The sequence below is a fragment of the Agelaius tricolor genome, unplaced genomic scaffold (assembly GCF_023055355.1).
Source record: "Agelaius tricolor isolate 1412-34295 unplaced genomic scaffold, bAgeTri1.0.p SCAF_13, whole genome shotgun sequence".
Taxonomy (NCBI): Eukaryota; Metazoa; Chordata; class Aves; order Passeriformes; family Icteridae; genus Agelaius; species Agelaius tricolor.
Genome location: NW_027269273.1, coordinates 8,930,895 through 9,075,073, shown reverse-complemented (window position 1 = coordinate 9,075,073; position 144,179 = coordinate 8,930,895). Strand labels below are relative to the sequence as shown.

The following is a 144,179-nucleotide window of genomic DNA, read 5'->3' as shown; positions in this document are numbered from 1 at the left end:
ACAGGCAGCAGGGACAGGCAGCAGGGACAGGCAGCAGGGACAGGCAGCAGGGACAGGCAGCAGGGACAGGCAGCAGGGACATCACAGCACTGAGGAGGAGAGCAGGCAGAAATTGGAGAAGCAGGAAGAGATCATGGGAAGGTCTCTGAACATTCCTTCCCATTTTATGTTGCCAGCCAGCAGACACATGCTTCCCATCATCCAGCTCCAGTTCCAGCTTCCATCCTAACACCTCTTTCACACCCTCTCACTTTCTGATACAAAATCCTTAAAGGTTGTGGCTTTCCACGGTTTTTTTTTGTTTTTGTTTGTTTTTTTTTTTTTTTTGCAGCTTAGGGGGTGAAAGGTGCAGAGTGCTAAGACTGAGCCAAGGGCTGTGGCTGTTCCACCCCCTGTGCTCCATTTCTGAGGGTGCCTCCACACAGCCATGGCTTGCCATGCTCCCTGTGCTGCTGGCAGTGTTTGTTTGACAATTAACATCCAATAGGGAGCTGGTGTCACAAGTCAGGGGAGAAGTGGGATTTGAACCTCACCTGGGATTTTTTTAAACCTCAGTTGTCCATTTCACTCCCATTTGATTAAAACCTTAAATTGCATTTCCTGATAAACACTTGGTTGTCACTTTTACTATTCATATTATTATACATACAAAACAGGAAGACAAAAGGATAAACACATTTATATATGAAATATACCTAAAAAATACTGTTCTAATGCTAGATGAAAGAATTTCCCAGATGCAATTTAAACTTGTATTAGAATTCAAGAGGAAAAATGTCACCATTATTTCTTTCTAGTCTGTTTTTCTAACAAAGTATCCTGAAAGCCCTACCTTTTCCTGGCAAATGTTATATTTCATTCCTCCACATGTAGTTACTCCCAGATGGGAATACAAGGTTAGACTGGAGAAAGTAACAAAATGGCAATAGCACATTAAAAAAAAAATAATGCAGGTCACAACTTTGCAGTGAAATATTACAGCATTAACCTTTGTTTGGCAGAGGTGGCAGGGCAGGGGGAACTCAAACCCATGGAGATGCCACAGAATGAGCTAAAGCAGGGACACTTGTCTGCATCCCTGTGTCACCATGCTCCAGATGCCACCCAGGCTGCATCAGGTGTGGGGACACAGGGGGGACACAGAGCATCCTCCCAGGAGCTCCATTCTGCATTCCCTCCAGCCAGGAGGAAGCTGCATGCTGAACAGGGACTGACACAGTGCCTGGGGCTCCCAGAAATGGGCAGCAATGGGCAGGGAAAGGCAGAGCCTGATCCTGCTCCAAGCTTGTGCACAAAGCCTGGCTGGAAAGAGGCAGATAGGGGGGGTCTAATGCCCCTCCCAGTGCAGGACAGGCAACATCTGGCAATGAGAGATGGATTACACCAGCTCTGACCTAAGAGGAAGTGAAGTGGCAAGAGGATAAAAATATCAAGTGAAAATTCCATGTTAATCTTACAGGATAAACACTTCAGATTGATGCTTTCAAGCACTAGTTTGAAATATGCATTCTTTAAAGTAAATTCTTTTTTTCTTTCCCCCTAATGAAATCACTTAATGACTGCTTTTAAAGCTTCATTTTTACAAAAAGTCTTCTTATTATCATTTATTAATTTCTACAAAAGATGTCATCAAGGACATGAAACAACATGCACTGGTAATGGAGTACTGAATAAAACCAGCATTTACATGACTAGAAATTTTTAAATTCAAATGCTTTAATCATAAACCAAAGCAAATTTGCATAGAAAGCCAATTTGAGGATATCAGCATTTCTAATTGGGTTTTGTCTGTTAGAAGCCTCTCCATTATCAGAAGCACAGCCTTTATTCTAAACTTTGAGCCCAGCCTGACAGCACGAGAAAACTTTTTCCTGTATTAACCTTTCATTTAGTACCCTCTGCTGGCCAAAACAAGCACAGACAGGGAAGCCAAAACCCCAACCTCCAGCCAGGAGAAAGATGCTGGAAAGCCATCGGTGACCTTGAGCAGGGATGACCTCATCTGTCACGGGGGAGAAAGCTCCCAGGCACACTGATCCCGAAGGAGAAAAATCAATACAGCGCAGTGCAATGCATCTCCCCCAGCCTAGGCGGATCCTCACTGTGCAGGAAGTGACACAGGAGCTCTCAGATGCACCATCAGCTCTGTTCACTTGCCTAGCATTAGCTTTTGTTAAAAATAAAATTGCTGCTTAGTCACCTGGAAAGAATGGTGAGAGCCTGAGGCGTTTGCTCCTTCCTCCTCCCTCCCAAGGAGAAACCTTTGTGAATCACATCACAACCTCCTCTTCCCTTCTTCCCCCTCCACAGCAAAACCTCTTAAGTGAGAAAATGCTCTGCAGCTCTTGTTTATGAAGATTTCTTGCCATGAGCTGCACTCCTAGAGCAGAAGATGAGTGAGCAGGCAGGAAGCACCTCCCACCCTGCAGGGTTTGGAGGGACAGAGGGACAGGCACCTCTGTCCACACTGACTGAGCAGACCCAAGGGCTGGCTCTAATTAAATGTACCACAAACATATGATCAAGGTGAAGTCCAAACTGTTGCCCTCTGTCCTAGACTTCACCTGTCCCTTCAAACTGCCAGGACAGCTGGCTTGACTCATGAGAGAGTCACAGCCAAGCAGAGCAAAACATTCACCAGGCTCAGCTCCTGATCCAGGGCTCCAGGGCAGCCTCCCTGCTGGCTCTGGCAGCTGATGATGCACAAGTGTCTGCCTGCCCTTGAAATACCCATCCCTGGCACAAGTGGGTGAAGGTAAAAGCAGGACCCTTCCCCTGGCATTCTCTCTCCCATTTCAGGAGAAGCTCTGCAGGCTCACAGAAAGCAGCCAAGCTGTTGGACAGTCATGTCAAATACAGACAAGCACAGGTCTGAAGTGAATCTGTGCATTCCCAAGCTTGTCCCAGGCCAGGGGTGTGACACACAATCCAAACACTCTGAGGACACTGTGCAATGATCCCAAAAAGCTCTGTCTGCTCTATGATATGATATGCAAGCTATTTTCATTTTCTAATGCACCTCCCAGGTTGCTGAGGACCAAATGTGGCATCAGAGCTCTCCCATGCTATGGCACATATCCAGCCCCCTTTTCTGTCCTGCATGTGTTAGCTACCTGTCTTTTGAGCATAGCAACATTCAAGCCTTTTCCTAAGCCCTTCATTAATCAGTTAACAACTCTTCAGTGCTCATGTTTTAAATTAATTAATTCTTTCCTTTGGCATTAACAGCATTTATTGATTCTGTGTTTAATTTCCCATTGGAAAGCACTGAGATCTGAAATCCCCTTGGAGTTCCTTTCACGTCCATCTCCCTTAACCTCAAAAAAAAACAAACCAGTTCCTTGCATACTGTGCAATTTAACAGGGGTCTTAAGATCTTGAGCTATGTCATAGTTAATGCAGCTTTGTGATGAAATTTAACTAAAAAGCTTTTCATCATTTATCTTTTAACCTGCAGGTAAACCAGGACATTGCTTTGATCCATAACAGCTTAGTACTTTGATAAGCTCTTAGAAGTGGTTTTGGCAACAGAGTTTTTTTGAGACCACAAGCAAAACATGCCTTTGTCCACTGTTTCAATGGTGTACTTGAAGTTCAGCAAATTAGAGGATCATAATTTCCTTTGAAGTAGCCATTATTCAGCCAAGGTTGTAGAATCACTGAATAATCTGAGCTGGAAAGGACCTTCAAGGATCACCAAGTCCAGCTCCTGGCCCTGCACAGGACAATGCCAATGGTCACACCACATGTCTGAGAGCATTTTCCAAACACTTCTGGAGCTCTGTTGGCCTTGGGGCTGTGACCACTGCCCTGGGGAGCCTGTTACAGTGCCCAGCCACCCTCGGGGAAGAACCTTTTCCTGATATTCAACCCAAACCTGCCCTGGCACAACTCCAGGCCACTCCCTTGGCTCCTGTCAGTGTCACACAGAGCAGAGATCAGTGCCTGCCCCTCCTCTGCCCCTCAGGAGGAAGCTGTGACTGCAGTGAGGTCTCCCCTCAGCCTCCTCCTCTCCAGGCTGAACTGACCAAGGAACCTCAGCCTTTCCTCACACAGCTTCCCCTCAAGGCCCTTCCTCATCCTCATGGCCTCCCTTGGACACTCTCTAACAGCTTTACATCCTTCTTATGTTGTTCTGCCCAAAACTGTGCCCAGCTTCTTGAGGTGAGACCACCCCAGTGCAGAGCAGAGCAGGACAATCCCTTCCTTGGACCAGCTGGTGCTGCTGTGCCTGATGCGCCCCAGGATATGGTTAAAAAATATTCAACGACTCCTTCAGGCAAAACAAAAGGTGGTCAAAGTCAGACTTACAGCTCTGAACCTTTACATCACTCTTGCTTTGTTGCATTCTTAAAAATACCCAGAGTATATCTGAACTGCCACTGTTACTGCTTTGATTGCCTAAGTTTGTTCTTTTCCTCACTTCTGGAAATATTAGAGTGGAGAGTCCACACCTCACAGCAGAAGAGAAGCCACACATGTAGCCAACAAGAGCTTAAAAAGCTTGATAATTGACACCTTGCCCTGGCATAGCATGCTGAAATACTTTTTCACTAAATCTTCCAGTGAAGATCCCCTCCTATTAAATAACAAACACATCATTTGGATAAATTGTACTGGCAGAAAGTTCTGTTTCCTTTTCCAGATGTGCTTCTCTGCTCCTCAGTGCAATGCCTTTCATTTCCAGGTGTGTTACCTGAGGCCCAGGGATGGGAAGTCACCTCCTGCAGGTGAACTCTCTGGAGATCTCCCCCCATGCTTCTCCCAGAGGATCTCAAGTCTGACACAAAGAGCTGCTGTGCTGAGTGCTCAGCAGGCAGCAGCACCTCCTGGAGCTCCAGGTTTGGCAAAGCACAGCAGCAGGGACCTTTCAGCAACACATTTACTCCCTAAAGGCTCCTACAAAGCCACCCAGGGAGGTGCTGGGGACTGGATTCTGGTTACAGCTATTCCAATTAAAAAAAAAAATGTCCAAAGTCTCATGTTTAGCACCAATGACCTCCCATTTGGCGCAGTCAAGTCAAATTCATGAACTCTAAGGCCAACTATTCTCTAGCAGCAGAAGAGCCAATATATCCTTGGCCAAATTTCCATGCTGTTAATCTATTCTAGTTACACAAATTCCAACCTGGACCAGGGGTGCCTTAAAATTGAAACTCTTCTATGCATTTCTGCAGATAAAAAGTAGGAACAAATGTTTTCTATCAAATATTTCAACCTAAGCAGGTGAGGAGAAGAAGAAAAGGAGAGCAGAGGAAGGAGTGGAAAAAGAATCAAGGAAACACATGAAAAAAAAATACCAATTGAAACATATGAATGACATAGGAATAAGGTGATTTTCCCCCCTCCCATCTGTTTCTCCTCTGTCACTCACTTCCCTTCCAAACACCATTTCTGTTACTTTCTCCTTCATTCCTGGCACTGGCAACCCTAAGGACTCCTCAACTGAAAGCCAGGACCTCAGAATAGCTGGAGTGACTTACAGACCATAGAGATCTGGAAACCAGCCCCACTGCCTCGTGCCTGCAGAGTTCAACCCTCCACACACAGCATGGGCCCACCAAGAGATCAGAGTAACAGCTGAGACAGTTAAATCTCATTTATCTAATGATAAATAATACCGATATAAATAATGATAGGGAGGAGAGAGAGCTCCTTGTTACCCTCACAGCTCCTGAAAGACCACACCAAGGCTTCAGTGTTCTAGAGACTTTTGCATTTTAGCTCAGATCTTAAAAGACAGGCCTGCTTACCTATACTAAACCCTTTACTCTGCTTTCTGACTTTGCAGTTATTAGGATTTGCTCAGATCATGTTTCTCTGCAACCATATGGAATTCTCTCTCTCTTTTTTTTTTTTTTTATAAACACAGAAGCTGTAAATAAAAATCATGAGAATTCCAAAGGAAGCCAGAGTTAGCAATCCTCTGGCCTTTTTTCAAAAGTAAGCTTACTTTAATTGACATTTAGCTCAGAGGCATGTTGCAAACACTCAGGGCATTGCAGTGTTCCCACAATTCTTCAAAGAGAGCAAGTCTGTTATTTTCCTGTTACTTTCCACCCTCTGAGTCCTGTGACACAGATGGAAACAAGAAGGCTAGCCAGGATGAGTGGATCAGCTGTTTGGTAGATGGCTCAGAACCCTGGTACCAGGATTTCCCATCAGCAGCAAATCCCCAAAACCTTCTGTTATCAGGGGAATTGAATAAATAACCCTTGTGGGACCCCTGGGTCAACCAAGCACATGCTTGGAGTTGCACTCTACAGGGTAGATTTGTTGTACATACATTTAATTATCTCACAGCCAGGAGGCAACAAAACCTGGTTGATGAGCTATTTAAACACCTAGCAGTTCATGGCTCCCAGAAACCAGCCTTGCTCACTGCCAGCAGCACAAAGACAAACCACAGGGAACAAAAGAGTTATTGAGTAGCCACAAAACAAAATGGTCATTAAACATGTGAAGGAGACCTCTAATTACTTGTAGCAGTTGTGGGAAACTTTACCAGTTGCATCACTACCACAGATTTGAATTCACAAGTCATCACTGGAAGGCTCAAGTCAATCTTGCATTTGTTTTGCAAGCCAGTTCAAAGAAAAGTTGAAATATGGACACAAATACTGTGTGTCTTTTCTATGGGAAGAAGAGAATATTTATTTCTAGCAGTTTCACGCTTCCACCAGATTATCTTTAAAAAACAAAGCTTTTAAAATGCAGCTGCAATCATCAGGCTTGAGAGGTATTACAGAACACAGGACCACGCACAGGGATTAACTCCTAATATCATCCAGCTGAACAGCAGCAGCTCATCTGGGCTTAACCTGCTGAATCCATTCCATTTGTAGGACCCAAGCAAAACCAACAAATCACAGCTAACAAGCAGGCAGATTTTGTTTTAAACATTGAGAAGATTGCAGGACTTCCCTTGCATCTCCATTAAGGAACCCAATATTTACTGGAGAGGGGACATTTATTCATTCATGGCTGCTGTGCTCCCATCAGTGCCAAGCAAGGGATTCATGAGGGATCTTCTGGTGCAGCACATGCCTTGGAGCTCCCAGATTGGCCATGAACACACCACATTGCTCTGCAGCTCATCTGTGAGCACAGGGCTGGCAGGTGACAGGCATGGCATCAGCACATGGATCTGGGGACACAGGCCCCTGCCTGGCCCCAGTGGCACACAGCTTCAGCAAATTCCTTACAGCATTTTGGGACAATGAGCCTCATCTCTCACTTGGACTTTGGCTTTTTTTATTAATAAATATACTGCTGGAGCTAAAGCCCCCATGGAGACCTGCTCATAGCAGAGAGATGGGGACAGCTGTGAACCCCAAAGAGGGAGGAAGAGAACCCCACAGGAATTCATCTGTGTGGATGAGCTGCCAGGGAGTGGAGAGTGGAATACAGGAGGTAACAGGCAATGCCAATGGCTCAGGTATGAGCTTCCTCTGACTAGAAAATCTGAGGTATTCAAAAAAACCCAAACTGTTCTCTACTCTGTCTGCAACCAAGCTGATACAGTGAATTAAGCATCAAATTAGGACAGCAGGGCTTAGGAGAGCTTTGTGTTTGGTAGAAAAACAGGATGATACCATTGGCACATCTAAAAAAGCTCTTTTCTATTCTCCTGTGACTGCTGCCCTGCCCAGTGCCTGTGCCTGCAATGTCTCCATGTCCAGCTGGGGTTAAGTGAAAGCCTCACAGAAGTGAGACCCAGGGTTCCAGTGGAGCTGGACCTGCCAATATTCATTTCTGTGCATTTGGGGCAGCCTTTGGCTATCCCACCCCCTGAAGGGGCTGCAGTGCCACCCCACAGGGAGGGCACAGGGGAAGACACTTCAAAATGCCTTGCTGTCCATCCATCCTACAGGAAGGGCCAACACAGGACTGACAGAGAAAAAGGGATATCTCCCTGCCCTTCCCCAAATCCCCCATCTCCACATCTGGGAGCAGCCTTCCCACCCCCCAGTGCCCTCCAGCTCTCCCTGCCCATCCCAGCTCAGCAGCAAAGGCAAGCCCAGCCCCTGGCTCCCTGTGCTGCTGCTCAAACCCCTGGCACCAGCCCTGGCTGCCCAAGTGCCCGTGCAAGAGCTGGGAGGACTGGGAGAGAGCAGAGCCTGAGCTCCCTGGCACCTCCTGGCCCTAAGAAGCTTTTAGGAAATGGGCACAATGCTGTCAGTGGGGAAAGGGAATTAGTGCTCAAGGCTTGGGGCAGAGCTAGTGCACCATTTCATGGCTCTCAGGAGTGCAGGGCCAGCTGGCTGCCAGACTCTGAAAGAACTCCAGGGCTTTCCTTTTAATCCCCTTTGCCCTTTCAGCAGGCTGGGTGTAGAAGAAGTGGCCATGCAGTGGGACACTGGGTGGAGGGAAGGCTGTCAGGGTGCACCAGAGGCAGCAAAGCAGACACTGAACTGAGTGTGGGATGGGACTGTACAGTCTGACTGCCCTGGCAGCTTCCTGCTCACCTTCAGCTGAGAGTGGGGCTCAGTGCTTTAAAAAAAGGCAGAGAGACTCTCAACTCCAGTTTCTAAGCTCTGCCAGCACGTTCCTCTCTTGCACACAGGGGAAGGACCAGGCAGGGCAGGCTCACTCCACACCCTCCCTCAGGCCTATCTGTGGGAAGGCTGCTTTTTGGCATAAATACCTCACCTCCCTTGATTATTTTTCTTGGCCCATCCTGAATTATACTTTCTGCATCCTGCCTGAACTTTGTTTGGAAATCAAGGCTCCCTGAGGAGGCACTATGACACAGCTGCAAGCACAGACCCAGCCTGGGCCATCCAGGACAAACCCAGGCCAAGTGATATCACTTGAAGCTAATTAATCATTTACATCACATCTGACTTGCTGCAGAAGGCAATTGAAAGGAAGCAAAATGCTCAGCATGGCACAGTAAATAAAACATTCCCTGTTTTAGCAGCCTGCTCCCACCTCCATACAGGGGCTCAGGGAGTCCAGGCTCTCCACCCAGCACACTCATCCTCTCCTACCCTTCCCTCTGCAGCCTTCCTCACCACAGGCTTCACAGGAGCCTTTTTCAAGCATGTACCCTTAATTACAAACTGGATAATTATGCAATTTTTTACTGATTAAACCAATTTGGTTGTTTGGGATGATTCAAACAGACCACATGACATTAGATCTCATGAGGGATAAATGCACAAAGACTTTTAACATGAATGCATCCATCCCTGTGGCGTTTGAACTGCAGATATTCAAGTGTGACTGATATTTTTTAGTTTAAAACATTTTTTTAGAAAGAACAACAACAAGCTTATAGAAGAAATCCTGGACCTGTCTGAACAAACCTAAAAAGGAGGAGAAATTCAAATCTGGTCCCTGTTTAGAGGTGTTATTACATTCACAGCTGATACGGGGCAGTATTTTCCTCCCTTCCAAACAGTATTATTAGCTCCATGGAGGAACACTATCCCACTTGGAGAAAATTTCAATGGCAGCAACCAAAATCTGTCTCCAGTTAAGAGCCAGGACTCTGGCCCTTCACTCCCAATTACTAAGTATATACCCAAAATAAGAAGCATACAGAGTAAGGCAATTTAGGAATAAGATTCCCTAAACATAAAAGGCAGACAGAGACTTGCTGAGCACTTATCAAGTAATTCAAACTCACCTCCAGGACCACTGCCTGCTGAGTTTGTGCACAGTTGCTGCAAAATTACTTTCAGCTGAGCTAATTTGGCAAGTTGGATATCAAATTTAACTGCTGCTATGCTCTGACCATAGCAGTGCATCTGCTCGTGGAAGCTCTGCTCACTGCTGGTTTTCCCAGTCAATCCCACTGGAAATGGTGAGTGTCTAAGAGCAGGGGCTGGCCCCAGGCCTTTTGGGAAAACAGCCTGCCAAGGTCAGTGGCCCTGTCTGCTCCCTTCTGCCTGTTATTTGTGTGCTGTGGCAGCCTGACAGGGACACTGACACGCCAAGGGCGAGCAGCAGGCTCCAGAGCAGCTCTCCCTGCCCTCTCCGTCTGTGTGTGTGCCAAGTTTTGGTGACAGGCAGGAAAACAAGCAGCATTCACACACCTGCTGGGCTGGCTCACAAGGCACATGCAGGGATGCTGATGGACAGAGAGACTTTCAGGAATTAGCTCTAAAGACAGATGCACAATAGGTGTCTCAGCTACTTCCAGACACTCACATGTGGACACATTTTCCACATCTGAGCTGAAAGGGAGCCCTGCACAGTTGTAGTTGTGAGGGTTTATATAAAATTTGATTTTTTTTGTTTTCTTGCTTCATTTAAAGAATGGTTGAATTCTTCTTTTTCCTCAGCTGTCAAACTGGGACCCAGCAGTCTGCCAGATAACATGCAGCCAGCAATAAGAAGTTGTGAATCCACAGAAGCACAATCCAATTCCTCTTCACCTTTAAGGAGTCAGACCAAACTGAACTTCACCTGCTAAGATGTGGGTACAATGAGTACATTACAGAGCCCCATCTTTCCAGGCTCCATGTCAATAGCTCTCCCAAGTGGCATGGAGCACTCCTGGATAGTGCCTGGCTGACTACAAACACAAAGGATGCTGCTTTTGCAAACCTGATTCTGCTCCACAAGCATTCCTGGCAGCACTGAGACAAAGCAGAACAAAATTCACCTTGTGGAGTGCAGAAACCCAAACATCCAGGCACAAGCACAGCTGAGCCAGAGACCAGCATTCCTGCACCAGGGCTCTGGCCACAAGTGCCAACCCCAGTCTGAGCCTAAACAGAGCACCTGGGCATGGCAGGGGCTGTGGGTGAGCTCATCACTCTGAGGTTCATCAGGGCCATTAGTGGGACTGGCAAGGACTAGTCTCCCTACAAAGCTTAGTTAGGTATCCACCAGAAAGACAAGTGAACTCTCCAGAGACTTTGTGTGTGAGTCTCAGAACAGCATGGATAGAGAAACAACAGCAAAACACACCAAGCTAACTCCCTGACCTTATCTCCTGGTGCACTGAGATTGTTCTCTAGCCTAAAACTTTAGTGAATATCACTGAAAGTTATTGATTGGCAGCTCTGCAGATAGACATCCTCTACCCACCCCCAGAGCAGACACTGCACAGAAAGACATGACAACTACAATGGCACCAGATGCAGCAGGAATGTGCCCATCCTTCCCCTGGGCTGCCAGGACAAACTGCTCTGGAGGGTGGCCTCACCTCCACACAGAGTGCAAGCAGTGTGCTTGCTTAGCTTTTACTCAAGGCAATGAGACTGCATAGCCTCACTGTCTAAAATCTCCTTTCAAAACTACTTAAACTGTTTATACAAGGTGATCCTTTCAGAGTCCTCAGGGTACTTCCATCCAGTTTGCAATAACCTCCTTGTGCCCTTCTCCTACATGGCAGCAGGTTCTGCACAGCCTCTGACTGTGCTGATGGGCATTTGTTGCTATCCTTATCAAAAACACCTGACTGGAGTGAGAGGTGTATTGGGAGGAGAACAGAAATACAGAGATCTCTCACCCAGAGAAGTGAAGAAGAAAGTGAATGAGAGGGAAGAATGAAGTATTGGGAACCCAAGGCCTGAATTGAAGGCTTGCAGTGCAATGTGCACTCAGGCATGTCCAAAATAGAGATTGGATTTGTGACCAAGGCGCTTACCTGATGTCAGAAAAAAAGATCAAAGAGGTGAGGACCTGAAACACAGCACAGAAATTTAGGACTTCAGTGGAGGTCAGGAAATTGAGGAACTATTTTTTTTAGGGCACTACCTGACTTCTGAGAAGCAGCAGTGTAGTGTAACAGTGAATCAATAAAGAGAATAAATGATGAAAATCTAATGGACTCTCAACATCAAGCTGTGCTGTACAAACCTGCCCACCAGTCCTTCTCAGATAACACTGATAAATGCCCTGAGACAGGCCACAGGCAGCAGCAGATTAAGTGATTATCATTCATTTCACAATGGGTCCAAAGGAAAGCCTTAAGGAAGCACTCTTGCCTCCTACTTGATCTTCCCTCTCCTGAAGAGCAGATCAGTGGCTCAGCTTTTCCCAGCTGTGCCTCCCCACAGAAGAGCTCAGCTCAGTGTCTGGATCCCCATCCTGCTCCCATCCAGGAGAGGAAGCACAAGAGGGCCATGTTCTGCAAGCAGACCTGACTGCAGTGTAGCAGGAGCTCAGTCACACAGGCCAAGTCTCCAGACCAAGTGATGAGGGACACAGGCAGCCTGAGCTCTCACTCATGTCCACTCTGTGACACAAGTGGAGTCACTAACTGTGCAAGTTCTCATCCCTGTCTACAGAGTGGCATTTTTCCCCCTCACTGTAGTAAAGAGAATGCTTCCCAAAGGCTCTGTGGTTGGACACACAAGTGTGAGGAATTCCCCCCCAAACTCCTTAGTACAGAATTAGGTGTTACATGCTCTGCATTTTCTTAGGGCTGGCTGGAGGGGGCTGAGATCCCTGATGAAACTGGAAGCACCATTATTCCATTATACTCAATTCTTGTATCACCATCCCTAGCACAGCTCCTTTACAGCATTACAAATAATCCTGTTCATCAGTCTGCAAAATCACATATGACAAATGAAATTTTCATTAACAAAAGGTTCCCTCTTTCCTCATACCTGTGACAGAGGAGACAAGAGTCCTGCTGGCTGCTGTTTTGTCCTTTGGATAGCAGCAATTCTGCAAAGAGGGAATCTCTTCATTCTAGAATACAGAGACACAGCAGGTGAGGCAAGAATGCAGGCTAAAATCTTTTGAATGACAGGCTAGCAGGGAAAGTACCAAATTTGTCACCAAGTAGTACTGCCAGTGTTCAAAGAGCCTAAGTGCTCTTCTATTTTAGCTTAAAAAGCTGCTTTAATTCACAGAGTTGGCAAAGATTTGCCACACAGCAAGAGTCACAGGGACTTCTCATGAGGAGTATCCCCATGCCTGGGGCACCTCTGAGGTAAGTCCCCACCACCTGTACTCACATCAACACACTGCATGTCCCATGCTCACACAAAGGAGGAGCTTGAAAAGCTGTGCTGGGAGCTGGGGGAATGATCCTGCTGCAAATAACCCTGCTGGAAGTGTTCACACTGGGAATGGCTCTGTCCCTGGAAGAGGGGAAAGGGTTGTGCATGCACATGCATGGCACTGACTAAAAAAAAGGCATTCAAGGTGACCTAGTGAACAGGTCTGATCAGTCTTTATTTGATGCTGCAGTTCTCTAAGTGCATGTTAAATATAAAGGCAGGCTCCACAGAAAATATTGAGGGTCCCCTTTTGTGGGCTCACCAAGTCACCAAAGTTTGGGCCTTGTCCCAAAACCCCTTGAGCTGCTTCAGGCCAGTGCCACAGCCAGGGTTTGTCTGTCTGTCAGTCAGTCACAGCCTCACTGCCTGTGTGCTTTCAAACCCCACTGGTGCACAGTGTTAGAGCCAGGGCTCACTGTGCCACCTCCTGCTCCCAAGGTCAGAGGCACAGACCCAATCCAGGCTGAGGAAACTAGATACACCACAGTGCAATTGAGAAGTTGAGTTACCACCTCACATGCTGCCCATTACTGACAGACAGAAATAGAGGTATTGTCACCACACAGGACATCATCAATTGGTTTTTTAAAATATGCTGGAGGGCAGAAATTTCAAGGGCAAGACAAACTGACAAACTGCAGTCTAAGCTCTCTACATATGGTTCAGAAATTGGTATTTTAGTATATAAGCAGCTCCAGCCATACTATGATTATTATAAGTTAACTGTGAAACTATTGTTATTATTTCCAGATGGTTATTCAGTTGTTTTAATTTTTGGCACCTAGAACAGTTTGTGGTTTTGCCAGGGTTTGTAAACATTTCTTACATCTTCCTGACACAATGTTTAGTAAGGAGGTAAAAGTATCGTATTTCTCACTGAACACAAAGGGCAGACCAAAGACAAACACCAGCCCAGAGTTATAAATTGCCTGAACAGGGGAGACAAAATTAGGAATAGAAGGAAAATAAAATGAGATTAATAGAGGGGGGAATATGTAGAGAAAATGGGAAAGGAAAAGTAAGAGTCAGGTCTCAAAGGAAATGCAGCCAAAGTACTTGTCCTCCTCTGTTTTGGCCAGCTAATACCATGCCATCACACTTTGCATACCCTGTTGCCCATGGAAGGAGAAGCCCAAGAAAGGCATCTAGGAGAAAGCAGGCTTTCTATCAAATAAATTAGGATCAGCAAAAGAGGCCAAAGCAGATTTTAATTAGACAGAGGACCTCTGTGACAAGACTTTAAAGTCACGCACAACTTGAAGCCTTTGCACCTGTATATTTAAATACTGGTGTGCACTGATGCTTGGGCAATAAAATGAGTGCACATCCCTCACAAGAGCCTGGAGTAGAGCAGCTGAAAGATCCTGACACAAACTGAGCTCTGCACCCACAGCAGCTTGGCAGGAGCTGATGACTTGACAAAGCACCTCCAGGAGGAAGGAGAGCTTTATCCTCTACTTTCAACGAGGGCTCTCATGCCTTGCAAGCCACATTTGACATGCAGCTTCTCCTACAAGCAAAGAGCAGCTTCCAGCCTTTTTCCTGGCTGTTAAGCTGGAAGGGACATGGACATGGCAGTGGAGTGCAGGCTGCTGGCTAGCAGGAACAGTCAGGGAGAGAAGTCACAACTACTGAGCCACTCCTTATCCCCAAAAAGGGCAGTCTTACAGCTGGGGAGCTGAGAGGGAGCAGGTTTTTCACTGAGGTATCAAAGCAATCTCTCTCTCTGAGCATTAATATAATCTGCACCTGTGCTCTCCCCGCATAGCAGTAGTGACTTACCTCCCCCTCAGGCTTTCCAAATAATGAAAGGAGCTGCAGCCTCAGATCCTCCTGTGGGAGCTGCCAACGTGGGAAAGGGTTTTCAGAGAAGTGGAAAATCTCAGGGAAATCTCTTATGTGCAAAGTTAATAGGTAGGATACTCTCAAGGCAGCTGGGAGAAATGGTCACACACGTTTCATTTTCAGAAGTGGAAAATATGTGGTCAGACTGCCAGATTTCTCAGCCCCTCTTGTGAGGAAAGCAGCTACATAGAGATGATGAAAATGTGTGTATTGAGGGGTTCTGTCTCACAGGTGAGGGGCCCACCTCTGGTCAGGCTGTGCTGTTTGTGGCACTAATCATTTTTTAATTGGCTTTTTAAAATGTGCAATTACCAGCACATTCTGAGCACCTTTCCAAGGCAGAATGGGCTTCCTGGGCCAAGAGCTCAGCTCCATAACTACTCACCCTGTGCATAACTTCCCTGGCAGGAGAAGCCTTGTTAATAATTCATGAGCAGCACTTGCAGATTGAGGCCCTCCAGCACTTTTTACTGTTGTTGGGAAGAAAGGAAAATGGGGTCACTCTGTAAAGGTGTGACATTTATATTAAAAAAAAAACCCAACAGCACTTTGAAAATACCTTGTTGAATTGGTTCATAAGAGCACAGTGGAGATAACCTGATCATCTGCTCCCAGGCTGAGAGAGCTCATGTGTGGGCTCCTGAAAGGCAGGAGCAAAGCCAGCTTGGCCCAAATAACAGCTCATTTGTCTCCACCACTTAGACTGCTGCCTTTCCTCAGCTCCTCTTGGTGTTCATGTCTTCACATGGCTGCAGCAAGCATTCCCTGGCTTTGCTTCCATCCATGGCTGGATCAGGGTGGCATGCTGGAGTGTGAAGATGAACTTCATTTCCTTGTGGTCTTGAACTTGAAATATGATGGCAGAGAGACATTATCCCTTGAATGCATTTCACTGACACTTACTTTGTATTTCCAAGCAGATCCTTGAGAAAATCCACTTTTATTTCCCCACCTTTCTCCTCCAACTTTCTTTTTTGCATTTTTCTCTGAGCCAAGATGCATTGTCAGATTTTCTTCTCCTCCATGAGATAAGTCAGGTGCATAAAGAAGTGAAAAAAACATTTTTCATCTGTTAGCAGAAGTTCCCTGCTGGAGGCAGTGCAATCCCTCAGCTAGCAGGATAAAGATGCTCACTAAAGATAATTATGAAGAAATTAATTCCTCTAGGAACTGGCTGTGGCTTCCCTGACAATACTGCTGGGAGCAGTTTTGGTCAGCAATGTTTCCTCCCAGAGTGGACATTGATCACTCTTTTCCCAGCAGTTGCTAATTCTACTCCTCTGACTCTTCCTCTCTTCCCCTGGGAAAAGGGGATTTATTACCATAAATCCAATCTATAAATCTGGGATGCCATGTGCTCAACAAGCTCACCCCAGAAGCCAGGTGAGAGGGGACACCACATTTTTATTCTCTGGCCTTTGTAATGCCAGGCTGTGGGAACAACAGAACAGATCACACAGCTGTGCACGTTGTTCCAGCCAAGAGAGTCTGGCTGTCAAAATTCCCCCCCAGCCTTTGGAGGCAGTGACCTGGAGCTAAAATGGTGTGGCTGCTCCCACTCCCTCCTCTGCCTGACCTCCTGGCTCCCTATTCACCCCCTCATCCCTTGGCCCTCCGAGAGCAGCCCCTCTCCACATCACAGGGAGTGCTACCCCTGCCATCTGGAGCAGCATTTTTGTTCCAAACCTAAATGAATTGGAAGAGAAGCAGGGAGCTGCTCCTGAGGAGAGACATGTCCTGAGCCTGCCTTATGACCCTGACTCCTCCTAGTGCAATGTCTGCCTGAAGAATTAAACACCTCCTGAAGCTCTGTTCCTTTTCCCCCTCCACAAGCTCAGGGATTGCCTGCTGTTTACCCTGTGGACCAGCACATCTTGGAATGATGGCGGCTAACATGGAAGTCACCTGGAAGAACAGGAGCCCCTTCTGTGGCAGGAACATCCCACCATCAGCCTGGTCCCAGTCCTTTCAGAGCTATGAAATCTGCTTTTTCCCCATGTGGAAGGGCAGCTCCCCTCTCACTCCAAGTTGCAACATAAAAATAAAATCCCAAAAGCCTGAAGGAAAAGCAGCTAAGCACCAACAGCCCTCCACATGAAAGATGCAGAGAATGTCAAAAAATGGGTTTGCTTCCTATAGCACAGGGTGAACCATGCTTATGGATAAGCTGTTCTATAGCTGGTGAAATCCAGCAACAAGAAATCTCTCATCATTGCTCAAAGAAAATACAAGTGAGTGTCAACTGACACGTATTCCAGATGTGCTTACAGATGCCAACACTCTGGCAATGTCACAATGTTAGGTACCTTATTCTTAGTATCCATCCTAATGTTAGACAGACAAATTAGAATCAAGTCTGGCCCAAGCCAAGAACAGTTCCATGTAGGGAAGGACAAGGCACTAAATTAAATTCACAGATAGAGGAGGAAAGCTCAAGGATTTCTGATGATCACTCCTCTTAGACAAACTCCTCTTCAAACCTTTGAGGAAACTTCTTCCTGAAATGGTTTGGCACTACATTTCCTGAACCCCAAGAGGAAACTGGACATGGGAAGAAGAAGCCAATGGCTGCCAGTGCAAGACACCAATTTTGGGACAGGCTTCTCACAGCACCCTGTGCTGAGGCAGCCTCAGAACACCAGGATATCCTGAATTGGAAGGGACCCACAAGGATCACCAAATCCAACTCCTGAGTCCTACTCCAAGCAGCTCCCAGGGAAGCTGTACACTCATAGGGAGCACTAACAAGGTGGTAAAAATTTAATTTCACTCTGAAAGCTGAAGAAGAGTCTCAGCAAGAACAGCCACTGGCCAAGTGGTAAGATAAATGAGGTCACAGTTAGGAACAAACCTGAACACCACCAGAGCTAACCCAATGTCAGGGACAGTATTTTAACACAGGCCCAGTGTGACACATGAGTATCTGTGTCAGCAAAGGGAGAGCACTGAGTGAGTCCCCCCTGAGCTGGTGGCTGCACCTTCTCTGCACACAGAGCTCTGCTTCAGGGCAAACCCAGCCCCAGGGAGCATCATGTGAAATGTCATCATCTGGGGCTCCCCACATCCTCCGTGGTCCTGCCTTTGCAGTGCCACCACCTCCTGTCAGGGGACCTTGGCCATGGGGACAGGGGGTCACTTGAATACAGCAGGGGCACAGGAAAGACAATCTCTCCTACCCCTGCCCTGGACAGCTCAGAATGTGCCACTGGACCCGTCCTCATTTTCCCTTTGAGCTGCAGAGGCCTCGTGGGGTGATTTAGTGGGGTCTATTCATGGGGGTGGAGATGGAGCCACAGGGTTCTGGAGTCAGACAGAGTCACCTTTGCTATCCAGGCTGTGCTGGGACTCTGATAGATAACCTGCAATCTGCACAATGTGTGGGTCAAACACCTGCCACAGGGAAGAGGGAGCACCAGGAAAATGCCAAGGGAATCCCTCTTCCACCAAAGGGCTGAGCTGTGCTCAGTCACTGCTACTAGGAGCTGCCTACAAGCATAAATGTCCATGTTATGCCAGATCCAGCACAGGCAGAGAGATTCATTCCATTTCATTATGAAATGACACAAGCACCATAAAGTGTCAGCTTTCAAGTTCATAATTTATAAATAAAGTGTAAATAGCATATTCTGACCTCCTCCCCAGCCACTCATTTATCCTTCCCCCATGAAAAATTAATGAGTCTATAAAGTAGCTTGTAAATTTAAAGCAGTAATTTTTTAATTTTTTTTTTTTTAATCAACAGTGTGATTTTCACAGAGGCCCTGAAGCATTAGCTGGCTGCAGCCACTGCTGTTAATCACTGGTCTAGGTGTGCCACCATGCCATAGGAAAACCTCCTGCTAAGATTTCTGACACAGGCCAGTGTCAGGGGCCAGATAAAGCTCCCTGAGGTTTTTAGGCTGTCCTAAGAGAGCATTCCCCACTTTCCACAGCCTGGCAGGCTGCTGCCTTCAGGGGGTGCTTGAGGACTTAACATCTTATCCAAGACATCAGAATAAGAATTAGCAAGACAATTCTTAAAATAAAACTTTCTAAGTAGAAAACTCACCCCAGGCAAAACTTTTGGTCTATGGGAAGGGAAGGAAGCAGAACCAGACCAGCTAGCTCCCTTTTTCCACTATGAGGATTCTTCTGCTATTTAATGACCTTTTAAGCTTCCCTTTGCACAAAAAGCTGCATTGGTCCTTTTGCAAGGCCCTTCACAAGTTTGAGAGGACCTGTATTCCTGCCCCTTGGAGTGGGCATTTACCAACCCCATGCAAAGCTCAGAAAGGAGCCGGTGACAGCCAGGGAGGAAAAGGAGGCAGGAGCAGCTGGGGCAAGCACAGCATTCCCAGGAGCTGGAGTCATGGAGGACCACAAGGAATGAGTGCAAAGAACAGGAAACAGACTGGCCTGGAGGGTCCCACATGGGTGTTAAGGTGCTTCCCATGCAGCTGAGGACATGGCTAAATACAAAATTGTTTCACAGAAATTAACTCTTATTGGTAAGGCCTGCCATGAACTATCCATCTCTTTTTAATTGAACAGAAAAAAAAAAACACACACTGGAGTAAACAAGGCAGAAAAAAAGCGCTGAGATTACATTTCCCCTCCAATAGACCCAAGTATGATCATGTTCAGTGTTCCTTCTCTGCAGTCTGATTATCAAGAACAGAATGATGATTTATGACAAAAGTGGCAGATTTTATTCATCAAATTCCTCCAATCAAACATTAAAATCAATACTATTCCCCTGGGACAAGATGGAGAGACAAACCTAATGACTTTATCTATGCTGCATGTAAAATATTTGTAATTGAGCAAAAAGCCTGATCCCAAATGCTTAAAAGTATACAGCTAGGGCAGCAAATGTGATTGGATTCCTTATAATCTAATCATTTTCATCCATATGTGGCCCCCAATCTGTTTAGGATTGTTAAAATGCCTGGATATTGTCGTGCCTTCCCCAGAGGACGCTGGGAAGAGCTGGGGACAGCCCGGACCAGATGGGATGGCAGTGACTCCAGCCAGCACAGCAGAAAGGAGGACAGTGCTTAACTCCTCCCCTGCCAGCCACCAGAGAGGAGGTCAGCACAGGGAGATCCCTGCAGGCTGCTCTCCCATGCTGAAAAAGGCAGGTTCTGCTTTAAAGCTCCCAGGAGCAAACTGGTGTAGCCCATGGGGACAAACAAAGCAAGGACCAATAATCACATCCTCCTGAAAAACTGCTCAGTGCTGTAGGGGGAAAGTGGAGCTGTTTGCAAACTGCCCTGGCTATGCAGTGGAGGGAGGGCTCCCAGCAGCCCAAGAGGAAAGTGAAATGCTGTAAATGAAACCAGCACCTTGGAGATGAAAGGCCTCTTGGTCAGACTGAAGGTGTTTCTAAAAATCTTATGGAGTTGCCCAGGATCAGAGAGCACTGAAAGATGCATCAGAGTCAGCAGGGCCCTGCTTGTTTTGAGAACAACGGTCTGGCTGCTCAGCATTCCCTGTCCCTCTCTCACCTGACACTGCAAGGAGTGACCCAACACTTCAGAACCTCCACCACAGGGAACACTTGGATGCTCCTTGTCTACCAGGCTGGATTAGTTCTGTTCATACAAATTTAATCCTATGTCATACAAAGCAAACAACACTGCAGCTCAAAACAGAGCACAGGATTACTCTATTAGAACAGTGCACTGATGACAGACAGCACTCCATTCTGCCTGGGACTTTCTTAGCTGAGATAACCAGCAGTTTTCAGCTAAGCTGCAAACTTCACCTTATTTTTCCATACCTGCCCAAACTGTTATGCTGCTTGATGACTTCTAGGGAATTCTGTAGGTGTTTTCTAAGGAATTATTTAACAGGACTTAACCTAAAATTCTGGAAGCCTAGGGGCTATGGTAAAAGGAAAAGGAAATGAAAGTAGCAGCTCAGGACTTTCAATATGTTTTCCTTTTTAAATCATAGAGAAGCTGTAAGTGTAATACTGACTCCTAGGTGAGTACTTGAAGTTCTTTCTATTGCACTGAATTTACACTTGTCTAACAAGTATACCCTAAAAATAAGGAATTTTCCCATAAAATATACTGACCTCAGAAGCAATCTCTCACATCCTGCAAAATCAGATTTGCACAGGATATATCCCCTACATAACTATCATTTCTTGACAGACTCATCTGAGCAATTACAACACTTCTTGAAAACACAGAATATGAGAACAGTGAGGAGCAACCAGGTGTCTGTAATATTTATTTTGCTAGTCACTAAAAGACCCTTCAAGACCCTTTTTAGTTTCCACAGCAACAAAAAAGATAATTTTCAAGTGCCAGCAACTTATCCTGGAGAGAGACTGTTGAGGAAAAACTCAGGTAATGTTAGTAGATAACAATTATCACTGTACTGTTCCCTGGAGAACTTTTCAACACAGACATGCCATAATAGGAGCTACAGGTCCACAGTGTAGATCACTGTCCTTTTATCCTACAAACCCACTATGAACTGCCAGGAGAAGCCACCCTAAACAGCCTATTCCTATATTCTCACCTGAGTACAGGCTGCAGGAAAAGTTCAAGTCTGCTTTTTACTTACCAGTTCCCTGTCCCTCCTGCTTATTAATGCCTCTGAATAGGAACAGACTTGAGCTTCTCATTTGACAGTCCTTTGCATTGCCAGGATTTGACAAAACCTGGAAAAAATAAAAGCAGCTGCCCCAGTAAAATATCCTCAATAGGTTTCAAGTGCCAGACTTTTGCTTTGGATTGACTTTCACAGCTCAAAGTGTGATTCTTTCTGGAGCCCAGCTGTCTGTCTAGAATGATATTTTTTGAGCAATAATATTAACCAGAAGTACATGAACTCATCAAGGACATACTGGCCCCAGTAACTACTGAGCAATGCTTTGGACAACCTTTCCACTTGGGAGGGGATTTTTACAGAAATTTGCATCCCCCAAACCATAGCCATCAGGGCAGGTCAGATTCTTTTGCTGAGGGGAATAGATTGCAACTTGAAGCTGTTGAAAAGGCAGAACATGTTTGGATGCTATAATTCCCCCCATCAGACATCCATAGCTACTTCTGCTCAGGGCTATGAAGGTAGTTTATACAGGAAGATTAGTTCAAAAGGCATTTTGCAGGCAGACAGGTAGCTGGGAGCCAAAGACTAACAATTCTGCCTCAGTTGATGATAGAATACATATGTGCATGTGGAAAAGACAGAAAGGGAGAATACTGCTCATCTCATAACTGACAGATTAGATTTCTCTTTCCCCATCCATTTTTAATTTGCTTACAGAGTTTCATGAAACAGAGCTCCCTCGGCTGGGCTGGGGGCACAGGGAAGCTGTCTGTGCTTGGGAGCTGCCAGAATGAGCAGCCAGGGCTGATGCAGCTGGGTGATGGATGGAAGACAGGGCAGCCCTGCTCCCACTCCCTCCTGTAGCACAGGGAGGACTGCAGCTCTCCTTGCCCTTCCCACAGACAGGTCCCTGATGGAGGTGACCAAACCAGCTCAAAGAAGCCTTGCCAGGCAGGGAAATTCTTCATCAAAAAAACCCAAAATCCAATTTTTGCACCTCCTTGCCAAGTACAGCAGTGTGACACAATCCTCAGAGCTGTGCTCTGTGGGGTGAGCCAGGGTGAGCTTCTGAGCATCCCCGTGCAAGGCATGCCATGAAACGGCAACCAAATGCTGCAGGCAAGGCCTGCTGAGGGACAGGGCTGCCAAAACTGCAGAACCCCTCTCCTGAATACACAACTTTGGACTGCAGGTCCAGGAAGTGAACACCTGAAGTGTCTTTGAGAGCTTCAAGCTAAACCCCAGAGTCTGGCTTTTTGCTCCCACTTGAAAGCAGCTCCTTTGTTTCAGCACCACTGATTTTTTAGCAGAGCCACTACATAACTGAGTATAAATCAAGTCTCTGGTGTCAAAGGTGCTCCATCTCTCACATTTGTGAAAGGTGTGGATGGGCAGCAGGGTTGGAACAGGAGTAGGATCTCTGAAGAGTCCTCCTGAAGTCACCAGCTCAGCCCTGAGGGGAGCACAGCCTGCTCATTACAGACTTTTTCTACTGAAAAGGCCATTGTAGCAATTTTTTGCCAAATCAAGGACTGATTTATCCCTGTTGTAACTTCACTGAGTTCAGTCAAGCTATACAAGTCATGAATTTAGCTCATGAATTTAACTTTCTCCATAGAGAATACTTTTTTCCCCTTTGATAGTGCTTCAGTGAACCTCTCAGAAAATTTATGAGCACAGATTCTGCTCCAGCAAAGCATGTAAGCAGACACACATGGGAAGAACGTGAGAAATTGTCCAGAGAGGAGCTGGATTATTTCCATACTTACACCATCACCAGCCTTTTTCACCTGACATCCTTGCTCATGTTTTATTCAGTGGGACACAGAGGGCTCCTTCAAGCATTTGGCTTCCAACTCTGAAATGATGGCCAAAGGAAATACTCCCAATTGCCTTCCCCGGATGCTCAATTTTGCAGAAGCTAATGGTTTGTTTTGGTGGCAGTGGGGAGGTTTGGAGAGGACAAGACAGAGTCCATCTTTTTACAACAAACACATCCACTCTGTCCAGATTTAGGGATTTTACCAGACAAGTGGCATCATCTTCTGAGATTTGCCCAGAGATGTCCCTGCTTAGCACTGGTTGCTGGCCCACAATTCTCCCTGCTGGCTTCCACCCATGAGTCCCTCCAGACTCCCACCACAAAACCAGACTATAGACCCTGCACTAACATTGTGACCAATGTTTTTTCTGTGAAAATGAATATCATGTCCTGTTTTCAGGGCACGTTTTTGATGCACTTCATCTGACCTACATTTCCCTCTTCCAGGCCGGCCGTGGGACCTTACTGGACTTGGCACCAACACCTTTCTCTCCTGTTTCTCCTCCTTTAAGGAAACACTTTGGCTCTGGCTAGGTGCTTACATTTCCATTAGCTCCCAGATCTGTTACACAGACTTGACCTGGGCTGGATTTCACACCAGAATGATGGTTTGTCTGACAGACCCTGTTCACCATTTACCCTGCTTGTGCCAGTTCTTAGCATACATCCAGCAGTGTCCCCTCATAGCTCCAGGGTGCCACTATCCTGATCATACAGGGCCTAGATCATACTAATACCCTGATCATCCAGGGCCTGGATCATATCAATACCCTGATCATCCAGGGCCTGGATCATATCAATACCCTGATCATCCAGTGCTCAAACCAATACCCTGATCATCCAATGCCTGGATCAAGGCTCCCACATGCTGTCCCTTTTTAAAATCTCAGTTGCTCAGCAAAACGTTTCAGAAAACAATTCATGAACATGTTAATTATTCCTGCCATCTTCTGCACTGTAAATATTTCTCTTACATCAGCTGAGGAGCAAGTTTACATTTCCAGAAGTATCTGCCATGCAAAATCTGTTGAAATCTCTTTCTACTTCTCCTTTATCTCCCTCCTTCTTAGCAAACTTTTAATCTTGGGAAGGCTTCAACAATCTAACTCAGAATCCAAGGAGACAATAATAAAGGGTTACCACAAGCCAGTCTTCAAACACAAGAGACTTTATTTAAAAATAGAGCCTCCCTACAATATTCTGCCTTTGTCCCTGCAAAGTGCCTGCCTGGAAGCTCATGCAGCTCCCTGGGGCTTGCCTTTCTGAGCAGGCATCCCCACAGGACCAATCCCAGGGCATCTTTGCTGACAGCCCAGGCCAAGAAGTACGAGCAGCCTGTGAATCCTGGCCATGCACTGCTCTCACTCAGCAGGAGCGGCCTGAAAAGAACCATGGCTTTGCTACAACTGCTTTGTAGCCCCAACAAGCAAGTGCTTGGCTTGCTGTGAGCCTCTTCCCGTGCACCCTTTTGCTGCCTCCTCCCTCAGCCGCAGAAATGCTCCCCCAGCCCAGACACTTTCAGAGTTTCTTTCTTACACAGCCTCTCTAAGCCAAAAAAACTGCTCAGCTCTATTCAGGAGATCTCTGACAGCCTCCAAAGGATTGCTAATTCCAGTCTGCTTTAAAAACACAGAGCATTCTCTCCCTTGCAGCTTTTGTTTTTTGCCCTCCCTGCTTTAGGTCAGCACTTGTTGGGCCCATAAAGCACCCCAGTAGAAACTCAGCACACCTGGAATTCCCTGGAGCTCCCGCAGAGCTGAGGGCAGGGAGATCACACACTCCTTGGCAGGGCCATCACATTGCTAACACCAAAGCAGGTCTCTGGAGGAGACTGGTGCACCCCTGGCTGGCTTGGATTAAGGGCTGACAAGGGTTAACAGTGTTTGCTCCTCTCTGCATCACCCCCCCTGCTCACAGAGCTGCTCCCCGGGCAGGCAGGGCTGGATTAGGCTGCAGGAGCAGCCTGGCTGACACTCGGTGCAGGAGCAGCTCCTGGGCTCTGCAGGCAGCACAGCCCAGGAGCTGAGGGGACAGCAACCAGCACCTGGGAGATTGCACGGCTGGGCAAGTTTAAAACAACCTCTGAAAACACCCCACTGAAGGAAGCACCAAAATCCCGTTGTGGCTTTGGTCTTTTGTTTTTGTTTTGTTTTTTTTTTTTTTTTTTTACTTTTTGTGAAGGACTGCAAGCATTTCAGTTGCTATGTCTGTTCAGGAGCCATATGGAAAAATCAGTTCTGTCCTGTTAAACTGGTTGCACAGTTTTGGTTTTCATCTGCCTACAGAGACCTGAAAAGTCTGTGTTCTTTTCTGCTTTTTTGGCAAAGAAAGCGAGTGGTCTGAGGAACATCTAGCCAGGAACAAAATAGGTAAGTACAGTATTTTTTGTGTAACATATTTCCAATAGTCTGAGAATATATTGTTTGTGTAATTGAGTGAAAATAGCCTTTGGGATGATGCTCTCTTTGGGATAAGCTGATTATAGGTTTGCTGATCACTTGGTTTGTTTGTTTTCCTGGACAAGAAAAGCTGAGCTGCTGTGGTATCAGTGTGGTTTGCAAGATCCTGTCATTTAAGCAGCAGAAAGACTTTTTTAAAATCCTCTCCAAAGCACAGAGCAACTCAGATTCACTGTCAAAGGTGAAGCAAAATATTTGGGGTTTTATTTTAAATCTGTAAGCTATAATTAGACTAGAGGAATAACCAAGTGGCAAAGTGACTCAGAGTCATAAGGAAAAGCTCTATTATAAGAGCATTAAAATGGAATTGATATGGAAATCTTATCTATTCTTTCAACTTGTTCAGATGGTTGTTTAAGCCTGCATTCAACCAAGTGCTAAAATAGTACAAGCAGGCAGAGAATAAACCAACTTTTTCTGGCTGTTGAGAGGGACATTCAGATGACTTGGTAACCATAATTTCCATAATCATCTCACTGATACTAAAGATGTGCTTGACTATGGGAATCACAGATTTTGTACAAAAAAAACCTACAGATGGCTTCAATGCTGTATTTAAATGTATGTTTGAAATGGATTTAAAAAGGAAGGGGTCCTTTTATAAAGTCTGTTTAACTGCAATGGACAGCAGGTGAGCTGAACTGGAGATCTGACTGCCTAAAATCTTCCACACTTTTACAGGCACTAAGGGGAAAGAGCTGATCTCAGAAAGAACTGAAAATCACAAAGAACTGAGCCTTTGTCTTGCATGTTTTCTCCCCTCACCAGCCAATAATCAGATTTAACCAGGATCTTTACTCCTTGCTGCTTGTAAGATGCAATAGGCTACTTTTCCTCAAAAAAGGGATCTTGCACACAGAGCTCCCTCTGCTTTCCAAATCCCTGAGCTACAGCTGGTACCTGCACTGAAGGTCTCTGCCCCTTCCACTTTGATACTTTCTGAAACTGACCTTGGCAGACCAAGGAGCTGTAAGTTATAGTCAATAACTGCACTGCCAAAGTTTCCTGTGCTAACTGGAGCCTCCTCCTCCTCTGTGCAGCTCTGGCCAATGCACACAGCAGTTTAAATATTGTCAGTATTTGCTGGGGACTGGTTTTGTACTTTTCTTTCATAGATTCCAAGCTGATAATAAAGCCTGTTGAAAAATGGGACATAAGTGATTTTTAAAAAATCTCTTGCCAGGGTGAATACAAGTTGTTACAGCTCCAGTGAGCAGCAAATGCTGAGACAAGCTGGAAGTGATGCAGGTATGAGAATGATAAGCAACACAAAAATCTAAAAACAAGATTATTGCCCTACAGTGATAAAGCCTTCTTCCAAATGAGATCCACAGAGCTTAAAGTCTAATTACCAGTTCAGGGATTCTTATCCAAGATTCTCCACCATTGACCAAACAGTATCTTACACAGCTCTGGATAAGTTACAGTGATCCTCTTATCTACACATGCCTACTGTCCCAGTGGGCAAAACAAAAATTCAGTGATCTCTGATAGAACAGCAGAAGCAGGGTTTGGGACATAGGGACCTCCTGAGAGTTTTAAAGAGACAGTTCCATTACAAATAGCTCAGCCTTGAAGTTTACTAAGTGAACATCAAAAACTAGAAAAAGTCTTTTAAATGTAATTTCCCACTCATTCTGATAGCAGTAAAACTAATTTTTAAAATAATTGTCATGTTGCACTTGTGCTGCATTGGCTACATTTTTTTTCCTCTAATTAAAGACTTCATAGCAGTTTCTGCAATTAAATCTTTGCAGAGAGATCCTCAGAGGAACATCTCCACGAACTTTAAACAACTCAGCAAAATGGAGACTTGCACTATTTGAGTTCCTGGCTTGCTGGGATTATAACAAATACCAGGAAAGGCACAGAAAGAGAGGGTCACATTACTTTCTCTCCTATGACAGCCATTTCTGTTCACTTTTGTCACCCCACTTTGCAGTACTGAAGATGTCCTGGCTCTGGCTTTATCTTCCCCTCCATCTTCTCATGGCAACTTGTTTGTGCCATTCTATAAAAGCACCCACCACCAGCTCCCAACAGAGCTTCAAGAGCAACCTCTTCAATTTCTACCACTCCCTGTTACTTGCAGATGGTAAGGAAACTACAATCCACCTGCTGAAGGATATACCCAAAAGGTAAGAGCAAATCAGCCACTCCTATTCTCAGAGACATCCCCATGTCACTGGGAATTGCACACTACCAGGATAAGCCAAGAATCCCTGTGTACCTGCAGGGCTCTAGCAGTGCACACTGAAATGCCAGAAAAAATGCCCCGCTCCTCAAGGGTCATTACACTTCCCACAATCTGGGATGAACCTCTGAGATGAAATTTAGATTCCTGAGCACATTTCAGCAGCTTTCTCTGCTGTCAGAGCAGCAGCAGAACTGATACAGGATGGGTGCTCCAGCAGCAAACAGCTGTGTCACAAACAGCCCAGCTTCAGCCCTGCAGACAGCAGCCATCCTCCATTCATGGTGGGATACAAACATTTTACCTAGCAAATCCACTACCCCAAAAATCAATAGAATACCTGCACAGACATCTTATCAGGAAATCTGCCACTGCCCTGCACACTAAAAGTGGTTTTGCTGAATGGCACTACAACTTGCTAAGATCAAAAGTGCTTTGCATGTGGAAATTCCACATTCTTCACCTTCCCAAAATACCTGAAAAAGTCTTTTGCCATACCCAGATGTGTAGGTGATCTAGATATTACAACTGACACTGCATCTGGGTAGCAAAGATCAATCTGCTTGTTTGGGAAGAGATGCACTTTGGACAGAGCCCAGCAAATACAGATTTTGACACACACCCGAGTGGCCATGGAGCAGAGGGTGAGCCAGATTGCTCAGCCTCGATGTGCACTGCACAGAAAAACTGGCACATGTTACATAATGTGACCATGCTCACAAGAGCAGAACTAGGAGCTCTCCTAGTTAAAGAACAGGGGTATTGAAACAATGAAAAGGAGTTTTTCTATGCTCTTGTGGCATAACACTAAGACTGCAATTAGGAAGTAGTTTAGCATGATCAGGAAGGTTCTTCTGGATTCCAGTCATCCAAACAGGAAGACAAGCAAGGACAAGTTTTGGCTGAGAGTAAAAGACTCAAGAATGTGGAACTGATTCCAGGGAAGCTTCACCCTGGCCTAGGAGCCATGCCTTGAAAGCAAGCCACACCTCCAGGCTGACAGGGTCTGTCCATAGGGGCTGTGCTTGTCTCACTGGTGAACAACAAAAAAACCCTTGGATTGCCAATTGCCTTCATTAAAGCGCAGAGTGAGGCGCCCAAATCCAAGCATTTATCTGGCCAAGTCCATACATTATAGACCCTGTATAAAAACCAACAGAAATAAAACAGAGCAAGACAGGAGGTTGGGCTTTTTCAAGGCAGGAATCAAAACCTGACCAAAGAGACTGATGGCACTTTGTGGTGCTCATGCATAGCAGCCTCTGACACAAAGGCAATCAAGGCAGGACTGGCAACAGATGATTAGGGAGAAGGCAGCCAGCTAAATCACATCCATCATCCAAAATAACCAGCTAAGGACAAGATACAATGCTCACCCAAATCTTGGAAAAAAACTCAGAGGGAAAAATATTGCCTTCAGTGGATAAATCTTTCAGCAAACACATGTGGATTAAAAATAAATACCCCACAGCCTGTTTTCTTCCCACAGCTGAAGACTGCAGACACTCATCATCCCTTTGTGTGGATGCACCTCAGAGAACAGTCATTTCTACCCAAAACAAAGTGACCCATGTCAGAACAGCTGATTACAAGGAGTTTTGGGCAAACCTGAATTCCCTGATGCATTGCCTCTATTTCTGTTCACATTTACAGGTACTACTTTGTTTTGGAAGAGGGCAGGGCCCTTGCCCCTTTCTCGATAACAGTGACTCCCTGTGATGTTCCCATTGAGTGGAGCATACTTGTGTACAAGCCTCCACCAGGAAAAGCAGCACCAGGTGAGGCCTTCAGGCTGCCCAAGCAGAGGCAAAGAAAGCTCAAGTTACTCATGGATAACTGTGTTACAGGAAATTTCCCACAACCCTAAACATTTTGTGGTTCCCTCCTTTAAATTGCATGGACTGACCCAGTTTCTGTGGGTAAAACATGGAAACCCATCAGATCTTGCCCTCAACACAAATAAATTAAGGATTAGATATTAAAATGTCTACATCTAAGGTTAATATTTGTGAACAACTGCAGGTCTTCCAGGCTGCACAAACAGACCAACTTCATAAGCTCTTGGTACTGGGCTGAACTTCCCTCTGCTGCCTCAGTTATTTTCTGTGGCTTAGGTCACTCGAGACAACTATTTGCTCCCCACATGAAGCAGAGAAGACTTAGCCATTTATTCTTGCCACATCTGCCATGGCAGTGGGTTCTATACTGCCTTTACCCTTAAAGGCAATTCCTTTCCCTTGCATGATTTTTTTTAATTAATTTTTCAAACTAAAAATCTAAAAGCTGCCATTAACAAGTTCTGACCTGTCAAGCAGGTACACCTGACATAGGAGTTCAAATTACACACCTTTGAATTGATAAGTTTTCCCTCTTCACAAGACAATGGCCTAAAAGTAATCCAAAGAAAAAAACCTAGCACAGAAATAATGAGTCTCCTTAAAGTACCCTAAGAGATAGCAAATAGAAGAAGAAAATTGTAGGGGCATCAGGCATGATACAAGCCAAGCTTTTGCAAGTTGTGGTTTCATAATTACAGTATTTTTGAAAACATAATTCTACAGCTGCACTGCTAAAATAAAAGCTTCTCAAATTTTAATTTAATAAATTGCCAGTAGCAACATATTTTTACTAAAACATATTTTTAGTTATAATTGCTGCTTTCAAGAAGAAAATACAATGTTCCCTAACAGTAAAACTTGCATGATGTGCCTTATTTCACATCTTTGAAAGCAGAAGTTACAAGTCTGCCTTTGGCCTGCAGGTGACCATGATACACAAGAGGTCTCCAAATCTCACAAGGCTTCAAGCATGGTGTCCACTCTCTTCAACTACAAGGGAAATTCTGTAGAGACCTACATGGGAATGTCTTCCCATTCTGCCCTGTACCTGCTGGAGTTCCTGTCCACGGAGAGGGACACACACATCACCGTGTACCTGACAACTGACACCACGTCTGGGCACCTGTACCCAGAGCTCCCGGGGGATCCACGCATCGATGTCATTGGCATCGGCCCCACAACGGTGACCCTGGCCTGGAAACACAGCCCTTCTGTCCTGCAGCACAGCGAGGGCATCCAGTACTGCCTCCTGGTTAATGAAAAGCACAACTACAAGAGCTTGTGTGCTGCTGAGACAGCCATCAGATCCTCTGGAATGAAGCTGCCACCCACGGTAGCTCTGTCCCTCTCTCCATACCTTCTGGAGCCACAGCAGGTGATGATACTGTCCAACAGTGAACTGAGCATCATCAACAAAGTGAGCAGTGGGGAAGTCAGGCAGGTGTGCATGGGCACCAAGAACACCTACACAGTGCCCAACCTCAGCCCCAGCACTCAGTATTACTTTGATGTTTTTATTGTCAACCTCCTCACAAACGCCAGCGCCGCGTACACCGGGACATTCGCCCGGACCCTGGAAGAACCTGAGCCCAAGGTGACAGAGCTGAAAGATGGCAAAGTGATTCATGTGGTCCTGGATGGGAAAAAGCAGAAATTCTATAGTCTGCAGTACCAGGCAAGGCACAAGAAAATCCACTTCACCTTTCAGTTGTGTCGGGGCCAAATACGGGTTCACATAACAAGGAACGGCAAAACAGTGGCATCAGAAAACCTCTCTGGGCTGAGGTATTTCTCCCTGAAGGGAAAGCTGCTGGACACCTATTCAGTGCAGCTGAGGTCCACAGAGGAATCTAACTCTTCTGTGAAGGTACTGGCATCCCCCCATTTCCACAAGCCCTTATTCCCACTTCTTCCAGAGAGCTTAAAAATCAAATCCTTCAGTAAACTGAGAACATGCAGGTCTGTGACCATTGCCTGGCTGGGAACACAAGAGGAGAGCAAGTACTGTGTGTACAGGAAAAGGATTGAGGAGGATCAGATCTGGAGGGAGCTGCAGAGTGCAGACAGGTGCTCTGGGCCTGAATCTCGGCACAAATCAGAGAAAGTGCTGTGCAAGTACTTCTATGACCTCAACCTCCAGCGAGCCGTCACCACAGAGACCATCAAAGGGCTGGAGGCAGGGACACTCTACTTGTTTGATGTTTATCTCTTTGGGCCGTCTGGCATCCCTGTCAGATATCACAGCAAAGTTGTGAAGACCAGGAAAAAATGTTGAAGGTTTTGAATGATAGCCCGAAGTGAGTGAATGCAGGTAGTATGGAAATCTACTCCAACCCAAGTCAGAGCCCCTGCAGTTTGAACTATGCTGACAAAAAAAATTTCAAGCTATAAGATTCTACAGCAAAACACATCTTAGGTGATTATACGTCTTCTCTCCTGTGTAAGGTGGGGTGCATTTTTTCTTTCCTTTTCTCATTCAAACATTAAAAACAGAGTTGTGAAACACTCATACATATGGAAATAAAATAGCCCAAGAGTACTCACGAGAAATAGACTGGTTACCTAAAATGCTTCTGAAATCCAGCACAGAAGTGATGGGGAAATGCCTCACATGAAGCACACACCATTGCTCAAGTCCCAGAGATTTTTCCACTATCTGTAACTCATGCAGCTAATGAGGAACTGAGAGATCTCACAAATCAGACTGCTCTTGAGAAAGAGATTCCTCACTGCTTGAGCAAGAAAGGAAACAAAAAGAAATTGAAAAAGCAGTGGAACTGATGTATAGCTCGATGCATTGAGTAAAGCAGGCTGAACTACATCTTCCCCTATTAACCTGCATGCTTGCTTGGTTTCATTCCTACAGAGAAACTGTGCTTGGTTAGAAACAGACAAAATTGAGGCCAGGAACTGGCTCTGGATCTGGCTTTTCTCAGGAATGTACAAATACACTGCTGTGTTACTGCCCACAGAGGAAAGCAGCAACTGAGGAATCTTGCCATGGAAAGATTTGTGAACTATAGCCTCTGAAATCAAGCCCATGTCAGTGACTCTGTGATTCCTGACTGTAATATATTCATTCTTTGCATCCTTAAGCCAGCCTATATCAATGAATGCATTGCTTTGAGAAAAATTAAATGTGGTTTTCCTACTAAATTTCATGGAAGGAAAATATTTGTAATAAAAATTCTGACACACTTTGGTTGTCTTGTTTCCTTGATTACCTTCCATATATGACATGAGACAGGGTTAAAAAAGACAATTAAGTCTTCATGAACTCCCTTAGGTTCATTTCCAATTATCAGTAGAAAGTATTTTGTATGTAGGCAGGCCTGGAATTTACATATGAAGAGATACAATAGCTTCACTAACCAAGAGGTTGCCAGAGAAATTTTGCCTGTAGTAATTATTTTTCCTCTACAATTACACTAAACACATACATAAATGATTAAATCCATTGTTGTGTATTTGTCTTGCAGTTCAGGGTCAAAGTCCCAGTTTACTCTGAACAATTATTCCATCCAAGTGTGTTTGGAGGCCCTTGGTAAGGACAGAATCAGTCCTGTGTGCAGGACCAGGGTTGTGTTTCCTGCTCCAAGGACTCTGAGCCCTGTGCACCCTGTCCAGGGCACTCTGTGCCTGCTCAGCCCCAGATGAGGGGCCAGGCCTCCCCAAGGATCAGCTGCAGGGTCTGGGCTTGGCTGGGCTTTGCATTCCTGCAGGCACTGCCCCGGACTGAGCAGGGCCACAGCAGGAGCCACGTGCTCTGCAGCCTCCTGTCCACACTCCACAGCCTTTTGGCTAATTACAGGGGCTGGCAGCTGCTCTGCCTTCATTCCAAGGCAGGCCCTCGCTTCATTTGCCTCCTGCCAAAAATAGTCTGAGCTCAGAGAGCAACAGAGGTCATCTCTGCTTGGAAATCTCAAAGTTTTCTGCCTTCCTTCTCAATTTCAGGCACTTATATTGTGGATTAATTTCATTTAGACGCCCTACAACTGACTGTAATAACAACCATAACTATAACAGAGGAACAGGAAGATCTGTCTAACTGCAGATACAATATTTTAATCCCCTGCCCTCAGTCTGGCAGAGCATTAACCCTTGCCTTTGCCCTCTATACAGAAATGCCACAAAAAAAGTCTTTTGGAAGAAGATACATTGGCACCCTGACCAGTACCAGTGTTTCTACTAAAACAGGTTTTTACAATGGAACTGGCCTTGGGCTTCTCAGTAACATCCTGGATTAGGGCTGTAGTCAAGAGATGTGAGGAAGGGATAGAGGGAGAGCCTGAAATAGGGCAGAGATCTGAGGAGTCAGAGGTGGCACAGAAGCAAAGGCTCAGTGTTACACCAAGTTAAGCGCAACAGTTAAGAACCTGCAAGGAAGGAGTTCATGTTTGGAGGACAGCAGCTATTTCAGAGGGACTTGGAAAAGAGCCAGGAGAGTCTCTTGTTCCCAGATTCACCATTTGCTCTTCACTCCTCCTCCCCTGGCCACTGCCCCATGCAGAGGACTGGCTGAGGCAGAGCACAACTTACTGGTCCTGTGGCCCCGGCTGGGAGCCGAGCAGGGCAGGGAGCACTGGTGCTGCTGGGAGGGCTGATGCCCGTCCCTCACTCACAGGAGGAGCTTTCTCCCACACACACCAGCCCCTCCATCAGCCAAGGGCCCTGCACTCAGCAGAGAGCTCGGCTGTAGAGAGGAACATGCTGTTCTGCCACAGCCCATCACCCCTGACACAGCAGAGCAGGTACCTGCCCTCCAGGCAGCAGCCCACCTCGCTCAAGTGGGCAGCCAGCCATGCTCTGTAACAGAGCCCAGGAGCAGCAGGGAATGTTCCTCTCCACTGATCTTTCCACTGTGATTGCAGCAGGCTGCAAACCTGTGCTCAACTCACTCATGCCCACACCCTGCTCCTGAGGCAGCCTCTGGGTGCACTGGTTTGAGCTGGGGCTCAGTGCTGTCCCCAAAGTTTCAAAGGCTTATCCACAGCAAAACCAAAGGTGCTGCATTAACCCTTGGTGCTCTTCCCTCCCCTACACAGGCAGCTGTTTGTGTGCACAGCTCCCCATCTTCAGCACCCACAAGTCCTTTTCCCCTCCTTCCATTTTGACTAGTCTTGGCCTACTAGGCCACGTCTAACCAAAACATTTCCCAAGCCTTTTCTCCTTGCTTGTCTTCATGCTTTCTGCAGTCCTTCCTGCTCCATCTTTAGAGGCTCAATGTCTTCAGCTCAGCCTGTCCTAAGCTGCCATCAGCTCTTCCCACCCCTGCTCAATCTGAGTCACACCAGAAGCACAGACAGATCTTTTCATGGAGAACATTTCAGAGCAACATCTTCTTCTTGTGGATCATTTAAAGTAAGCCATCAGCATTATTATCAGGCCAAAGTATTTTCCCTGGCTAATGTATGTCAAATCCTGTCACAGCTGAGATCAAAGGCCATGCTTCTCCTCCCAGCCTCTTTACAGAATTGCTCCCACTGCCATGACACCCCCTGCACATGGGAAGTGAGGGTCAGGGTACCAAAAGCACAGCAGGCAAGTAAGAGAGAACAGGTTTAACTCCACATCCATTCTCCCTGTGGGCTCAGCCTCACAAATGAAAACTAGAATTGGCAAAATGAAGTGCTGGTATGGGAAACAGTGCAATAACAGAGCATGGGCCTAAGTTTACCATTGTGTGTTGCTGCTGGGCACAAACCAGAACAATGAGGGCCTCTTCAGCATCACCTTTCAGTGCTTCATAGAACTGCTACTGATAGGGACTTTGAAATGTGACCCAAGTCAGTAACAATTGCTTGTTCAATTTATACACTTTGAAAGATATTGCTGTCCAAAACCAGTGAGAGGTTTCTGACACTGGGTTCATGGACTAATGGCATTTATGAGTTAATATTTAGCTGACAGCAAAAATAATCTATATTGTTCATTCCTTTCTTATTTCCTGTATGTAACAACCCATTTATCCATTCCCTGTTACTTTGAGTTTGCCAATAAATTTAAATACCCTTCCAAGTGGACCTGGTAGTTTAATAAATTGTTCCCTATCTGCCCACATTCAGGGATGCATTCACAGCTTTAAAAGAAAAAAAAAAAAAAGCTTAATTTCAACTTTGTATCTTGCAATTTCTTTTTCTGGCTGATGCTTTCCCACTTGGAATACTCCCTTCTAGCTTAAACAACATGTTAAAATATTCTTCCTACTTTGGCCTGTGGTGCAGAGGCAAAATCCTGCTCATTATTTGCTTTGTAAGACACAGAGCTCAAGTGTTGGTTTACATGCACACACACCACCCTCATTTTGGGCTTCCTTACTATTCCCTGTTGGGTTTTGTGGGTTAAGAATTTATGAGCCATGGACACTGCAGTTAAACATCCTGGCCACATCCAGCTTTGCACAAGGCATAAAATCTAATATTGAAAATCAAACAGCATTAGCACTGACAGCAAGTACAGACCAGTGACCCCAAAATGCCAAAGGCTTTCAGGTGCTGTTAGAGCAGCTGAAGCTCTCTGGCATTTAGACAAAAATGGATGACTGAGTAATCATTCAGCACAACAAAATAGAGGGTGGCTGTGGGGAAACAAATGATGTGTGGCTGCTCATCAGTATTCCCTCTTCTGCACATGCAGGACTGAGACACCAACAGTGTAACAAAGCCAGGCCAGTGTGCTTCTCTTGCACAGCAACAGGGATTCCATGGACAGGCCTGCCAGGGAGTATTAAACAACAGCAGTGTAAAAAGGGAGATCACTCTACTAGAAGAGGCAAACAGGGAGTGCGTCCCGCAGCTGCAATGCATTCCTCCGCCCAGAAACGCGATCTAAGTCAAGGATGGGCCCGCGGCATCCGGGCTGCCGGGAGAGCATCCTGGGCAGCACCCGCTGCCACCAGAACTGCAAACACCAGAGGGCACTCCCCGGCTGCAGAAGGAGCACAGAGTGCGCTCGATAAGGCTTATCAGCAACAAATATCTCAGCAAATTTAACAAGTCAAGCATCTTTCTGGTAAGATTATTAAGAGTAGAAGAAAAAAATCCAAAGAGCTCACATTTTATTTTCTATTAGTCTTTTACATCTTCCAAGCTTGAGGTATTTTTGTTAAAATTAAGTGTGTAAAACCTAACAGCCAAGGAATAGCGAGAGACAAGCACTTGCTAAAAGGACCAAAACACTAGTGGTCCCACTGCCTCTGAGATGTCAAATCAACCACTAAGGGGCTAAAGCTCAAATAAAACAAACACTGTGGTACTGAGGACAGTCACAGGTTTCATCATGCTCAGGTGGGGAGTCAGGCACAATCTGCTCAGCAAGCTCCTATCCCAGGCACCCCATCTCTCCTCCTGTCGTGCCCTTGTACTGAGGGACATTCTCTGGGGTATTACTTCCCTGACTCACCAACATTTAGACACTGACCTCCCATTGGAGCTGGGTGTCCCACCTGTACTCTGGGACACAGCAAACAGATTGCAGTTTGTCAGGGCCCTTTTTGGGGGGGGAATTTGGTCACTGGCCTTGTAGCCTCTATAAGAGATTAAGGATTTGCTTACAGGGGCCAGGAGCCATCCCCAAAAAACTGCAGACCCTGACCTATACTGCTTTTGCATTGAGGAAAGCTCTCTGAAATTCTACTTCTCCCCATCAAGTTTACAAAAGCATGTGAACAAGGACAGGGCTGAGAGCAGAAGGGACCAAGTCAAAGAGCCAGAGATGCTGTTTCTTCTTACAGACATTGGTATCAGGGACACAAGGGGGGCTTTGAGAAGGTGGCCCAGAAGCTCAAAAAGACTCAGACTGCCATGGTAATTGGCTCTGAAATCAGAACTCAGTAGGAAGGGAGACCTCCAGGAGCCAGGGTGAAAGCAGAAGGAAACCATGAAGAATCTGAAAGTAATGAGGTAAAATTCAAATTTGTTAGAAGCTTCTAAGGAAGCGAAGGGCCAAACCTGGATCCACATTGTGCATCCAGCTCACAATTTTATAAGTTGCCTACTATGGACAAAAAGCCTATTTATCTGGACAGATTTGTCTGGAATGACATTCATTTTCAGAAGGGCTCTGTGGAAGCCTTGATAAGGGCTGCCAGTGAGATACATCAGTCCTGGCCCTTCCCACAGCATTTTCCAGGCACCAGCACCATGGTGGTAACTGATACCAGCAATTTTTTCATTCTCCTTCCAGCAGCAAGAAGATTACATTTGATTGAGCTTCACTACTGATTAATTTCTGTCTCCAGGGTTCTCTGCCAGCATACAAACCCACTAAGCCCCTAGTATTCCTTTAGCCTGTGACTCATAGGAGAGCCCAGCATGCAGTGTGTTTTCTGGTCCAAGACCATGATCCTAAGGAAATGCTCAGTCTGATTCTCCTTTAGAGGCCTCTGAAAATAACCACACACAGTCCACTGTCAAGGTAATGTGCTGTTAGACCTGGATCTCACATCTGACATATCTGCTACATGAAAAACACCACAAAGATCAAACAGGGCCTCAAAGCAAATAGCCAAAACCTAGCTGCCCTACTTTTCATTTTCCTCTGGGACATATAGTTCAAAAATCAGCCCAGCAACACCCAAAGTGGTACTAGCCAGCACAGCTGAGGTGGTACTAGTGTTCAGAAAAACTTCAGTTTTAAAGATGGGAAATACCAGTGCTGGGTCCCACACATTTTGTTAAGGCAGGTGATGGTTTTAAAGAGATTAAATGCAGCTCCACTCTGAGCTTAGGGCATGATGTGCTCACCCAAGGCTGCAAACACAACCAGAGTCAGAGCAGAACTGTTGCTATTGACTGCAGTGCTGACAAGTGCTCATCTCCTGAGGCTTCCCACAATCAGGGAGTTAATTCCTTCTTTCCTTTCTCCATTCCTGACACACAGAAAGTGATCCTAAGCATGAGCTACTTGGCTTAACAGTACCCCAGTGTCATGACTTGGGGCCAGGTTCATGACTTTTAAGCATTTGGAGTTGACAGTTACCCATGACTGGGGCTTATGAGCTGCAGATCATGAAAGCAAGAGCAGTTTGCTTACCATGACAAACAGGAAAGATTAACATGTTTTCTGTACATGGTGGAAAGCTTGAACTTGAATTCTTTGGCCTTTTTTCCTCTAGAAGAATCCCAGCCAAAGAGGGAGCCAATATTAAGCACTACAGTCAGTGACAAGTGCCTTTGAGGACAAGAGCCATCCACCCACAGAAAAGGATTCTTTTCTTTATCTACAACTCAAGGAAGGAAACACAATTTTATTGTTGGGTTGGCCTAAAAAACAAAAAGAAAGTACTTCTATTCAGGCAGTTAGTTTCATATGTGGGCCAAACCCTCTGCTTTCGTAACATGGTAGAGTTCTCAAAGCCAGATTTTCAAAAACAGAGTGCCAGTTTCTCAGCTCAGACTGAGAACCCACAAATTGGCCAGACCATCAGCAGTGTTTTGCACATATTATCTCCTATTGGGACAAAATCTTTTCAAATCTGCCTGTAACTCAATGAAACCACAACAGTTACATCTGCAAACAATTTGGCCCACAATATTTTCCTCTCTAGTCATGCCTATGCAAAGGGAAAAAAATGCCACTTTTATAGTGACTACTTTATCCACGTTATTCACATGTACTAATGCCCAATAACAATGTTTTCTAGAATACCCAGGAGAAAGCAGAAAGGTGTTTTATTTTAATTCTCCCAAGAGGAAATTTCCACAAAGAAGCAGTCAATTCTAACTCCAAAATACAACTGTTCTATAGCTAAGCAGCAGAACAACTCAGAAATGAAACTTCTCCAAAAGCAATATCACAACTCCCACTCATGCAAATGGTTTTCATTTGCAAGGGTGGTTGTTCTTCAAGAAAGGACTCCACAATGGAATGGAAAGGTGATTCAGAACTGTAAGTCTGGTGCTAGAAAGGACATTAGAGTAGAAATCTGCAGCTCACATTGTGTTGGGCACAGACAGCTTTGACTAGAATAACTGACAATTATGTGATTCAATAGCCTTTTGAATCTCAGAAATTGGCAGCAAACCTAACATTTCAGCTATTTGGATAGAACTGTTCCTTGTCTCTAGGGTATTGCTGTTTATTTGCCTCAACTCTATTAATGCCATCTTAACCAGGTATTCAGAAAATGTGTGATAGCAGAATTGATCAGTCAAAACATAGCGAACATTCTTTTCCAGAGGATTGTGAAATAGCTCATTTAAGTACTTCTTTTGCAACGTCTTTTTGGCTACACTGTCCCTCCCACTAGCTTCTTATAAGAATCATTGAATTACATCTATTAGTGCCTCACTACAGTTTCTTTCCCTATTAACTTGAGATAAATTATCACAGAGTATTCTCAAAACACCCACAAGGATCATTGAGTCCAACCCTTAAGTGAATGGCCCATACAGAGATGGAACACACAGCCTTGGCATCATTAGCACCAGGCTCAAAGCAACTGAGCTAAGTATTCACGTGCATTTCTACTTAATTTAGAGCAGGAACTCTTCCCTAACAGAACAGTTCCCCACCCACTCCAAGAAAAGAAAGCTAACTGTCATAGCAAGGCCCCAGGTAAAACTGCAAGCGTGCTCACTTCCCACTGCTAGAGCATGTTTCAAGGTAGGCAAACGGAAATAAAAGATAATGGAAAGACCAAATTTTAAAAGGGAACCTAGAAAGCTCCCTACAGCCTGCAGACATGAAGGAGGCAGATCCACATGCCTTAAAGGTTACTTTGGGCAGGTAGAGAGACTGGCCTTCTGCACCCTGCCTGTCCTGTGCTCCCTCCAGCCATCCACAACACCCAGGAGCTATGGAAAAGGTCAAAATGAGGGGCTCTGTTCACTTCTACCCTTACTGCATATCCCACAGCCAGAGAGGCATCTCTCCATTTCCTGGAAACTGCAGCATTGTGGTAAGAATACAGAAAAAAAATAAACACAAAGCTATATCACCAATCTGAATGTTGGATTCCCAGTAGAATAAGGGTGAACAGCATTTGGCTTTTAGGAAATTATGGGTTACTGTCAGAACACAGCTTTGATTTAAGCTCTAGTTTGGTTTGGTTCAGGCTTGTGTCCAAACCTTTTAAAAAACAGTTCAGTTAGAACAGTTAAAGGAAGTACTATAGGGTTTACTGCACTTTTTCCTTTAGCAGTGAAATGTTTTGACTGGAAGCAATTAGGGTCAGGAGCCTTTTTTTTTTTTTATTACATGCATATTCAGGCCACAACACTGATCCCAATGGGCCTAAGTGCAGCAATAAATGTGGTGGGCACCCGTTGTTTATTCTCACGCCAGACTAACTGGACGATTTTACCATTAGGTGGCACCAGAGAATATTTGAACATACCAGGAAGGACCATTGGGACTGGGATCGTCTTAACTATAGTCCTCTTTGCTATGCATATGAGCTCTTTAATTACTAGAAGTGCTACACAGTTCATCAGAACACAAGTTGCAGCTATAGCCATGATTTATTAACAAGTGGTTTTTAATCATACATGAGAAGTATTTAACATGAAATTGCCATACAGTTGGATTTAACTGAGATGAACAGCTTTGTGGGGTTTTATTTGTCTTACTGAAAAGAAAAATATATTTCTGCCCAGACAATTCCAAATGTGGGCTGTTAAAAGAGACCCTTTCAAGAATCCCTGTGCATATCTGGTACAATTCCAGCAAGGTCTATGAATAATTTACTAGCTAATGAGCTCTTTTTCTGTTTATGAAATAATACTCTTAAGAATAATAAGGCAGGACATAGGCAGTAGCCATATGTTTCTTCTCAAGTTCTAGCCAGACAAATGACCTGAAAATTGCTGTTGCAAGAACTTCTAAAGCATATGGCTAAGTACAGGGAATTTGTTAACTTCTTGTGTCAGATCCAAGAGTTTCTAATTATCAACAAAAGATGGAATACCAACCCAATTACTCCTGATATATTCCAGTCAAAGACAGATTCCAAGTAACCATAGCTGTGTGGGTGTATGTGGTTTGAAATAACAGGAATCACTGCAAATTTAGTGTAAATAAAAAAGTAGACCCAGAGAACACATCCAGACAAATGTGTCCCAGTGTGCTGAATGTACTTTCAACAGGAAGCAGGAATTTTTAGGCATTCTACCAACACTGATTTCGAGCCACCATAAACTATTAGAGGCACATTTACTTTCCAGCTCTACAGAAAACTCCAGTAACAGCTTATTTCATTTGTCAGAGAGGAAAAGAAAGGTGTATTTCTTACATAACAAAACAAATATACCAAATAGTTGACAATTTTTTTTAACTATTAAATGCAGATTTCTTTTTAAGACAAGATCCTCATCCAGCTGGATAAACACCAGGACATTGGTACATTATGCATATTGCTGATACATCTGACTAAGCAACTGAGTCAAGTGCCATGTTCTCACTGACAGGAATCCTTACTCCAAAGCCCTGGACACAATGTGTTTTCATACCATGCCTGAAACATAGAATCTCCAGCCATTCTGCTTGACAGCAAGATGGAAAAGCAATGATATATTCACAACAATGGACCAGAACTCATAAAACCTCTAGGGGAAAAACATGAGGAACCCATTTGTACATTAAACAATATTTCACATTCACATTAAAATGTATTACATCATCTTAAGAGCCATATAAACTGTCAGGGATTATTCCCACTGTACTGGGTCAGTGTGTCAATCCAGGTCAACAACAGCATATTCTTCACTAAATTAAGAATGTTTCTGGGTAAATTTTTGTTTTAATCACATCTTGCAAGGAAGGTGAAGGTCCACAGGTCATTTCATGCTGTGTTTATGTTTGAATTCAACATGTTGAAAGTCACTGCTTAGGTCCTTTTTTATTTAGCTTCCAGTGACTGACTGTCCAAGGTTTATGGCAATAAACATACAAAATGCCAATTATCCATAGACAGGCCAATGGCTGGGATGCTTTCCTCTCCACAGCCCTGCAGGCACTTCTCAGACCTGGGTTCTCTTGGGTTGAGTTGCTCAGTCCGGAGCAGATTGCACTTACTACACTGCAGAGCTCTGGGGAGTAAAGCTCTAGGGGGAGTAAAGCCTGAGTAGAGGCTGCTGGAGAACCCCTAACAGGCCACTGGCTGAGCAAAAACCCTGAAAGAAACCATGACACTGGTGAAGAGAGTAAAAATCCTACAAATCCCCAGAACCACCTCCTCTTCCTCAGGATTTCCAGCCAGACAATGATCATGAGGGAGACTGGTCCATTCCAACAAAAGTAAGCAAAATCTATGGAAAATGATCCCCAAATACTTAGTACAGACTAAACATTAAAGTAAGTGCATGGGCAAAAGATGTGTAAGAGTCTAGAAATGCAATCTTTTCCTAATGGCTCAAGTTTCACTTCCATGAAAGTGAAAAAATCACCAGTTTAACTAATCCTTCCTTTATTATACTGCTTTTAAGAGTAGTACCTGAGCTCTAAGTGTAAAAAATAGGCATTTCTTAAAAAACACAACCTTGATCTAGTTAATGCACCATAAGAAAATAAGAAGTGAAAACTCACATTTTGGACCTGCCTAAATTTCTAGAACTACAGTAGAAATATCCCAAAAAGAATCCAAAAATTACTTCTGAAATTTGCTCTGTCCATGCTAACTGAGTGCACATGACTGATGTATTTCTCCCAAGCACAAGATTAAAACTAAACTGTTGTTCCTTATCATAGCAAATAATACCTGGCACTGTTCCTAGGCATTTCCAATATTAACCCACCTGTAAACCAAAGAAAACATTTTCTCATAGCTCAGGAATCACAGTGCCACAGCAGCTCATTTCTAAGACCCAGGAATGCTGCCTGTGAAACTTAACATGGTGTGAGCACATGGAAGCTTTTCAATGATTAGCTATTGTTTTATCAGCTCCATGAGAGAAAAAGATGTGTTTCCACCAGAATGGTAATGATATCTGACTGACAAAGCTGCCTCAAAACCAGAACAACCAGAGAGAAAGATACTAACAACCAGAGAGAAAGATACTAACAACCAGAGAGAAAGATACTAACAACCAGAGAGAAAGATACTAACAACCAGAGAGAAAGATACTAACAACCAGAGAGAAAGATACTAACATAGTATTAGTAGCCAACAGGTTTTCCTAAATGTCCTTATACAACTTTTTCCTACTAAAGTGTGGGAAAAGTGTTCAAATGCCTGTGCCCCCAATTAAAACACCTGCTTTCAAGCAGGCAACAATCCACCTTGCAAAATCTTATTCCTCACTGCCTGTTATGTTCCACTTGTCATGCTTTGTCTCTTTCAGGCTTGTGTATAACAGTCAAACACAAACTAGCACTCCCTTCCAGCAGGAATTAAGCAGACAAATGAATTTAGTCAGTTAAGCCCATTGATTTTGGTGATTTTGTTTGTACACACAAAGCCAGGCTTAAACACCACAGTGAACAATGCCTTTCTTCATCATCCCACACACTGTCCACAATCATCCAGCTATCCTAATATCAAGGTATGCATTCACAATCAGTCAGCCTGAGCTACTTCACAACATTTGCATCCATAGAAAATCAATAAATATATTTATCTAATAATATATAAATATAAAATATATTTGTATAATAATATATAAAAATACTAATAAATATATGTGTCCATGGTTTTGTGGTATTAGCCAAGCATTGATGCTGTGGTATCCCCAGGTATCTGAATCCTGCCCTCCCTCACCTCCTGAGGCACAGGACATTGCAGGTGTGTCTTTGGAGCACTACACTCTGCAGGGAGTTCAGGAAGCCTCAACATCAGTGCTCACCATCACTGCAATAGCTGTTCACAGGGGGAGGATTGGCTGCTGTACAGTATTTTTTGATTTTTTTCAATACACAAGGATTAAGTACCTTTCATCTTCCCTCACCTCAAGCCCTGTATGCCCTTTGCCAGGGCAGCACTGTGCAGTTTGTTACAGAAAATGGGCTCAGGAAAGGTACAGATTAGTTAAGGGAGCATCATTTGGAACACAGCACCTGTACAGAATCCCTTGGGCTGCAATATTCTCAGTTACACCTCTTAACTGAGAGCCCTCACCTCTCTGCTCTCACCCTGCAAAAATCACAATGCTCTTCCCAAACTCCAGCAGCTCCTTCTCAGGCATGGTGGCTGTGTGGAAGAGCATTGCTCTTGTCAGTTGAAATCCCTGCTGCACCTGTTTGGATTGATTTAGCTCAACACTCTCAGCCAGTGCTTCTGTACTAGATTCAAAAGATTTATTTTAAATATCCCAACAGAGTCAGATAAGACACACTCGGCCCATTTCAGCATAAAATGCAAAACATTCTTAGAGCAAAATGTGCAAAACTCCCACAACTATTTAAGTTAATAATTAAAAGGCCTTCCCCTAGGGTTAACCAAGTCAAGTTAGTTATTCCTCTCATTTAAAGTGCATGTACTAGGACCAAAAAGGAAGACTGATGGATGATTTTGCATTTCATCCATGCAGAGCTGTGCATTATAACCACATACAATATGCTTCCAGAAAAGCACACTATTGCTCCATACCTTGGCATTTGTGACAGAGTGCAGCAAGGCACATACCCTGAAGCCATCCAAGCCTCTCAGACTGCTATAGAAGACATACCTGCATACCTGAAACCAGCTTAAAAAGCATGGCATTCACACAGAGCATAGGCAAGGTGCACATTTAACAATGCATTTACAACCTTACTTGCACTTCACACCTGCTGCACAGACACCTTTATACCTCACACCTAAGGGGACTTGTGACTGGCAGCCCCAGCCAGCCACTTCTCCAAACAATGCTTTAAAAAAGCAAATTTACTTTAATCCCAGTGCTGGTGCCAGCTTTGCAGGAAGACTAAACCATAGGAAAAGGTAACACTCTCCCTCTATAAGTGCTACAGTAAATGACCACCCTTAAGTGATCATGTTCTGAATAAAACCCATTACTGTGTGCTGTCCTGTGCCCATTACCATCATCCTGTCATCATTTGACTGCTTTTTTGGGGAAAAAAAAAGGTTCTCAGGCAGCCCTGCTATCTTGGCACACTGGAGAATCTAAAGGCAACAACAATTATCCCAGAAAAACATGATTAAAATAAGTGCTTAACTTTAGCAATAAACACTACATTATAGCATAAGTATTTCAGATGATTCTAAAATGTAACAGAATCTTCTGAAATCTCAGGTTTTTCTTTACTCTTCATAGCCTATTCATGCATAGGATAGAGAGCATTCCTACATGATTAATCTTACTAATAAATGAATTTAAAGGCACCTTTTTTTTAAGGGCATTATAAACATTTGCTTTAAAAATAAAAAAGAGCACAGGATTTTTTTTTTTTTGACAGCAACTTTTCAAAAATTAGCATACTAGCATTTTGAGACTCAGGTATTTATTAGGCAAACATGCTTGATAGCATTATCAGAGAGCATTAACTACACTGAAATCTCTGGATCAAATCTTTATCTGTTTCACATCCAAAGTCATTTACTCCAACCTATCTGTGTGAAAACATCCAAGAGCAAAATGTATTCCTACATGTCCACTGGAGTTCTTGGACATTTACAGTCACTGACCTGACAAAACACTATTACAGAACTTGTTTTAGGAATGTTATTCAGTCCTTTCAGTGCTTCCTGTCTCTGCCTCTGTGGGCTAGTAAACTTGACTTGAACAGTTTGGTTACATTAACCTAGCTTTCCTTGCCATTACTATGATATTTTTCTTTCTTGTGAGTACTGTGAGTCATTTCCTTAGATCTTTGCTGGTTTGGCTGCAGCCTTCAGGATAGTAGGAACTGCCAATGCTCCTCTTCTACTTCTGGTTTTAATTGTGCTGTGTGCAGGAACCATTGCTCTATTAGAGTAGATTTATCTGTTTAGTTGAAACAATTACATTTTTGCCTAGTGCAAACCATTGAAGTTCAGTTTTCATCATAGCTTCCTCAAAGCCATAGAAGGTTCCAGGTGTTGAGAGTCTGAGCCCAATGTTTTGTGAATAGTCAGATAAAACTCCTGCAGATGAGCAGCAAGACTTTAGAAACATGGCCATACCACTGTGTCTGATCATGCCTTTACTTAAATAGAACAAAGTCTTTACACCTAACTAGATAAAGTCTATTAATGCATTCTAATGCTCAAATACTCCTCTGTGTGTACCTAGGCCTTGGGCAGAGGAAAACACAAACACACAAAAAGGAACAAGAAAACTCAATAGGTGAAAGACCCATCCAGGGAGATTCTGTGGTAACAACAAGAAGCAGGACAGGGAACACCTACCTGTAACCCAGAACCAACATCCAACTCTCCAAGGCAGGGCCAGGGCAAGAACCTAAGAGCCAGGGAAGCCCAAAGCAGGGCTGAGCTCCGGGCCAAGCTTAAATGCAGCTCTTAAGCCCATGGTAGAGGGTGTGGGTGGGGCCCAGCCCAGGTGGGGCTGATCAGGCAATTAAAGCCTGTTACACCCAGAGCCCTGGCACTGCGGGACAGGGGCTTCCCAGCCTTCCAGGATGAGTAGCTGTGAGACATAAAAACAACCATGTTCTAAGGGCTGAATAAATCCAGGTGCTTTTTACAGACTTGTGACTCACCAAGTGCAAACAATTTTATAATAATGAAGACACATATTAAACCTGTATGAAAGAAACAAAGTAAAACAAGAAATCCTCCAATCCCATCTTTTGTTCAGTTTCTGATAGATACCCAAGGCTAATCTCAGCAGCTATCAGCCTTTACTACTGAAAGGGAGGTACATTAATTATTTCAGCCATTATATACAATATGAAAGCCTTGAGAGACTGAAGGAACCTCTTCAGTGTAAAGATTTTTTTCTTAGTTAAGTGACTACAATAATAATTGAGTAAATCTTATATGCTGAGACAAAAAGAATAGATTTTTTTTTGAAATGGATCACTGTTAAATGCAGCATTTTAACTATGCAGGATGCTAAGAAGGATGTACGCTACATCATACCCCAGTAATAGGAAAGAAAAATAACCAGAATATTCCTAATAAAGAAGGTTGATCTATTTGGAATCTGAATCCAGAAAACACTTTTACCTATCTGTAATTTTATTTCCATTAGTTTTAGAAGAAACAGAGAAAAACTGCTTCAGTATATATTTATTTTAAATCAAAGTATTAACTCTAATTGTAAACTTCTATCAGAATTTAGTTCAGATACTCTCTCCTTCAATAAAAGCACTTTTTCCTGTTTGACACTTTATGTGAGTGGAATAGAAAGAATGTAAAACACCTAAAAATCACCTGTGAAGATTACAGTGTAAAGAGGCAGTTTCAAAATAGGAATATTTTTTCTTAATCCAGAAGAACCTTTCTTATTCTTAATGAATTAAAGAACATGGTTATCAAGTTCAGGATTTAGATTAGAAACCAACTTTTCCTTATTTATAGATTAGTAATGCAGTTCCTTTGACAGCAATGACATGACAGGGAGATTGCCAGTGAAGGATTATTGCTCTCATCCTTTTTGGTTCTTTAGGGTGCCATATTCAATTCTAATTCCTGGTCTCATTCATTAGTTACTCTCCTTACAAATTAGGCAATATCAGTTTTCTTTTTCTAATTGGAAATATTTAAATCTCTTGTTTTAGTGTTTTCTAATTGGATTTAGAATGTGAACTATGACTTTGCTTCTGAGAGCCAGAAAGAGCCTGTGCCATTTCCAAGAGTGAAAACTCCTGGACTTCTGAGCCTTGTACATTTGTTTCCAATTCTCCTAACATTTCTGAAAAGACAAGGTTCACATAATCCATCTGTTGAAAAATCTTCCAGAGATTAAGATGTTTAAAACTGCATGGCTCTAATAAATAACAGTGTATATATAAGGTTATACAGTGCATTGAATGTTACCAAATGTTAACGCCTCATGTGTGATCAGTCAGACTTTTAAGCTGAGATCCAATGGTTTTCTGCAAGGTTGTATTTATTTCCCTGCTCATTCTCACAACCATTAATGACTGTCTTTAAAATCCTCTGGTGATGGGTGAGGTACCAGAAAACAGGAAAAGGTCAAATATAGTGACTGTCTGTAAAAAAGGCAGAAAAGGAACAAATAAATTCTAGACTAGTCAGTTTAACTTCTTCTCCCAGAAATATTCTGGAGTAAAAACAAGTAATTGGAATAGGTAACCTAATAACAAGAGTCACACAGAGCAAGTATAGCTGTGACAAGAATAAATTCTACTAGATCAATGTGCTACTGCAGCAAACCAGGAATGTCTGTAGCAGTGGCCATAACTCAGGACTTCAGCAGAGTTTAAATCCTATTTCCTGTAACATTCCCATAAAACACAGCAAAAGTTGTCAATGACACAAAATGTGCAATAAGCATCCCCACACAGGACTGTTGTGACCATTAGGATGGAAGGATGTAACAAAACAGACAGATATTCTATGCTGGGCCCACTGTGTTCTGTGTTTTACTGATGGTTCTGTGAGAAAACTGAAAGGATGCTCTGAGGGGTGTAAAAACTGAAGCTGCAGAAGTACAGCAGTAGTGCAAATAGATGTCAAAAACCAGGAACACAATCTTTCAGAAAAAACAGGATCAAATTCATTTGGGACAAGACCAGAAGACCATGCTGAGCAACAATACTCAAATGCCACACCAAAACACACCAAAGAACAATTAGTTGGACAATGGTATTTTCAGAGAAGGACCTGGGGGTTACACTTCATCAACACAAGCCAGCAATGCCATGCAGACAGGATAAGCACTGGATAAAAATGAATATTCAGGAGTACAGGTTGTGAGGCAGCTGGTAAGGTCATGCAGTTCTGTCCAGCACTGGTCAGGCCTCAGCTGGGGTACTCCCTGCAGTTTTGTGCTTGTATTTCAAGAAGGATGTAGCTCACTATGGAAAGAGTTTGTTGCAGACCAACAAAAAACATGAGTCTGAGAATGAGCTGAAAGACTTAGGAGTATCTAGCTTAATGAAGGTAACTCTTAAAGATTAATCAAAGCTTGATAAAAGTATTTATAAGCACCAAAGTCTGATAGAAAGAATAAATAATTCATTCAATGTGTCCATGGTGGACAGGACAAAAACTAATAGCTTTAGGTGGTAGGAAGAATAATCCAAGTTACTTATTAAAGGGAGAAAATACTTCTTGAGGGTAAGTGAAACACAGGAATTTCCTGGATAGGTCATGAAGACCTCATCATGAGAAATTGTAAAGGAGTGAATAAATAAATATCTATCAGAAATGAACTCAGCATAGTTGGGAGATGAACGAGATAACATTTTTTGTTATCTCTTTCAATCTTTTTGTTTTATGGTTCCATAATTCTCTATCACTAAAAAGATGATTCAGAATCTCTCTGCCCTTTCAGTTAGAATTTATCTGGGGAATTTCTAGGGGTGGAGAAGTTTTTGTAATGGCTGTGGCAGACGTTTTATTTATTTGCTGGTGGGTGTACACTACTTTAGAACAGAGTAAGACACATTATATTATTCTCAGAAATTTAAGTTAATGGGACTTGTTTGGGGAATATGGTATAGCATCATGAAAAGACAAAATATTATAGGCTTTTACTTCTCTAAAACAGTGAAGGCAATAAAGCCTTTCAAAACACCACCAGCATTAATTTTCACTAGCAATAACCTCTCCCAAACAACAAACCCAAACTTTAGCACTCCTTCTAGAAAAGCATTTGTAGATACTACAGATGAAAAAATCCATGTGCCACCTTCTCTTTCCCCACCCTCACTTTGCAGCTTTCCAAACTGCCCTTTCTGCACCCACCTCAGGGAACTACAGAAAAGAGGACTTTGCTTCATCCTGATGCTGTGAAGTAGAGAAATTTGAGATGAAGAACAATAAATAAATGCAAGCTCTGCAATACAGACTGTGCTGTACTAAGGGTAAGTTACACAGCCTGACTCTTTGTTTATATTTCACTTCTCCCTGCTGGGCAGACACACCCAGCCATCAGCCCCATGCACTGGGAGCAGCCCCAAAGCAGAGCAGAGCACATCCAGTGCTGCTCCCTGCATGGTGACCCTCATTTCTCATCCCCTAGCCCAGGGCAGAGCCAAACCCTTCCCAGGAGAGATCCTGCACTTCTCTCAGTCTGGGGACTTCGTGCAGCCCCAGACATGTGGGACTTATTACAGTGGATCACCCAGTTCATGAAGTTCCTTTAAATTCCAGGATTTCACCCCAATGAAGGTGGGCTCTGCACAGAGGCTGAGTGGGATAATGAAACATTCTCCTATTCAGTGATGCTTTTTCTGAGATTTGCAGATATTATATGTGTATGTGTGAGGTGAGGGAAAGAGACCAGGATGAAAAAAGAAGGCAGAGAATGTAGCAAAATAGACATGGTACACCAGAATGAGAAAGATCCTGTTATTCTTTTCTTTGATCAAGCTATTGGCCCCAGAAAAAATGTCCAACATAAATTATATATGCCAAAGTCAACTTCAGCTGATGTTCTTTCTAGCCATTTGATTTTGTATCTGCCAACTTCCACCCATTTCCCCAGTTTTATCCACATGTAATAGTATGTAGCCATTGAAAATGTGTTTTTCTACTTAGTTCAAGTTTTCTGTGTAACAGGCATTTTATTCTTCCCCTGCAATAGACTAGGAAAATAAAATGTCATTTATTCAATTGAAGTGGTAGAGTACTGAATTTAACTACCAATAATAATGCCTAATGGCTGTATCCTTTTAAAAGCATTTATATGGATTTCAGTAGGAAATCAAAGAGTTTACTTCTTATTTTTTAATCTAAAAGCACATTAAGAAAGGGTTCTTTTCAGCGAATAAAAACTAAACTGCGGACAAAATTATTTTTAAGAGGTCTTTGATTGATTATATTATTTTTATGGCTGCTGAAAAAAAGATTACTTTTGGTTCAACTAACTGATGAGAAAGAAGGTTTCTGTGGCTGTATTGCAGGAATGGATAAAACACAAGGAAAGGGACCTCCTGGGCTTCCTACACTGAGAATCTCTGACTGTAAATCTCACTCATTTATGAGTGGAAAATACCCAAATAATTGTTTTGCTCAGAGGAGCTAAGCACCTGTAGCTGTTGTGGATTGTAACTGGTGCTGTCAACACTCACCACTTGTGAATATTTGGATTGTACAACTGACAGGTCCTGGCATCTAGAAGACACACAACTCCAGCTGGTGTTGCTCTGGGGCGAGGCAGCACACTTCGCTGAATTTCAAGTTGCTTTGATAAGGACAATGTTCACTTTCTCATCTACCAGAAAAAAAAAGAAAAAAAAAGAAAGAAAGAAAAAAGTGCTTGATGACTGTAAACTTCTCAACTGGGAAGGAAAAGACTTTCAGTCTTTCCTGAGACTGCCCCACACACCTATATTGAGATCACACTACGAGAAAATATTAAGAGAAAGGGAGATTGCACTGTTTTCAAGACCTACATTCATATTTTGTTCCAGTGTTTTTGAGTTCAGACACTTTATTTCCTGGGGCCATGGGAAGTAGCAGAGGATCTTGTGAGCAGTGTGTTGTTACCTGCAAGCTGCTGGCTAGCATGCACAGAGGCTGAGAATGCCTCACTCCATGCACGTAATGCGCAACTGGAATCCTGGGTGTTGTAGAATTTATACTGTCATGGAACTAAGTGGGAAATATGTGAAGACTCAGTAAGCCCAAACTGGAACTTTGTAAAAGTGAGTGCATGTTGAGACTGGGCACAGTGCAGGTCCCTGGATCTACCCTGGAGTACCAGCAAATCTCCTCACCAATGTTAGCATGGTCCTTCAGGCTGATGCTATCAATGAGGTGAGTTCACTGTCACATCAGCTGTAATTTTTGTGTTGGCATCCAGAGTGCATCCAGTAACCTGGTTTGGCCACCAGAAAAGCATGGATGCTGCAGATCTGGAGGAGACAGTCATCTACAGCAGTGTAGGATACCTTGTGGGATTCCAGACCCAGTGCTGCTGGATCGTCTTCTATCTAGCAGACTGGAAAACAGCAGAAAACAGCAATCAACTGAAGCAGAAAGCTCTTGTCGGAGTGTGTGGTATGCAACTTTTTGTGTCAGAAAGGATTTCTCTGATTCAGTAGAAACAAAGCAGACCCAAAGAGAGTGGGATGTCCATGCTTCACTCTTTGTTGGGGTGATTTGGACAGTCCCACTTGGGCAGTGATGGGCCTCCCGGGCAGTGTCTGGCTGAGGGAACAGCAAAATGCCACCACTGCCAGCAGGCCAGTGTAGCAGCTCATGTTCATGCTTCCTGTACACCACTGCGTGCTTCTGGGCTCAAACTGTTTGCAAAGCGGCATGAACTGTGCCGGAGTACATCCAGCTGGGATTCTGGGTCTGGGTAAGCGCAGTTCTGCTGGAAGGTGAGGGATGTGTAACCCAGTCTCTTGAGGCGCAGCAGCACAAGGCACTTTTCCCTCAGGAGGCTTCGTGCAGCGAAATGTCCGAGCGGGGATTCGGGGCCCTGCCCGGCGGGAGGGGATGTGCCAGACGCGGCCCCAGGCAGTGACTGCAGGGCATGCGGCCGGGCCGCCCTCACGGGCGCGATTCGGGATCGGCTCTGGGCACGGTGCGGCTAGGGACCGCCACCCGCCTGTCCTGTGTGTCGCCCGCCACCGCACGGTCACGGCCGACGCGCTCTCAGGGCCGGGGGTCGGCGGGTGCGGCGGGACCCCGGCTGGCAGGGCGATCCCGGCTGGCACAGACCCCGGCCCGGCGCCCACAGGCGGGGGCGGTGCCGCTGGGGGCGGCGGCATCTCCCCTCTCCTCCCCTCTCCTCCCCTGCCCTCCCTCCGCCCTCCCCGCCCTCCTGCGGGGCCGCGGCGCTGCCCCCTCCCGCCGGGGATATCCCCGGCCCCTCCCCGGCGGGCGGCGGCCCAATGGAGGTGGGGATGCTGTGCGGGCTGCGGGCGGGCTGGGGGCGCCGCCGAGCCGCGGACGCCGCCGGGCCGGGGCCGCGCTCACTCGGCGGGGAGCCGCGGGCAGGGGCGGGCGGCGCCGGGGCTCGGTGCGGCGGCGGCTGGGATGCGCCGGCCGGGCGGCTCTGGGGGCAGATAGCGTCCCGCGGCGAGGCGGCCGAGTGGGGCCCGGGGCGGCGGCCGCCGGGCAGCGCCATGGCGGCGCAGTGCGACCCGCTGAGCGGGTACCTGCCCCAGCCGCTCTCCGACCCGGGCTCCAACAGCGAGCGCAGCGCCGACTCGCCCGCGCCCGGCTCCGAGGAGGACTCGGCCGGGCCGCCGCGGCCCCTGCACAGCCCCGAGTGGGGCGAGGAGCGATTCCGGGTGGACAGGAAGAAACTGGAGGCCATGCTCCAAGGTGAGGGCGGGAGCGGCGGCGGTGCCCGGGGGGCGCGGGGCGGTGGCGGCGGCCGGGAGCGGCGAGAGGGGCCCCGGTCCCCGCCGTGCCGTGTCCGGCTCCCCTTTCCCCGCCGGAACGGGAGCCCCGTCCTGTCAGCCGCTTCCCTGGGCGCTGGACGCGGGCCCGGGTCGGCGGGGGCCCCGTGGGCCGGTGCCTGCTCCGGGCGCTGCCGTGGCCTCTCGGGCTGAGGGAAGCGGCTCCCTGTGCCCCCGGAGCGGAGCCGAGCGCCCCGGCCCCAGCCCGGATAGGCAGATGCCGCTTGGGGCGGGCCGGCCCTGGTGTCGCGGATGGTGCCGCTGCCCGGCCCCGCTGCGGCTCGGAGGGTCCCGGTCCCCCGGCGTTCCTTCCGTCGGTGAGAAGGGACATCCCGCCCGGGCAGGCGCTGCGGGCTCTCGGCTTTCGAGGAACAGCCCGGCGCGCAGGGAGCCGGGTGTCCCGGCCGGAGCAGCGGGGATGGATCCGCAGGGCTGACAGCGGCCGTGGGACCGGCTCGGCCCTTTGCTCCGCTGTCTGGGGTTTTTTTGAAGTTTTTTTTTTTCTTTCCTTGAGGCTACATATTTTGTCCCAGTATGTTTTGAATTATCTGCTCTCAGTGGAAGTTACGTAGGCAGCTTTTGACAAAACAGGAGTAGTAATTGCTGGTTTTGTTGCTAAAGAGCACATGAGTGGGTTTGAACCAGTTGAGGATGCTGCTGAGCGGGGTGATTCCCTCGGGCTGTTCCCAGCTGTCTGGTCTGAGGAGCCCGTGAGAACCGAGGTGAGTTTCAGGCCTTACAGTGACAAATCTCAGGGTGTGTCTGGATCAACAAGAAGAGACGGTGCTGGTTTCAAGAGGGCGCTTTTCCCTTTGGATCTACTGTTTTGTAAACATTTAACGTTACATTAACACGGTAACTCACATATTTGTGTACATTTTCAGAAGAAACCCTTGACAAATGTTTTACCTGGCATGTCACAAAGAAGGCGTTTTGGTCACTTACTGGGAGCTTTGGGTGCTCCCTGCGTGAGCATCCCCTGTCAGGGACCTGCCTTCCTCCTTGCAGCAGTGGAAGGGAGGCTGTGGGAGCGAGCAGCAGCTGGTGACTTGGGTTGGTCACTGAAGAGCTGCAGTTTGACTTGGTGACTACAATGATTGGAATTTTTTTAATTGAGATGGTCTCTCCTGGGGGTGAGTTAATCTTTAATCAGTTAATGCTTTAGAGCTAGTAGAAAAATCTCATTATGTAATGCGGTAAAGAGAAAGGAATTTGGAGAAACAGAGCAGCAACAACTATTTATAAAGATGTGCTCATCAAAAGTGTCTGAAAACCAAAACCACATGGGTATTTTTGTGTAAGAAGTGGTAGTGAAGGGTCAAAAGTTAGAGTTGTGTAGGAAGATGAAGGTTGCCTTAACTTTTTCCTCTAATAGCCAAATAAATTTCCATTATCTCATCCCTCACCCAGTCCTTTCCTCTACTGCTTGAGGTAGTAAGCATGAAGGGGTAAACAAAGCTCCCAAGCAGAAGACAAATACTCTGTAAGTTGTGTGACCCAGTAGTAGCCACTGTCAAAATGTAAGATTTTTCTTTGCTCCTATTTCAAATTTTATTTCTTTATTTCTTCTTACCTTTGTAGGAAGAATAAAGTAGTAAAAAGTATATGAATGATAGAGCATAGTGAGTAAATACAAGCAGAGTACTGCCTGGTTTTTGATGTGAGGTTACTGTATGCCCTGTCTAGAATACACATTCTTCAGGTGGTGGTTTGGGGAGGGTTTGTATCAGGTAGTTGTCCTTGTTGTGGTGGAAAGTTTATGCTGGACTTGGAAATAAGTGGCTTTATGTGAAAACCTGAACTGTCTGGCTTACTGTTAATGAAAAGCTGTTTATTAGGAAGCAAACATAGCAGTTCTTTCTGTGAGAAAACCAAACTGTTTGGTAAACATTTTGTCAGTTCTGTCAGTTTCCTCTCTGTGCTTTACAAGCATTTGCCTCATCTCTTGACTTACGAGAACCTCAAGCACCAAGCAGCTCTGCCAGGGAAAGCATCGTGAAACCAGATCTGTACCTGGTACCCAGAAATTCAGTCAGCTATCAGCTATGCTGCTGGTTACAAGCCAAACTTGATTTTATTTTTTAACTTCTCCCACCCTCCCCACCATTTGTTTGTGTCTGTCTTTTGGGAGTGAAGCTTTGCCTTGCTCTGTTAGGAAAGTGACAATGGAAAGGAAGCAGCGTGAACCATCTCCAGGAGCAAACTTCTGTTAGATAATTTGTAGGGTTGTGTTCCCTATGGTTTCTAATACCAGATCCTTTACTGGAAGTTCTTAAAATATGCAGAAATTGCATCATGGAAAAGAAATATCTTTTCAATCCAAGTGATGATGAGCAGATTTCTTATTTCCAAAAGTTAGCCAATTTCTGCACTTTTTTTTTTTTTTAATTTCAGGCTGGTGTAAATACAGCTTTTTGTTCATATTAGATGCTTAAAGGCTCCTCTTTGCTTTTACTAGATAGCTTGTTTACACTTGGGAAAGTTACTTTCTAAATTATTAAACAACTTAGAGTATCTTCTAGTAATCACCACACCTTTCTTATATTATAGAAGAGTGAAAATGTATCATCTTTAGTTCAGTTGTCTTTACAGCCAAGTTTGAAGGAGCATCTGCTGAAGGAACTTATCAGGAAATGTTCTCATTCTTGCTTGGGGGTGCCTTGGTGGTTTTTTTTTTCCTCATCAACATCTGTTGTTTACTGAACTAATAATGAAATGTAAGAAAAACTATCTGGGAGAAAGAATAAGCAGCAGCTCCATGTTCAGCCCAGTGCTTCTGTTACTTCTTGCATTGCTGAGTTTTTATATGTGCTGCTGCTGTGGTTATTTCCATCTTTCCCACAGTCTGTGGGCAGTTTCCTGGGAGCCAGGGCTGATCCCAGCAAGGCTCACCTGGGAATATCAGCCTCTGCAGCTCATCAGGAACTGGGCACCTCCCTGTGAGATACACAGTAGCTGCAGTAAGTGCTGTGGCAAGAGCTCTCAGTTCTCTTTCAGAAGAAGAGGAGGTGCAGGTAGTTTGCTACCAATTGTATCTGAACCAGAAATCAAATCTGACTTGTGGTGCCAAAAAATTATAGATTTGAGGATGCCTCTGCTACCTTTTTTTTTTTACTCCTCCCATTTTAAAATAATTGTAGTGGTATTTCCTGAATGGTTCTGTTTGGAATATCAGAAACTGCAAAAGCTGTGGTAAACCCCTTGCAAATAAGAACTGGTTTTTCCTTGTGTCCATCTTCTCTGTATGACTGTTTCATTACTTGCACATGGATGACTGGAATTGTGTCCCATAAACAAATCTCAGTCTTTACAGTGGGGTGTAAGCTCTCTTATGCCTCATGTCTTCATCAGTTTCTTGGTGAACAGATACTTCTAGAATAATTCTGGTTTTCCTAGGAGGCTAGTATGAGTAAAACAGATCAACTTTTCTTTTCAGCACTGACAGAAGATGGTATTTCCTAATAGCCCAATTAATTACAGCTGCTCTGCACAAATTCTGGTTAATGCTCAGGTGACTTCATATTGTGGGATGATTTACTTAGTGTGTGAGTGCCTGTTACCATAGGAGCTGAATATTATTGTAAAGAGGCAGAACAGTAAACTTAGGAAAGCTGTCCAAAAAGTATAATCTATCAGCTGATGTTGCAGCAATCAGTAGGCTTAGTCCAGTTGGCCATGAACATTAAAAAAAACCCAAACCAAAGAAAGCAACACCTTTTTTGCTTGCGTGGTGTGTCTCATTCTTGGTTACAAAATGTTATGCCAATCTTGCATTTCAAATAATCCTCTTTCTTTGTCATGTTCTTTAGCAGATGTAGGGGTTTTTTATGTGGTATGTGTGGTTTAAGCACTCACAGTTAAATACTTTTTGACTTTATAATGTACTATCACACGATAGCAGTTTGCTAAAAAAACAAATCCATGCTGTTTTTAATAAGAGTCTAAGTCTAGCAATGATGTGTGGGCCCTTATTATGTATGGCTTTTTCATTAAAGTACAAAACTGTGCTAGTTAAAATTCTGTGTTTCTTTACTTTGTTTTGTATTTTTTTGTGCATCATCTTTCATTTTGAGGGCTCCTCAGGGTAATTTTACTCAGGGATCTAAAACTTTATGGGTGGTAGTTTTTTTGCTCTATGTTTTTTTGGTTTTGTTGGGATTTTTTCCTTTATGAGGTAATTCAGCATTTGCCTGACTATTAATTGATAAACACATGGAGAAAAGCACAGACCTGCATGCCCAGGAAACTCTGAGGAGCTCCCAGTTGGCTGTCGAGCTCATCTTACAGAGCAGGTCGTGTGGAGACCAGGTGGGCACCTTGGAAAATAGCACTGGCTGTGGTGCTGGCTATGTGGGTTATGTCACAGGTCACCTGGTCTAGGCCAGAACTAGAGGAATCATGTCAATTATAAAGATAATAGTGGATCACTGGTTACTTTCCAATCAGGAAGGACAAAAGTGCTGTAAGAATTCAGCATGAGTAGTCAGTGCAAGCTGCTCATTGAGGTGCCCTTGTGGAGCTCTGTCCTGCCATTGCAGCACTGAGAGAGCTCTCCCCCATCCTACTCCCTCTGCTTTGGTGCTCTTTGCCTGTCATGGGGAGCTAGAAAAATGCTCAGCTAGTAATCTGCCCAAAACAACCCCTGATTTTCTTAGGGGGAGGTAACACCAATACTTAGCTAACTTTTTTTTTGCATGGTTTAATCCACATGAAACTTACTGTAAATTGTTCATTCCTTTGCCTAAAGGTCACCCAGAGACCATTGTTAGATCTTGATTGTACTTATGCAATGCCTCTTTCTGATGTCTGGATGATAACCAGCTTTTGTTTGCTGATCCATGAGATGAAACTTGTGTTTAAACAAGTATATTTTCCCTGCTTAATGCATAACTGTTGGAAAGTTTACTTCAGTGCTTTTCATAGTCTTCTGCACTGGTTGGTTTCATCTGCAGAGAATGAGAAATTGATACGTGGGGCAGGCAAAGCTTGGGGGAAGTGGAGTGGGGGGAAGACAAGCACTTTTATTGGAATGTGCTAAAGAAGACAGAGATATTCTAAGAAACCCAGGCTTCTGCTGAGTGCTACAAACAATGGTTTTATTAGAGGCTGGACCCTGAAGATAGAGATTTTGAGCAAGTTGACTGCTTAACAGGCAATTGTAATGTTCCTGTAATGGTGCCTGTGCAGGGAGGGCAAGTTCCACGTTAAATTTATTTTGGGGTTTTATGTTTAAATGGCGAAGCAGTAATTACTGATATTCCCCTAGATTTATTTGTGTGTTTGTGATGGTGGTAGAAATTTGTACAATAGAACTTAGTGTACTGTGGTCCTTCAAATAATTAGTGTACCTTGCTTGCAGCTGAAGTTAAAAATACTCAGAGTGCTGGTGATTTATATTCCTGTTTACAGTTCCCATGTCCCTCTTGGAGCTCCAAGGGTTGTGAACTATGTCTCATCTATGACAGATTTGTACTGAAATATCTTACTCTTTATTTTAGCAGGTCCTAACCACAGTTGCTTTTCCTAGAGGAAGAAAATTTTGGGTTTTCCTACTAAATTGTGAGATTTCTGTTGGTGGTTTTTATTATATTTTGTTCCTTGTAATGTGTCAGCATAACCTATACAAGGACATAGTTGTGGGGAAATTGGAACCTTCCTAATAGCATTTACATTTGGTTTTTAACTTATATGTAGCAGGAAAAAAGAATCCAAGTTCTTTGTCAGGTTTTCAAATCCCCAAAGTGCTGAATAGTCTATTTCTACAAAAAATAAATACATGAAATGAATTTGTGTGACTTGTAGTTCTTGCATTCCACTATTAACAATTGTAATAATACCACTTTCTCAAGTTTCAGTGTTCAAGTAGTACAAGGGACTATCATGGTTTGGCATGAGCTGCTGAGTTAAGTATTGCTGGCTTGCACATTCCTGTTGGTTATATTGTAATCTTTACCTCCACTGGAAAATATGTCCTATTTTGAGTACTCATTTCAGGCTCTTGGCTTTATGCCTCTCAAACAATGAAACATGCTAGTTTTCTTTAATTTCAAACCTCTGTGTCAAAGAACTAATAGCTTTTTAAAAATATTTTTACAGTAGTGACTTTTGCTGTGAAGACTCTTTGGTGGCTTTCATGAACTTTGAGCTTGAAAACTGGTATGACTACATGAGCTGGAGTTCAGCTACAGAAAATACCCACACCTAATAAGCTATCTGAAGGAACAAGAACTTGATTTAAGGTTTTATTCTTTAAGATGCTACCTATTAATCAGTGGTAATTTCTAAAATAATTTTGACTTAAGCAATTCAAACCATTCTTTGAACACAGCCTCAGCTCTTGTTCAGTCTTTGTTTCTTGCCTCTGGCTCAGAGCAGTATGAGTGTATTGCATGAGGCAAAAGAACTCTTCATGTCTCAGTGACTTTTATAGCTGATTTATGTAAAGATATCGGCAGGGATAGCCTCTTTACTGGAATAAATAGTTTTGTGTTAGAGTTCTATTGATGTTTTGAAGGAACACTCCAGAGTGAGAGTGTTATCTCACTAGATAATACAGTCTAAGGAATCTGAGTAATCAACAAGTTCTCTCATGTGTGAAAACAGGGTTTGGATATTAGGTGGTAAAACTCTTGATGTCTCTGCAGAAAAAGATGGGTGTGATGGATAGGGGATTGAAAACAAATCTAAAAACAAATCCATAACTGTGAACACAGTGTCTGGACAAGTCACTTGCCTGGTAGCATAACTCCATGTAATTTTTCTGCTGCGAGCCTGGTTTCATGGAGGGGTTGATGGGCAGGTAGCAGCACTGTTCTGTCCTGTTGTGCTGCTGTGCAGCTCTGCTGAAGTTACAGACACCAGGGCACAGAAACTGGGAAGGCACACCATAGGTGTGTGCCTGCAGGGCTGTTCCAGGAACACCTTTACTGGGAACCCATGAGTGTGGTACATCCCTGGAGCTGCTGATGGTGATGCATGGGTGCAGACAGGTGGGACTGCAGGGCTGCAATCTCCCTGAGGCTGGAGAGGTGTGGTGGGATAGCTCTGGGGACTGGAGTCCTTCAGTGCCAGGGTCTGTGGGGTGCTCAGAGTGGGATGCTGAGGAGGAGGTGTTGCCCTTTGATGTGGGGGAGTGGCAGGATTGCAGGGAGCTCTGCCTTGGAGCACGCCAGCAGTCATTGGAGAGTGCAGGCTCAGGAGTGCTGGGTGGTTTTACAGGTGGCTGCTACAGACCATCTCATCTGGGTGGGAAGAAGCAGCACATGAGGCCTTCAAACAGCTGGAGGGAGGCTCCTGTTTGCAGCTGATCCCCATGGAGGAGTTTAACCCCTCTGTCCTCTGCTGGGACAAGAGCCTGGCAGCACACAAGCCATGTAGCAAGTTTCTGGAATGTTTCTGTAGCAGCTTCCAGACAGGTGATCAAGGAACTGACAGGAGGTTTGCTGGGCTTTTGCCTTGCTTGCAAGGAAAAATTATTCATGAATGTGAAGATGGAGGGCAGCCATTGAGAGGGATCCTGGCAAGCTGAAGAAATGGCCCAGAGGAGTTCCATGAAGTTCAGCAAAAGGGAGCATGAAGTGCTGCACCAGGGAGAAAACTGACAGAGGTTTGTGCTGCCCTGGTGAGACAAATCAGGAGTGCAGGGTCCAGCCCTGGTTCCCCAGTGGGCAGAGAGACATGAGCATTCTGGAACAAACCCAGCAAAGGGCCACAGTGCTACTGAGGGACTGGAGGGGAGGCTGAGACATCTGGGATTGTTTAGCTTTAATCTTGAGAAGGCACAGGGAACACCGTATCAATTGTGTGTGTCAGAGGATATAAGCAGATGGAGCCAGAGTCTTCTCAGTGGTGCCTAATGACAGGACAAGCAGAAAAAAATGTCATCTTACAACTTTTCCTCTTTTTGTGAAAAGGAAATAATCCATAAAATCTGGAGGCTTTCCAGTTTTTGCAGTGTTCACTGCTGAAGTGAGGTCACTGCTGTCATTTTTGGACAGCAAAGGAGTTAAAGAATTCTTAACTACAGTTTCAGTTGTTGAGTTAAAATACTAAATCTGAGATTGGGCTATTATATTAAAGCACAGTGTTTATTAATGTTAGGTATTGGAGATTTTTAGGTAAATCCTTGCTCAGACAGCAATATTAAAAATAGCAGTTTGCAGCCTGAAGCGTTCTCCATAGTTGATAAAATTGTAATTGAGTTAGGGATCAATTTATCTTCCTCAGAGCATTGAGAAACATCTGCTGGGAAAGCTGGTCTGTAGACCCCACCTTTGGCATCCTGGTAGGATTTGGTAGTGCTGGCCCCCAGGGCGATCCCTGCAGGAAGGCAGGATGCTGGCTGGGTCAGCTGCTGGTTCTCATGCCCACGAGGGGTGCTGGGGGCTGTGTCTGGCTGCACATTGTGGTGTTGGGGTGCTCTGGCCCCCAGGAGCCCAGCTGGAGGGTGCCTGCAGCCTGGCTGGGTGAGCTGGGACACAGATCTGCCCTGGCAGCGTGTGAGTGCTGCTGCTTGGCTGCCTTCAGGCAGCTTTTGAGGTGCCAGTCCTACAAGGATGAAGCTGTGGTTATCTCTGTGAGCCTCCCAGCTGCTGGGCTTTGCTGAGGCTCTCTCAGGGCTGGCTCCAGGGGTGGATAAACTAACTGGGTGCTCAGGGCTGAGCAGTGGGAGCTGCCCGTGGGCTGCATGGCCTGGCTGGCCCCAGGGGTGCAGTTCAGGGATGCTGAGCTCTGGGCTCCAGCACATCCTCCTGAGCTTTGTGTTCCTGCTGCTGGTATGTGAGCAAGCTGTGAAAACAGGACCTGGGAGTGCAGCTGGGCTTGGAGCACAGTCCTGTTATCTCTGCTGCTTGGATTCTGTTGTGTAAACCACAGAAGGACATGTTGCTCAATTTATCCTTCCTGGAAGTGTCTTCCTTGCACATGTGAGTGACAGCAAACAGGAAATAACTTGTTCTTTAGCTTTCTTTTCTTTCAAGAGTCAAAGGTTTTTAAAAAATATATTTATAAATGTATCACTTGTGGTGAGAAAGACAATAATAGATGATGCATTTAAAAGGCATGAAATTTCCAGTCATTCTGACTACCTCCCAAATGGCCAGCTGCCAGCAGCTGTGTCTTGAATTTGGCATCTTGAGATCAACAGTTTAGAAATGCTGTGGAGTAAAGCTCCTTTTTTATTGCTCAGATTTTTTTTTTTTTTAATAACTGCCCAGGTTGACATATCCTAAACCTTTAAAGATCAGATTTTGTCCCATTCCTTTAGGGGCTGTGAACTTCTGGGGCACACTGGTGGCCTGAGGAGGTGCTTTCCAGGACAGCCACACAATCTGCTATCTGAAGATGCAGTTAGCCCGTGATAAGTGATAGTTTTGTGTGCAGCTAAGTGTTTTAGCTATTTCTAGAAGGGGCTCCAATGCAGCCTGGTAGAAATTTTACTGGACTGGAAGGAATATTCTCTGGTTTGCTGCTTTGAGACTTTGAAAAAATTGCTTTTCTTTACCCCATCTGATTTGACTGCTGAGCCTTTTCCCAGAGGTAGGAAGCTGGATAGTGTAGCTGGTGCCAGCCACAAGGCAGCTGCATTCCCTATTGTTGCAATTCCAGGGCTTGCCTGGTGTGTGAAGGTTGCAATAAAACTTGTGAAAAATACTCCTTGTGTATAAAACTTGATAAACTTGTATGGAGAAGCCTTTTCTGAGATATTAATTTATGAAAATAGTGATTCCCCATTTCTCTTTTGGCTTTTTACTTGTTGGGAACATGTGTAGCTGCAAGTGAGACATGAGCAATCCATTTTCCATTTACTAAACTTCTCTGCAGGCCAGGTCTGGGAGGCTTTGCAAAATCTTGGTTCCATTTTCCCCTAGAACTATGTGATATGAATCAGGTCTGTAAGAATGGTTTTCAAGGAAAAATAAGCAGCAATCATGTTGCTTATGTGGTTATTGCCAGGCTTGCAGTATGTAGATGCTGAGGAATGTTTATTATACTGGGGTTTTATAGGTACTTCTTCTCCCTCATCTCATAGAAAAGTTTTTCTGTTTGGTTGGTTTGTTTTCCTTTGTGCCTGCCCAACATGTTAAGAATCTATGGGTTGATAATTCTTTTAAGACTTTCAGCCCTTCTCTACAGCTTTTTAACTCGCAGAAATAACTTGTTTGTAGGAGTTAGAATGGCACAGGATTTTGATTTGACTGCTAAGATATTAAAGAGGTTTTGAAAGCAAAAAACTATAAATAAGAGTGCCAAGGAAAGAAAAACAAAGCCTCATTCCAGATTATTCAAGTGAAATATATCTGCAAGTTCAAATTATGTACTTGAAAAGATTGAGCTATGTGTTTTCTCACTTACTTGGCACAAAGTCTGTGTAAAAGCTTGAATGATTGTCCATACTAGTGATGAGATGACAAGCAGAACAAACCCAAAATACCATTCTGCTGCTTGTGGAACAGCTCAGATCATGGGCTTCATCTGTTTAAACTCGGTTCTTGGAAAGGAATTATGCTAGATTTCCTTGTGAGGAGAACTTGCAACATTTTTATAATCAAGCTGAGCTAAATGGTCTCCAGTACAACATATCTGAAAATCAGTATTAAGGCAAGTAAATCTAGTCTGAAAGAAGCAAAGTTAAAAGATAACTGGAGGGAGAAGTTGGTAACACTAATGATTTATCCCGTTGTTTTGAAGCGCTGCTTTTGTTTTCTGGAGCATGTAGACATATCTGTGCTGTTCTTAGCTCACACATCCCAGAGTGGGTCAGGAGAGGAGCACAGGGGGTCACTGGTGCTGCCTCCCTGCTCATCCTGGAGCGCGTGGCACAGAGCTGTGCCCAGCTGGGTCTGGAGCACCTCCAGGGAGGATGGAGGGAGGCTCCACACCCTCTCTGGGCTGTCCCGGTGCTCGGTCGCTGTAAGGAACTGCCTCCTGTGCAGATGGAACTTCCTGGCCTTAACCTCACGACATTGTCTCTTGTTCTACCTTGCCATACAAACCTTTACATTTTTTTATTGTTTTGATAGTCTAAAGTTCCATGGTGAGGTTGCCACATATTCCAAAATTTTAAATAGATTTTCACCTCTTTCTTTTTTGTTTATAAACCATTTTTTAATTCTACGTACAGGTGATGATTCTTTTTTTACATTTTAAGCAAACTTTGGTTTGGGGAATCTGTGTTACCACTCTGAATTAGTGGTTTAACCTTTAAATGTGCCTTCTACCTTATTGCAAATCACTTTGTATGAATGGAGGGCTTTGATTATGTCTATTTTGATTGGCTCTGTTCTGTTCAGTGCCTGCAATAAATTTATGGCAGTTGAATATGCAAGATTGGTAACTTAAAACCAAACATCTTGAGAGATGGAAAAATGAAATTCATAATTCCAAAATAAATATTAAGGCCATTATAAGTGATGCAGTGAAACAGTTTTATGTTTAGTTACATTGATGTCTTCTGAAGATATTCTCCATGTTCTTAATGATGAGATTGTGTTCCTTGAGGGTGTATAAACTGGAATGTAGAGTAATTGAACCAGGAGTTTTGTTGTAAAGGAGCTCTTGTGCAGAGCATTACACTGTGGTACAGAGCCATGATGAGTGAAAGATGTGCTGAACAGAAATGGGTTAAAATCACCTGTATTTAAAACCATGTCTCTGTGTAATACCTACACTTAAATGGAAAAACACACTTGTAATTTATGCAATGAAGGATACATTTGCATGTCACCCTTGCTGGGATATGGGAATCCTTTTCATTGAAGGAATATGAGACTTGGTGTCCCTTTTTCAGGATGTGTAAGCACATCCATGGGTGAGAAGTGCTATAGAGTGGTGAAATATTAAATTACATTAGATGGCCTTTGTTTATATGCAGCTGGAGCAGTTAAAATAGCAATGATTTAAAGAGTCTGGATGTGGAATACATTTTTTAAATACTGTTTTATATGGTGGAAAAGAACCCTGGTATGTCTTTAGTTTTTTAGTTAAACAAACACAAGTGCTGTTTTTGCTTAGTAAATTTGCTTCCGGAGTGTGTATAAAATAGTGGATAAGAGAGAATCTGTTTCTAATCTGTTCCATGTGCAGAAACAGTGAATAAATTTGATCAAATCTTTAGTTCTTTATAAGCAATTCCTTTTTGAAATAAGAACGTATTCTGCAAAATTTTCTTTTCTTCCTCTGCGTGGAAGACATTACCATCATTAGAGTGCAGAATACATGGACTCTCAATATGTGTAAAATTTTTCAATGCACTAAACAATTGAACATGTAATGGTGTTTTCTGGGTTGCTTAGCAGCACTCAGGTTTTTTACTTTAAGTGGTCTTCAGTGACATCTTTAGATTGTTCAGAGACTTGGCAGAAGTAAAAAAAGTCATTCCAGTGTTTGAGACATGAGGAATCGTTTAAGCTGTGGAAAAAAAAAAGAGTAGGGTACTGCAAAGTTTTGTATGTATTTAAACATTTACAAAACTTTATATTCTGTGTTCTTGTAAATGTTTGGGGGAAGTGAGTGCTAGAAGATTATTCTGCTGAATTTTAAGTATAGTTTTAGGCATTTATCACCTGAAAGATGAAAACTTATACAACAGATGAATTTTACCTTTACAAAGGCCATCTAATTTAATTTAATATTTCACCACTCTATGGATGTGCTTCTCACCCATGGATGTGCTTACTCATCCTGAAAAAGGGACACCAAGTCTGATATTCCTTCAACTGAAGTTTTTTTAAATTGGTTTATATGTCATTGGAAGTATGCTTTCTGTATTTCTGTAGAGAGCTGAGGGTTAGTGGTGTTTTGACTTGAGAATATAATGCAAACCAATTAAAATGTAAAATGCTAATACACTTTTTTTTCCTTAGAGGATATCAGCTGCATATTTACAGGAATCCTTTCATTGGGTGTCTCTCCTGTATCACTGCAGAGCTTCTGTTGGCACTGCCTTCCCTCCAGGCTTGAACAGCCAGCAGAGAATTTGAGACTGGTTTTAATAATGTGTTAAAGAATTAAGTGCTGTCAGCTTCGTGCTACAGCTCTGTGCTGCCTGAGGCTGCTTTTGGTGTCTCTTTCCCTGCTCCTGCTTTCTGCATTGTGTGAGTTAAAGGAATGTTCGTCCTCCAAGTGAGCAGTGGCAGGGTCTGGCCAGGGCAGGACTGAGCGAGGCGTGGGAGCAGCGAGTGGCGGAGCTCAAGGAAAGAGTGACACAGCTGCCCCTGCAGGCTGGCCAGAGCAGAGAGAGCAGGGCAGCACAGCCAAGTCTGCCAGACAGATAGGAAATTTCAGAGAGGGAAATCTCAGGGCCCAAGAGGAGAAGGGAGACGTGACTAAGAGGTTATTAAAGTCCAGTAGCTTTGGATGAGCACAGGAAGGATCTCCCCATACATTGCACAGCAGCCAGGCACGCTGCCGGGACAGGAGCTGCTCAGTGCTTCTCTGCTGCTCATTCAGCTTCTCTCCTGCTCTCCTTCTGTTTGTACTGTTTTCTGGGAGGAGAGGAGGAGGAACCACTCACCAGCTCTGTTCTGCCTCCTCCCAGCTGCATGATGGATCGAGATCACTTGGAGCACGTTCAGCATTTCTGCACCTGGTACCCAGATTCTGGGCTGCTCCTCTTATGTGAGTGAGAGCAGGCCAGGGGCAGGCAGGGAGAGCTGGGAACCTGCAGGGATGGATGGACACAGCCTTCTTCTTCCTCTCCTAACTGCCCTTTGAGATAGAGTACAGATCATTGGTGAACATTGCATTTGAGTATAGGCTTTGGTGCAGGTGCTTTGCCATGTCCCTACCCAGGATGGGTTCTTTCTGTGTGATGTGTGTCCCAAACAGCTCCTCTGGCTCATCAGGACTGCCTCACTGGCATGGAGGCAGTGTCAGGATGGTCGGGATGTTTGGTATTTGGGTGCATTTTGTTTGCTGCAGTAAGGCCAAGTCAGATGATGCAGTGCATGTTGACTTCCACATTAAAGATGTGACCTGGAGGACCATGGTGTGGAGCTGCTGGTCAGCATGGATTTGTATTTTTCTGAGGAGAAGAGCCACAGCCATAATTGGGGGAATATACGTATTTGTCAAGTAGATCAATTTTACCTGGTAGTGTGAAGCTAATGGGAAACTTATAGATGGAGCTTCTCATTCTGAAACTCTTGAAAGTCCTTAGTGTTTAGCATTTTGTTGTAATTTAACCTTTCTTCCACCATTTTAATAATCAAAGGAGTAAGAATGTTCTCTTAGCAATATCTTAGTAATTTTATATCCCATAAAAGGGTTTAACACCAGCCCAAGTGAAAACATGGTTCTCTGCTCTAATTATAAAATACATTTATCTTTGTGGTCTCTTATGATTCCCAAGTGATGTTGTCTTCTCAAACATTCTGCTCTTGGGCTGTATTTTTTTTATTTCAGAAATACAAAGCCAATTTCTCTTTTGAGGTAGTCCATGATTTAAACCTTATTGACTTTAAAGGGAGAGTATTTCAACATTTTTAAGGACAGAAGTAGAGGTGAAGAGGGTATTTAGGAGGAAAACACATTTTCTGGTAAGTTAAATAACTTTTAATTCAATTTTTTTAATGTGCTCTAATGATCCTTGTTTGTTCTGCTGTAAGTGGTGGTTACTGCTGCAGGTGGATCCCAGGTCAGCTCCTGTTGCTCAAATACAGACTGGTTTGGGATGTTTCTGGCAGGAACTGGTTAAGTACTGCAATATAGAGATTGAAGTGGATTGAACACCTTGGGCACTGGTGCTTGGGCTGTCTCAACTCCATGGTGCTGTTTCTTCAGCAATGGAAGAATAGTTTCCTTTTCTAGAGAAACCTCTCTGATCTGTGGGCAGGTGGGCTCCATGTAGGCACAGTGAGGGCTGGTTAACATTTCACTATGACAGCTTAGGCAACAGAAATTTATTTGCTTTTCTTTTCTAAAAGAAATTTTTTCTTCTGACACTTTAAATTTGATGGTTATTTTTCATTAGGTTGCAGAGAAGATTTGTATCAATTTCTGCAAATGGGTTTTGCCAAGGCTGTGGGTTTGTGGTAGCCAAAGAGTCTCATGATTTCAGGGTAGTAACTTAAAGAGCTGAAAAGTATTTTATGGTGAAATCCAGTTGAGCTGTAACAGAATACCCAAATTCAACCAAAATCAAAACAGAAGAAAAAAATGCAAACAGGAAATGTTGCTTTTTTTGGCAGTCTTAATAATAATGGCTTATGAACTCCAGAAATGGAGTACACCCTCCAGACTTTCACCTCTGTTAATTCTAGATGGTTTGAGTTTGGTGGTTTTTTTATAATTATGGTTGAGATAAGCAGAGACTTTCAGAGTCTAGTGAGCTTTTTGACTGTAACTTCTGGCTGTTACAATGTCTTTTCCTCCCCAAGAGAAATTTATATGTTTACATGCTTGTCCTTACAGAACAATCTACTGGTCTCCATACCACTTAATTAGTGCTAACTGTATGCAATGCCTCATTTTTTTTAGTAATGTGCCAAAAAAAAGCAAACAATAGCCAAATTCTGTTTTAAAGGAACAGCACAAATAGTTGAAATAGCACTGGTAAAAAAAACAGCATGAAGGAAGTGGCATAAATTAAGGGATAAAGTCATTGTTGGCACAGCAGGAAGCACAATACTGTCATGTTTATCTCAAGAACAGCTTGAATTGTCAAGACTGGAGCCACATCTGATGTGTCATACTTGTACTATTTCATCTATGCAATAAACTATATGCAGTTGTGACTTCTGTATTATTTTTGAGCTCATGATTAAGTGCTATTGATGATATGTATTGTCTTTAGAGTAAATTAGGTCTATGTATTTACAGTTTTATGTTTTTTAGGGTATCTGGATTTCAGTATCAGGAGGTGGTGTTTGAATCTTGGGCTTGCATTTCCCTGAGTATATGGACTTTTTTCAACTGCAAAAACAGGCTTGGTATAAAAATGACCCACAGTCTCTGCAGAGTTAGGAACTTGGAAAATTCCTAGGGATTAATTGCAACTCTAGGAAGACCCAGTTAAATAAAGTCAATAGTAGGAGGCTTTGCTTAATACTTATCATGTGTGGGTAGGGCTGTGTTTGCCATTTTGCTGCAGGAGGCATAATGCACTTTATTTGGAGTGGACGCTGTCACTGTGGGGAGGATTTTCCTGAGCTGGAAAAGCCCATTTTCCCTGGTGGTGTTTGTGTGTGCTGTGTGACAGCAGGGCTGAGCAGGGCTGCAGGTCTCTCTGTGGGGACTCATTCTTACCCTTTCTCAATGCATTTGTGATTTAAGATCCCTGACTCTACCAGTATAACTTAGTGTTTAACCTCCTTCCTCTTCCAGTGCAGTTTACTCTGCTCACAGACTCCTGAAACATGAACTTTCCAAACATTCAGCAGAGGAACTAGAGCAGCAAGTCCTCCCTTTTTTTTCCTTTTCTGCTTGGTTTTAAAGCTAATCCATTTTAACTGCAGGAAAAATGTAATTTTACTGTTGGCTGCTTTGCACTGCACAAAGCTTTGGTTCACGTTGTGGAACATCTTGAAATCTATATAATTGTAATGGAAGAAGAATGTTTGGAATCTTTTGTGGACAACATTTTTTTTTTTTAGCAGAGCTTTCTGGATGGCGAAGAGCAAAGGCTGTCATGGCTTTTTAAACTTCTCTATTCCTCAGTAGCAGGCATTTTCATGTTGAAGGGCTCCATCATCTATCCTCCCCCTCTTCTCTCAGGAAAATAATTGTTGGGATGGCAATTTTGAGTAAAATACTTAGCCTCAAATTTTCAGTTTTCAGCTGGTGGTACAGCTTTGTTTTTTATTTTTCTCCTGGATGGCTTTTTGGCTTATTCAGCATTATTCCAGGCTTTGCATAGTTCTTGAAAACCTGTGGGACTGCTGACCTGGCTTTTTGGATCCTGAGTTGCTCTGTGTGATAAAAAAAGCTGAAATAAATGTCAGAGGCTCAATACACTGAGAACAACACAGTTAAAGAGGTTCTGTGGGGAGATGTTTTGTTAAATTACAAGAAGAAGAAGCATTAGATGTTATTTTGTGTTTGTTATACATATGTTTACTTTTTTTAAAACTTACAAGTTAACTTACTTACAGAATTTCCAAGAAGCCTAAATCTCACCCAATATGTGCAACACTTCTTTCCTAAGGGCTTGATAAAGCTTTGAAGAAGTAATGGAGGACTTGGAAAATGACAGGTTTTTCTGTGATTGTGATACTTGCATGCATGCATTGCAATTTGGTGTTGTAAAATTACATGGCTTGAAATAGTCATCAGAGAGAAAGTGAGGCTGAGTGACAACGTGTTCAGTTCTTACATAAACTGTGTGATTTTTATTGGGGCTGTTTTGTTCCTGCTATTCATTGTTCATCATCTTCTCCTATTGCATATTTTGGTAAGATGAGAATGAAAATTTGATGAGAACGAAAATTTGATGAGAATGAAAACCTAAAGCAATCTTTTTAATATTTCTTAACTGGGACTTCTGAGGACTTTGTTGCATTTCTTTTTAATGAACTTCTAGCTGGTGTTTACTGGAAACAGTAGCCAAATGTGGGCACATAAGGGGCATTGACTGATCTGTGCTCCAGGGTGGTGATTGTTTTTCACTGAAATACAAAGCTAAGATCCCCTTGGCTGTCAAGTGGCAGCAGTGCCATTATATTTTTACTCTGCAGCAAAGCTGAGTGCTTGAGGCTTGGTTTATTGTTAATTCTGTTGAACATAAAGCCCTCACATGGTTCGTTTTTTGTTGCAGAAACTACTGATGGGTGTTGCAAGCACACAAATATTCTTTTTTTTTATTGATGGCTAACTCATTTCTTTTGCAGAAAGTTGACCCCAGTACGTGCTTATTTATGCCTGGGAATGCTGACTTTGAGCCACTTCCCCCTGCTCTCAAGTGGACTGTATTTCCTTAGGAAGGTTTGCAGTTCAAAGCCCCCTTGCCTTTTGGAAACAAAGCTGTTGTTTGAGTTAGAAATCACGCGCTTGCACGGCGTCCTTGTTTTCCCACATGCCAGCACACAGATGTGGTTATTGTAAATTGAAAATACCCTGTTTGTAGAGCTGAACTGGAAGTACCTTAATGTATGTGCCTGCTTGTGCTTTGCATCATATGAGTCACACACAGGGATTTCTCAGGAGCAAACGTGGCTCCATAAATAAATAAAAGAGCCCTTTTTCCTATACTGGCTGTCGTTATCATTCCTAGCCAGAATTATCCTCAAGAGCAATCCCTTCTAGTGTTCCCTGTGTATGGCTCTTGCCTGTGCTTATGTTAAAGACCTTTGGATAGTATTTTTCCTTTTGCCAGCCTTCTTTGATACATAAGGTGGTGTTTTATGATACTTATTTCTTGTTCTTTTTGAAAAGAATGTCATCAATACTTCTGTACCTCTTTAGTAAAAGCTTGCTTTCCTGTGGTTTCCAGTCTAACTTATCTGCTACCATAGCAATCTAATCATCATCCAATTATCAGATGACACTCTGCTAAGATTCTTTTGTCCAAAAACTGGCTGTGGTTTTGGTTTTATTCACTATCAAGGCCTGAGAGTGACATACCATGATTATAAAAGATATAATTAAATTGCCGAGTGTACCATGTCAGCTCAGCCTCAGCAGATCTGGATGTGTGCATTAATTACGTTGGTTAATTATGGTTACTCCAAAGAACACCAATTTCCAGGTAACAGGGCAAATAGCATGGTTTGAAAGTAGACTTGATTTTTCTCTTTGGTTCACTGACATTCCTTCCACATTACTAAGCTTTCCATGTCACTTAAAAAGTGAGTGTTTTGGCAAAAGCTTTATGAAAGCATGAAACACATGGGCAATATTTATAAAAACTGGGATATTTTGCAAGTGCAACATGTTGAGGGATGTTACACAATGCTCAGCCCATAGTGGTTTTTATGAATAGGTGCTAATGTCATTCTCTGTTTGGTGATAAAGAATTGGTTTTGTTTTTGTTACTGGAAAAGGAGCTGATTGTTGACGTAATGCAGGGAAAAAAATTGACAAACTTTTATGGAAAAGATTCAAATTGGGTAATGTTGAGCAAAAATGGTAAAAGAGTCCTGAAAGCAGCATTGCATTAAATCAGCTGCACTAAGATCTTGCTACTTAAGCCTCTTTTTGTTTGCAAAAATATGATATTTCTTTGGCTAAAGCCCCCACGCAGGAACTGGAGGCAGAAGTGGGCCAAATATTAGTTCCTTACTTGTTATTGTTTGTTTTTCTAGATTTTGGCAGAAATTGCACATTCTTTGTTTTAATTTTTCACTTCCCCACACTTGACATTTTATATCCTTTAAGTTTACAAGTTTCTTTCCAGTTTATTTTGCATGAACTTAAAGGGTTTTGTATTGTATCAGCTCTTCTAAGCAGACTTTCCTGAGTCTCGAACATAAAAAAGGGGAATTTAATATCAGAAATAGTCAAGGTTTCAAGATAAATGAGTTGTGTAACTCAGAATTGCAGTTGTCTAACCACAAAACAATGCTTTCTTGTTTACTTGTGGTCATTAATTTAGTTTAAGCATTTCCTGCACTGTATCACAAGGTTGTGTAAATGCAGCTTTGTAGAGTTTTCCTGACTTATATATTTCTTGTAAACAGCACTTGTAGAAATAGTTTTGAGTCCATAAAAATACAAATTAGATAGCAGGGGGCCAGATGCAGGTCTTTGAGATTGTACACTGCAGTCAGTGATTTGCTTGTGCTTGAGAAGAAAGGAACTTTAGGATTTGAGGAACATATTTTTGGGCCTGTTTGTGTAGGCAACATAACTTCAGCTCTGCACTTCCTGCCCGGTCCTTAAACGCCTTTCTTGGTTTCCTAAGGTTTGAATAAAGGGTTCAGCAGCCCACAAAGGCTGGCTTTCAAGTCTTGGGGCACACACTCCCCAGTGGTGTTTATTTAGGGTTGGGATAGGTTTGAGCAGTGCAGGCCTCTGCTGGGGGTTTCACCCCTCTGTGGGGTTGCTTCCTGAGTACTGCAAAGTGCAAATGAGGATTCCTCCTTCCTCACAAGTGTAGCAGCTCAAAGGTGTTGCCAGGAATTTGCAGTCCCTTGGGAGAGTTTCAGCTGCCCTATGGCAGGACCTTGCCTCTAGGAGGTGGCAATCACAAGGAATCCAGTGGGTGATGCAGCTGGATTTCTAAAGACTCATCCCTTTAGAGCCTTTGGGTGGAGAGAGCTTTGCATTTCTATACATCTGCCCTGTAGCCAGAAGACACAGCTTGGAAACCAAGCATTAATTAACTTGAGCATGTTAATTTATATGAAAGCATGGCCCAAAAATACATACAGGATGTGATAGCTGAACTATAAAGTTGTTGGTAATCTTTATCTCTATAAGATGTAAGTTTATTTTTATTGAAGTACTGCAAAATTTGCATCCTTGACTAACTTTGTTTTCTTGAGGTAAGCCCAAATCTGGGAGGAGTCACCCTGTGAAGAGGGCTGACAGCCTAGATCAGGGCTGTAAGGTGAAGGGGCAGTTACAACTTCTCTCTGAGTGTAGCCTCTAGTGATGAGTGCTTCCAGCATGTCTGTGTTCAATTTCAGAAAGAGCTTTGGGATCCTTGAGGGACAAATCTCAGTAGCATTGAGGTATTTGAATAAATATCACTGTGTGTTCTGCCAGATGAGATTTTGATTTGGGTTTATTTTAACCTTTAGGTGACTGACTTGTGGTCTCTTTGCTTTGACTCTGCCATACACAGCCTGAGCTCAGTTCTGTAATACTTGAGCCATGGTGCATTCTTTGGAGTGTAGAGCACTTCTCCATGAAATTCTAATGAATCTGTGACTTTGCTGCTTACTTTTCTAGCTTGAAATTCCACTTGTCTATGCCATCTTACCCGTGGTTTGGCAAGAATGCTCAGGTTTTCTGAAGGAGTATACAGCAAACTAAATACAGTATCAGCATGATTTATCCACAGCTGTTCAGCTCCTCTTCCACTGTAGTGAAAACTGTTGAAGGTTTCCTGTAGTTATTGATGAAAATTCATGAGGAATAGATGGTGAAAGAATGCCATTATTGTCTATCTGAATTTCACAAGGATTTGCTACCATTCAGCAAACTTCTCCCAGAAGATTATTTCGTTTGAAAAACTCATTGGTAATAAAAAGAAATGAGACCAGTAGAAGTGCAGAATTTCCTGTGGAGTTGAACTCTTTTTACCCAGAAGTGGCTTTCTCCTGGTGCCAGCTTAGAGCAGTGTTTTTCTGGATACATTCATCTGCTAAGTCTCAGTCCTGAGCTGTTTATATCTGTAGTGCTGCCTCAGTGAAAAAGCAGGGAGGATTTCCCAGGTGGAGTAATTTCACTTAGGAGATGAAAACTAACATAATTGGTTTAATTTATTTTTGTTTAACACCCTAAAATCAGAATGCTCTTGCTTTTCTTAAGGTAGCTGTCCTCTTTTTTGCTAAACAGTTCACAATTCTAAATTTAAAAACTAATTATTCTTAACACCTTATGCAGTCCACATCTAATGTGGCATGATTGAGGCTGGTATGGATGCCAAGCTTCTGGCCAAATGTTACCAGTGTAATGTAAACCAGTGAGGCTTTTATCTTACTGTAAACTGTCTAGAAATCCTAATTATACAGCTTGACATTCTTGATTCACTGTGAATGTGTATGTTTTTGTTTACATGCATGCACATAAATGGAATAATTTAATGCTTTGCCAGCTGTATATACCAGTTGTGGTTTTTAATATGAAAACTGTTCTTAAGAAAAATTCATGTAGATGATGAAAATGTGGACATAAAAGCAGCTGTGAAAATAAGACTTGTTCACCTTTACCAGAAGGGTCTAGACTTCTGTTGTGCTTTGATCTTCTTACCTAAACAATGACTTCATTTCCTTAGTTTCTTGAAAGCAGAAAGATCTTGGTGTTGTGAGTAAACTTGAGTTTGGCAAAGTAACTTCTATCACTGTGGTTTTGTGCTGATACATAATTTGGATTTCATGCCTAACAAGTGCATGGAACAATGGGCGACAAGTTGGTGCACGTTTTGTTGTGGTGATACACAGCTCTGGACTGGATGGATGGGTGAATTTACTTCCTCTGCTTCCACCCTTTGGGGGGATCCATCCCACCCTCTCTTTACAAATCTGCTTTGCAATTTCCTCAGTGATATTACTTGAACAAATTGTTTTGGTTCTTGGGTCAAACTGATGAACTTGCCTTCTTCAGATGTTTCATGGATTCTGATGGTATCCAAGAACAAACTGGCACCCTTTTTTCCTGTCTTTAAAGTATGAATTGAGACATAGGGTGTATTCCCGAAAATGGGATTTTATGTGATTTTTACCTTTATCTTCTTTCTTTTTTTAATTAACTGAATGCATCAGTGCCTTGCCCCAGTGCTTATGCCTGCACTTACTTACATTTGTTTATCTTATGCTTTTCTTCTTGGCTTTTTAAACTTTTTGTCCTTTGCTACTTAATGCTAGTTTATAGCTCAGTTATCCTTCTCATGAAGTGTTTAAGTGGGTTTACATTTTTCTGTATGTATATTTAAACTGGTGTTTTTCCTTTAGAGGGAGTAAAAGATGCAAAAAAAACCAATTTACAGTTTGCAAATACTCAAGGTAACAGCTGATGTCAAGTGGGCACTGCTTCAGTAGTACTGTCAGTAGTCTAACATATTACAAATTTAGTGTACAGGAGTGACTCTCAGTTTTACCCTGAACTGAACAGCCCTCTGCTAAAATTCCTCTATTGCCACATGCCTTAGAATCTGGAATTAAAATATAGCAAGAAGGCTGAATTGGATTTTTATCTGAGGAAGAATTTACATCTAAGGTGATCAGTATATTTTCAAACTGATGAATGCAAAAAGGGAAGACAGCAGGCATTCAAAATTCTCAGGCTAAGGGAAAAGGAGATGCCAAGCAGCCTGGGTGTGTGGATTTGCAAGTGTTACCAGCTGTATGGATGTGCAGGAACAGGAGAGCAGATGCCTAGAAAAGGGTTCACAACATGTGTCATTTAAAAATTGAGGTGTTGGGTTTTTTTCTTCTGATAGAGACAGAAATGAAGAGTGAGTGGGTTTGGACAGAAAAATGAAACTCTCGTTTTGTTCTCCAAATATTCCAATTTCATCCAGGAAGCTGGAGAGTGTGGAGTTGGTTGAATTTTAGAAAAGCAGGAGACTTGGTAATTCCAAATAATGGGAGTTTTTTGTCCCTGTCAAATGTATTCCAGAATCTTGTTCAGCATAATGGGCCCAGATACAGGCAGTGTCTCCTTACTGTTGGAAAAGGCCTTGGAGCTCAGTGTTTAACCTGCATTGCAGCAGACTTAAACTGGTTTCCTGTATAAAGCTTTGTCTTTGACTTAATCTTGGCTTCTCTCCTTTAACTCCCCATCTGTGAATGACTCATAACAAGCAGGACCATCAGAAAAATATTGTGTACCTTTTTATCCAATTCTGTGGGGGTTTTGTTTCTAATTTTTTTACAGCCTTGCTGCATTCTCCCCTCCCATGCAATGAATCATGCAGTGTCTGTACTCATACCTGACAGGAAAAGTGCTTGTGCATTGAGGGAAAGTTGAATGCTAAACAAATAGAGAGAATATCCCCAGCCATCAATCTGCTGAGAGCAGAGCTTTTGTGTTTGGCAGGTATCCTCAGTCAGCCCCTGGGGCAGTGCTGATATTATGATTTTCTTTCCTCCTGTAAACAGCAAGCCCTGTTAAATGGATACTCTGGCTTGGGGCACAGTTGGATCTGTCAGGCACTGGCAGCAAGGGAGGCTCTGCCTCAAAGGCTTTTTTTTTTTCAGCTGTCTCATCCAGAGACTCAAGGCAGTCCCACTGCAGAGCTTTTTAGAAAAATGTCAAGCTTTACATGTCTTATTTCTCCTGCCCTCCCATGAATGTTTTGGCCCATTGCCAGATGTGTGCCAGCACAGGGGCAGCTCACTCAGCTGTCCTGTCCCTTTGCAGTGTTTACAGTGGCCACACTGGATGGAAAGGGCAAAATGCTACACCCTGGGTCCTTGTCTTCCATATTTTTATTTTAAATACCTTCCTAGGGAACCACAGCCCCCGTATTTAGTGCAGGTTATGTGCTAATGATAATGAGGATGTCAACCGAGGCAGGCAAAGAGGGAGAAGGGCTGGAATGGCTTCATCCTGTCACAGTGTTGTGGTCTCTTCCCTTGTGTCTGACAGGAAGCCTGGAGTAGTGGACAAGTGAGTTGCTGGCATAAATATTGATAATTTTTATTGCTGTGCAGAGCAGGATTTTCTAGCAGCAGTATGGTGTGATGTGGTGAGCTGGTGAGATGCTCCTGCAGCTGCTAGAGCTGCCCAGCTCCAGCTGTCTCCTCCAGAACTGCCTCTCTTTGGGTGACAGGTCAAGGGAATTGATAACATCTAGGCTGTGTTTGAAGTGGGACACTGCTCTCATGGCTGGCTGCACACTGCTGCTGTCAGTTTTTCACTACAAAGGATTTGGAACAAATTAATAAAATGTGATTTTTTTTTTTTTCTGGCCAGCCTATAATTTTGGATACAGAGTTCAAAATGGAAAATTGAAATGGTCAAAGGCCTATTTGAAGGTAGAGAGGCAATTAACTAACTCCTTGATGAAAATAATAGAAGCTAAACCACATCACCTTTCCTTTACACATCTCAGTATAGGTGATGCTTTTTGGATGTGACTGATGACACTTTGCATCTCTCAGGCAGCTGCCTGGCAAAGGGCAAAGGAAGGCTGAGGTCACAGATGCTTTATTTTTGTGTATATAGGCAGCAAAAATGCTTTATAAACATGAAAGAATTGTTCTCTTTCCTTTTTATTACTGCCTCAAGTAGTATTTCAAAGATGTTTTTCTCAGAACTGGGGGAGCTATAGTGCTTCAATGTACTTAATGTAAGGTTTCAATCAGATTTCACTTGTGCTCATAGCAATGGATCTTAACAGAGCTGTCTCATAATTCACTTTTTGATAGGCTCACTTGTAAAAAAAAAAGTGATTATCAGTAGCACAGATGGAAGTTTTCTGTCTTAAGGGGACCTGTTAATAGGGTGTTCAACTTAGCTGTTATTTAGATGTCAAAAAGCCATCTTCATCCATTGATTAAAATGGAAGAAAAATGTAGCTTGTAATTTTAAATCTGTGGATAATGGAATTATTTGATGAAAAATCAAGGTCTTTCTTCTCTCTTTCTTGGAATTCTCATCTTCTTTCCTACAACCTGGCAGTTGGGTACACTGTTTGCGTGGATATTCTCCTTTCACAGTACCATTAAAGTGGTTACAAACTTGAAATGGAAAACTTGTGTTCATTTCAGACTCCTTACACTTGCAGGAAATCATAAGTGACGTTGTTGTGAGGTTGTTTTCTTGTTGACTTCAGTTGAATTTTATAAGTTGAGCAATTTCCAAGAAGCCCTCTGCAGATCCCAGAAGCAGGGTCATTGATTTACTCTCTGTCAGTCATGGGAATGAAGACTTCAGTAGGGCTTTGAAAATCTCTTTGGAAGCCTCAGCTGGCATATCTTCTGTAGGGAACAACAAAAGTCCTTGAGTGCATCTGCAGGGTGATGTAGGAGACTCCCAGGAATATTTGACCCAGTCAGAGAGATGATGGAGCATTTGTGGCTCTAGCAGTGAGCAAGTGGCAGCCAGCAGAGCAATTTTAATCAGGTAATACAGCGCTGACAGCTCCTCGGTTTCCCTGGCTTTGTTCTGGAGTGGCTGGCAGGAGGCAGAGCAGTCACTTCATTATCCTCATTAATTCCTCAGTGCCTCACTGTGCTCCACATCCCACCAGGCACTGGGCATGGGCTGCACTCCTGTGTGCCTCTGCAAGGAGGGATTTCCACCAAGGAGCCCCAGCTTCACTGCCTGCCTTCAAGCTGTGACTTGTCTCTAAAAATAAATAAACAAGCTGACTTATTTCTATGCAGAATCTTGGCAAGACAGCCTTTCCCCTAGGGATAAATTTGTTTTGCCAAATTAGAAAAATCTGTTAGATATCTAAAATTTACAGTTGTTATGTACTAAATTATTGGTTTTGGAGATAGAGTTTTGGACTTATGCAACTTGAAAAATATTGATGGTGGAATGAACAAGGCAAGTTGCTTTCTGTATAACCCAATTATTTTTTTTCCTTTTTTTCCCTTTCTATTTGTTTTTCCCCTTAGCTTTCAGTCGCTAAATCTGTCAGGTCCCTACAAATACCATGAGGAAATCTCTAGGAATATTTGTTGAAAATCCATGTCCTTTTGGTCCTCAGAGTATGTGTGTTGTTTTTTTTCTTGCATTCTCTCTCGGCAATGCATGCAGAGCTTGTGGAAGCAAGTGTAGTTTATTTTAAGTTTTCTCTTTTTCTCTGTGTTGCTGTTCCCTTTATTCATCACAAATGGTGGATGATGGTTCCTGAGTTCTGGTTTTAGTTATTTGCCAACAATCTTAATTCTAGTAAAAACGATTTAATTTTAATATAGAATTCAGGGGAGTTGAAAAGTTAATATTCTTCTAAGTGAATATGACTAATATTAAGGGGAGAATGAAGATGATGGATGTGTCACCTGTCTGTGTTTCCAGTCACATTCTGATGATGCCAGCCTTAATCCAGTGAGCCTCCTCCAGCTGGCAGAGGGTCCAGAAAGAGCCCGTGCACCCTGGATGGCCAAGGGGGCTCATTGACCCTGTGTGTCAGCAGCAGGGAAAAAGCAGCCCAGACTCAGACTGCTTGGTTCCCAGCACTGGTTTGGTGTGTCAGATGCTGGAGCACAGCTGGCTCTGTGGATAGCTCAGCAGTTGTGTATTGAGTTCCTGCTAACAGGAGGAGATGCACTGGAACCCACCCAAAACTGTCCAGATATTTGACAGGCTACTTATTGTCATTTACTGAGCATGCTGAAATTCTTCCAGTTCTTCCTTGGCTGCTCTGACAGAGCAAGAATGCTCCCTTATAAACATTTTAAGTTTGTAGCATGGATGGTTTTGTTTGGACTTCTAAAATTTTTTTTTCTGACTTCTTAATAAAAGGAGACACTTTCACCCTCAGTCCAAGAGTCCTTTTGTCACAAAATATGTAGATCCATGATAGTTTCTGTAATATTCCAGATACCACGTAGGCCCTGACTTTGTCATTACTTTTTTGTCAGCATGCTTTTTTCTCTTTTGTTGAATGTTCCAGTAATTTCTCAAGAATTTTGGAGCTTTTCTCCCTTTGCTTAGTCTCCTTTGCTGGTACCATCAGTTGACTCTGGCCTGTCTATAGTGAGCATCCTCAAAACCTGAAGATTTCTCTGTATATAAGTTTAAGAACATTTAAATGTCTGATTTTCATTCATCAACTCTGGAAAACTCCATGAATCCAAATAAGACTCCGAAATAGTGAGATTGCTATGTGTAACAGATTATTTTATGAAGTTTATTATAATTTAAAAAATAAAAAGAATACATAACCTTATTGAAAAGCCAGTTAACAGTCTCAAATACTTAGATTTTTCAGAAGCAAGCAGATTTCTTGCTTGTTTCAGCCTTGTTATTTCTTGCCAAACTGTATATTTTAGTTGAGTTGTCTCTGGGACTTCTTAGCTCCTAAGCTGAAAACTGGAAATGAGACTGGCTATGCAATTACGAGAAAAATGGAAAATTGTTTTGTTTGGATTTCAGCAAATTCAATTTAAGGTCAGATTTTTTTCTTTAACAATGTACACTCTATCTTTTTATTCCTAAAGGCATATTTTCAGCAATTTGGCTTAACTTTGTGGTCATGGGGGTGGAATTCTTTATCTTGGCTTGATAGAAGCAAGCTTTCAGAGCATGTGTGGGTTAGTGTCTGACTTGGTGCACAGGAAAACACAATCTCTTTATCAGGTGGTTTCTGGTTCAATGAAAGAAGTTTTTGGTTGGGTTTCTTTGTGTATGAGACAGCAGCTTGGTAACTTTGGAGAAATAGCTCAGGCTTTCAATAAATAACTGTCCATTCCATTTAAAAAGTTAGGAGTCAATAAAAATCAACATTCTTGTGTAGCTAGCATGTTTCCATGGCAGTTTGAGAAAAAAACTCAAATTTAAATAACATGAGGACACTCTTGACATAAATGTTATGAAATCTTTCTCATGCAATGGATAGGAAAGGTAAAGGAGAATTGAGTACTTACCTTCTTACCTATATTATTCTGCAGCTTCTTGAAATCCTGTCAAGTTGATTTGTCTTGATACAATGAAAATAATATCTAGTTATCTGTCATATTAAAGAGTACTTTGATGCAAGGAATTTTTTTTTCATCATAGTTGAGACCTGAAGAGCAGAATGTGCTTTTTTGTTCTCTTAAAAATTTAGTCTTTGAATGCAGAGAGAGGAAGAAGTTTGGACACTAATCAATGTGAAGGCCAAGTCCCCAACTCAGTCATACTCAGTTACCCTGGGGTTTTGATAACTTCAAGAGTTGGGAAAATAAGACACAAAACTGATGTGTGAGATCAGCAAAGTTACAGTAATTCATTTAAACACTTGACTTAATCAGTGTTTCTTGGGTTCCCTTCCTGTAAAATATGACCTGTATTGTAATAACTTTTTTAATAACTGAAATAACATTTGAAGTGAAAGCTCAAATTCATTTTTTCCATGTGAACCTAGAAATTACAATTGGGCCTTTTTATGATTTGGTGATTGAGTAGACAAATGGTGCACTTCTTGGGTACCATAACAGTTAACACCTGTTTCAACTGTTTCATATTTGTATTGGATGGAACCTCAGCAATCCAATATGTCTTGAAAAGCAAAAATCTGATATAAAATATTTCATGGTATGGAAGAAATTACAATAAACAGAGTATAGCTTAAAATATAAAATGCTTGTTATGCACATTTACGTAGGTTTCATCTGTATTTCTGAAACCAATGTAGCCACCTTGTGTAAAAGTAGTCCTAGTTTTTCTGAGGGTTGGTTAAGTGATTATTCAATACCATAAAGTAAATACTGTTTTCTAAGAAAACAGTATTTCCTGAGTTGGAAGAAAGGAAGCAGTTTGTCAGTGAGAAGTCAGGTACAGCTGGATTAATTAGCATTTGTTTTTGATTTCTCTCAAACTTGCTTTGGGGACAGGGACCACTGGCAGAAGGGTGGAGTGGTCTCCTATGGCACATACCAGGCAATAATGTCACTTCTTTATGTTCTTTGTTACTGGTGTGGTATTTTGCATTCAGTAATTTCGGAAAATGTGAAACTTTGTTCATTAAAATCTGAAAGCTTATTTCAAGTTTAGTGGAGATGGGCTCTATTGTACCTTCCATGCAGCTCAGGTACAGCACTTCTGGCCCCCTCAGCCTCCCACAAAAGGCTTTGTTGTCTCTGGTGTTTGGTAACTTGAAAACTTCCTGCTTTTCTGGATAAAGCTTGGTTTGCAAATCTAATTATTATTATGAAGATTACAAAAATAATTTGCCAGAGTGCCTTGACAGATGTAAATATCGTGAGCTTCTTAATATGATATTTCAAAGCTGAAGTTTATTTTGAGAGTCAGGGTTAATGCTCTCAAGATTTGTTTAGAAAATATGATCTTGGCATGTGATGACCTAGGAGATTGTTTTTCCTAAACACGAATTCAAGTTTGCTTTTATCTCAGTTTATCTGATTTGAGGTAAACCTCAATGCCTTACTAAATTGCATCTGCTTGTAGAGAACACTGTAAATGATTTGCATTTTAATGGCTTCTGCATAAATTTCATAACTCTGGAATGCTTCTCTTGCTCATTTCCCTGCAAAAGATGCTGGGTTTGTCTTGCTGTAACAAAATCTGTTTAGCTTTTCAATTATAAGAGAAATGGACAAATTTGCCCTTGCTTTTGGCTATTGCTACTCTTTTCAGAATTTTCAAGACTGCCTTTATCTACTTTAGAGAGCAGAAAGGCTTCAAGATAATTTCACATGAATCATAAACATTTCAGACACGTGTTGGAAGCTTTCTTACACATAGGTGCTTGGTTTGGGAGTAAACATACATGCAAATGTAGGTTATGGTGGGTAGCATCACAAAATTCATAAACTACTAGTAGAATTTAAATTTCTTTAACTGCAATTGCTCCTCATAAAAACCAGGGGAAATTTAGGAAGTAAAATGAAAGAGTGAGTAGATAATTGGTACAAAGAGTTATATGATATGAGGAAGGAGGGAAAAGGGAGACAATAGCTGGAAAATAGCTAACCTCAAAAGAAGCATAATACATTGGTCTATGTAGTTTTTCTTCAAGTTTTTAGGCTTTTTTTTTCTCTTTTATAGTGAAATATATTCTAAGTGTAACAAAATACTTTAAGGCACAATTCTGAGCATCTTTCCTTTATTAATGCATAATGGAGATGGTAATGACTAGATCACCTTAATATAGAAAAATGAGATATGATCAGATGCCTTTTCACAGCTATCACGAGACCTGACAAAAGGGTTATCATAAAGTGTCTTATGTGCTGAAAAGCTCTGATGAAAGACCCTATCTTTATAATATATTGTGACAACTAAACCTACTCACTACTAACTAAAGGTTTTTATAAAGTGCCATCTGCTCCAACTTTCCTATTGTCTCTGCTGTTGTGGGGTTTTTTTCCTGTGAATCAATTTTGGGATGTTTTCATTCCCTCTTGTTTCCCACTTTGTCCGTGCTTGCTGGATTCTGTCTGTTGTGCCATCAGTTGTTGGTGGGGCCAAGCTGTAAATCAGGTCACCAGAATGATTCATATTAAAAATAAACCTACAATAAAAAGCTTGGAATCCTCTTTGTCAGCATTCTACTTAATGCCCTGCAGAGCATCACTGCTATTATCTTAAGCCATCTCTTGTTTGTATTCAGTTTGGAAATTATGCATTTGCAGCTGGAACAAAATCTGGGTATTCTCAAAACTGCAGCTTCAGCCACACATCTGTCACGTTCTCATCTCCAATTTATCTTGTGTACCCTCTGATTAAAAGCATGTTGGTCCCATGTTCCACTTGAAATAGAGTGGTGGTGCTCCTCCCTTCCCAAAAGCATTTCCTATCTATTCCTGAGCTAATGGAAAACATGTCAAGAAATGTGCACCTATCAAGGGGCTGCTTCAAGCAAGTTGTGTTTTTCTGCTTGTACCAGTAGCTTGTAAATCTGGAAAACAAACCTTCCCCAGCTGTTTTCTCTGCTTGCAGAAAACCTTGTTCTGGTGAATATGAGCCAGTTTGCTCTTCTCATAAAGACACCTATGGGTTTTGAAGGTGGGGAGGGTATTTTTTTTTTTTTTCCTCAGACTTGTGGAACTGGGGAGTCTGGAATTGCTCTGCAGCAGGATGAATGCTTGACAGCTGCATTTGCTGCCTCTGTTCTGTCTGCACTGGGGTTGAATCATGACCTTCTGAACGGTATTAGATAAAACTTGCTAGTGAGCTCTTCTCTGTGGTAATTAAGTGTTGTTATTGAGATTTTGAGAAGCTTATTTCAAATGTAGTGGCACTTCTTCCTCTGGGGTAGGAGTCATGCCTGCACCCTGTATCTGCTCACTTGCATTTTGCTATCACATTGCATTAGCTGAGTTGACAGTCCCTTAAGAGTTTGGAATTGATTGTGTAATTGGAGGAGGGGGGCAGAACTGAGTAGTTGAAACATGGCTTTGAAGCCAGGGTGATGGGGTGAGCTCGAGGGGTCTGTTTTGTACATGAGAAATACAAAGTTGCTTCAGTAATCCTGTACCATTCAGGAAACTCTTCTCCACCCTTGGAGTTGTTTTTGAAGGCATCCCTTTCTCCAGGAAAAAGGAAGTTATCCTCTTTGTAATCAGTTTGAGCTACTGTGTTTTGAACTGCTTGCTAGTTCAACACAGACAAACTACAGCATAAGCTATGTGCAAACAGTTGTATCATTTTAAGTGCAAAAATTTTTTAAATGAACTTGCAGTTATGGGTTTAAATACAAGTGGGAGATAATCCAGATTATTATTATCCCACTTGTATCCAGGTCTTGAGATCACTGAATAATGTGATAGTTGATACAGAAAATCCTGTGCTCTCCTAGCTTCCTTTTGATCCTGCTGTTCGTAGAATTGCAGGGCAAAGTATGCAGTGTGACTAAATTGTTACACTTGGGCCGTGTGTATTTTGTAACTAAAATATCTACCAGTGGGTTAGAGCTTGAGTACCCAAATACAAAGGGCTCAGACTCTGTCCTTGGCAAGTGACTTGTGAAAGGTTAATCTGGGTATTGCTCAGCTGTTGACAAATGTTTATTGCATGAGAAAAAATACCCAGAGTTGTTATTTTACAGTAGCATGTACTCACTGAGACTTTCTATATGTAAGCCTGCAAATTGTCTCCTGTGTATTTAGTAACCAGATCCCACTTTTGTTTTACAGCTGCTGCAGAGGGCAAAGGGAAAAGTGGGGAAGACTTTTTTCAGAAGGTAAGAAAGATATTTCAATTCTATAACAGCACCTGACTAGAGAAAGAAAAAAAAACCAAAACCAATTATTCATGCATGTGATCAACTAATTAAACTTCATGCACAGTTTCCACCATATTGATCAAATTTTTAAAAATTTTGTCATTTAGTGTTTTCTTGCTACCAGCCATGCATGGAATGAGATGAGAAACAGGTTCTTTGGTGTCTGCTCCTGTCATCTGTGCACAAAAACAATTTACCAGTTTTACCAGTTACTTAGCTGAAAATGTTAAAATATGCATGATGAACATTTGTTATGCTTAATTGTTAACCCAAAAGATGTTGTGAGGTGGTCTTAAGCATATTGTCTGTGGATAAATGCTGCATCCTGTTATTAAAATACTGCCTTGCAACAATATTGTTGAAAGCATAAATATTTGGTTGAGAAATGCAGTGGGTTCTTAAGAAAGAAATGCACAATCCACAAAACGATTCAACAAAGTTTGTGGTTGGACAGAGGCACGGAAGGACTGGAAAAGGGAGTCCTGCAGCAACTAAACTACAAAGTGAAACATGGTCAAGAGTAAGGACTTGCAAATTGTTTTTACAAAGCAGCATAGTATTGGGGTTTTTTTGGTCTTTTTGTTTTTGTTTTTTTTCAAGAATAGTTTGAAGAACATTATTTATGAGTTATTTTAATGAAAATCTGTATGTTGCAGGCTAATAAAAATGATGAGCTGTTTTTTTAGTACAGAGAAGAAAGACAGTGCAAACTTTGCTGTATACTGAAATGCCTTGACACTCTTTTTTGACTCATTTTCCATTGAAGTAATTTGCTGTATTTTGCTATAATTTTAAGTGGTTGTTCTAGAAAGGAGGATCTGAAAGGTTACTTTACCCTGCATGTGACTGTGGGATGCCTTGATAAAGGCTGGTGAGGAGGAATATATATGCTGCCAAAATGTTTGGATTTTCAGATTTATGTTGCCCTTAACTGACAGTGAGAGTTGTTTTTCTAAATGTGGTGCTTAACTCTCTGATATTGGTGTGCACAGAGAAGAATGTGTCAATAGTGCCTCCTTAGGATTTTATCAAAATACTTTGAGGTTTTTTTACTTGCTGAAACAAAGCTAAGCCATAGTAGCCTGTGCTATATTCTACACATTATTCATTTTACCACGGTGTTTTCTCTCTTTTAGATAAATCTGCTCATAATTCCTAAAGGTGTGGATAAAATATTTCTTCTTGAGTTGCTTATCTGTTTGACATGTGTATTTGATTGCTTGATTTACTGTAGATATGATGTGCCTTACAATTATGTAGTCACTAGTGTAATAGCAGAAAATGCTGCGTTGAATTTAAGAGGAAAGCAAAATATGCTGTACCCTAAGTATGTCAATGAGTGCACTCCTTACTTACCCACACTGATGCTACAGTGGCTATCCTGGCATTTAGATCTTGTCATAGTTGTGCATAATTATTTTCTAGGCACAGTGTGGGTGCTGCAATAGGTTCAAGCTGCTTCATTTTAACTGGCATTCTTCTTAAAATATCACCAACTCCACAGTGTAGATTTCTGAAGTTTCTGAGCACATACACACAATGCTACAACTAATAAAACCAGATGGAAACTATCTCCTTTGAGTTCTCTTTTGTTGGAAGAAATCTCTGGACAGTTGCTCATAGCTTACTCACCATCTCTGTCTGCGCAATTTCCTTTAATCAGAGTTTAATTTTTCCCCTCTCATGTGAAATGAATAAGGCAGAGTATGTGGAGGTAAAATGAAGACTCATTTCATGTGTTTCAGGTTGGTGCAGTGAGGGAGAAAGTGATTTGTGGTATTAGAAACACATTGCCAATGAAGGCAGCAGGACACTTACAGAAACTCAATATGAACTCCAAGCTGCAGCAAAGACATTTTTGTAAAGCAGTTCAGATAATGAGACTTCAGGACATTATTGGCAGGATTTTGAGTGGAACAGGGAGGGAGAAGTGCATCCTTGAGCGGCCACATCTAGAACATGAGGGCTTTATTTGCATAAATAATGCCACGTTTGGTGTGTTCTGATGGACTGCCCTCAATGTGCTGAGGTTGGAAATGGCTTTGGAGGTGGAGGAAGTTTTCATAGGAATGCTGAAATGGCAAATGACGAGGCAAAAATTCAGGAAGGTGATTCTGTATGTCAAGGCATGCAGACCAGGAGGGAGCAGAGAGGAGGCTGTGCCTGAGGGGTTGGCAGAGACTCAGCCTGCATTGTTAAGCTGCAGAGAGGCTTTTAAAGAAAGTTAATACAAGGCTTTGGTGCTAAGCAGTCTTTTGGTGGTCTTCAAACATGTGAGAAAGCAGTATTACTTGGGTTTTCATAATCAGGCAGGATCTCAGTGGATGTGAACTGTGCCTACCAACTTTCAACTTCCAGAGTTTAATAACAATTTAAATGTCAATATGCATAATTTCACTCAGCATTTTAGCAGAAACAAGCATGTGTAATGCAGTTGCTTGTGGAGCTACTGAATGAGCCCCAATTCTTGGTGAAATTCAGGCAATTTTTCTGCCCTGTGGTGGCAGGAAAGATCAGGTGAAGACATTCCCCTTCCTCTGGTCCTGAATTGAAGTGAGAAGTAGATAAAATGTCTTTTGGTAGTGTCATTTTTAAGAGTCTGAAAACTTTATCATACTTTCTTCTAATGTTTCTAAGTTGTAGTACTGCTTCAGATGAGGGAAAACCTACCACCATCTAATGAGGATTTTTCAAAACCATTGGGAGCTATGAATAATTTGGCAAGAAATAAGTAAATAATGGCATGGTTTTCTGTGTAGAGCTCTTGGATCTGCAGTTCAGTAACAGGTAATCCTAAATAAACATGGATTGCTCTGCTGTTGTGTTACATACTATTTATGTAAAAGATCCTTGTGGGCCTTGCTCTCTAAATTGTTTTTCTTATTTATTCTGTGAGAGGAATACATAATATGAAGTTATTATATGTCCTTGATCCAGAGCCCATTTTCAGTTGATGGTGGATTTTTTCCACCAAGTTCCACAACATCTGGTTCACGCCTCATAGGAAGCAAGGCCCTTTCCCCAGCAAAGCCAGGACATTGTTCCAGGGAACAGATAATTTATGTAGCCCTAAATTATCTGTTAGGTGTGTGGCACTCTTATATAAAATGTAAGAAGGTGGTGATTCTCTGTCCTGAAGAGTTCATAATCCAAAACAGGTGAGGGTTGGCCCTGTGGACCCAGAGGAATGTCATGCATCATTTTGGTTTGCTTTTAGCTCTCTCATCATCAAGTTGGTTTCTTTTCTTCTTTTTAAACATTTGGGAATCTCAGTGCTGATGGTAATCTTTCATTCTGAAACTTCTTTGGACAGAAGTGTATCTGTAGCCTTCTCCAGGGCCTGTGAGCAGAGTAGGGTGGGTGATAGGTGAAGGCTGTGGCTTGAGTGGAATTTGGGTGGAGTTCTTGGGACAATGTGGGACTGCACGTGCAGAAGGTGGTGACTGGAAACGATGCACTCATGGTGCTCTGCACAGGTCACATCCACGCTCTTTATTTCAGTGTTATTCAGTGTGCATGTGTTAGTGTGAGCTTTGGGAGTGTGCCTGGAGGGGCTCCTCAGCTCTGGCTTTCCTGCCTTTTGGAGTTCATTTGCAGAGCTTGGTTTTGTAGGAAGCACTAAACACTACCAGCCAGCTGTAGCTTGTGTGTTTTACTGGTCCTGAGTCTTGGACACCCTTTTATGTTTTGTGTTTAGGGTTTCTTCTGTACCTTTTTTAAGCAGACAGAAGTGGTGTTTGCATGCATTTGCCCAGTTGTGGATACTTAGGGGTTTTTAAGATATCTCTGGATTTAGGCAAAAAGTGCTAAAACACAAGCATTTAAATGCTTGTGTCTCTCTCACTGCAGAGTCTGTTTTTCCCTGAGGGAGACATAAGTGTGCTTGGAGCTGTGAAGTTGCAACTGGGCAAAAGTTTCATGTGTGTACCAAAATCTCTTCTGTTACTTATGAGGAGCTTAGGAGTGCAAAGGAAGACGAGTGGTTTCTTTTCATTTTCCTTCCTGTGCTTACATGGAGCATGTTTAAACTGTAGCTTCAAATTTTATTAAATAATTAGCACCATGGAAGCTACTGTGGCCATTTTGGAAGCACAATGTGGTGAAACCATCCTTTAAAAACAGGTGGTCTTTCAGTCCAGGTATCTGGAAACAGTAGTAGCAAGAGACTAAGAAAGAAAACAAAGAAATGCCCAACCAAAGCCAAAAAATAAACCCCCTGTGATTATTTGAAGATGTGAAAATAGCTATATCTAACTGCATCTTTAATCATATTTCTGTGAAAGTCCTTTATGCAGTAGTTATTAATGATTGTGCATTTTTATTTATTTAGGAGGCTCTGGCAGCAAAGGCAGCAAGGAATCTTCCTCAAGCCCTGTTTGCTTATCTAAGACAGTAAAAAAGCTTGGTTTGCAACATCCTGTGTTTTCTCTTGTATCTTTGAAAAATATCTTTTATGTTGTTCTGGGACAAACCTAATTGTTGCAATATTCTTACACGTGAATATATTAATACAGTGTTGATGTATGCATTTTGTAAGCATAGGTAGTATATTCTGATACAAATAAATTTAATTTTCTCTTTGCAGTAGGTCAGACTGGAAGTGGATCAGTCTCACTTTTTAATCTCTGAACGTGAAGCATATCTAGAGCTTCAAATGCAAGTGGCTTAGGGCATTTTCAGGCATTAAAAATATTAATCATTGACCTGAGACTAAGATGTCTCAAGCTAATCATTATCCACATTCAGGACTAACTTCTGGAGGGCTTTTCATGTGTCTTCAGCCATGACTATTCCCCAGCTGCCTGTTTATAGCTGTAGTTCCCCCAGGGCTGTGTTTCCATTGCTGATGGCAGCCACTGGGCTCTGAGTTTCTTGCAGTGTTATTTATCTGGTGGTGAGACCTCGTGAGCTGCTGGTGATCAGACATTAGCATGGGTCTTGTCTCTGTTTCAACCACAGCAGCAGCTTGGAGCTACAGGAGCCGGTTCCACACATTCCACTTTTTCTGGGTAGGAATCAGGATCTGCACTAGCATTAAAATAACCTCTTGATGTAGAGCTTGGCTCAGAGCATGTGACAAGGATTTATTAAGGCCATACGTTTCCAGAGCTGGCTTCAAGTGCCTGGCTGGGATGGGAATGCTGGCATCCAATTTACCCTGAGCTTCCTCTCATTTAGCTTCCTGGGAAGAGGAAGGGACTGCTTGGAGAGGGCAGCATGGATTAGGGGGCTGAAAGAATGTCAGTGCAAGTTAACATTTGCAGGAAATCTTGGGATTGAGACATTTGTCTCCCTTTTGGCAAAACCCCACCCAGTGGAAAGGAGGCTATTTAGGTTGGATCAGTTTCTCTAAAAAGGTAAATCAAGAATGCTTACTTAACTTTTTGCTTAGTTCAGGCAGAGCTGAGTGGTGGGAAGGCTTCATTTTTGTGGAAAATGGCACTCATCCCATCTGTAGTATAGTGACCATTCTGCTAAGGCAATGGAGTCATTCCAAGGATTTTTGGTTTTTGTTGTTTTTTTTTTTTTTCATTTAATCTCCAGTTTCTCCTGTGCTGCTTCTGATACAATGGGTACTATCTTGAGATTTTACCAGTAATATTAAGTCTTAGTTGATAAAGTTCAGCTTTATGCCACTTTATTGCTATACCTAACACTTTGTGCAAGATCTCTCCTGCATTGTGGAGCAGTAGAGGAGGAGTGGTTTGTCACCACCATCTCAATTGAGGTGCTCAGTGCTTTTCATTCTGAGAGTTAAACCCTCCCTCAAAACAGAGGAGGGATTTCCTTCACAGAAATGTTTGTGCTTTTACCTTGGGGGGGGAAAAAATAATATAAGGGAGACAAGTATGAGAATGATTCAAATAAAGAATATACACTGGGTATCTGCCTTGTAAGGAGGAGAATTGCAGATTTTGGTTTCAGAGAGGAGATTTGGATGCATATTGGTGTTTTGAACAGTGTTCTGTGTAGTTTCACTTTTAGTGATACTTTGCTTAGGATTTTTTATATTACTTGTGTAATTCATTAATACTGTAGAGACAGATAGTTCTATAGATCATTTTTTGCATGCTTAAATATTTTTTTTGTTTTCAACTATGCTATGTCCTGTATTTAAAACAAAAGTGTTACCTGTGACCCTTGACAAGTATTTCCATTGAGGGTAAAATAAGCTTTCAAATCAAGTGAAGGACTTCAGTGTTTCTCCATAGGTAAGGGCATTTGATTGATTGATTTTTACTCTCAACTTTTTTTGCTGTACTTGTAAGTTAAGTACCAAATTCTGTAAACATTTTTGTTGCAGAAGGTTCACTTAATGTAGTTTTTGGATGCAGCAGCAATACTGCAATTTTTCTTAAACAAAACCTTTGTTTTAAGAGTCATCTTAGTTCCTTTCAGGTGAAGTGAAGGTTAAAAAAAGATGCAGTGAGTATGTGCATACATGCATTTGTTCTCACCCTTTCTAGGGTAAAAATCCCTTACTGGAAATGGAAACAATAAAAATTCCAAAGCCATATCCATATAGGCAGCTTTCCCAATTCCATCTTTAGTGATTTAGAGCTTTTATGTGCAGTCTGAAAGTTTCATTTGTAAAACTGATGTCTTTTACTCTGCTGTCTTTATTGCCTTTATCCATGATCTGTTCATTAGTTGTAGTATTTAGTAAAAAAATTTTGATACGCCTTGATCAAAACTATGAATAAATACATTGCTTAGCTTCAGGACCTCTTCATCCTGAACATGCTTGCTTTAATTCTTGGTAAGTTCTTTAGGAATAGCTGTGAAAACCTTGTGAAGATGGTAAATTTGTTAGAATCAGCATTAGGGTAAGTCCTTGACAGCAAAGAGCCTGTGTGCTGCTTTGGGGAAACCTCAAAGTCTGCACAAAAGTATTGGCCCTGAGAAGTTGTAGGGAAGTGTTGGTGTTCTGCTTAGCTTGACATGACACTGTATAGCAGTATGCAGGTGAGTTTTCCTTCTGTTCCCTTTTTATATATCAATCAGAAACACATCAATGTTTTTTAATAATTATTTTAGCATTTAATAAAAACTTGAAATAAAAATCAGTTTAACAGAGATGGACAAGTGAGTAGGTGAATATCAATTCCCTGCAGTATTGAAGCAAATGACTTGCAGTGGAAGCATGAACAAAAGCATATGGGAGTATTGATCTTTATCCATGCTGCTTATTCCAGACAGTCATGTCTAAAATAATTTACATGTTACCTTTTTCCAAGACAAGTAAAACTAGGGAAGAAGGACTAGCCAAGCAGTCACCTTTTCTGAAAATGTGTCTGGGTTTCTGACAGTTGGGCCATAAAGTGGGAAAATGAGGAGCCCTGCCCTTGAGGACACACAGGCATTCATGTCCTTGTGTGTAGGAAGACTCTATTGTCCCACTGCTCCTTTCTGTACAGACACACAAGTGGAGCTTGATCCTTGTCCTCCCTGTGCCTCCTTTGGTTGTGTATTTTAAACAGATGGCACCTACCATGTGTGCTGTCAGTACTGACAGACTGCAGTCACAGCAAACTTACTAAGCATTTTCTGTATTTTATGGTTTTAATTCTGGTTCTCTGCATAGGAGATGGGTTTTTTGCCGCACAGGAGCACAAACTGGAAGCTCTGGACAGTATAATCTGGGATGTGGGGTGCCTGGGGCTGTGTGCCATTGCTGCTTCTCAGGAACAGCCCCTCCTCCTTACCTGCAGAATGGGTGTTTACACAGGGGTCAGGCTGTACTCTCCAACTTTGAGTAGTGGCTGTGACAAACTGTGAATTCTTGATTGGAATTTCTTATGTAGATCACCTCAGGGGGAAAGAAACCACCACAGGGCTTGGGATGCAAATCCATTGCTGTACCCAAAATGTTGGCCAGACTTCCACAAGAGCTGTGTACTTGCACCAGGCTTTGGGCCAAGTTTTGTAATCTCTTTTTCAACTCCTTATATTCCTCAAATTTCCTCATCAAACCAGTAATCCTTGATGCTGCCCTGCTGATGTGCTCTGGCAATGCAAGTGCTTTCTCTGGCCTCACCAGTTTTGGAGTTTGAATTCCCAATGGGTAACTTCACACAAACCTCTTTGGAGTCTCGTTCCTCCTTCCCATCCTTGTTCTTCCCTTGCTTTCTCCTCCCCCCAAACAAAAAAAAAAAAACAACAAACCATTAAATGTAATAATTCTGTTTCCAGCTACAGCCATTGCTGTGTTCTTGCTGCCAAAAGCCATGTTCAGGGATTAGTCATCCTCTCAGATTGTGCTGCATTACCTCTTGTGCACTGCAAGAGATAGAGCTAAGCACCACCCCATGCAGAATTTCACATGTCTGCTGTGACTCTTCGGGTCTTGTCATATGGAAATATATTTTCCTTTAATTTTCATCTAAGTTATATTCCATGATTGAAATAAACAATAAGAATAAACTTGTTTATACAGCTGTAAATGCATGCAAACTGAGGGGACTGAGACAACTTTTCTGAAAGCTGAAGATGCAAGATGAACACTGAAAGTCCGTGAAACCAAGTATTCCAAGACTAGGCATAACATCTTCATGGTGTAAAGTGAGATTGTCTCAAAGTTACTTTCCCACATGGTATTGAAGTCCAAACTCATTTAATTTTGTTCTTTTCCTCACTTGCCTGGAAAAAGAATTTCATTTAATTGGGGAAGGAATTCAGACTAGGTAACTGCAGAGACCCACAAGTAGATACAGATTCCTGTCTGACCCATTTTCCTTTCACTGTGATTAATTCCTGAGGCAGAAAAGGCCAAGATGCCCAAATCCCAAAGGTGGGAGGGTCAGAAATAGGTATCTTACCAACACTAACTATAAAGAATAATACTTTGATTTAATGTGCCTGCTTTAAATGAAGACAGGTCTGTTATATATATTGTTCTTGTTCATCCGCTGTGTGTAAAATACTTCCTTTGAATTCTGAAATACTTGTGGGCTTTGGGGGAGTTTTGTTTGGTTGGTTTTGTTGCATTCAGGACATTCCAGTTTCTATCCAAAATCAGCTAAACAAAAAATACAGCATAAGAAAAAATAATTTCTTACTGTCTTAATGTAAAAACTCCCCAAAGTGCTCAAACTATAAACTTTTCAAGCTGGAATACAAGGAAGCCAAAAGCTTCTCTTCCAGCTGCCTTACAGTTAGACTTTTTTTTCCTTGAAGGCCCAATGATATGCAGCTAGAGCCAATTTTTTCAGGGTCAGAGTACAGTCTGATTTGTTTTGTTGGTGTCTTCCAGTGTCTTTGTCCTCTTCTGTTTTTTCTCCACTGAGAATAGCTTACATATTTTGGCTTGTAAATACTACAATTACACTTGGGCAAAGGGGAGGAAGGAAAGTTGTAGAAAGACCATTTCTTAGGTTTTCCTTCATTTTGAGAAGAAGCATGAGGTTATTTTTTGGGGATTAAACCTTGCTGACTGATATGCCTGATCCCTTTGGTCAGTTGATCCCTCAAGGCAAGGAGAGCACTGATTAGTACTCACTCTATCACTTATTTTGTGTGGACATGAGGGAAACTATGGCAGAGGTGCTGTTCTGCAGAGATCATGAACTCTGAGTCATCCCTAGGCTGAATTTCCTCTGAATGTTATGTAGCTCCAGTATTTATACAATTGGAATGCATGTATTATAGCTGGAGCACTTGAGTTCTCTTCTTCATGTGAGAGCAGAGCCCCTGTTCTCAGGGTATGTGGCATAATACTGATTTCACTAATGAAGCAGTTCCATTGCAACATGCACTTGAGGTTGTCATGGAATTATTCCAGATTTTTCAGGGAAAATATAAAATCTTGTCACTTAAAATTGCCTGTGTTTGAATGGTAAAGCTGAAACAAAAAGTTGGTGCAACAGTGATCTATGCAGTCTTCAATCTCATCTATGATCTTCAATATCATCTTTACTTTCAAGTTTAACTGCTCTCATAAAAAGTCAGTTCCAAGTTTTCCAGAGCTTTGTGACACTCTGCTGTTATAATAAATACAATATGTAAGTAGTAACTTAAATACAACGATAGTTTAAGAAGTAAGCAATGTAGTTTAATTTTTTAAGTGTTCTTAGGAAAGTCCTGGTTTATCGTAACATTACAGCCTGGAGTTGAAAAGCCAGCACAGACTAAGCATTTTGATACTTCAGTAAATGTACTTCATTTAAGTGCATCCTGACTTTTTTTTGCCTTTCTAGGATAGGAGATAAACTTGTCTTTGTAGGGACCAAACTGAATTATCTTTTTTGGTCTAATGTGGCAATTTTTAACATTACGAAGAGCTTAAGGAGAGTAGATGGCCAAATCTCAGTGGCTGGCAGTCAGACTGCTTTTCCTTTGAAGATCTTACATGCATCTTTCTCATATGTCCCCAGAATGTGCAGCTGTGAAGTTGTGGGCTTTCATTTTATTTTAGTTTAGCATAAGTAACGGGGAGGATTTAATTTCTCCAAGACAGAAGTCTCCAACCTTTATTGAAAGGGTAAAGGACTGATGGGATGTAACACTTGCCTTGAATGACATGCATTCTTCTTCTGTCTCCTGTCTTGTGGTTCCTTTCATGTTGGATCTTCTATAACTCAGTCCTGCACCATTCTTTGTTTTAGCATCTCCCTTTTCCTTTTAGACAGTGCCTTGCAATTTTCTGTGTATTTCTCTGCCTGTTGCCCAATTTAAAAAAATCCTCCCCCAAAGCCTTTTATCAGAGACAAGTGACTTCTTTGAAACAGCTTTTTTCACATCTGGATTGAAAAATGGTGAAAAGTATATGTATGTTGCTGGTAGAATTTCACCCTCCTGGAAATGTTTTATTTCAGCTGTAACTTATTATCCAATAGTGCTGAAACCAAAAATATAGTATAATGAAGTCTGGCTGACGCTTTGTTTTTCCACATGGCATGCTAATCTGGAAGTTGTTGTGGTGTCCTTGGGATTTGGATGTAGAAGATAAGAATTAGGAACTGTTAGAGAAATCTGCCCTAATTCTGAATTAGACTGTTATGGAAAACTTTACTGGTATTGTAGCTGTTTTCTTAATACATTACTTTTTTTCTTGGAAGTGGCGTTGCTAATTATTTTGACATGTAAATTGTTCTCATTCCATCATGAGTATGATGAGGGTATGAGCTCACCATGCTTGTTGATGAGACCTTGGTATAAAAGAGAAGTCCTTGAGTCTCAGTAGACATGCCCAGCATTTCTAGGAGCTGCATTTCCATTCTTCTATCTGAAGTCCTTGGTGTCAAGCAGTTCCTTCTCCTGTGTTACAACTAAATGGGTTGGTGAAGCTCCGTAGCTCTGTGCCAAGATGAAATTTCAGTATAATCTGCCTGTAATAGGGCTGGTGGAATTTTCACTGAGCCAAAGGCAGCAGCAGAATGAGAGCTGACACTGAGCTAAATGACTGCATGCTTTTCACAGGGTGAGAGTGTGTGCATAGGCTTTCCCTGTTGGCTGGTTGGAGATGTACAGATAGATTACATACTCTGTCATAATAAATAAATGCTGTCAAATATCTGCTCTGACCTGCTAAACTGAGAAGTAAAAATTCTGGAGTCTGGATAAGCTTATAATGAAAAGCTGCTTTTGGGTAAAAGTGAGGCAGACCAATATATTTTGACTTATGGAGACTCAAAAAGATTCAATTTAAATTTGATAGGCTTTACTTAAGAACCATTTTAAGGTAACTGAAGAAATATTTGTGTTGAATTGTAAAGGTTTGAAATTCCCTCAGAGATGGATGTGGAGTCTGCTGTAGCTATTAGTGGTCATTTGAACTTCATGGAAGCTGCTGAGCATTTTGGGTTTGCTCTGTGGAATTCTTTTGAATGATCAGAACTCTCAGCCATGCTTATTAACAGACAAAAGTTGTCAAGAAAACCAGAGAAGCAGTTAATGGCTTGTGCTATTTAAAAGTAATAATATTTAACAGTTTTAAAAATGGTAATCATCATATTTTCAGAAAATGAACGTATGCTTTTGCAGGAGAAAAATAATAACTTAATTCTTTAAAAATGCTTTCTTTTTTAATAGATTATGGAAGAAACAAATACACAGATTGCTTGGCCATCAAAGTTGAAGATTGGAGCTAAATCGAAAAAAGGTATTTTATTTTGTTCTTGTTATGGGGTGGGATTTGTTGTTAGTATAGTAAAAACCACAGAATAAAGAGTTGGATTTTCAGAGTCACACATCAGTACTGGTCACCTGAAGTATTTCCATTTCAGTCTGCCATTTCTTATAAAAATTTTGGTTTGACATTATCTTGATTTTATATAGGTATTTGATACAGCAACCCATTTTAAGGAGCTTGCAATTCTGGGAGTATTTATTTAATCAAAACTGTTGTATTAAGCATGTGTGACTTCTGCTGTATGATTCTGTATCTAATCAGAACAGTTTCTTTATTTTACAGCAGCCAAAGCCAGTGTTTCTGGTAACATTTTAGATGAGTGGGTGTTTTGTGGGGTTTTGTGTTTGTTTCTGTAGAGTACAAAGATGAGTGTTGGCCAAGCCCAGCAGAACAGTAAATACTCATTGTGTCCCTGACAGGGACAGCCTGCACACATTTTTGGGTTCTCTAAGAAACCTAAGTGGAGCTGTTTCTTAGGAATGACCAGTATTGTGTTTTAAATTGTTTCTTTTGGAAGCCCAGCCTATTAGTGTGAGCTAAGTATACAGTCTGGACATCTCTCTTGGAAATAAACCTTCTTGTTCTGTTCATAAGGAGTCATAGCTGTGACTGATTGAAAGCAACACTTAATTTCTCTTCTGCATAAAAAATGGAATTGGGAACACTGCATGCATTTGTCCAGGCTAATACAGATTTAAAAACCAAGAAAATGAACTTCAGATAATTTCTCTCCATGTTATATATAGAATGTAAAGGTGGAGGTGTGGGCTAACCTTAGTAAATTAATAACATCTCTTGGGAAGAAAAATGACCTTCTTAGAAAGGTGCAGGATTAATAAAATTTTTATGGTGTGAAGTGAGATTGTTTCTGAGATACTTTCCCACATGGTGGTAAAGTCCAAATTGATGTCATTTTTTCTTTTCCCCACTTGCATGGAAAAAGAATCTTGCTTAAATGGGGAAGGAATTAAGACTGGGGAAAATGCAGGTGTTCTGTATGTAGGCATTAATGTGTGGAACTAACCTTTATAGTAATGCAGGAGTGACAGGGTCTCTGTGCAAACCTGGGAGTTCTGTGTACCCTCTCCTCGGGTGCTGGGAATTGATGCACACCTGACACTCCTCAGCAAGCTGAGGCACAGGAGTTCGTTTTTCTTCTGAGCACAGAAAAGATGAAATGGTACCTCTAACTTTTTCCCCCTAATTTAAGGGGGTTTAGTTCTGAAGGTGAAAAGCATGAATGAAAGGCAAAAAAAGAGGGGTAAGAGAGGTGGTTGGTTGGGTTTCTGCATTGGTACTTGGAGATGCAGCTTTAAATTAAATTAATTTAACCTCTTTATTAGTGACCTCAAGTAGAAGATCATGTGGTGAAGCTCTATCAATGCACAGAATGAATTTGAGTACCATGGGAAATAAAACAGCTAAAAGAGTTATGGGCTGATAACAGTAAAAATTGAGGAAAGGGAGCACATATTCCAGCTGGGCATACTGAGTGAATCTGCAGTGGGAATGATTATTCTGCAAAGTCCTTGTGCCAAAAGAAACCTCAGATAGTGAGATAGTGATGGGCTGTAAACAAGACATTTTAGCAATATGCTAAACTATTAAAAAAAGTATTTCAAATGCCTGTGGATTTCAGGGTGGCTCTAGAGTTAGGACTTGTGCTCTCTGGCCACCTCTGGTGTGCTGGGTTGTGTGTATATACACCTAAGATGGTAAATTACAGCATGTGTACAAAGAACCCCTGAACCCTGAGGTTCCTATTTCTTGTGAAATAAGGTGCAGTTTATATGTTCTGTTTACACTTAATACCAATTGTTTGCAATTCTTTGACTTTGCATTTGCAGCTACAGCAGCTGTTTATATAGGGGTAAATATTCCAAGTGTTTAACATACTCTTAGCTTCACTTAATGACATTTTGTGATTGAGAGGAGAGTCTGCAACAAACAACTGGCTGGCTCCCCAGGGCCTGGAACTCAGAACATGGTCTGCCTGCCTGCCTCCTTGGCTGGAGCTGAGCCTGAGTCATTGATGAGGGAGCAGCAGCTATGGACAGTGCTTTACCCCTGCCTGCCTCCTTGGCTGGAGCTGAGCCTGAGTCAGTGATGAGGGAGCAGCAGCTATGGACAGTGCTTTACCCCTGCCTGCCTCCTTGGCTGGAGCTGAGCCTGAGTCAGTGATGAGGGAGCAGCAGCTATGGACAGTGCTTTACCCCTGCCTGCCTCCTTGGCTGGAGCTGAGCCTGAGTCATTGATGAGGGAGCAGCAGCTATGGACCGTGCTTTACCCCAGCCCCACGCTGCACCCAGGCATCACCCACACATCCTAGGGTTTTTTTATAGTTCTGCAACACAATCTGCTTGTGGTTTCAGCAGCTTCACATTCTGTGTGTTGTGGCCTTAGGTCATTCACAGCTTTCCTCCCAATATAGGGGAAAAACAGTCGTTTGGAAAACGTTGCTTTTCTTCCCGTGATATTGGTCAGTCTGTCATGAAGCACTCGGGGCTCAATGATATCATTCTTCTCACTGCTGGTGACAATTTTAATTAGACACTACTGATACTAAATCAATAAGAACAAGCCATGTTTTGTTTTGAATTGAAACACAAAGACATTGAAATTTACAGCCAAGGTGTACATGGTAAGATTCAGTAAGGATGAGGAATAAGTTCTCTACAAGATCCAGAATCCTTTCATGATCTTTTAGAAAAAAACGTGCTACAGTGAAGCTGAAGCACCAAGAGTAGATGACTTGTGAACCTCTGTATTATTTCTTTTCTCTTATATTAATTACAACTTTTAAATTGATGAGTCCAAAATTCTATATTTTAAGTATCATAATGGTAATTCATTAACTTACACTTGATAAATATTTTCTGATGGGGTTTTTGAATTGCAAAAGACTAATGTCTGAATTTAGCATAAGCAGATTTTAAGAATTTCCTAATTCAAATTCATTATTTAATGTATTTTCTAAAACACATCATCACGAAGCTAAATTGAAAAAACTATTATCAACTCTCAACAGTTTCATAAGGGCAAAACAGGAATTTCCTGGTTTTAATGAACACCAGATGCTGTAGCCTTACTCTAGTGATGAGGAGGGTTAAAGCATTTAGAAATAAACGTTTAGAAAACACACAAACACATAAATCTTCCACAGCATCTTAAAGCAAGCCATTTGTTCAAGTTGCCAAAGAGATCCCATAACATGAAGGATTTAGGGAGGGAAGTGAGCAATTTAAAGCACTTCATGACTGATTCCATCAGTAATGAAAGAATTGACACTGGCAGGGTTTCCTCTGCTTTGCACTGGTGCTGTAGAGCTCAGGCTGTATCAAAGCCTCATGTTCTGGAGGTCTGGGATCTTCTCTAGTCTGGTGAATTAAAGGCCAAATTGAGAGACAGTAACTCTGGCTCTCAACATGCTTTTTCACTCTGTTGTAGTTACTGTTCCTTTGGAATGCTGTTAATTGTCTTTTAAAGATTTATTCAGTGGTATGAAAGCATGAGTAGGTTGCCAAATCCTAAATGATCAGATGCTGTATTTCCACAAACATTTTCCAGGCAGGTATAAGATAATGGGATTTTCCCTCTCCCTTTCTGAAATACTGACCTGTCTTGTTCTTGTTGTCCAGCCCTTTCTGCTGTGCTGTCATTGGAGCTCACGTGGGGGACCAGGGTGGCTGTTCCTAAAATCTAGCCATGGATAATTTTTACTTTTGCAGAGGGAGTGTTCTTGTTCATTTGCTAGGTGTCTGAACCCTCACTATACGTGCTCATGTGTCTCCCTATCTGTTTGTATGGAACTGGAATGCTTAATGCCTTGGAAGCAGGTGAATGTCATGTTAACCAGCAGCAGTGCTTGTGGATGGGTACTGAAGCTGTTCTTTAGGAAATGGATATATGGGAGTTCAGATTTCACCTATATTCCTTACTAATTTTTATTTCTAAATTCTCCCTCCCCCATACCCCTGTGTCCCTTTGCATTTCAACAGCCAGAAAGAGGTTGTGGGATGTGTGTGCTCAGAATGCAGCTTGGAATAGCTTTTGGGGAGCAGCCACCATAAGAATCCCTTCAGCTCTTGGAAACTTAGTGGCTCTAAGCAGCAGGATGATCAGAGAGCTGGAGCAGGGAATATTTTGAGTAGTTAAAATAGATGGTAAGGGGAAATGTAAGATAAAATGAACTTGCAGAGCAGGTAAGAACACTGGGGTCCCTTCCACTCACTTTTAGAAAGGACTTCTCTTGCTCTTTTTTCTTCCTCTCACTCCCATGTTTTCATTCCTCTTGTGTTTTCTTTAGTCTCCAGCTCTTTATCTGTATCATAGCCTGAAATTACCAATTTCTTTTCTTTCTCTCTTGAGCTGCTGTTACTTTATTGTACCTCTTCTCTTATTTGCTGTTTCTGGCATTGTGACTTTTTGTTTTGCTTTTTTTCTCTTTTTCCTCTCTTATCACTGATGCATTTTAAGTTGTTCAATAAAAATCTATTTGTACTTTTTCCATTTGATTTTACTTTTTACCAAATCTTTCCTCTTTTTTAATAACTTCAGAAAATTTAAACTAGCTTTTGTTATCAAAGCATTTCATTAGCATATCTCCAACACAAGTACAGAGCACGTTAAATTCATATCCAAGGAGAATAGCAAGAAACATAGTGGTGCTGAAGGTACTGAAAGGAAGGCAACAATAACGGGCATTGGGCACTGCTTACACTTTTGGTTACACTGGCAATTTGGTTTCATTTTTTTCATTAAACTTTGCCTTTTGCAAATTATCTTGCAAGCCAAGTGCAGCTGTTTCCCTCTTTGCATCCTGAGCTGTGAGGGTAACATGCACAGTGAAGTTAATGACCAATACCAAGCTTGAGACAAATAACCAGAGAGACTTCAGCCAAGTCAGTAAAAGCTCACTCTGGTTTATTGGAATGTTGTTTAGGTGCAAGGGAAGCTTTCTGCCTGTTTCAGGAGGCTTGTGATAAAAGGTAGAGCCTCCTCTTTTGTTAAGACAAATGTCACTGCTTAATGAGCTCAAGGCCAAACTTGTGAGTTACTGCCTTAGATATCTAGAGTAAGCTAAAATGTTTGTCCTTTCAGACCTTTAAATCAACTTTCAGTTGTTTCCCAGTACTGTGATAGAAGCTGAAGTTTATACTTTCAGATGAAACAGGAGGGAGAGAACCAAGAACTGTGATGTCAGGCTCTACAGCCTTAGGAAAGTGTGCAGATAAAATGCCAGGTTATTTCTTCTTTTGCCATAGGCTTTCTGATAAATATGATTTTAGGCATTTTAGATAACTTTGTTTTTTCAAAAATACCTAATTTTCTCAATTCACTTTGTCAATGCAATCTTTTTTGAAAAGAGTGTGAACTGCTTTTAAGGCTAAACCTCTAGCAGTACAATATCACAACTCTGAATTACACATAGATTAAGTGGGAGTGGTTAATCTATGAGTAGTTCAGAGCTGTGCCTGCCAGTTCAGCATCCCATTGCAAGCACTTCATCATTTACACACGTGTTCCATGGAGGGATTACATCACCACTTAAAACACAAGTGCATCATAAGTTGTGCAATATTACTCTTTGTACTGCAGCTGAGCTGAATCCCACATTTGTACAGAGGAGAGACTGCCATGCAGGAATTCCACACTGCAAAGGCCACCTCAGATTAATGGATGTGAGTAGGACTTGGTCAATGCTTGTGTCCAAACCCAGTATTTTATTATTAAATATCAGTGATAATGGAAGAGTTAGTAACCCTCTGCAGCATCATTAGCTAGGAGTCTTATGAGCTTTACACATCACTGTAATCTCTTGTAGCATGTCTGGGAGTCTCTAGAGTTTTCTTTCCCCCAGGAAACACCCAGCCAACCAAAAAACACAAGCCCAAAACCTCCACCAAACCAAAACACCCCTAAGCAAACCAGAGAGCTCAATGAGGCAGATGTTGAGAAACTTTGAGTAGAGGGAAAAGTACTTGTGTGGTATCAAGGGGGTTTGGACCCTTGCTTCAGGAGATTCTCATTGCATTGATGGTGTTTTGTAGTAAATGCAAAGTTTGGTGGAATTAATAGATTTCTCTGCTTTGTTATCACTGGGATTGCTGAAGCACTGGAAGGATTTTGGTCTAGGCCAAAATCTAGACCATTTAGGTCTAGATTTACATTACATACCTCATCTTTTCTAAATACCAGGTGTCTTGGTGTTCTTGAGATGCTGGCATGTGTGCAAAGGGCAGTTATATAACCTGAAATTTCCCCAAGAAATTAGCCAAGTCCTAGTTTAGACAAATAAACATAAAAGCAACTAGAAAATTCCTAATAGTTTAGGCTATTTGCTTCTTTGTCTTATGCAACTCCTAAGCAGATAATGCTGTGCTCTGTGTGGTTGTGTGCATATCTTCCCTGAAGGAGTGGTGCAGAATTGGGAATTGGAACAGGGAAGTGGTGGAATTGCCATCCTTGGAAGTGTTCAGAAAAAAAAAAAAAAAAAAGTCATGGCTTAATTGACAAGGTGGTGTTCAGTCAAACGTTGGACTTCATGATCTTGGAGGTCTTTTCCAACCTTAAAGATCCTCTGATTCCATATAAAATAATGACTGTTAGGATTGCCTTATTTTTTAGGTCTTTGGTGTTATCCTTTTCTTTAAGGCTTTACATACATGTTACTCCTTCTTAATATAGTTGCAGCCATAACAGAGGGTTTTACTTGTTTCCTTAAATGACTTCCTTCTTCTGGGCCAAAGAGGCATTAGTTAATTTTTTTTCCTTTTTCACCTTGTATATATATATTATGCCTGATTTTAATTTTGTTAAAAAGTGATTTGGAACTAGCTGTATTGTGGACAAACCACAGAAATTAAAGATTATGGATTTCAGAGATGGTTTAAGTTGCATGAAAACATTTTCTTATGGAAGCTACTTTTCTTAGTTACAGTAGATTTATTCTCAATTCTTTCAATATATAAGTGAATCCTGCTGCTTTTTTAAAGAGTATGCCCAAGTAAAATGTGAGGTAAAAGTACTCATGTTAATAGGATTAAGAGCACTCCTATAATTTCATTCACTTCTAAAATTGCCATCTTTTCCTTTGTAGCCATATGTAACATATAAAATTGCATTAAAATGTTGTGAATATTAGGAAACAGAACTTCATGTGCTGGAATTGCTTGTGTGCCTGCCACTAATTATCTGTGTTGCTGATTTATAAATCTTAAAGGAAAACACTCTACTGTAAATTACTGTAGAAGAAATTGATGTTTTGTGTTTCTTTAAATGCAGCAAGGCACTGAGTTTTACTTTGCACCTAATGTCTTAAATGGTGAACCAGCCCCACCTGGGAAGGTCACACAGCATCCCAGGACTACCAAGTGCTGTTAATAAACCAAGAACTCTAACAGTGGTTTTTCATAGTTTGGGTCAACTCCTGCTCTTGACCTACTTTCATATCTCTGTGTGCTGTTTCTAGTTACAATAAAACCCCAAAACCAAACCTGATCAAGTGAATGTGGGATACAATCACGAGTTTTCCTACCTTAAATTCTGTGCTATGAATAGCCACTTAATTGGTTTAGAGCCTTAAGCTTCAATTAAAAAAAAAAAAGGGGGTAAGGAAATTAATCAGGTCCTTGGAGGCCTGCACTGATATGTGGAGTTTTTCTGACAAACATGAGCTTCTCACCCACTAAGATACTTTTGAAAACTGTGCCAACTGAAAGGCTGTAACCCTAACTCTTGCTAGGAGCCAAACACGTGTGGAGTGATGACTCTTCCTGTTCCTTTAGCTAGGGATGAAGGGATGTAGCGTGATGGAAAGAAGAGAGCATCTAAACCTCTGAAGTGCCTGGATGCTTAAGCAAACAGAGGTAACTTTTGTGTTGGCCTCTTGTTAAGGTTTAATTTGTTTAGTCTCAGCACTGATTTCAGTGTGCACATCAATAGAAGTGTTGGCTCAGCTTGCCCCAAGTCATCCTGCAGCTCACAGAGACAGTAATGTACTTTATCCCAGCTGGAGCTCTGCCAGCCACTCAAACCTGCTGCTGCTCTGGTGCCTTCCTCTGCTCGTGTGGCTCCCCACCCTTAAAGTCAAGGAAACAGCCCCTGTCCATACCTGGTGCAGTGGGGTGAGGGAGGTGGTGGTTTGATGGCTGCTGTGGGCCCCTGCTCCCTCAGGAGAGGAGCTTTTCACCTGGTTACACAGCAGGCAACAGAAAGGTGCTGCAGGATGGGCTTTGGAGTTCACTTCATGAGTCTTTCCCAGCTGCAAATGGAAAGGGGATCCCAGTGCACCAGTTTTGAGACACATTCCTGTAATAGCAGTAGGCACAATGGGTTTTGATCTCCAGACCCCAGGACAGCCTTATTCCACATGTGAATAACGACAAAGGTGCACTCACTTGTGCCTTTTCCAAGCACTTGCAAAGGCAAGACTGGTAACCACTTCTGCTAGAAGCAAAATCAGGGCGACGTGATTGTTTTCACAGCTGGCAAACAGCACAATTGTGGTCTTCCCTCTCTCTCCTGCCTTGCTGCATGCTTCCAGGCTGTCCCCTGCCTCCATGGCTCCCTGCTAGGCTGCTCAGCCCTGCAGCCTGGCATGCCCTGGTGCCAGTCCCACTGACGCAGGGGGCATTCAGGGCCGCTGGGTTGTGGGGGCCAGTGCTCTTTTGTCAGCAGAATGTTTCCTGAAGCTGCTTAGTTTTGGTTCCCAAGGTGTAAAGTTGTGGGTCTGACTTTATACCACTTCAGTAAAGGTTTTCTCAAAAATCCTGGCATTTCAAAACCTTTTCCTTGTTGGTGCCCATGACAACAGAACCATTGGTTTGGGTATTCTGTGTCAGCTCTCTCTGTGTGCAGCAAAATTCCTTTGCAGCTCTTATTCGACCTCACTAAAAACAGGAAAAAAGATTCACCCTGTTATGCAATTGTCCAGCTAAGGACTGTGTATATAAGTAGATTTCTTTATAAAAAATTCTGCTCATATCTTCAAAGTAGATGAATTGCACATATGATTCTGCAATGCAATTGAAATGCCAGGAGATAAAGGGTGCTCTGCAATGTTTCTTGAGAATGCTGGCAGTGTTTGGTGAGGGGGGAGTAACATGGTTTCTTATCTATGCAGTTGCTTCATAAAATAAAATTTTAGTCAGATCTGGTAAAGGGTCTGGGAAATTACAAGTTTTTTCTGTTCCTTAGAGTGGCATTAAACTTGTTTTTGTTTGACCTTGTTGCAGCAAAACTAATGCTATTTGTATTACTCTAGTACTTTTTCCTTTAGAGAAGGGATTATTCATCCTCTTGAGTATTTTTCATGAGAGAAGATGAACTCTTGGTGCTAAGTGTCCATAGAACATTTTTGTTCTTTTGTCACCATGTACCTTTTCTTGGGTTTGGTTGGAGAAGTGTTAAAAAAGGCCAAGTGTCATGTTTCATTTTTTTTTAAGTATGACATGCTCCTGCTACCATGTGTTTCAATCCTAGTGGCTGAGAAGGCATAAAGGGATGCTGAGAAGTTCTTGCTACCAAAATAATGCATTACTGAATGAAATTATCTGACTCTAATGTGAGTAACTGAGGGTGCTAATTTCAACACACCAATTATGCATTAAGCACAATTCAGCATTATGCAGTGAGTGGCAATGGTATGTCAGGTTAGCAAACAGGACTTGAATTCTTGTTTCGATTTTGAACAAAAAATGCTTTGAGTGGAGGAGGCCAGAACCCTCCAGCTCTCAAAAGCTTAGAGAAACAAAGATGTGTGACAGAAATCTACTTAGGAGTCTTGTCACAGTTAGAAGGAAAAGAAGATCATATGCCCTTGAATATTACTGGGGAGAACACTACATTTTTATACTTGAAGCAATTCTTCCTAATGTGTGATATTCTGTAGCTAACCAAAAAATGCCTAGTCTTTCCAGGTTTGGATACAGTGTTTCTGTAACTTCCCCAAAGAGGCTTTCCTGGGGACAGGAGCACTTGCAGGTAGGGCTGGCTGCTGCATTCCCTGCTCCAACCCTGATCAAGTCCTGTAAACCTTCTGAAATTACAGTGTACATGAGTATCATCCTCTCCCTGCAAATTTGATGCGTTACTAGTAAAATTCTGATATTTTTGTGTGCTTTGATTTCAAGCATTCTTTATACTGTGCATTCTAAATATAGACAGAGTCTGTGCCAAAGGCAGAGTGCAAGCTTACAAAACCATCATTGATAGAAATTCTGGTCTCTTTAATTACTTCCTCTGGAAACTGTAATTTGAATCATACAATTTTTCTGAAGTAGCAGTAGGAGGGAATCTGAAAAATAGCTGTAATAGAGTTTTCAGAATTTTAGACTTTTCATCTGTACACACTTAACCTTGCATAAAGCTGTGTTGGTCATTTAATTCCATTATTACTTGGCAAGATTATTTTGTCTGTAAAAGTCAAAATCTTTTAAGTCAAATCTAAAGAGAACAAAATCCTAGGCATAGCTAGTGTTCTGGTGATTTTTTTTGGGTCCACATTTTTAATGTTTAAAAAAATTTGTGTTTTTATGGTAAATGCTTGTTAAGCACCCTGGTAGTTTTAGCTTTGGAATTGGGTTTGTTTAGCTGGGGAAACCAAAACCATCTGGCAATGCTCACCAGCCATGGCCAGTCTCAGAGGGCTGTTGGCAACATCATCTCCCTGTATTAACTCCTGTGAAAGGGAAAGGCAAATGGGCTCTTGTTAATGGGAACAAAGCTGTGGGAAAGGACAAAGTTGGGAATGAAGTGGAATGGAGAGAGACACGGAGAGGAAATGAGAGGCTGATGAGGAGACTGAAGGCAGTTGGAAAGAGGTAGGTGGGATGGCAGGAAATGTGAGGTTGGAGTGGGAGTCTTAAAGAAATGAGGGTTTTGAAAGAATAGAATGATAAAGAGTTAGTGCCAAAGATGGTGTAAATGGGAAAACAGATGGGAGCTGCAAAGGAGGAAGGTGGTGAAAATGCATATTACAAAAGGTGGAGGGGAGGATTACAGCTTTCTGTTCATAGGTGCCTGGCATGGATTTCCAATGCATATCCTTGTCTTGGAAATCGGATCAGACACAATTCTGAGGTTCTTACTTAATGAATATCCTAGGGGAAAGCTTCTAAGTGCTGCTGTATTGATGTGTACTTTAATTACTGTCCTAAACCAGTGATTCAATGCCTAACATGTCACTATTCCCATTTGATGTTTTTGTCCAGCTTCCATAAAGTTGCAGTTTTGATGGCTGCAATTTAAATTTGTTAAACATTTACCAGATGTCTTATTTCGCATCAAAACATATGGATGACTTAAAAGACCAGGAATGCAAAATATGAATTTCTAGTCCACGGGAGCTGAGGATATTGGCAATTTCTACTAAAAAAAGAATCACGAACAGAGTTAGAATGTGTGCAAGTAAACCAAGAGGTCAATAAAAAGGATTAATTTTGAGTGCAGCTTTCATCCAGCTGATTGGATTTGTATCCAGTGCAATGTCAAATAACGTAAACTTGGTTTTGCAGTGCTGGAGGAGAGCAATAGCCAAGAAAGTAAGCTGTGAAAATACTGGGCTTCAGGAAAGTGCAAGCTTTTTTTGTGGAATTGGCTTAAAATCCTCTAATGCCAAACACTCCCACTGAGATTTCCAGCAGTAAATTTGTAGCTATATGTGTGCAAATTCCTGCCCATGCTCAGCCCTCCTGCCTCTGTCATGTGGAGTGTTACAAAGGGGAATTGACTTTGTTCATAGATGCACATTTGGTCACATCAAAAAAATCTGAATTGTCAGATTGAACGTGTGTTTTCTGTAAGGGGAAGAAATACTGGAAGGGGTTATTTGGGTACATAATTTTTTTTTATATTCTTCTTGTGGATTTGCTTACTGAAGGATGTTGCAAGAGGGAATCCCTGTAGGAATGCCATGATAGTGTACATGGGTACATTTGGGAGGGGAGCAGACTTTGGATTCCATAAGTAAAGATGGAAGATGGAGCTTAGTTCAAGAGTGATGAGGTTGGAAAAAAATAAACCAAAAGAAACTACTACGGAGAAGTTCATTTATAGCATGAATTACTGGTGGAATGCCAGACAAAGATAAGAAAGCTACTACAAAATGGGTTATGCTTTTAATCAGCTGACTCATTATATAGAAAATTGCTTCCTAGCAGTGTGAGCAGCTTATCAGCCCAAAAGAAGAAATTATCAAGAAATAAGAGACTCTTGGCCATTAACTCTTTTTTTCTTTTCTTCCTAACATACATGAACAGACACAGATATTTTTTGCATATTTTCTGCTCCATCTTCTGTTATTTTTACAACTAAAACTTCAACCTCACTCATTGCCAGCATCAGCAGCAGCTGAAAATGAACATCTGGTCACTCAGACCTGAATGCCTAAAGTGCAGTTTCTAAACCTGTGTCTGCAAGTGGTGCCCTTTGCTGTTCTGCTCTCGTCTGCTGGCAGGGCAAAGATGTGAGCAAGAGCTGTGGGGAGAGGTGGTGCTCTCTGCTTTTTTTTTTAATTTTTTTTTTTACTTTTTCATGGGCAGGCTAAAGGTTATCCAGAGAGTGAGGTATGTGAAGCCATGAAGCCATAGCTGCTAACCAAAATACTGACATAAACCTGTGCCCAGCATTGCTATTCAAGAGTTAGACTGGCATGGTGGAGTATGGGGAGTTCTGGGTCATATTTTGTGGTTTCTCTCAGCAATTCTCTGTCTTTTAAGTCCAGTGTTTGCTGGTAATTTTTGAAGTAACTCTCATGCCTGGTATAATACACAAGTATTTACAGAACTCCTTTGATTTAATGCTGGTTGAAATTTACCCAAGTAAAATCAGTTGCAGGCAACTTGATGAATGTAACATAAAGATATTATTGATGGAATTACCAATTATTAGGGGGTTTTTTACTATACTTGTGAGCTAGAATTTGATTTTGCTACAGTTAATGTAAAACTTGTATTCTCCCACAAGTATTTAGGCAGATAAACTGTGGGGACAATTTTCAGCTGACTTATGTTGTTCATCCACAGCTGGGACTACATTTTCCTGAAGCAAATTAGTGGGACATGAAATATTTGTAGGAGATGGCTGGAAAGGGACTGTAATTATTTTTTTCTTTAGAGAAACAGTTACTGGAAAAGTAATACAGGGATTTTTATTTTTTTTTTCTTCCAACTGTGGATGTAGAACTTGAAACAAGGCTGATTTTCTTTGATTTTTCTCAGCATTTCAAATGGAAGTGCACTGCCACCGTTTTTCCAAGCAGACATACTCTTTGCCTGGAGGTTCAAACTTCCTATGCCTCATTTTCTTCTAGTCTAGTTTTTTAATAGCTTGCCAAGAGTGCAATGTTTGCATATTTTGCCATTTGGAATGAGTGCATGCACGTGAATTATCCAGTTTTTCTTTGGCCAGTGGCTGCTCTCCTCAGGGTGAGATGTAAAGGTTGAAAAATTCCACTGTTTTCTGTGTTTATGATGTTTGACTTGTGAATATTTTGAGAGGAAAAGTCTTTTTAGGTTAAGTACTTCTCCCAAGTATTCACTTTAAGTACTCAGTTCTAAGCTTCCTAATTAACCTACAGGGTACCTATTGCAGCTGAAGGATTTGTTACCTCAGTGCAACTTGGTAAATGGTCAATAATTTTGTAATGTGTTGCTGTTAATCAGTCTGTAATTGACTTAGAGACTTAAAGTGAGTGTCTTGCTGACATTGTGTTGATTGTTTGGAGTGCCAGATTAATTACAGCACGTATTTTAGTTGCTGTATTATGACCCCCATCTGCTTTTTATTAACTTTCTCTGTAAATGAGAAACTGTCAGTGCAGACTGTTTCTTACATTCTGAAGAAAAAATCCCCCAAACCCCACAACTGCCTACTTTAAAAATTAAAGAACCGTTGTGTTTAGATCACAAGTTTATTTCTTTTGTCTCTGGAGCAGCTGACTCAAGCACAGATGACTCCTCCCTGTTTTGCAATAAATAAATGGACAGAAAGACCATCCCAGGCCATTTGAAAGTCAGCCACAGGAGTTGGTGTTGGTTCTCTCTGATCCGAGCAGTTGGACACGCACAAACCCTCAGCATCCCTTGTGCCAGCAGCTGGCAGCAAATCCCTCATTTGCTGGAGTCACTTATCCCAGACTGCTGCCACTTCAGAAAGCAGCCCCAGCCATTAATTCTGCAGGGTAGGTGACAGGCAAGGAGGCTTTTAAAGAAAGTCACATTTGCTTGAGCCTTTTATCTCATTTCTGTGTGCCTGCAGCCACCAGAGCTTAAAGTCACGGATTTGTACTGGCTCCGAGGAAGATGAAATAAAAGTATTTATGGTCACATTGGTAAATGTTTCACATTGGTCAATGTTTTAAGGAAACTCCAGGTAGCAGAGGAGCCAGCAGGTGAGCATTGTACTGTAACTACACTAACATGAGTGATTTGAACTTTGGCCATTCCTGTAAGAGCAGGAAGATTTTGGGCTTTTCTGGTTTTGATCAGGGCTGGCTGTGTTTTTGTGAAGAGCAGTGATTTGCCTACATTTGGCCAGACAAGGGAGGAGTAGAATACAAACACAGTTGTAATATGAAGGGAATTACCAAGGGACTTAACATCCAGTGAGTGTGCTTGGCAGTAACTATAGTAAAACTGAAATTTCAAGCCCTGGAATGTAGTTATATAAACTTATTGCTGTAATTAAATTACTTGAGAGTACAAATTTGTCACGATCTTTCAGTGAAAATTGGAATTAGTTGGTTTTGGATTTTTAGGAGCTTCTAGCAAGCAGATACCTTGCAATGTACTCTGCATTGGATTTGCAGGTAAACTGGAGCCTGAGAGTGTTCCACGCTGATGCCCATCTTTCTATTTAAACTCAATTTTTGGGACACCAAATGCAATTTATCAGAGTGACTGCTGAAATTCACATTTCAGAGATGCTCAATAGGTGATTAATTTCCCAGAGGTGAGTTTTGCTATTAATGGAATACTGGGAGAGACAGATGGACAGAAGTGATGCAGAGAAAACTCATCTGAGAACAGCTCAGGAATGACTTCTTGATTTGAAAGGCAGCACTGGGCATCTTTCAGGTGTTTGGTGTTCTCATTTCTCAGTATATCACAAAGAAATTACCCTTGCAGAGGAGCAGTGTGGGCAGTGTTTGCTTGCTCTGAACACCTCCACAAAAAGAAGTTTTTAAGTCTCTGTTCTTCAGGAGATGAAGGTTCTTTTCCCAGATCAGCTGCAAACTGCCTGTTCTACTGGTGGTCCAGCCCCAGAATTCCTCCTTGCAGGGGCTGTGTCCAGACCAGCTCACACAGTGGGTGCAGTCTGTCAGAGCAGCCATTCAAAGGTGCAGCAGTAGCCAGGACTGGATGGGGGAGCACTGCAAGGAAGGCTGACCCTCCGGCGTGAACTTCAGCTCACGAGTCAGATGATGGTTTTTATTTAGAAAAACACAGTCACAAGGACTTGTTTGAGAATGTGTGTGTGAGAAACTAAAATTATCTCATGGTTTATGCATCAGAATTGTAACCCTGAGTATGAGTCCATGTGCAGTGAAGATACAGTGGTGTTATTTCTGATAGGAATGTCGTGGCTGTTTTCTAAGTCCTCTATTAAGCTGATCTTGCAATACTATAGCTTTTTGCTTCTCTGTATTTCTTATTTTCTTTCCCAGGCGTTGTGGTTCTGTGTTTGTGTTTTGAGATGCAATGGCAACAGACATTTAAGTCATGAACTGTGAATTTGTTGTGTCCGTGCTGAAAAAAAATAAGCCATAACAGGCTTTGTGTCCTGCTGAGGAATTGCCTTGCTTTGGGTGGCTGCTTGGGCTAAAGGCTGAAGAGCAGCAGCAGAAGGGCTTCATGATATGTGTCTTTTTGTAGCTGACTGTATTTGCAAAATGTCCCTGAAGGCTCTTTTTGGAAGTAAAAGAAGGAATTTAAGTAGATCATGGTGGTAACTAAAGTTGTGTAACTGAAATGGAGTGTCTTGGTGATTACAATTAATTCATTCTCATTTCTTCTTTTCAGGTTTTCTTCTCCACCTTGGCCTTCCCCTTCTCCCTTGAAATCTGGTCACTTTTCTGTTTAAATTGCTATATGATCTGTTACCTCTTCCTTGTCTTCCCTCTTTGCTTATGCTTTAAGAGAAGTCTTTTCAACTTCATTTCCTCTGTCAGTGGTCCGAAATCCAGTCATCAATAGTTTATTTCTCCAAACGTAATGTTGTACAGGTAATCTATTTTTTAAAGCTTATCTGATGTTTCTGGCTAATTTTCATTTAATTCTGGGCATTCTGAACATGATTTTTCAGTGTTCTGCTGGGATGTTTCAAAGCTGCTAGGAGATCCAAATGTGGGATTCAGCTATGATTCATGTATGAGTGCATCTCATTTCTTTCAATTTGTGAGGCTTACTTCAAACAGATACTTCACTCTAAGAGCCATTTTAAGTAGCCTGTTGCAGATATTGATGTTTTCTTTTGAGCCACACTGAAATCTTTGAGAAACAAGGTTCTTTTCTTCTGCTCTACTAGATGCTGTGCTGCATTTCTTCAGGTTTCTGTGTGTGTAAGGTCGGTGTGTTACTCAGTCTCTGCTTTGTGAATATCTGTGTATGTCTGCCTGTGTGTGTAAGTGTGTCACTATAAATGGTGGACAGAAGTGAGCAGGGGATTGCCAGCTGCACATCACACACTTGTTACAGAGCAGGGGGGAAAAGCAGTGCTCTGGTGGTTAATGCTCCTCAGGTGAGAGCGTGGCAGCAACCAAACTGTGACAAGAGTGAAGGGCTGAGTGTAAACTGCCTTCCCTGCAGGGAACAGTGTGCAGAACAGTGCAACAAGTGTTTGCTCTCTCTCAGCTTCCTTCTCATGTCCCGAGTTGAACAGAAATTCTTCTAAAGATGGTTTGGAGGTAGGTGCCAGTAATGGGGAAAGTTAAGAGTGAAAAAATGCTGAGAAAACAGTCTTTCACATGTGTGCTTGCATATAGGCAGTGGCTCTAGCTCCTCCCAGGGACATTTCATAATCAGTTGTTTGTCCACAACAAACAGATCCCCCAGAATGCCCAGAGCCTCAGGATATGTCTCCTCTGAAGACACTATTAATTGCTTGCAGCCCTTGTTGAGGTTTATGATGCTCTGAGTAGGCTTTTGATCATGCCCAAGTTAGCTGGGTGAAATCTCCTTCAGACAAAATGATGCTGCAGTCTAACTTCAGCTAAAAAGCAAGAAAAAAGACAAGCCCCCAACAAAAAAAGCTACATGTTGTTGTTGAGTGATACCTCTGAGAATACTCAGGAGTCTGCAGTAGGAAATGGCTCATTGCTTTCTGCCTTAGTACACGAGCAGATTTTTCCTTCTGTGGTTTAGGCACTGGGAGGAGAAGTGAGTGCTCTGAGTTGTATTGCAGAGAGGATTAGAATTCTTTTAAACTGGTAAGCCAACAGCACCAAGTGCCCAAGTGCTGAATTTACTTTATTATTCAGTCAAGCTCCTTTGCATGTGCCCTTACTCCTGAGCATTTGCTCCGTGCTTTTAGCCTTCATGTTGCTTTTCCATGACAATAGTTTGAGCCTATTTCAAGTCTCTCTTGGCTATTACCAATCACCTACTTTGGTGAGAGAATGTCCACTCCTAAAACTGTACACACAGTATTTCCTAATTTATGGGCGTTAAGTAAATTGTTTCAATTTAATTATCCTTTGTTCCATATTAATAGGAAGCCTTATTTGACCTTTTTGCTTAATTCACTTGTTTTATAGGTCTGTTTTTTCATCTTATTGTAGGGTGATCAGTGTATTTGCCCTTTCAGATGAGAACATACCAACTTCTATGTGTTAATTTGTTGTTTGGGGTTTTTTTTTTTCTTTTTAACTTCTCACATAGCTTAGTGTGTTTTTGTTGGTACTTTTGGGACAGACACTTTCATAACTTGTCCCTTAAAAATGCTGGGTCTCTTTTGTCTTTTTGTTTGAATGGCTCAAGTTCTGTAATACTCTTGGGCTATTCAGATCTTAATCAGCCCCTCGTTAAGAATGACTGTCATCTGCCCTGGTGTTGCCCAGTTGTCTGGCTATTTTTAGAGTAGTGGTATTTTGGTATTTGTGTTACTTAACTTAAGGCTGTTCATCCTGTAAACAAGCTGGATGCATAGCTCTGAAGAGCTGCCCCAGACATGAAATGTAACACTTGAATTTCAGGAGAGGCTTACACAGTTAAATGGCTTCATTATTAGAAATATTTCTTGCCTGGGAGAAGTTGGTGTAGATGCATTTGCACTGGCACAAATATACTTTTGCTTGGAGGAATTTTGTTTTGTTTGCTGAAGTGTCACACACAATAGTAGCAATAAAGCTGGAGGCTTGCTGGTGTAGCTGTGGACAAAGACTGGGGAGAGGAAACTCTGCCAAAGTATGGAGTGAGGAATTTGAGGATAGGAGCAATAAAAGACCACTTGAAGGCAGGAGTCTGGCAAAATGAAGACTGTTGAGAAAAATTTCCAGCAGTGTCTGTTGTGTAACTTCAGCTTTCTATTCTATGTAAATATTCCTCCATTCTTAGTGAGGGGGGAAGGCCTGTTAAATGAATTTTATCTTTTCCATTCCTAAAGAAAAATATACTGCCCTTCAAAATTGATGGAAAAGATGGATTACTATAGAATGGCATTTTTAATAGTTTGCATGACACTAATCATGTTGTTTCTTATGACTTAAAACCTTTTCCGGGGTCTGATACTACATTTTAAATGAAGTATTAAAGCCTTATATACTTCTAGTGCACAGACCTTTGTTCTGTGTTTGCAAATAGCTTGCAAAGCTTTGGTGTCTCATGTCTTTATTTGTGGTAGGCACCTGCTCTTTGCTCTCTCTAGTTTTATATGGAGCATACTCCCAGTTATATTGAGGAGCTTAAAGAACAAGGTGATTTTTTTTTCCCCAGTAAAAACAGGCATCAAGCCCTGTGTTCCTTAGGGATGAGGGATGACCTGGACAGAGGTTGATGGCTGTGGCCCCAGCCAGGGCAGTGGTTTGCCTGGTTCAGTGGGTGCTTTCCCTCCAGCCAGGCTGGGTGCTCTGGCCACGTGGAGCAGTGGCAGTAACCACTGCAGGGGCTGCTCTGTGCTGATCTGCACTGTCAGTACCAGGCATCATCACACTTGGCACAGTTTTGTGCCTCTCCACACTTCTGAGAGTGCCATGGAGGTTTTTGGGGGTTTTGACAGTGCATTGCTGCCATCACACCTGTAGGTAATTCAAATATTAAATACAGAGTTTTATGCAACCAAGATTTTTGTCGTAGTGCCTAAGACATGGTAGGATTTTTTCCCTAAATTAAATGTAACTGTTAATCCATGGAATCAGCTGCAAAGCAAGCAATCTATTTGATTCCATAGCTGTATTAAGAAATTTTGTTTCTGTAATACACAGAAAATCAGGTTATTATGATGTAATTGTCTCTCTAAATTCTTAATTGTTTGCTGAGATGATCTGTTTGTTGATTGCTATTTGGATACCTGTGAGTTTTCCTGCAGATCATACATAGTTTCAATGTGCTTTCAACTCATACAAGGCCAATTCAAACACTTTAAAATCTTTTAGTTACAAGTAACTCTTTTCAGGCAAAATTTGATTAGGATGTTGTATTTAAATAGTGTTTCACTGAAGGAAAGAGTGAACAACTCTCAAAGAAAGAATTTCTTTGACTTAAACTGACCTGCTTCATATCCATTTCCAACCACTGTGTCCTTGAGAAGAAGGAGAGGGTACTTAAGACAAATTTTGAAAGAATTGGTAGCACATTTTAGAATTGTCACTGGCAGCACTGGATTCTTTTTTGCTTTGTGGGCTCTTCGTTGGTTTTGTTTTTAAACTGAGCAATTGAGCTTTTTTTCATCTTAAAAGAACAAACAAGTGTAGAAATACAGGATGTTTGGCTGAAGCTGTCAGTATCAACAGAAAATAGGTGTCCAACTGAGATGAGAAATGGAAAAAATAGGTATTCTAAACTGTATTTTCACTCATGAGTGAGCAAATAATATTATGAAATGATAGCAATCTCCTTTGGTACTAATAGGATGCCAGGCTTGATTTCAGGTAATTTTCCTACATATAATCAAATGTGTATTTAAATACAATGTTTACCAATATGTGGAAATCAGCTCCACAGTGGTGGTGATGGTCTGGGCTTGTGTTTTTCCTGATTGCATTTGAAGAGCGCTTGGAGCACACACAGTGTGCTAGAATCTGCTTCTGGGATTTTCTGACTGCAACATCCACTTCAAATATCATTCACAGCTTAAATGCATTACAACCACATGGCTTCCTGACAACTTTAAAAAGAAAAGAAAATTTGCCCTTAAGACTATTTAGTTGGGGTTTTGTTTGACTTTGCTCCATTGTGAAAGGCTGAAGCAGCAGATTTTTGAAGCCTGTGTAGGTTCTGTGTGAGTACCATGTTTTTGTGACTATGGTTTTTCCATTTTAAAAAATAAAATATATCTGTTTCTCAGAACTCAAAATGCTGCATTTTTCTTGACTTTCATGAAACTTGGCAGTGAATCCTGTGTTACTTCAGTGTTTTTGTTTCCCCAGCTTAATGTGCTCAGAACTTCTCAGTGGTAAAGACTAGAGGCTTATTTTTACTGTTGGAATGAAAAGAGTATCCAGGCATGACTTAAAGGGTTTCAATTTTCAATTGAATAGAACAGGTTTACAGCCTAAAGTTGTATTATTTCACATTTCTTTAGCAGGGAAGTGATTTCAATCATTCAGGTCACACAAAAGGCAGATCTGTTGTGTTACAGCTGTTTTCTCCTGCCATTGAGAATATATTTATTTTTATATTCCCTAAAATGTATGTATTTGCCCAGCATAATGAATTACATTAATTCAAGAGTCAGAAGAGGGTGGAGAATTTTTGTTTTAAGAGCAGTTCATTGTATTATAGGAGAAAAAGGCACTGCAGAAGGGCAGAGGACTCAAGAACAGGGGCAAGAGGCATCACCTGCAATGCCATACCCTTGTTTTAGCACACAGAAATGTGGCTGGGAGTTGGGCATTTCTTCCTTTGCTGTAACTGAACTTACATTTCACGTCCTGGTGGTGATTTTGCACTGTGGCACTTTGTGCTCCTGGACACCAGATGGTGCTGCTAAACTGGCTGATGTGTCATTTTCACACTTGCAGTAATTGGTACTTGATTTAGCTCCAAAGTTGGATCTGTACTCTCTGACCAGGTGTATATTATGGGATACAGAGCTGCACCTGATAGCTCAGCCCAACCCTTGTGTTGTTTAAGGAGAGTGGTCTGATAATTATCATGTAAATCAAGTGGGCTGTAGAATAAATATTTTAGATCTCACTGGGCAAAACCCACCATCAGCTGGTGTTCCTGCTAATTTATGTACTTGAATTTCAGCAATTTGCTTTAATAAAGTGTCATTTAAATTTCATTTGATAACTGCAATCAGAAAACTTTGGGTGGAGACACCTTTAGTGCCAGGTTAAAACTGCAAAGAATATTTGTAGAGACTAATTCAATATCTCAAAGTGATGATGAGGGAGGGTTTGAGTTTGGTGGGCTACCAAAAGCTTAGAGTTGTCTGTTGTTACTTTTGGTTTGAGGAGATATGGTGGCTTAGCTATGTAATTGCATTGCAGACAATGTTTATGATACTGTGATATACATTTGGAATTTGATTTCTATTTATTTTAAGTTGGTTCTTATGTTTAATAAATTCATCTGGTAATCCTAATTGTGGGGCAGAAGGGATGGAGTAAGACATTTTGGCCTTCAGCTGAATCCCAAAGGCTGGTGGTATGGTTTATCAGTGGATTATAAATAATGGGCTCAAATTTATTTGAGCAGTGAGGAAATTATTTTATAGATATTGTACTGTATTTTTCTTACAAGTTTATTTCTTTTATAGATCCCCATATTAAAGTTTCTGGAAAAAAAGAAAACGTTAAGGAAGCAAAAGAGAAAATCATGTCTGTCTTGGACACAAAAGTAAGAAAACTTTCTTAGAATGACACCTTAGCCCCTAATTTTGTGGTGACATTGATCTCTTTAATAGGCACATTTCAAGAGAAGGTATTTATGGAAGCTCTGAAGCAAAGTCTCCAATAAATGCCTTGCAGATGTTGATATTGGTGTATTCCCACATATTTGAACATTTTGAGAGAAAAATACTTGCTCGAAGCAGCTTTTCCAGATCTGAATTATATAGAAATAATATTTCCTGCCATATGGCTAAAAGCATAAGTGATTTGTTCATTGAATTGGGGTTTCACTTCAAAATCTGAAATACAGCTTCACTGCAAGCAATAGATTATTCAACCACTTCAGAGAACCTAAAATTTTGTTTCTGTTTGAAATTTGATTTTAGGAGCATTTATGCTGTTTTATGTTTAACAGTTACTCTATTCTTACACTCTGAAACACCAGGACCAGAATTTCTAAAACATCTAGATTTTGGCTGGGGTCTCTTCTGTTCATCAGAAATTATTTTCATTCAGCAGCAGCTCTTTTGGGGCAGTGTGCATGGCTCCTGTGTACTTGGATGGCACCTTCCTGGCTCTCTGAGCAGATTACCAAGAGGAGCATTGGAGTGATAAGCACCACTTTTTGAACAACTATTAACAACATTATTGTGAGCTGTTAACAATAGAGATTTTAAGAATAGCTGTGGGCAGTGTTTGTGTGTTTTAAAAATTCATGTACCAAAAAAAAAAAAAACCTGTTTAAGGAAGAAAAACAGTTACTTGGTTCCATGGCTTTGATTTGCAAAGTCTTCATAATGTATCACTTTCAGATCAAGTAGGCGTGCATGAGTTCAATTTGAAAGAACATGGAATTAAAAGAAATCAGAATAAATTGCAGAAGGACACTGAAGTCACAGTTGATCAAAGTTCAAGGGTGTTTTAAAAGTATCAGTTGTTTTTGAAGATGCATCTTTGGGGTATTTATCTCCACTATTTATTTCCTCACTAGAAAGAAAACAAGACCAAATTAACTTCCAACTGATTCCTGTTAAAAACATCATCCTTGAGTAGGAGTTAAGTAATAGCAAAAATACTTTGGAAATACAATTTTGATGTCATTCTTGAAGTGATATACTCGTAAAAACTCAAATACTGGGGTTCTGCTATGACCAAGTCAAACTGTGGCTGCTTGATTTCCAGAGCAATCGGGTAACCTTGAAGATGGATGTTTCACATACAGAACATTCTCATGTGATAGGTAAAGGTGGCAATAATATTAAAAAAGTGATGGAGGAAACGGGATGCCATATCCATTTTCCAGACTCAAATAGGAACAATCAAGCAGAGAAAAGCAACCAAGTAAGTGTTGTTTAATACTGAGCTCGTTTGTGTTGTAATTCCTGAGAGTATAAAATATTTCTAAACTTCTCTCATCAATATGGGTTTTTTGGGGCTGGTGTGTTTGTATTCAGGGAGAAAGACTTTTGGTTTTTACACTGTGTGGAAAGTACAGAGCTTCCTAAGTGAACAAATCTTTAAAAACAGATGGAAACAATTTGTGATGGCTCATGAATCATTTTAATTTTTTTAAGCTAAAATTACTTTGCACATACAGAAGTCAGCAACTTAGTGTGAATGGTAGAGAAGTGGTATGAAAAAATCTGCTTTTGTAATTTTTTTTTCCTGTTCAACACAATGACTTATTCAGCATATTGATTGATTTTTTTGGTGCTTTTTGCTTATGGTGTAACTTTGTTGAAGACTAAACTTAGCAAATAGCCAGCAGAAATGAATGTCCTATTGTAAGAGTTCAAATTCATTAGAATAAATCATTGAGCCTGAGTTGTTCATCTTTTCTAGTGCTAATATTGGTGGAATGTTTACTTTCAAGTCTCTCATCCTTGTACTTAGAATTTCCACTTGTGCATCCTAATGGCTGCTGAGCAAGATGCAGTAATTTCAAAACATTCAAAAAAATCTACTGTTGTCTGACTATTAGCATTGAGCACATCTATACAGTAGTAATGCCATTATTTAACCTAAACCACTATATTTTTTGATGTACCCTTTTTTTTCTAGTTGCTTAAATATATATAACCTAAGATGCTGAAACATTTTTTTAATATTTGCTACAGTTCTCAACTAGTGTTTGGAGAACAATTAGGATGTCAGCGAGTGTGAAATGGGTTGATTTTTTTCTTAGATTTTTTGTTTTGTTTTGTTTTAAGGAAACCCCAGCTATCTGAATAACTTCTCCATGCCTCACTTGAAAATATGATCCAATGTTTTTCACATTCTTGCTCTTCCAGGTGTCTATTGCAGGACAGCCAGCTGGAGTGGAGTCTGCAAGAGTCAGAATTCGGGTAATGCTCTAGCTCAGTGTAGTGTACCCCTAAAAACACCTGACAGGGGAAAAATGTATAGTTTTGACAACTCTAGTTTTGAGAACCCCTGTCTGCCTGTCTGGTGACAGCAGAAGTGTAAGAACAAATGTGAGTATCCATATGAGAAATATGCCAAGGATATTATAACAGTGATTCACATTCTGGCTGAATTTTTAATTGGCCCAAAGTGGGTCTTGAACACGAAGTCTACACTCTAAGCAAGATGTAAATTAATTCCATACTGTGTAGAAAATTATGTCTTAACTTACCTACCACAGATGGCCTGTGGAAGCTCAGGCATCCTGTGTGAATCTATGACTTGGGAAAGGCAATTTCTCCTTCTCACATTTTAACCATTTTCATGTATAATTTGTGTAAATAATTCAGTGTCATTCTCCACTTGTAGCTATTTTCTATCTTTTCCTTATAGCTTAAAGTCTTATGTGTATTTTGGCATGGGTAATGAAAAATCAAATAAATTACCAGAAGCTTACAGCAATCTTTGAGCCAGATGTGTCACACAACCTTTTTCCACATGCTCCTGCTATTTTGGAGAGAAAAAAAAAATCAACCAAACAAAATTCAAAAAAGCCTCTGCATAAAAAAGAAAAGTACTCTAGTATTCCTGGAAAAAAGAGGTGCCTTTTTCCAAGTGACAGTATATTTTTATCCATGAACTCTGGACAGAGGATGTGTTTTATCACTTAAATCATCACTGACCAGTGCATCATGACTGAGGAATAAAATTGTTGTAGTTTGAGTATGGATCTGGTTTTCAATATCTCTTCTGCATCACTGTTGTAGGAGCTGCTTCCATTGGTACTCATGTTTGAATTGCCTATTGCTGGAATTCTCCAACCCATCCCAGATCCTAATTCTCCAACCATTCAGCACGTGTGTCAGACGTACAACATTTCAGTTTCCTTCAAGCAACGCTCTCGAATGTATGGTGCTACAGTCATTGTCAGAGGGTCACAAAACAACACTAGTGCTGTGAAGGTAATCTCTGCTCCTAAGAAGGTTTCTGAATGTCACATATTTATAATTTATATGTCAAAGATGCTATATCTTGCATCATCAGCACGTGTTATGGTATAATTACTTGCAAACCCTGAGGGTATGAATTTTTTCCTGTACTTAACTTATACAGGTGAAGTGTAAAAATGCATAAAAAATAGTTTTAAGTTCAGGATTTAGCATCGTTGGTGGTAAGGTTTTCATCCAGTGTTCACCTCCTGCACACTTGCTCGGGTTTTCAGCAATTCTGGAATTACTTGCGGGTCTTACCCATCTTTTCATTGAAAAACAATGCAAACAAAAACCACAAAATACACCTCCCATCTCAAATTGTTCATGCTGAGCTCTTCTCAACACGCACACTAATATATAACGTTGAAAGCTGCCCAGTCAGTCAATAAAACTGAATCCAGTGCTTGGGGGTGTGAATTTGACAGCCAAGGCAAGGAGCTGCCAGGACCCTGTTGATCTTAATATACAGTAAAAAAGTGTTCTTGGTAGGAACTGGCAGTAGGAGAGATTGATACAGTCCCAGATGGGTGGATCTCAAGCCAGTAAGAACCTCCGAGCCCAACATCAAGAGCAAAGTTTTGCAAGTGTACCTATCCAGATAAATCTCTGTTGACTTTCTGACTGCCTTTGTGGCCACAAAAAGTCTGTTGGGACCAATCCATGTGGCATTGTCTTACTGCCTGTTACAGAGTGGCAATTAAATGCTGCATTTGGCCATAAAATGGGAGTAGTGGGCAGAATTTCGTTACCTTTAACAAATCAATCATGGTTTCAAACCCAACAGCGTTTTCTGATCTTATCCCGTGGAATGCACCACAAGAAAGCAAGCAGTCTGAGTTGTCCTTTTGTGTGCCTGTGAGCCCTGTTCCAGTGGTTTCTCCCATTTCCCCCCAGGAAGGAACAGCCATGCTGTTGGAACACCTGGCTGGGAGCCTGGCCTCTGCAATCCCTGTGAGCACGCAGCTGGACATCGCAGCGCAGCATCATCTCTTTATGATGGGCCGCAACGGCAGCAACATCAAACATATCATGCAGAGGACTGGTGCTCAGATCCACTTCCCTGACCCCAGTAACCCACAGAAGAAATCCACTGTCTACCTCCAGGGCACAATTGAGTCTGTCTGTCTTGCCAGGCAATATCTCATGGTAAATACTTTGAGTGAAGCTTGTGTGAAAAGATTGCCAGATCATAGAAAATATGCTTGCTCTGCATATGTTTACAGGTCACATGTAAATTAGCCCTAGAGAGGAATGAATGCTATTACACTGCAAACAGCTGACTCAGCTTTTGTCAGGGTTTTGTCAGTGTTTGTAGTTATTGAAAATATTTGTAATCTCTGGTAACATGACTTGAAAAATAACCTTTTTAATATAAATCCGACATAAGTAATTTAAATTTACAACAATATGCCTCTGAGTAGAGGCAGTTTTCTGAAATAGTCTGTGGGTGTTGGGTGATGGGTTGTATTTTATTTTGCCAACCTGTCTTTTCTATGTTTGTCAGGTAATTAGGTTTCTTTTGAGGGAAATGTCAGAAATTTCTTAGTTCCCATGTTGGCAAGTGTTCAATGAAATTGGGAAACCATAGGAAATAATTACTTGTTTTGATATCTTACATTCTTTATAGTGCCACAGTTACAATTCTATAAGGCCTTTTAGAAACATAGCTCTGGTGGTGTATATCATTATTTGTGGAGATTTTTGTTATATTGGTCTTTAAACTTCACAACAGCCTTTAGCTGTTTTTACTATTTTTACTATTATTTTACTACTAACATATGTACGCATTTTTCATATATGTGAATATTGAGGGACAAAATTTGTGAGGACTGGTCCATTCAGTTTTGGGGGGTTTTACTCTAAAGCTTTAGAATTTCAAGTGTGTTACAGATGTTATTCATATCAGTAGGAAATATCTACATAGCTGATCTAGAATGGGGAAGAGCAAGGTACAAGTTAAGACTTAGGCAATGGTGAATTAGAGACTATTTTACAAGTGTTTTTCCTTATTTCAAACAGTTTAATGGAGACTTTTAGTATGGGCATCCTGCCATCCTTTCCTGACAAGACTGTACTGATTGGAATGTCAAATATGGAGTGAATCATTTCACCCTTGTGCTACCAAACTCTGTTCAGAGTCCTGGGACAGGAAGATACACCTGTATTCTTGCATACAAGGAAATGGCTTTCCCTAAAATGTCATCCTTGCTATTTTTTTCTGAACTTACAGAAATTTCCTTACATCATGGTGTATAAACATTGCAATGTCTGTAGTTCAGTTTATTGCTACCATTTTTTGGGAAAATGTCCAGTTACAAGTGCTAGGAATTTTTTGTGCCTTCCTTTTCAGGGTTGCCTTCCCCTTGTGCTCATGTTTGATATGAAGGAAGAAATTGAAGTAGAACCACAGTTTATAACACAGCTAATGGAGCAGTTAGATGTCTTCATAAGCATTAAGCCTAAGCCAAAACAACCAAGCAAGGTTTGTGCAAAGCTAATATTTTCCTTTTAGACTTTCATGACAAAGTTTTAGAGCTGATGAGTTGATGTGTGCTCTTTCCCCCCAGTTTAACAGATCATAAACTTTTGAAAGCCATATGTATTTTCTACTTGAAATACCAATTTAAACAATCCAGCAGTTCTGCTTTAGGGTGATTTGACTTTCATTAAATGCTTAATAATAAAGAAATTTGCTTCTGTATAGAATACATTGATAAAGTAGGAGGGGTTTATTGTAAAATATTAGGCCAGTGTAAATAGGGGACTCTGTGGTGTGTAAAATGCCAAAGCAGGCCAAAGTTTTAAAATTTTAAATGATCATTCCATTGTGTCAAAATTTTAAATGATCATTCCATTATGTGAGCTTCCCTGTGTAGGGATATATTTAATCAATACAAAGAAACATCCTGTAGAAAATGTACAAGAAGCAATTGGGTTTTGTAATTGAATTTTCCAGAAACTTATTACCTTATTCTCAGACAGCTATGAATTTAATGGGTAAATTTAAATGAAGAATTGGGGTTTTGTCCACTTCAAGGTGGACAAAAAGTAAAAGGTAAAAGAGAAGATATTAATTATTGATTCAGTTATCTAGCTCTTGAGGTGCTTAACATTTGGTCTATCAAGTAGCACCAAGGTACTATAGTAATTAATTTTCTTAGAGAGGTGTTCCATCATTCTCATTGCAAATCCTTATGAAATCCCTAGTCTTGCTTTCCTGAACTTCACACCCCTGAATTTAAATAGTTGCTAATGGATGTTAGCTCCTGCTGTCTCACACTGCTGTGGTTGTGGTAGCCGTGCAATGGTATGAGGAAGAATTATCTGTGTTGCAGATCTGTGTTATGGAGCAGTGTTACTCACTGGTTTTCCATTTTTTGTTGTTGTTTTCTTTCCCTGCAGTCTGTGATTGTAAAAAGTGTTGAACGAAATGCCTTAAATATGTACGAGGCACGGAAATGTCTCTTGGGACTTGAAAGTAGTGGAGTCACCGTAGTATCAAATCCCTCTACTGTCTCCTGCCCTGTTGGTCTGTCTTGTCCTGGTTTGGATATTTTGTCCTCAGCAGGACTAGGACTCACTGGGCTTGGTATGCATTCATTATATTTATATTTTCTTTAACATAGTTTTGTTTTAAACTTAATTCAATTGTACTAGAAAAAATTATCAGAGGTGTGTTTTGTGTAAGGAATTGTGTTAAAGCATCGGAGAATTAAAGCAGCCTCTAGCCTCTCAAGGGCTTGTTGTAAATTTTCTCCAAGGCTTTTGTAATCAGGGGTGAGACTCATCCCTGTAGAAACAATCTCTGGAAGTGTGCAAACCACTCAGCTGAAAGGGAGGGAAATACAGGTGAGGTGGGGCATGGCTTTTACAGCCGCTTTGGCCGTGTGATGTCCCAGGCTGTCCTGGTAACATAGCAAACACCACGTTTCAGGTCAGTATCTCACTGTAACTGAGGGGTCCACATGCTTCTAGTTTAGACCTTACCAATAGGAAATATAGGACAAAAATTAGTAAACATCTTAATTTTATAGCTCATATTTCAGACTGAAATTACGATTTTTATTTTGACACTCTGCCAATACCTTTGTATCAGAAACGTATGGATAGAAAAACCAAGTAGTCCCAGAAGAATCTAGTGACAAATCTTGACATGGGTCCTAGAAACTGAGTTCTTATGTAGCCAGCACTGTCCCTTGTGACCTGCCATGCAGGAGTGCTGTGTAGTTCCATCTTACATGCTTCCCTCGGGTCACACAGGAGAAAGTGTTTCTGCCATTTGACTGTGATTTTTAATGCTGCTTCTGTGACTATTCTTGTCATGCTGCACCTTGCAGGTTTGGGGCTTTACCTTTTCAGTGTGTGTGCTGAACTGCTTTGTGAATGCTTTTGCACAAAGAGCTGGTTTGGGGGAATGTTTTGGAAGTAATCAATGGATTTGGGGGATTATTTGCAGCCTGTATTGAAGGTACAAAAAGAAATTGAATAGTTGTTAGTGTGCAAGTAGTGGTTGATTCACACAGGAGCTTCTGAGAAGAAGGTCATTGTGTGAAATGAAAGTGAGGTGGTGCAGTACAGTTGCTTTCTTATTTTCTGTGATGCTGCTTTGAAACAAACCATCAGAAGCAGCAGAGGGGATACAGAGGGATGCTGGGGCTGAGAAGCAGCCAGTTCAGACTCTGTTATGACAGGAGTTAGGATCCAGTAGAAGGACATAAAAGATGTTCCAATTCTTCTTGGATATATGATGCCCAGTTTAAGAACAAGAGTTCTTAATGTGCTCTTAATGTGCACCAAATGAGCAGCAGGTTTAATGTTAAAATTGGTTTGTGAAATACAGGCTGGTGCAAATTACCGGGGGGTTGTTTGTTTCTCTTCAATTGGTACTTGTGTGAAAAATGCTTTCCTGTATGTCTAAACTAAATATTCATCTTGCATAATTTTTTGCAGGCCTTTTAGGTCCAACAGCCCTGTCAGTCAACACCTCAACTACTCCAAACTCTCTGTTGAATGCCCTTAATAGCTCTGTGAGCCCTCTGCAGAGTCCAAGTTCAGGCACGCCCAGTCCCACACTGTGGGCAACATCTCTCACTAACACAAACACCACAGGTCAGTGGAAGTTTAATGGGAATTAAATGAACTGTGCAACACCAAGTCATTAGAATTGCAGTTGACAAGTCAAGATTAATTAATTATTTGGAACCTTAATTCCAACACTTACCTTAGCATGGATGAATAAATATGCAAATTTAAGGTTATAACCTAATATGCTGTCACAGCCAGTGTTTTCATCTGTTTTATGTAGAAAGCAAAGTTAACCTACCCAAATAAAGCATTATGGTTTTGGCATGCAATTCTAATGGAAACTTTTTAGTAAAGTATCATAGCTACATAAAAATTGAGGTAAAACAGTATAATGCCTGAGGAAGTTAAATGAGACACTTAATCAGAACATAACCAAACTTTATTACAGGTTTTTCTGCTATTCCTCACCTAATGATACCATCTACTGCCCAAGCAACCTTAACTAGTATTCTGCTGTCTGGAGTGCCTAATTATGGTCAAAACACTCCATCTCCACCACCAGGCTTGACTCCTGTTGAAGTCCACGTTAATGGCATGCAATCAGAAAGTAAAAAAGGTTCACCTTCTTTAAATGGTCACGTGAAGGTAAGTGATACTACACTGGAGAATCTGATTTCTTTGTCCTAGACCTCTACTAAGAAAAGCTGAAAGAGAAAACTAGCTGTATTAGTAGATTTATAAAACTAAGTTTAAAAATGCACAACAGTGTTTTGAATATGACTTAAAGATTAAGAAATAGAACATTCAAGCATACTGTTCTGCTGTACCAGGAATGAGTTTCTCATTCTCCTGCACAAATAGAAAGGGGAAATTGTTTCAATATTTCCTTAAACATAAAAATCACTTCAGTGATTTGTGACAATCTTTTCAGGCCTCAAATATTAAGTATGCTTCACTGTCTGCCACATCGCTGGGAGAAAACGTGTTGAGCACAAACCACAGTGATGGGGTAAGGCAAACAAGTGCTCATGGTGCCTCAGAACAAGTGGCTGCCAAGGCAAATAGTGAAGAAGGTGAGTTTTTGACACTGCATTCCTTTGTCTGGTAGTGTTTGTACAGCCTGTGTACAGTTCATGATACAAAAATGTAACAATATTCTCTCTGAATTTGTTTTGCAACCATGTTTAAGGAAAATATTGCTGGATGTCCCAGAGTCATTGTCAAGGAAAGTAAACAGAGCCTGTAGTAACTGAGCTGTTGATAGAAACACCTTAAATCAACATAAATGTACTTGCAACATTTTACTTATTCCCTAGGAGCAGAGGGAGATAACCTATGAGGATTTTAGTCTTTTTTACAGCACCCCAACTAAACTCTGCTGGTTTAAACTATGTCTTAATTTTTGCTTTTTAACAAAAGGACATAATGTTACTGTGAATGTTTTTTGCAGAAAATTGTGTAGCTCTAACCTAGATGACACTGGGAAACAATTTTGTGTGTTTTGCAGCAGCATTTCAGTTATGCTACCCTTTAGAAGCTAAGGTACTTAACTGTCCCCATCATTCTTGGAGGGGGGAAAGCCAGCTCCACTTCAACTTGAGCAAATATCTGTAAAGGCTTTGTTTCCCTTGTCAATACTGATCAAGGAGATCATCTCTTAGTTGGGGTTGCGGTCATTTGAAATGCTGATTTGAATAAAAGGTACATTGCCAATTTAGGGTGATAAATATTTCTAAAAACATGTTCTGAAGATATTTGAACATGAAATGGAGGGAGCTCTTATTCCAGCAGAAGTTACCTGAGCTCCTGGCAAAGTATTAAAACTGGGTATAAAATCAAATTTCTTCAGAATACTTAGTCACTTTGAATTGTCAGCCTTCACATTTGTTATTAATTAATATTACTTAAATATTTTAAGAAAGAAAATACTTAGTGTGACTACTGTCTATGTGAATACTGACAACTTTTTTGGGCGTTTGAACTTGCGAATCTTGACTGCTTAACCTTGACCTGAATACAGTCCTGTAAGGAGGAAGAGGAGGTTTTCCCCCATAGTTCATTCCCCCAGAGAGCTGCCTGGAACACAGCAGGGTGGTTGTTGAAGTCTCCTTTCTTGGCCTGGTAGGTTGCAATGATGCTTTTGTGGAGGTGGGCATGCCCCGGAGTCCGTCGCACTCAGCCAACACCAGTGACCTGAAGCAGATGATGAGCTCTGCCAAGCAGGCCTGTGCCAAGAGACAAACGGTGGAATTGCTGCAAGGCACCAAAAACTCCCACTTACAGTAAGCTGAGTTTATAAACGCAGATTAGGGGAACTTCCACAACATAAAATTATTTCACACGTTTCTGTACACAGAAGAGGTGATTCAGTCATAAGATACTCAAAGAACTGATTTAATTTGGCCTTGATTTTCCATCACGTTAGGGGTTTATATAGCCCCCTGTTTATCTGGTAACTGCAGACTTTGAATGCTTTTTGTTATCCTATTTGACTTGGGGTTCAAAAATGTCTTTCCTCTTCCACTAAAGAATGGAGGATCCTCGTCAGAGCAACTTTCATTACCTGTTTCTAAAGTATGGGCTTTTGCTTCTTTATTGATTGCTTAGAGAATTGTTTCTGACAGCTTTTTCCTTTTGTACCTGAGGCTGTTTTCTTCTTAGGAAAGCTGTGTTCAGGGCATAGCAGCATGTTCTCAGACATTTGTCTCAGTGCTGATTTTGGTTGGGTTGGCTCTTTAATGACCCAGCAGTGGGAAAGGCTTGTTTGAGTCATAATACATCTTGGCAACACAGGTTTTTTTCTTAATGCAGTGTTTTTGTCCAGTGTACTCATGTTCTCACTGTTTGTTTGGGAACTGTTTATCACCACTCTTTTGAGACACATATTTTCTTTTGCTTCATTTATTTACACTGTCAAGGCTATGATATGTATTTAATTCTGCTTTCACAGTTTAAAAATCCGAGGAATCCTGCTAAGCAGATTTGGTTGTTTGTGTGTCTTGTTCTTTTTGTTGAGGACATAGTGCTCACAATTTCCTTGGGGATAGTAGTTTACAGCTTCTAAAACATGATCACTTTTTTATTGTATTTGTGGGGTGCCCCCGTGGCAGGGAGGAATGATGAATTTGACTCCATGTTCTCAGAAGGTAAATTTATTATTTTAAGATACTATATTATATTAAAGAATGCTATACTAAACTATACTAAAGAATACAAAAAGGATATTTACAGAAAGCTAAAAAGATAATAATGAAAACTCATGACTCTATCCAGAGTCCTGACACAGCTTGGCCCCAGTTGGCCAATGAGTGAAAACAACTCACAGCAGAAGCCAATGAAACAATCACCTGTTGGTAAACAATCTCCAAACACATTGCAAAGAAGCAAAATACAGGAGAGGCAAATCAGATAATTATTGTTTTCCTTTTTCTCTGACGGTTCTCAGCTTCCCAGGAGAAAAAATCCTGGGCAAAGGGATTTTTCCAGAAAATGTCAATGCCACACTTTTAAAATAAGAGTTTATACTGTTCTAGAGTAGCCCTTAAATGTGGCCGAGTTTAGGAAAAAGAAAAAATTGCACCAAGAGGTAATGTAGGCATGAAGGACTGCAGTTCTTGAAGCTGTGAAAGCAAGCAGAGCCTATGTCAGCTTTCTTAGTTCCTATTATGCAATCTCTTTTTGTCTTACAACAATGAACCTGTTAGAACTGCTGGCCTGAGCAAGGCTAAACAGGAAATCACACTGAGTAGGATTGCATGCAATAGTCCCAGATACCAGACAGCTCAAAATTGAATTTATAAGCTGTACCTTGTATTTGGTAATACAGGAAGGAGAAACACTTGTTTTCCTTCACTGACAGAAAAAGACACAGGAGATCTGACACGTTTGGAAATATTGCTAAAAATGCTGAGATCTCTGTGAACAGACACATGTCAAACGTGGCTGGCAGGCCTCTCAGGGTGAGCTGGGTGAGCAGGGCTGCACTGAGGTGGCCCCAGCCCGAGGAGAGCCGAGCTAACAGCGTGTTTGCCTCTTCACTGAGGTGTGAGCCGAGCTAACAGCGTGTTTGCCTCTGCACTGAGGTGTGAGCCGAGCTAACAGCGTGTTTGCCTCTTCACTGAGGTGTGAGCCGAGCTAACAGCGTGTTTGCCTCTGCACTGAGGTGTGAGCCGAGCTAACAGCGTGTTTGCCTCTGCACTGAGGTGTGAGCCGAGCTAACAGCGTGTTTGCCCCGCAGCACCACGGACAGGCTGCTGGCCGAGGCCGAGCTGGGCGCCCCCGAGGGCCCCGTGGCTGACAAGAAGGCCCCGGGCAGCGAGCGGGCGGCCGAGCGGGCGGCGGCGGCCCAGCAGAACTCCGAGAGAGCGCGCCTGGCCCCGCAGCCCTCCTTTGTCAACATGCAGGTACGACCCCTGGGTGAAGCCAAGGAGGTGCAAATCCTGATAATTGCAGAGTGAAATTGCCATAGGATGCAGAGGTGACTGGGGACTGGAGACTGAGTTGTCATTACCAGTTCAGGAAAAGCATTCACAGCTGTTTCACTGAGGAGTGGGTTGTCAATGAAAAGTCTTGAAAACAGAAATGCTCTTATGCTTCTAATGAGTAAGAAAAGTTTAAGTACAGAAAATTGTGTGGCTGTATTTGTCTCCACAAGCATCATTTGCCTGTTAGAAATCTTACATTGTCACTTGGAGAGAATTATAGCTGCAAAATACATATTAGAACTTTTCATATGCAGTGACAGCTCGGTGAATTACAGCCTACAAATATAAACTATTGCCATCTTACTGCAAATCTCCCCAAAGAGGGAGGAGACCCCCTTGACTGTCAGGAAGCAGTAACAGGGTTATTTTCAGACTAGATCTGTGTTTAAGTGTGGGCATAGGTGTATGGAGTAGTGGAACAAGAGTCAGACTAGTGTTTTGCAGCCCTTTTCTTCAGTTAATCCTCTACTTCCTTTCAGTAGAGAATGCAATACTTCAGGCTAATGCAGCATTTTTGTAGTTTTGTGTTTAGCTTTCCCAATTTGTAATTCAACAAAGTGTAGCTTGTTTAATCAGGGGTATTTAAACTTCGCATCTTGCATCGACATAGGTAGAATACAAGCAAAAGTTCTTTAAATTCTCTCCAAACCTACATTCTTTTCCCTTCACAAGATGAGTGCATGGAGGAGAACCAAACCTGAAAGATTATTAAAAATAACTATGATGCCCAGATTTGCAGAGATATATTATCTGTTTTGTACTGCTAAGGAATGTTTTAAAAGCTAAGAACAGATAGTTAAGGAAGAGAAACTATGCTTGAAAGATAACTTATTAAAAAAATTGAAGAAAAAATTCTTCCTAAGCAGTTTGTAAATACTGCTGCAGCCTCACTCATATGGAAATCAGATAGTTATTAAAAATCTTTATCTATATTTGAGTGAATACTTTAAGTAACCTAGGCTCTAACTGGGCTACCATGAATATATTGTGCAGTATTTCAGGTTTCTCCTAGGTGTATTCCCTGGCCACTTTGAAAGCCTTTGTTTTCACAGAGATGAGTACGGGAGTGACATTTAGTTAGAATTGCAATTAAATTATCTTCTGCATGTTTAATTTTTAGGCATTTGACTATGAGCAGAAGAAACTACTAGCAACCAAAGGTATGTGGATGAACAGTGACTTCTGAAAAGTTTGTTAGCACGTGGATGAAATTATTTCCTGAAATTTCAGTTTTATAATCTGATTTTTAATAAAATCTGCAAGTGGTAGTGAAACATTTGTATATTAGCTTTATGTTCCAAAAAATTTCTTCTTACCAACCTAGTATAAAATACAATATAAGCAACTTGCAGATAGGATGTGTAAGTATATCCATGTGCAAATGATCAATATGGTTTTCAGAGAGCTTATTGCTCTAACACTTCTCTTTATTTGGAAGCAAGTTAAACTTGAAGGTGTTTACCATATCAGCTAAATGGCCTCTTATTTCAGGGATAAATTAAATTGTAGAATTGGTAAGGGACTTAACCATATTTTTGACCATGTTATAAAATAAACCAAATTACCTGTTCACCACAAGAAAAACAGAAGGTCCTCTCTTTGAAACAGATGTGATTTTTTTGGCTTCCATGCAGCCCTGTGGGATTTAACTGTCTTCTGGCAGAGTAGATTGCTTTAAGGAAGGGTAGGATTTAAGCTGTGCAGCAAGTGGAGATGTTTAGATGATGTTTAGGGTTTGCTGTTTGCTGGGCTCAGGCTGTTAGCAAACATCACTTCAGTATTATCATGTCAGTATCTTTACTAAGGCTGAGATTCACTGATTTGTCTCTATTTTCAGCTATGTTAAAGAAGCCAGTTGTAACAGAAGTGAGAACTCCAACAAATACATGGAGTGGTTTGGGGTTCTCTAAATCAATGCCTGCAGAAACTATCAAGGAACTAAGAAGAGCAAATCATGTATCATACAAGCCTTCCATGACAACCACATATGAGGTATATAAAAGTGTACTGTAATGAAAGTTTACTTCTAGTGAATAATACAGTTGTTTCTCTTGAGAAATGTTTAACTTCTGTAAAAACAAAGCCTTGCAGATAACTGCTGTAAATATTTTTTTATGGTGAAAAATATTTCTTACATAAATATTAAGGCATATGGAATACATTCAGCCCAACACACAAGGTTACATCTGTTTCACAGATAAGTCACAGAGGATAGATGTCTGCTTCTTAAAATATATTTGTTTAAAGGAGCTTTGAACAACTTACAGGACCAAACATCTCAGTGTTGCAAACCAACAATAGGGAATTTGTAACCTAATGAGAACAGAGCATATATGACAGATAAACTATATCATGTGTATCACTGCATGGTGGAGGAGAACAGCAGAGCAAGCAGCTCATCTTTCCTTCTGTGGACAGAACTGGAACAGCTGTCTCTACTTGCCCTATTCAGTGGGCTCAGGATTTTCCCAGGCACAAGGCAGACAGAGTCCAGCAATTCTCTTCAGAGTCCCAGCATGGGAATCTTGCAGGGAATTTGTTCCTTTCTTCTCAAAGGCATGCTGAAGTTGTTTTTTACTGTGCTTCCCTGCTGTAATCCTTCCCAACTTCAATGAAGACATCCTTTTCTCTCCTGCTTGTATGCTTCTTGAAGAAGGGGACTTCATAGTTCTCTAGGATATACCTGTCAGTTAATGCAAAAGAAAATTTCAGCTGGGATAAAAATGTGCCTTGGTGTTCTCCCCTTGGCATATCAACTTCCTGAGCCATTCAGCTACATGTAGTAGGCTTGGCTACACGAGATGCAGTAGTAACTAGGAGAAAGAAAAAACTGCAACCAAAATCTGCAATTCTCTTTTTCATACTTTCCTGTCTTGGTTGAGCTGGGGTGGGATTTTCCCCCAGGCCTTAATGTCTAAAATCTCTAGATATGTTTGTGATTCTAACCAAGAGCAGTGTTTCTTCAAGGCTGCCAGTTTTACTAGTGTAAAAGATTGCCTCCTAAGTGATGCTTTTCAACTGCAATTTGGTACAAGTTTACCGAATTAAATTGTGAATTTCCATAGTTTTTAGCTCATGTAAGTATGTGATATTTATAAGGTCAATTTCTTTTGGGTGTGTTCCTATGGAATACTGCTGCCTTGTATTGCTACATTCTGACTCACAATGATGGGAGTTGATAATAAGTATTTCACAGGTATATGAAAATCTATTTAAAAAGACCCCAGACAAAACAACTACAAATTCACATGGCATTGCAGAATTGTTATTGTAGTATAGTGTGCAAGACTGTTGTCAAGTAGTGTGTACTTGATCCACTTATCTTCAGATAAATGTTCTGTTATGTTCTCTTCCCTGTAAAGGGATGTAGTCAATAGACTGCTTTGTCTAGAATTTGTGTGGGAATTTGATACCATGGAATGTTTTGGAAACAAACTTGGAAATACCGAGCAATTTATTTTGAATCATGTTCTTTAAATAACTTCTGCTTAAAAACTGTAAACTGCACATGTTTGAAGCACACCTGCTGTTTTCGTGTCCGGTTTGCAATTATTTGCCTATTGATCAACTGCCAGAAGAATGTTTGTGAGCGTTAAAAGCTGCTTTTCAAGCAAGCTGCTTCAAAGAAAACATCTGAGTCACAATGAAAGCTCTGTTTTCAGCCCAAATTTCCTTTCTGTGGTTTGCAGGGCTCATCCATGTCTCTGTCCCGGTCCAGCAGTCGGGAGCACCTGGGGAGTGGCAGTGAATCTGATAACTGGAGAGACCGGAACGGCCTCGGACCCACTGCTCACGATTTTGTCTCCTCAATTGGCAGCCCCAAGCGGAAACAAAACAAATCAGGTTAATAAGCTCTTATTGTCTGCTTAAAAGAAAAGAATCATTTTGATACCAGCATGTATTTTGATATGAATGTGTCCTGACTTCACAAGGGATTTAAATTACTGACACCATATAATTACTTTTTTTACAAATTGAGAAGTGTAAGCTTGTGTTGCAGTAGCACACGAAATGAACGACACTCACAAGCTGAGATGTTTAAGGTAAAAAGAGGGTAATTTTTTTCAAATTCTAGTATTTGTAGACTTTTAAAAGTGACTATAGATTGGAGGATGAAATTGCTACTTCTCCAGCTACACTGGTCAAACTAATTTTTTCTTCTTCTAGAAAGAAATGTAAAGCAATTATTATTTACATAAAAATGTGTGAAAAACTCCCTTATAAAAATGTAAACATCAGAAAGCTTAGAAGAACTTAGAAAAACACAGCAACAAGCTTGTGTAACATGATAATCCAAATAATGGTCTGAAAGGAAAGCTTTTAAGGATATTTGTTAAATGCCAGACGTCCTTGCTGAAAACTCTTTGCTGTCATGGAGTGGGTTTTTCAAGGTGTACTGGAAGCAGACCTGTAAAAAGGCTTATTTCTAGAGCACTTTCATTCTCCTATGTTGACGATGCAACAGCAACCAGGGCTTTATTGGGCTGTTTGCTCACTAGGGAAGTCATAATCCATGCTGAAACTGGATTTTAAAGCATGAGTCTCCTCATGGGGATAAAATTTACAAGAACACTGTGTAGCGACAGGACAAGGGGGAGTGGCTACAAAGACAGTAGGTTTAGGTCAGATATTATGAAAAAATTTTCCCTGTGAGGGTGCTGAGGCCCTGGCACTGGGTGCCCAGAGAAGCTGTGGCTCCCCTGGATCCCTGGAAGTGCCCAAGGCCAGGCTGGATGGGGCTTGGATCAGCCTGGGATAGTGGAAGGTGTCCCTGCCCATGGCAGAGGTTTGGAATGAGATGATCTTTCAGGTCCCTTCCAACCCAGGCAATTCTATGCAAAGAAGGTTGTCCATATGTTTGGCATGGGCTAACATGATTTTAAATACTGGTTTCTGTACATACAAGCTGTATGTTTTGCAGTGACTTTTCAAACATTGTTGGAAGTTTAAAAATTGAAATTTTACTTTAGTTTTACTCTTAGAAACTATATTTTTTAAATAAGTTAATGGATGCTCTTTTGAAAAAGTGAGAACTGGAGGTAGAGAATACTAAGTCCGTACTACCTCTCTACTTTATGGGGCAATAAGTACTGTGGCTGTTTGTACTTTTTGTTGTTGCTTTTTCTTATAAAAGTGAATAAGCCTAAATCCCAAACTCAAAGTACACACATAATAAAATTTGGGTATGGTAAGAAAGGATAGCTCCAATTAGAGAAAATATTAATGGTTTTAGAAAGTACATTAGTTGAGCTGTGAATGGCTGCACATCGTATTCTAAAGAGATGATAACTTTATTTGAAATCAATCTATTGATGCTTTCAACCTAATTGGACAAAAATGGAAGTTCTAGTTTAATTAAAATAATAAAGGATTAAAAATGTGTTTACATGTGTGTTACAAGAAAATTAGAAACACAAATACATTGACAGTGAAGGACAGTGTTCTATGATAGCTGTAGCTTTCCCAGGAAATAAAATGTGTGGATAAAGGATAAAAGAAACAGTGATGAGTTGGATGGACAAAAGTAGGGCTATAGAAAACAAACACCAGAACTTAATTAACAATAAAATTGCTTTATGTTGTTCATTCTCTCAGACCACTGTGAGGCTTTTTTTTTTTTGTCCTGAAAAATAGATTTAAATACTTTGTAAATGTAATGATCTAGCTGAATACAATGTTGGTGGAAAACCATGCCCTTCTGTGATGTGTCTGAAAAGTGCACTTGTTCCCTTCCAGCTGAACACTATCTCAGTAGCAGTAACTACATGGACTGCATTTCCTCGCTGACAGGAAGCAATGGCTGTAGCCTCAACAGTTTGTTCAAGGGATCTGATCTACCTGAGCTCTTCAGCAAGCTTGGTTTGGGCAAATACACAGATGTATTCCAGCAGCAAGAGGTTGGTGTTCCTTTGAGAGGCACCTTTGTGTTGGTAGGATGTTTTCCAGGACTAGTTGTGCTGTCTCTTCACCAAAAGCCACTTAGAGCTCACTTTATGACAGGATTTCCATGAGCTGTTCTTTCAAAGCTGGGTCTTACATCTTACAATCATGGTAAATACTCAAAACCTCAAGACTCATAGATAAGACTAACTGATTTCCTCTGCTTTTCCTGAACTGGTTACTTTTAAATTTCTCCTTTTCTGTCACAAGTGTAGCAATTTGAGCAACTATGTGAAGCAGCCATTGAAAAGCCATGATTGCTGCCTACATGAGTAACTGTAAAATGGAGCAGGGGAAAAAAATGAAACTGTTCTGAGCCACGTTTATCACTTAATAATTTTGTGGAAAGACTTGTTTTGCATATTTTTCTTATTTCTTTTTAATCTAGATTGATCTGCAGACATTCCTCACTCTTACTGATCAAGATTTGAAAGAGTTGGGAATTACCACTTTTGGTGCCAGAAGAAAAATGCTGCTTGCAATCTCAGGTAAAAAACACAGAATACCATGTATTGATTTTAAGCACTGTTTATATTCTTCTCACTCAAATTGTGTATTTATAGCCAACAAAGGAAAAAAAAAACCTTGGAAAGAGTGAAAAGTAAGACTAGAGTCTACAGAGGTAATATTAGCTTGCCCCTCACCAGAGGTGAGGCTTTATAGAGCTTTCCCCTTACCTAATACCAGCTCACTTGCAATAGTCCTGTAAAGCTGCAGCTTGGTAGAAAGTTCATCTCACATTGTGAAGTTTAATGCCCCAAAATTGTGGGTCCAGGAGTTTCTGGGATTACAGGCACTGCAGGGTCTGAACAGCACTCCTTACCAGTCACAACTGGCATTTTCAACCTTTTGGTTCCCTGTCCTCCATTTTATTGATTAGCAGAGCAGTCATCCTACTGGGAAAAAGTGCCTGCTTTCAGGGGGCTTTGGGGTTGTTTTTTTGTTTGTTTGGTTGGTTTGCAAATGTACTTAGTTCAGTAGCAGTCTTAAAAAGTTATGTAATCTCTCAGCAGTTTGTATCTAGCACAGACTTTGTTTACAAGAACAGGAAAGTGGAGAAAAGAAAAATATGTTAGATGAGCTATTACTAATAGGAGATTAGGGTTCATGTTTAAATGTGAGGTGAGCATCTGTTTTTTTCTGAAAGTCCTTGTTAAAATACTGCTTCAGTTTTATGTTTAAAGTAAAGAATTGTGCATTGAGAAATGATCAAGTTGGTAACAAGCTTTTCTGTCAATCTCAGTCTACACTGCATGGTTGGGCTTCCAGTAAGATTGCAGTGTTTGAGTATTATAAGAGAAACTTTTAAAAGTTTCAGCTATGTCAATTTGATCTAAATCAATATTGCAAAAAATTCAGTGCCAAATAAGAATTGTCCCAGGTAGAGCCTCTGAGTCCTAACCTGATGCTCTTAATTATCCTGTTGGACTGTTTGTTAATTGAAGGAGAACCTCACAGATATTTTCAGTGCCTACCCTACCTGCCTAAAATACTTTGTTGATTTACACAGAAGTTGTGCGTTTGGTTGACATAAAGCATTAAAATGGATTTCTGTGGGTGTGCTTGCCCCCTGCAGAACTGAACAAAAACCGAAGGAAGCTCTTTGACCCATCCAACATCCGCGCCTCGTTCCTGGAAGGCGGAGCCAGTGGGAGACTGCCGCGCCAGTATCACTCGGACATTGCCAGCGTCAGCGGGCGCTGGTAGCAGGAGGCTGGGCTCAGAAAGCAGCTGGAAAGATGGACATGGCAATCCTGTGGACAGCCTTCACTGCACACCACCCTCTGCACTTTGGGAGATTGGGTGTCAAGGACCAAAGCAAAGTTTTGTCTGCACAATACTGTGCCAAAAAATCGGAGAGAACACGTTTTGTCAGTTGTCTTTCGAAACACCAAATGTGGGTTACGTTTTACTCATGTAGATTGGACAGAATTTGCAATAATAATAATATAGGGTTCTTTTTTTAGTATTTTATTACCTATAACTATAATGTATGCACTGAATTTTGTACTTTGTTGAATGAAGGAGGAATGAAGAGCTGGGATGCCAGAGAGCATAGATTTGGCTTTATCAAGATGGATTTTTCTGGTACTGCTTAAAATAATTATTGAGGTCTTTCTGCACTTTACATGTTCTGATTTCTTGTCCTGTGGAAATTTATTTCTCTTTCATTTCCATATCAATTTTTATATTGGCACTAATCAAATTTTTTCAGGTGTTCCTACATTAAGTCACATCTCACTATAATGGTACTAGAAACTGGTTCTTATGCAAATTTTTGTTTTTCCTCTCTCTGTCTCCCAGGTAGTTATCTGAAGAGATTGTTCCAAAATCAAGTCACTTGGTAGTGGACCAGTCCTATTATGCTCTTATAAAGCAGTCTAATGCTGCCTGCAATAATACTCACTGTAATAAATGCAATGAAAGACCAAAATGGACCTTGCAATATTAACCCTTTTCAGTCAACATATTTAACTGCTGCCTTTATGCTAAAACTGTTTTTAATGGTTGTCTCAAAGCAAAGGGCTATTTTTAGTACCCTGCCACTAAAGGACACTTATTTATATCAGACTTATATTTTTAGATTCTATGCACCTACAATACGTAACAGATTAAACTGATCTACTGCAGATTTATGGTAGAGACCAAAAGGCATTCATCAAACTAGAGCTCTGGGCTGTCAGTTTGATTAAACAGACAACTAATCTAATTTGACAAGACAGCACTGTTGCCATTTAATAAATGACACATATTACTTACATGACTATGCATGCAGCAATGAAGTGACCTACATAAAATAGGTGTAATTGCATCTGTTTTGTTCGATCTAGATTTGTAATTGTCAGCTGCAGAAGTGTTTGAAACTCTGGAGATGAACTATTTCTGAAACAAGTTATGTTCAACAGAAAGAGTCCATGTTATAAGTGGCTAGAGCTAAATTTTGTATTCTTATACTGTGAAAGTCCGAAAGATTTGGCGATGTTATTCTTCTGTCTTTACAGATGTTGTGTTATGGGTTTATGAAGGGTTTCAATGTAATGAAGGAATCCATTAAGTGCCTCTTTTTGCAATGCTATGTGTAGATTCCAAGCATTAATTGAAAAGCATTCCCATGAGAAATATTGTGAATTACCTTACCTCTACTGTAATGTATTATTTATGTTCAGTGTACAAGCCTTTTGAGATGGACATAAACCACTGTGCTCTTAACAGAAGGCATTAGAATAACATTTACAGTAGTTGGGGTTTATGCAAAAATGGGTGAGAGAGTTTTGTCACTTTCCATGGGTAATTCTTTCTTTTAAGGTGAGAATGCAAAATGATCTATGGCAAAAATTGCACACACAAAGGGAATTTCAAGAGACTATTACTTGAGGGCATAGATGATCAAGCAATAATATAAAGTCTTGTGGTTAGCTAAAAATTGCTGCTCAGTGCTCATTTCAGCCATATCTACTTAATGGTGTATACCTGGGTGACTTCCCCTGTAGATCAAGTAGCAGCTTTGTCTGGTTTTAGAATGGCACTGCAGATGTGACTGGCTAAAGCTGTAAAAGGTACTCACACAGTTGTTCACAGCAGCTTCCTCTGCTCAATGCCAAGAGTCAATATCCACATGTCTAGGAGAGATTAGTGTGTGTGTGTGTTGCACAGGCAAGAGCAACTTCATGGAAACCCTCTTGGAAGCCACCACTTCTCATTCTAAAGCTATTTACACTTGTGCTTACTTCTAAGCATGCAGATAGCTCCATTCACACGGACTATTTATGTGCTTACAGATAAGCTGTTCTTTAAATGTTTGCATTTGCAAGCCCAGTGCTTGCAAATCAAATTGTATTCAGACTCCTTATTTCATAAAATGTTTTTAATGAACTAAATATTCAGCAACACTTTGTACAGAATTTTCTGCAACCCCTTCTTGCTTATTTTGCCTAAACTTAAAAGCATCCAAAAGCTTTGCACTCAAATTTTTAGCCTTTTGTAGGTACGTGCTATCCATCCAGATGGTACTCAGAAACTGATTTTCTTACAGTATTAAGTTGATGTGGTCTTTTGCTGAGCAGCTTATTTCATCTACACCAAAGTGAAGAATTTCCCATGAACAACATTATTTTTCAGTAGGGCTTCACATTAAAAAAAAAACCACACTGGAAGTAAATTCTCACTTTGATTCCACAAAGGGAATATAACAGTACAGTGTATCGTATTGTTAGTGTTACATTATGCACAAATATTTGACTTGCTACATAAAATGTTAGTTTTAAATCTGTGCCTTAACAGTGACCAGTTATCTGTAAATATAGAGCAGATACAGATTGTATTTTTGTGGGTTGTGTCCTTTTAGTGATTTTTTTAAGAAAATGAAAGTTGAAATTAAAACATTAAAAATGGAGATTTTCAAAACTAATCAGTGTTGCATAAAATAAATTTATATAACTCCCTTGTATTCTGATTGGTTCATGAAGTATTTTTATATAGACCCAGTTCCAGGGATGCTTGCTTGTTAATAAAATATAAAAAGCACTATTTGACATAATGGCAACATGTTTCTTTCACATGTTAATGCTTTATGTGTTTTACTGTTCATTTTGTATCACATACAATGTCTTTGTCTGGATTTTAAATGAGAATGCTTTTTTGGGGTGCCTCTCCTTAATCTAAGAGGACTTAAATTATGACAGGTTCAGTTCTGAGCAGTTTTTAGTGGTTTGGCTCATGAATTC

At 41.5% G+C, this 144,179-nt stretch overlaps 2 protein-coding genes across 4 annotated transcripts; both read left to right on the top strand.

Annotated features, from left to right (window-relative positions):
* The first annotated feature begins 24,912 nt into the window (after positions 1–24,912).
* On the top strand, positions 24,913–32,873 carry LOC139595469 (protein NDNF-like). Of its 2 annotated transcripts, XM_071438674.1 has the most exons (5): positions 24,913–25,553; positions 26,827–26,891; positions 27,586–27,781; positions 29,491–29,615; positions 30,599–32,873. In XM_071438674.1, exons 2-5 carry the CDS (start codon positions 26,864–26,866, stop codon positions 31,948–31,950), a joined length of 1,701 nt encoding a protein of 566 aa, XP_071294775.1. In that variant the 5' UTR covers positions 24,913–25,553; positions 26,827–26,863; the 3' UTR covers positions 31,951–32,873. The 2 variants fall into 2 exon arrangements, with proteins under 2 accessions (XP_071294775.1, XP_071294776.1); XM_071438675.1 differs by lacking the exon at positions 26,827–26,891 and having other exon boundaries at positions 24,917–25,553.
* A 20,707-nt stretch (positions 32,874–53,580) lies between these two features.
* Positions 53,581–143,902, top strand: BICC1 (BicC family RNA binding protein 1). Of its 2 annotated transcripts, XM_071438672.1 has the most exons (21): positions 53,581–53,964; positions 86,399–86,445; positions 98,518–98,587; positions 120,539–120,618; positions 121,794–121,952; positions 122,903–122,956; positions 123,782–123,976; positions 124,901–125,152; positions 126,357–126,488; positions 127,409–127,595; positions 128,957–129,115; positions 129,480–129,676; positions 129,963–130,104; positions 131,157–131,313; positions 133,269–133,434; positions 134,636–134,675; positions 135,353–135,507; positions 137,205–137,358; positions 139,252–139,412; positions 139,844–139,943; positions 141,032–143,902. In XM_071438672.1, exons 1-21 carry the CDS (start codon positions 53,763–53,765, stop codon positions 141,160–141,162), a joined length of 2,940 nt encoding a protein of 979 aa, XP_071294773.1. In that variant the 5' UTR covers positions 53,581–53,762; the 3' UTR covers positions 141,163–143,902. The 2 variants fall into 2 exon arrangements, with proteins under 2 accessions (XP_071294773.1, XP_071294774.1); XM_071438673.1 differs by lacking the exons at positions 53,581–53,964; positions 86,399–86,445; positions 98,518–98,587 and adding an exon at positions 114,679–114,842.
* The last annotated feature ends 277 nt before the right edge of the window (positions 143,903–144,179 follow it).

Bases quoted from the DNA above. Each gene is read 5' to 3' on its own strand.
- LOC139595469 (XM_071438674.1), top strand. From the start codon at position 26,864: ATGCTGAGACAAGCTGGAAGTGATGCAG. The intron at 26,892-27,585 runs GTATGAGAATGA...CCCACTTTGCAG, and splicing joins ACAAGCTGGAAGTGATGCAG to TACTGAAGATGTCCTGGCTC. The intron at 29,616-30,598 runs GTGAGGCCTTCA...TTTGGCCTGCAG, and splicing joins ACCAGGAAAAGCAGCACCAG to GTGACCATGATACACAAGAG.
- BICC1 (XM_071438672.1), top strand. From the start codon at position 53,763: ATGGCGGCGCAGTGCGACCCGCTGAGCGGGTACCTGCCCCAGCCGCTC. The intron at 98,588-120,538 runs GTATTTTATTTT...TTTCTTTTATAG, and splicing joins TGGAGCTAAATCGAAAAAAG to ATCCCCATATTAAAGTTTCT. The intron at 127,596-128,956 runs GTATGCATTCAT...AATTTTTTGCAG, and splicing joins ACTAGGACTCACTGGGCTTG to GCCTTTTAGGTCCAACAGCC.